At 33.9% G+C, this 144,179-nt stretch overlaps 1 pseudogene; it reads right to left on the bottom strand.

Annotated features, from left to right (window-relative positions):
- Positions 1–130,542: 130,542 nt before the first annotated feature.
- LOC137943640 (uncharacterized) lies at positions 130,543–132,827 on the bottom strand (annotated as a pseudogene).
- Between the last annotated feature and the right edge of the window lie 11,352 nt (positions 132,828–144,179).

Below are 144,179 nucleotides of genomic sequence, written 5' to 3'. Positions count from 1 at the left end.
CATTGCTGATTTTTAGGCCTTTAAAAATATATGAATTTGAAGGTTTTTACTTGTTGCTCTAGTTTGCCATCGAGGTGGCTTGAGCAAGTTGTGGAAGCAATTGAAGTTTGTAAAGTGCTTGTAATAAAATACTAAGTGACTCCACTGATCAAGTTTCCATCGTGTCAATTTTGTTTTACAGGTTTGAGGTTATTCAACATCATCATGCTTCCCTGAACATGATGTTAAGTTAATTTGATACCAATTGGAGCTTAATAGAGATTAAAAGATTTTGTAAATCATTTTCATGTTAACTTGCAAGGAGAAATTGAACCCACATAAAAAATTAGAAAAATTTGTACTAGAAAAGAAAATTAAATCCAATTCCAATCAATTCAAGATTTGTTCTTGTCAAATTATGGATCTTAATCCGATTTAGCATATAGAAGCTCAAAACTCCCTCTAAACAATACTTGAGCATCAATAAATTTCTTTAATTTCTTGTCTATTTTGCCGAATCACATTAATTTTTCGTGATTTTTATCTTCCTTGATTTTTTTTTTAATTTGAAGTACCAAAGCATTAGATTTCGGGTTTGATTTATTTCTATTTTTTTATTTTTTGCATTTTTTTTAATATCTCATTTCAATTAGAGGGGTTTACTGTTTTTTGAATGTTTTGGTGACAAAAATAAAATAAAAATAAACACTCTATTGACGATTTTCATGCCTTTAAAAATATATGAACTTGAAGGTTTTTACTTGTTGCTCTAGTTTGCCATCGAGGTGGCTTGAGCAAGTTGTGGAAGCAAATGAAGTTTGTAAAGTGCTTGTAATAAAAGTCTAAGTGACTCAACCCTTATGGTCCTATTCCAAAATTACTACACAAATTCGAAAATCTTTCCATGTATTAACTGATCCTTGACTATTATTTAAAAATATATACGTAACTATTCTTTAATAAGATAATCACTTCAAAAATTTAAATTTAAAAAACAAACTTTATAAATTTATATAATAAACCCATCTTTCAAAACATCCACACCCCTTAGAAAATTTAGGATATCTATGAGAGAATTCCATTACGGTGTTTATTAGCTCCACTCAATATGTAAACAATGGTAGACGAGCTTAAAAATTATAATTTCTTAGAGAGAGATTTTAAACATTTAGTTTGGTACATCATATTAAATCACCCAAAATTCAAATTGTAAATGACTTTACACATTATGTATGTTTGTCTGTACGATTGCTATGCCCAAAGTTGTTTAATGTAATCGTACCCTTGAAATTTCAGACATGTTGGATGTTATACATCATGGAAGACTATTTAAAAAAAAATCCAAATTATGGATCCTTGATAAGCTCATCCTTAAGTACTCTTAGATATAATTTACTAACTTCATTGTTCATGTTGAGAATAGAACATCCCATTAAAACTACATAAAACAAGAACATATTACCTAAGGAGCTTTAACTTATTTTTTTTGTCTCTATGTGTCTTCTCATTCTTTTCAAGGATGAGTCATTGCAGACCCTCATCTTCATCATGAAGCCTCCTTTGATTTTAATGTCTAACATTCTTCCTCTTCTTTTATTTGAAGCTGAAGAGGAGTAGTTGTTTCCGTGGGAAAGAGAAGAGTTGGTTGCATAGTGCAAGACAAACTTCTTTCTCAATTTGGGCCTTAGGAAGGTCCCTTCAAATTCATCATAAGAGATGTATTATTTTCCCTGAAAGACTCATTTTCCATCAAAATACGCTAATATCAAGTTCAAGGGTGTAAGATGATGTTGAATCACCTTGACCCTTTAAAACAAAATTGTGATGACGAAAACTTTAACTCTGAGTAAGTTTGACTTTTATCACAAACACTTAACAAACTCGTATGTGTGTGTGTGTGTGTGTGTGTGTGAAGAGGATCCTATTAATAGGTACTAGAGATCAGTTGTTTACATGGGAAAGAGAAGAGTTGGTTACGTAGTACAGGATAATAATTTACTTTGCTTCCATGACCTCTCTTTTTTCTCAATTTGGACCTTAGGAAGGTTTCTTCAGATTCTACTTGAAAGATGTATTATTTTCCTTGATAGACTCGTTTTCCATCAAATTACGCTAATATCAAGTTCAAGGGTGCAAGATGATGTTGAATCACCTTGACCCTTTAAAAAAAAATCGTGTTGACGAAAACTTGATAACTTGAGTCAAAGAGACTTTTCTCACAAACACTTAACAAACTGGTGTGTGTGTGTGTGTATGAAGAGGATCCTATTAATAGGTACTAGAGATCAGTTGTTTCCATGGGAAAGAGAAGAGTTGGTTACGTAGTGCAAGACAATAGTTTACTTTGTTTCCATGACCTCTCTTCTTTCTCAATTTGGGCCTTAGGAAGGTTCCTTCAAATTTTACTTGAAAGATGTTTTATTTTTCCTTATAGACTCGTTTTCCATCAACTTACGCTAATATCAAGTTCAAGGGTACAAGATGATGTTGAATCACCTTGACCCTTTAAAAAAAAATGTGATGATGAAAACTTGATAACTTGAGTCAATTAGACTTTTATCACAAACACTTAACAAACTGGTGTGTGTGTGTGTGTGTGTGTGTAGTTTTTTTGGACAATAATTCACTTCCCTTTTATGATCTCTCTTCTTTCTCAGTTTGGTCTTTAGGAGTGTTCCTTTCAAGTTCCAACCTAAAAGACATCAATTTCCCAGAAAGACTTATTTTTTATCAAATTATCTTAACATCGTGTTCTGGGAAGCATGATGATGTTGAATAACCTCAACCCTGAAAAACAAAATTGACACGATGGAAACTTTTGTTTTAAGGACCATTTTGAGGTGGTACTTTTTCAGGAAATGCAGCTTATCTGAAATTGCAGGCGGCGGTATATTGGAGGCTTCAACTGGCTTCCTCCATAGCAATGTTATCAGATAGAAAAAAGACTCCCAACTTTTTGATGAATCAAAGTCAACCGAACCAACCCTCGTTTTGATCCATTTCCGTAGTGGAAACTACACCCCCATTGTTGAAAAATTGAAAGCATCAGAAGGAGCCGCATGAGTTGCATCTTCACAGTCACTCAACGTGTTTATGCGTTCTCAGTTGTCATCCTCTTAGGGTTATATCATCGTGGTGTGTGTTTCCGACATGGAACAATTCAAAGGAATTCAATCTCTCCACTTTTCCCTTCACCTGTTTCGGATGCTGAATGGTAGGCAAATAGCACAAGAGGTTGAAGAGATCTCTAGTGGGAATTCAACCACTGTTGAGAGATGCTGAAATGGTAATACAGATGAGTATGAAGACTTGGAAAGTTTATGTCGGGATGTTTTCAGAGGAATTCATTCTCCCCACTTTCCCCTTCGCCTGTTTCAGAGGCTGAATGACAGGCAAATTAGCATCTGATGCAGCAGTTAGGATAATTGACACTGCTCTAAATGGTGTTTTCCAAGGCTGGCGTCAGTCCCCCACCCCTCTCATCCAGAAAAAGCCTTGATTGCAGCCATGAGCCACATCAAAATGCCCCATTTCCACTTCAAAGACGGAGTCTCCCCTCATCTTCAACATGTGCTGCTTCAGGTCTGCATAGGCATAGAAAGAAGATCAACATTAAAATTGACATAAATATTTAATAAATTTATGGATTACTTCTCAAAATCATAATAGATAATATTTTTTGCTTGTTTTAAGAAGTTTATGCATAAAGCGAGATACCGCATGTGACTTTTAAAATCCGATATTTACGACCAAATATGTAGCATGTAACAGATTATATCCATCAGTTTCAAGCTAAAAATTTATTGAAGCACAAAATCAAGACATTAAATATGATATATTGTATCGACTCCACTAAAATCCAACCATTGCCTAAAAAGACCGATACTATCTACATATAGTTCATTAGACACATTTGCTGAAGGAGGGCTCTTACTTTAGATAGGAAATTCCAGGTCTAAAGAGAGGAAGAGGAGTGGCATTGGAGCCACTTCCAACAACAACAAGCCTCATCGCATCTTCTCAATTGCTGAAATGATATTTGGAGATATCTCATGGTGGAGACATGGAGAAAGCTTTAGCTTTGACCTGGACCTTCAAAGATGTTGAAGAGATGCCAAACCTCCTCATATATAAGACAAAGAGGGGAGCAGAGGGGAGGGGGGGGGGGGGGGGGGGGGGGGGGGGGGGGGGGGGGGGGGTATCCTTTTAGACTTTGTGGGTACTAACTGGAGTCACTACCTGGCGTAGAAACGTTCTGCCAACTTGTTAGCTAGGTGCCTTTCCTCATTTGACTTCCTATCTTCCCAAAGAAGAGTCATTCCTTGGTTGTACCACTTATTGGCAATTAATACTAACCAGAAAAGCATAAATGAGGGCTCTTAGCTATTTCTCTTTCAACTACGGAAAAACCTTTTCAAAATGGGATATTTGCCAACCTGCTTATTGGCATCTTTTATTCCTCCCCTACTCCCCTGAATGCCTTCAATGGGTTGAGAATGGATCGATATTCTAACCCATCAACAATTATTCGAACATTCAAAATCCAAATAAAAGATAATGGGTCATCCTTGAACTCTCTTAATGGACATCTTTGTCTTATTAGGTCGGAATTGGATTACGAGAGTATTGATTATTACTAAAAGTTAAGTGGAATCATAAATAGGAAAATTATTAGGAGAGGAAGTTGATTGGTCTCAGGTCATGTCGCCACATTTCTCGTAGAGAGACGGGGGGAGGTGGTTGTCTTTCTTTTTAATACAAAGCTTCAGAATCACATTAGTTTTTTCGTGTGATTTTTATCTCCCTTGTTTTTTTTAATTTGAAGTACCAAGGCATTAGATTTCAGGTTTGATTTATTTCTATTTTTTTATTTTTTGCATTTTATTTTAATATCTCATTTAAATTAGGGGGGATTACTATTTTTTGAATTTTTTGGCAACATAAAAAAAACACTCCATTGCCGATTTTTAGGCCTTTAAAAATATATGAATTTGAAGGTTTTTACTTGTTGCTCTAGTTTGCCATCGAGGTGGCTTGAGCAAGTCGTGGAAGCAATTGAAGTTTGTAAAGTGCTTGTAATAAAATACTAAGTGACTCAACTAATCAAGTTTCCATCATGTCAATTTTGTTTTACAGGGTTGAGGTTATTCAACATCATCGTGCTACCCTGAACACGAGGTTAATTTAATTTGATAAAAAATGAATCTTTCTGGGAAATTGATATGTCTTTTAGGTTGGAACATGGAAGGAACCCTCCTAAAGACCAAACTGAGAAAGAAGAGAGATCATACAAGCGAAGTGAAATATTGTCCAAAAAAACTACACACACAAACACAAACCAGTTTGTTAAGTGTTTGTGATAAAAGTCTAATTGTCTCAAGTTATCAAGTTTTCATCATCACAGTTTTGTTTTAAAGGGTCAAGGTGATTCAACATCATCTTGCATCCTTGAACTTGATATTAGTGTATGTTGATGGAAAACGAGTCTATAAAGGAAAATAAAACATCTTTCAAGTAAAATTTGAAGGAACCTTCCTATGGCCCAAATTGAGAAAGAAGAGAGGTCATGGAAGCAAAGTAAACTATTGTCTTGCACTAAGTAATCAACTCTTCTCTTTCTCATGGAAACAACTGATCTCTAGTACCTATTAATAGGATCCTCTTCACACACACACACACACACACACATACGAGTTTGTTAAGTGTTTGTGATAAAAGTCAAACTTACTCAAGTTAAAGTTTTCGTCATCACAGTTTTGTTTTAAAGAGTCAAGGTGATTCAACATCATCTTACACCCTTGAACTTGATATTAGCATATTTTGATGGAAAACGAGTCTTTCAGGGAAAATAATACATCTTTTGCAATGAATTTGAAGGGACCTTCCTAAGGCTCAAATTGAGAAAGAAGTTTGTCTTGCACTACGCAACCAACTCTTCCCTTGCCCATGGAAACAACTGCTTTCTAGTACCTATTAATAGGATCCTCTTCAGCTTCAAATAAAAGAAGAGGAAGAATGTTAGACAATAAAATCAAAGGAGGTTGCATGATGAAGATGAGGGTCTGCACCCATTGTCGAAAAATTGAAAGCATCGGAAGGAGCCGCGTGAGTTGCTGCTTCACAGTCACTCGATGCATTTATGCGTTCTCAGTTGTCATCATCTTAGGGTTATATCATCGTGGTGTGTTTTTCTGACAGGGAACAATTCAAAGGAATTCAATCTCTCCACTTTTCCCTTCACCGGTTTCGGATGCTGAATGGCAGGCAAATAGCACAAGAAGTCGAAGAGATCTCTAGTGGGAATTCAACCGCTGTTGAGCGATGCTGAAATGAGGCAGTTTACAGATGAATCTGTGCGTTCCTAGGTGAGCGACCTCAGAGGTTTGGCTTACGATATGGAGGACGTTGTCGATGAGATGAATACTGAACTTCTTCGATTGTAGCTGGAGGAGAAGAACAAAACCCACGAAGACCAGCTACACCCCTTACTCTCTTCTCTCATACTACATAAAAGTCTTTTCAGTAGTAGAAAAATCATTCTCTCCTCTTCCTCGCATTGGCGTCCTCCCCTCAGGCGACGCCACCCGTGCACCCACCATTTATCGTATTTCTTTGTGATTGATTCATCACACAGTGGCACCATCCAACCAAAAGGATAGTCCCCTGGCCCAGGAGCTCAAATCTTTCAAGCTCTTTTACGACTTCATCCTTTCACTTTCCACATAATACAAACGAAGTGCCCATTTCAGTTGGTTTTGTTTCTAGAGGAAATGCTCTTTTGCTCTCTCTAGAAATAGGTTAAACATGAAGAAATATTGGGATCAACACTGAAGGAAAAGAAGAACACACAAAGAACAGAGTCCGGCAGCAGAAATCGGAGCTACCAAAAGCCCTAGGAAACCTCATCAATCGGGGAAATCACTTCTTGTGAAATAGAGTTTCGCTACCTCACTCTATGTTTAAAACTAGAAAAGGTTCAGGAGATCAAATATTAGAATTTTTTTTGTGCTAATTAATATAACATTAGATTAAATAGGAAAAACTATTAAAAAGTGATGTGATTCTAACTGGCTTAGATAAGCAAAAATATTTGGTCATTACTAAAAAGGAACACATCAAGGAAAATTATTGCTTTTATAATTAATTATTTGATAAATTGTACACTCTTATGTCTGAAAAAGAATTTTTCAAATGATGAACAAATTTAACCTCTTCACTTGATTTTCCAGCAACTTTTTGCATTCAGCAACATCCAAATGCCTCATCTCCCCTTCAATGACCGAGTCCCCCCTCATCTTCAACATGTGCCGCCTGAGGTCTGCATCGGCATAGAAATGAGATCAACATTAAAATCTAATTTTTTAAAATAAATTATGGATTATTTCTCCAAATCATAACAGATAAAAGTTTTGCTTAGATTCAGCAGTTTATGAATAAACTGAGATAACAGGTGTGACTTTTAAAATCTGATATTTATGACCAAATATGTAGCATGTAATAGAATACATCCATCAGTTTCAGGCTAAAAATTTATTAAAGTAGAAAAGCAACACTTTAAATATGATATATTGTATCAACTCCCCTAAAATCCAACCATTACATAAAAATACCGATACTAACTACACATAGTTCATTAGACACATTTTCTGAAGGAGAGTCTAAATCTCTTTCCTTAGATAGAACTTCCAGGTATTAAGAGAGGAAGATGAGTGGCATTAGAGACACTTCCAACAACAACAATAAGCCTCAATGCATCCTCTCAATTGCTAAACTGATATTTGGAGACATCTCATGGTGGAGACATGGAGAAAGTTTCAGCTTTGGCCAGAACCTCGAGAGACGTTGAAGAGATGCTGAATGTCCTCATATTTGAGGCAAAGACGGGGGAATCCATTTATGCTATGTGGGTACCAATTGGAGTCATTACCAGCCATCGAAACGTTGTACCAGCTTGTTAGCTAGGTGGCTTTCTGCATTTGACTTCCTATATTCTCAAATAAGAGTCATTATTTGGTTGTACCACTTACTGCCAATTCATACTTGCCTAGGAAGCATAAAATGAGAGTTCTTAGATGTTTCTCTTTCAACTATGGAAAGACCATTTCAAAACGGGATCTTTTCCCACTTCTTATAGGCATATTTTATTCCTCTCCTACTCTCCCGAGGATGGTTGGAAATGGATCGATATGCTAACCAATCAAGAATTATTCAAACAATCAAAATCAAAATAAAAGATAATGTGTCAACCCTGAACTCTCTTAATGGATATCTACGTCTTATTAGGTTTGGATTGGATTGAGAGAGCATTCATCATTACTAATAGTTAAGCAAAATCATAAATTTTAAAAATATTAGGAGAAGAACTTGATCGGTCTCTGGTCGTTTACTCGACATTTCTAGTAAATATGGAAAGAAAAATATTACAAAAGGCTCAAAATGTATTCTCTCATGGTTGAAATGTGTAGTTTAACAATCAAGAAAGATAATTGCAAAAATTTAAGAAAAAAAACTAAAAGAATGAAGAAGTTAACATACCTTAACCGTGTCCATAAATAGCTCGGAAGAAATTATTTTCCTTTGGTGCACCCATGTGAAACTATTTGATGCTATGATCCTTGCCCGAACATGGCCCTTGTGCCCTTTTGATGATACGAGGGCCTTCCCAAATCAAAGGACTTGTAAAGGTGCATCTGCTTCACTACGTCCGATTGGCTCACATAACAAGTATACTTCCCAATGTGTATGTAAATATTGAACCTTCATGTATAACATCCTCATAAAATTAGATAAACCAAGCATTTGATGAACAAGAGTAGTAGGCTTAATCCACTACTCGACTAACCTATGCCTTGAACTAATATCTGATCAATGTAGTTTTCACTTGTTCCCAAACATATTTTTAACAAAATAAATCTATTTGTCATGTTTAAATGCATTGTTCCTATTAATTATATATTAAAAATTCTCATGTAAATTCTCACATTTTTTATATTGACGAAAAAGTTTCAACACTAGAAAAGACTTTATGATCCCATAAATGATACATATCAATTAATTACACACATACACACACACACACACACACACACACATATATGGTTTTGATATCGGCATTGTTGTACTTTAAATAGTTATAAATACACCTTGAAATAGATAAATAAATAAAGGAGATTAGTAGAAGTGATAAAGGCGGTGAATTTATAGAAGTATTTGAGAAATTCTGTGATGAGAAGGGATACAAACATGCATTTCAGCAGATTGGACACCCAAAAAAATGGAGTAGTAAGAAAGAATAAATCCCTTTAAAAATGGGTAAAACCATGTTAAATGAGTATAATCTCCCAAAATATTCTTAAGGTAAGACACTGAAAACTAGTTGTTGCATTGTTATTAGAATATATTTGAAACCCATTCTAAGGAAAACCACTTAATGAAATCTGGAAAGGAAGAGCACCCAACATTAAGTTCTTTAGTGTTTAGATCTAGGTCATATATCTTAAAACAAAAATCCTTGGACAAACTTGATTCCAAATCAAATGAAAGAATCTTCATGGGTAACTCAACAAAGAATAAGGCATATAGATTATTCAATAGAAGAACTCAAGACTAAAGAAGAATCCATAAATGTGAAATTTGATAAAGTGAACCTAGAAAGGCTTGCTTCTCTTAATACAACAATTATGATGATGAAGAGGTGCATGAAGAATCCTCATTTTATAGACTTCGAAAAGGAAGAAGAAGCTGATGGAGATCCACATGATAAAATCATATTGAGTCCAAGTATAGAAGTTACCCATGACCTCCCTAGAACTTGTAAATACAAATCTACACATCCCCAAGAAAAAGTAATATCAGACACTAGTAGAAACGCGCTAACTAGGGTTCAATTGAAAAAAAAATGAATTAGAACCAAAAGACGTTAAAGAGGCCCTTAAGGATGTTTATTAGTTTGAAGCAATGTAAGAGAAACTAAACTAGTTCACTAGGAGTAAGGTTCGGAACTTATTCCCTCATTGTTCCTAGATTCGTAGATAAAATTGGCTGTTAAAAACAAACTAGATAAAACTTGTAAGGTAGTTAGGAATTATAAGGTTAAATTAGTAGATCAAGGATCTTCTTGACAAGAAGGTATTAATTATGATAAAACATTTGACCATGTGGATAAATTGGAAGCCATTAAAAATTTGCTAGCTTTTGGATGCTTCAAATATTTCACACTATATCAATTGGTTGTAAAATCAACATTTCTAAATAGTCTAATAGAAGAAGAAATGTATGTTGCACAACCCCCAGACTTAGAAGATGCCACAAAACCAAAAAATGTCTTTAAACTTTAGTAGGCTTTGTATGGCTTGAAGCAAACACCAGGAGCATGAAAGGCTTAGTCAGTTTCTAATTGATGATGAACTTTCTAGATGAAAGTTTGACACCACATAGTTTATTAAGAATAGAGGATCTCACATCCTAATTGTCCAAATTTATGTTGATAATATTGTGTTTGGTTCTACAAATGAATAATTTAGTAAATTATTCTCTAAATGCAAAGTGAATTTGAAATGAGCATGACGAGAGAGTTGAATTCCTTTCTAAAACTGCAAATAAAACAAGAAAAGAATTTACATTCATTTGTTGTTTATGCATTTGGATGTGCCTCTTGAGGTATTTGTAGGTATAGAAAGGAAGTCAACAATAAAATCGAAACAAAAATTTAATAAAAATATGGATTATTTCTAAAAATCATAACAAATAATCTTTTTACTTAGATTAAGTTGTTTGTGCATAAAGAAAGATACTATATACGAATGTTAAAATCCAATATTTATGAAAAAATATGTAGCATATAAAAAAATATATCCATCAGTTTCAGGCTAAAAAATTATTAATGTAGAAAAGAAAGACATTAAATATGATATATTTTATCAACTCCCCTAAAATCCAACTTTTACCTAAAAATACCGATATAGATTACACATTCTTGATTAGACACATTTTTTGAAGAGGGATCCGAAACTCTTACCTTAGATATGAACTTCCAGGTCTAAAGAGAGGAAGATGAGTGACATTGGATCCACTTCCAACAACAACAATAAGCCTCAACGCATCTTCTCAACCACTGAACTGATATTTGGAGACATCTCATGGTGGAGACAAGGAGAAAGCTTCAGCTTTGGCCTGGACTTCGAGAGATGATGAAGAGATGCCAAACGTCCTCATATTTAAGGCAAAGAGGGGTGATCCATTTATGCTTTGTGGGTACCAATTGGAGACATTAATTGCCATAGAAACGTTGTGCCATCTTGTTAGCTGGGTGGCTTTCCACATTTGACTTCCTATCTTCCCAAAGAAGAGTGATTCCTTGGTTGTATTACTTATTTCAAATTAATACTTGCTAGAAAAGCATAAAATGAGGGTTCTTAGCTGTTTGTCTTTCAACCATTGAAAGTCCTTTTCAAAACGGAATATTTGCCCACCTCCTTATAGGCCTCTTTTATTCCTCCCCCACTCTCCCGAATGCGTTGGAGGGATGGAAATGGATTGATATTCTAACGCATAAAAAATTATTCGAATAATCAAAATCCGAATAAAAGATAATGGGTCATTCCTGAAATTGAATCAATGTTATTTCTGCACATGTAGAAATGAGTTCCCATGTGTTATTTTGTTGCATAACATTGTATTCTACTTTCATGGTATATGCCATTGGGAAAGTATTAGGGCAAGTTATATGATATAGGCTTAGACAAATGTGTGACTACATGAGCTTGAAGAGATGACGTAGCTGCCTTACCCTTTGCTTTAGTCATCATAGGATGATGATTACGTTTTTTAGGTAGAGGATGAGATGAATAAGGTGGGTAAATAGGAAGAACATTTTCAATATTACCAGAAGGTGGAGAGGAAGTTGGATGGGTGTTGGACTTGTATTTTTTAAGAGAGTATTTTGCGATAAGGGAGAAGGGTTAGGAAGATAGATTTCATGAGTATTTGACAGTAAAGGAGTAGTTGAAGTTGTGGATGTTTGTCTAATGATTTGATAAAATCATTAGCACTAAGAGTTAAAGGGTTAGTAATTCTTAATTTATCAAATAATGTATATGGAAAACATGATTCTTAAAAAAACAACATTTTGAGTGATAAAAAATGTTGAGGGATGGGCAAAGGCATTGATACCCTTTATAAGAATCATGAAACCCAAAAAAACCTAAGGTAGAGAGTGGGATTCAAAATTGTTTTGATTATAGGGTCGTAAACAAGGAAAGTATACAAAAGTATGAATAGGTGAGTAGTTTGGAGAAGTATCAAATAATAAAGAGTAAGGTGTTTCACCTTGTAAGGGAGCAGTAGGAAATCAATTAATCAAGTATAGTGTAGTTTGAAAAGATCCAATCCAAAAACTAGTAGGAGCGTTGCTTCCATATAACAATGCTAGTCCCATTTCAACTATATGTCTATGAATTCTTTCGGTCATTCCATTTTCCTCAGGAGCATATGGAAAAGAAATATGATGAAAAATACCATATTGAACTAAATAATCTTTAAAAAGAGAGTTAATGTGCTCACCTCCGCCATGCGAATGAAGAACTTTTACCCTCTAAGAAAATTGATTTTCATCATATTTCAAAATTTAGCAAACATACTAAATACTTCATTCTCAGCCTTGAGAGGATTCATCCAAACATATCTCCTATAATCATCTAAAAAGATAATATAATATTTATAACCCGATTTAGTAATCAAATGTGATGGTCCCCATTAATCAAAATGTACTAATTCAAGTGGCTTAGAGGCCCTATATTAAACATGATCAAAAGACAATTTAGTTTGTTTTGCCATTTGGCAACCAACACAAGTTTCTAAAGATGAATTTAAATCAGGAAGAATTTTTTGACAGGCTAAAGATGAAGTTAAAGTGGAAGCTGGATGTCCAAGCCTACGATGCCACACCAAAGACTGTGATGCCTTTCTAACCCCAAAACTTTTTCTTCTTGAGGGAAAAGGTATAGACCATAAGACATTGTCCTCCTGGTATGAATTATTCCACATTGAATTTCCTCCACATGAAAACAATTTGGGCGAAACTCCATATAATAGTTATTATCTTTTGTAAATTTAGGGAAAAAAAGAACCAATACAAGATGACAATTGCACTTGTCATTTACCTTTTATAGGGAGAACATTACCATCTCCTACTTGTAGCTTTTTTGTACCAATATAAGGTGAGTGGTTTAAGAACACACCTGGATTGTTCGTCATATGTGTTGTAGCACCAGTATCACTAAACCATTGTGAGTCTTCCTTCAGTTTGGAGATGGAGAGTGTTGCAAGAGCATTTGGAATATTTTTTAGTTGATAATTTTGATTGAACCGATGACAGCATGTTTCAACAGTATGGTTGGGTTTGTGACAAATTTGACATTGTGTACCATTAGACTGAGAGGTGAATGATCGTTGCTTCTTGTTGTTGAAATGACTGGTTGTTGTTGTTGCCTTGTTGAGTGAAATTGATATGTTTAGATGACTTACCCGATGTTGGATGGAATCGTTAATTACTCTTATTCCTTGGTCTTACTTGAAACATTTGTTGGGAATGAATAACCAAGTGTGTGGCTGATTAGAATGCAATAAGATTGCATTTAAGTTCATGTTTACTAAAAATTGAAAAATGATGGATTGACAAAAAAGAAGAGAAGCTCAAATGAAGAAGAGAGATTCGAAGAATAATAAAGTGGGAGGAGAAATGAACTCAAATGAAATATGTGGGAAGTTAAATACATTTATTCTAAAAAGAAGAGTAATGTTCCTAGGATCAAACCGTCTGCTCTAATACCACTAGAGATTTGAAGCAACCATGGAGGAATTGAGATGGAGCTTCAATGCATAGGAATAAGCCTTCAACCATGAAAAAGGAACAAAAATGCATGGAAAAATTTGAGGTGCAGAAGTAAGAGTACAAGGGTTTATATAGTTTTTCAAAACCACAGAAAATGAAATAAAAAGCTCTAGAATTCCTCACATTGAGGTATCTTAGTGTCATGGGGGTTAGAAAGTAGATCACCTAGTAAAAGAGAAGGTGAAACTGGACTTTCCCTAGAGAATGTAAAATTTTATGTTAGTGTGGCAAATAGAAAGTACACTAGAATGTAAATTTCTGTGTTAGTTAACATTATGACAAGTGTTGATGGAATTTAGTAGTAAAATAGATTAATGATAAAATAACTAAAGAAAGAGGGCATTCATGCTATCATAAGTCATTATATAATATAGATATTTTTTTATTATTTGACATAAATTTAAATTATAAAGGAAATTTATAATTTGATAACATAAATTTAAATAAAAAAGGGAATTTATAATTCAATTCACATTTATTTTATATAATTAAATTATTCAATTAATATAAATTTAAATAAGTAAATTTTTAATCAATTTGATTTCTAATAATGAAATTTATAAAAATAAAAATAAAATTAAAATAAAAAAGAAGAAGGAAGAAGAAAGAACGAAGGAGGATGAAGGAGCAATGTGATAACCAAGGAAGTCAACTAACAGTGAAAAGTGAAATTCTAACATGAGAGGTGGAGTTTACATTCCATTATATTGTTAAGAAACAGGGTGATTCACTCTTTGGGTGAAGTGAATTCCCCCACAACTTTCTAGGGTGACTAACATTGTAAATCCACTTTATCTAGAGAAATCAAATCTTCCATTGTTTTCCCTACATACTAACTTACAAATTTGTAAAAATCAATATGTTGTTTCTTCCATTCTCCTTCCATGATTCTTGGATCTATATCCTCTTCTCCTCAATGATTGATTTGTCTTTGATTCTCTCCTTTTGATAGAGTGATATGTGAGGATAATTTCCCTTGAACGATTTGGATAGATTGAGTAGGATTTGTAGGAGAATCTTGAATAGCTAATGAAGTTTGTGGTGGTTCCCTCTAGTGAGTGATTGTAGGAGAAATTGTTCTAGAGGATCCTTGAGGTGGCAGAGATTCATACATGCATGGGGACATCCCCCTTTGCATAACTTGCATGAGCGAGGGAGGTGGATGTCTCCTTTGCATTGCTTTGCATGGGTGTGGACGTCTCTTCTTGTTGATTTTCCTTGGGCATATCATCTATGCTAAAGCTTCTTTGTGTAGCTTGAGGTTGTGTAACAAATTAACCTAGGCCATGCTTTTGCTTTCTATTTCCATATGCATAATGAACAATGTAAATGAGGTAATATGGTTTTGTTTTACGTAGTTTTAATAGGAAGGTCTATTTTCAACATGAACAACGAAGTTACTAAACTATCCATAAGAGAACTCAAGGATTAGCTTATCAATGTTCCATAAGTTGGATATAAAAAAAAAAATATTCCGTCTTGTATAACATCCAACATGTATCAATTTCAAGGGTATGATTACATTATACATCTTTGGGGATAAAATCTCTCTGTAAGATACGATAATTTTTAAACTCAACTGCCATTGTTTACATATTGAGCGGAGCTAATAAATACCATAACGGAATTCTCCCGTAGATAACCAAAATTTGTTTAGGAATGAATGTCTTGATAGATGCGTTCATTATATAAATTTATAATATTTATTTAAATTTAAATTGTTTAAGTGATTATCTTTTTAAAGAATAGTCGTGTACGCATTTTTAAACAATAATTCTACATGGATTCGTAAGTACATGGAAAGGATTTTCGAATTTCTGTAGCAATTTTGGAATAGGACCATTAGGGTTAAGGGTTTTTTGGTTTTAAGGACCATTAGAGGTGCTACCTTTTGGGGAAATGCAGCTTATCAGCAATTGCAGGCGACGGTATTTCGGGGGACAAAAGAGTCCCAGCTGTTTGATGAATCACAGTCGGCAGGCTGCTTCGAGGTGCCGACCGACCCAACTCTCTTGGTTTTGATTCATTTCCGTAATGGAAACCAGCTCCCTCATTGTTGAAAAATTGGACGCATCCGAAGGAGGAAACCTCTGAGTGTTGACTACCGTCCGTAGCCGCGTGAGTTGCGTCTTCATAGTCACTCGACGCGTTTATGCGTTCTCAGAGGGAACAATTAAGAGGAATTCAATCTCCCCACTTTCCCCTTCGCTTTTTTCGGAGGCTGAATGGCAGGCATATTAGCATCTGATGCAGAAGTTACGATAACTGACGCTGTTTTAAATGGTGTTTTCAACTGCTGTTGAGCGATTCTGAAATGAGGCAGTTTACAGAAGAGTACGTGCGTTCCTGGGTGAGCGACCTCAGAGGTTTGGTTTATGAGATGAACACTGAGCTTCTTCGATTGCTGCTGGAGGAGAAGAACAAAACCCACGAAGACCAGCTACACATTTTATTCCCTTCTCTCGGACTAGATAAGAGTCTTTGCAGCAGTAGAAAAATTATTCTCTCAATTATCAGATGGCTTCTAAGACAAATGAAATCTTGGAGATTTGGAAGAAATAGTTAAAAAAACAAAGGGCATTTGGCGACGGTAATACAGATGAGTATGAAGACTTGGAAAATTTATGTGGGGATGTTGTCAGAGGAATTCATTCTCCCCACTTTCCCTTTCGCCTGTTTCAGAAGCTGAATGACAGGCAAATTAGCATTTGATGCAGCAGTTACGATAATTGACACCGCTCTAAATGGTGTTTTCCAAAGCTGGCGTCAGTCCCTCACCCCTCTCATCCAGAAAAAGCTTCCTTGATTGCTGCCATGAGCTACATCCAAAGGCCCCATTTCCACTTCAATGACGGAGTCCCCCCTCATCTTCAACATGTGCTGCTTCAGGTCTGCATAGGCATAGAAAGAAGATCAACATTAAAATCAAAATAATTATTTAATAAATTTATGGATTTCTTTTCAAAATCATAACAGATAATCTTTTTTGCTTATATTAAGAAGTTTATGCATAAAGCGAGATACCGCATGAGACATTTAGAATCCGATATTTATGAACAAATATGTAGCATGTAACAGAATATATCCATCAGTTTCAAGCTAAAAATTTATTAAAGCACAAAAGCAAGACATTAAATATGATATATCGTATCGACTCCACTACAACCAACCATTGCCTAAAAAGACCGATACTATCTACATATAGGTCATTAGACACATTTGCTGAAGGAGGGCTCTTACTTAGATAGGAACTTCCAGGCCTAAAGAGAGGAAGATGAGTGGCATTGGAGCCACTTCCAACAACAACAAGCCTCAATGCATCTTTTCAACTGCTGAAATGATATTTGGAGATATCTCATGGTGGAGACATGGAGAAAGCTTTAGCTTTGGCCTGAACTCTTTGTGGGTAACAATTGTAGTCACTACCTGCCATAGAAATGTTGTGCCAACTTGTTAGCTAGGTGGCTTTCCTCATTTGATTTCCTATCTTCCCAAAGAAGAGTCATTCCTTGGTTGTACCACTTATTGCCAATTAATACTAACCAGAAAAGCATAAATGAGGGCTCTTAGCTATTTCTCTTTCAACTATGGAAAAACCTTTTCAAAACGAGATATTTTCCAACCTGCTTATTGGCATCTTTTATTCCTCCCCTACTCCCTCGAATGCCTTCAATGGGTTGGGAATGGATCTATATTCTAACCCATCAACAATTATTTGAACAATCAAAATCCAAATAAAAGATAATGGGTCATCCTTGAACTCTCTTAATGGACATCTTTGTCTTATTAGGTCGGGATTGGATTACGAGAGCATTGATCATTACTAAAAGTGAAGTGGAATCAAAAATAGGAAAAGTATCAGGAGAGGAAGTTGATCGGTCTCAGGTCGTGTCGCCACATTTCTCGTAGAGAGGGAGGGGGGGGGGGGGGGGGGGGGGGGGGTGGTGTTGTCTTTCTTTTTTATACAAAACTTTATTTTTAAATTATTTTTAAAATTTATATATTAGGTTGCTCCTCGAGATTTCTATTTGAAAATCTATCGAATCAGATTCATTCTACATAAATGTAATGATCTTATCAAAATAATTTAAAAAATATCTTCATAGAAAATATGCATGAATGTTTCAATTGTCAAAGAGAATATCAAATGTCATTATGAAATATCCAATTAATAAATAATGCACGTAGGGTTTGTCCAAAGAGCACTTTAGGAAGAGAGGGATGAAATACTTCAACCTTAGTGACTCTTACAGATTCTAGACATCATAAATTCTCCAACCTTACTAAGATTAGTAGACACTAGTCTTAGCCATAGTTTTGATTTTCTTTAATTCCATATCTCACTTTCTAATAGATCTTAAAGATCATGGTTTGGCAAAAAGTTTTCACAGATCAACATGAATACAAAACATAAAGATTGAAAAATCTATCGCTGATTTTTAGAGCACACTTAGGGATTCAACATCCATGTCTTATTTGGTTGGGATTGGATTATAACAACTTCTATCATTATTGAAAGCTACGGGGAACCGTAACTTGGAAAAACTTCAGGTGAGGAATTTGGTCCCTAATCGTGTACACAATGCTTCTTGCACTGAGGAGGAGGGGGGTGTATATTTATTTTTATTATATTTTAAAATTATATATTTTTTTGCTTTGTGATGTTTCTATTGGAAAATATCTATCAAATTGGATCTATAGTACATAAGCCTAAGTACCTTATAAAAAATATAAAAAATATAAAAAAGGGTCTTCATAAAGTATACCTAATGTCATTATTAAATATTCAGTTAATACATACAAGGCACGTGGATTTAGTCGAAACAACCTTTGAAAGATTAGGAAGAGCGAGATTAAATATCTCCTCCTTAATGACTTTCAGGGATTGGATTATGAGAGCATTGATCTGTATTTATGAGGAACCATAAATAGGGAAAACATCAGGAGAGGAGTTTGATCCCTAATTGTGTACATCAAGCCGCTTGTACATAAAGAGGGGAGGGGGGATTGTTGCTTCGGTTTAATGTATAATTTAATTTTAAATTATTTTAGATATATAACGTTGACAACTTCACAAGTTTTCTCTTATAAATTCTATTGAACTGGGTTATGTAAACCACATTATCTGATCAAAACAATTTAATTGACATACTTGAGAAAATTTAAGCAGCAATGGAAGAATTCTGAATATTGGAAGATATGAGGTAATTTGTTTGTCATTAATGTAATTCGTTTATGTTGCTTGTCTTTTCTTCTCTCATAGGGTGAAGGATATAATTATAATATTGGTACTTTTTAGGATCAATAAATATAGCTCAAGGGGGAAGGTTTAGACTAATTTCACAACCCTAAATCTTTAGCCTCTTTCACATTCTCTAAATTCATCACTCTTCTTCTTCTCCTCCTAAACCTTGTCTCCACTCTTCTTCTTATTCTTCTTCTCACCTCTTAATCCTCTTCTACTTTGATTATACATCATGAAATCCTAAGTATTATCATGGTATAAGAGCGGGCAAAAATCTGAGATGGAAAAGGGGAAGAAGATTGAAAAGAAAAAGAGGAGTAAGAAGGAGAAAAAAAAGAAAAAAAACAGTGGATTTTCTCGTTTTTTATTAAGTTTATCTTTTTCAATTCCCGTGTTTCATTAGATTTTTAGCTATCTTACCATATGTTCAATATATCATATTATATACCTTTAGAAATGTATTTGAGTCTAGTTTCCAACTAAAAAAAAATCGTTGAAATCAAAAATTTTTAGAAAGAGAAATCAACATCTGAAGTAGCAAAGTTCAAGTAGCAGAAAACTTCAAGTTTCGAGCAACTTTATGCCATCAATAACGAGAGTTTATTTGGAGAATAATATATCAAAGAAAGATATGGAAGTTTATTTTTTTACCTATTCAATCAATTATAAATATGAGTTTTTTAGATGGAGATATCAATTTCGGAAAAGTCAATAGTCATGCTGGCCAAAGAAGAAAAATAACTCAGTTCGTCTAAATTACAGAGTCCGACATCGATCAGATTATTTATCTCAAATGATGTATATTTTATGTAGAGAAGTTATACTTAGATGAAAATTATTTAAGTCTAGTTTCAAAACGATAAAATTTCATGTCAATCTATTATATATTTTAGGAGATTTTTGCATTGGAATAATCGAAGGTCATGCGGTTATCTTGTTGCTTGCGAAGATCCGAATTTAAACCAATTTTTTTGTTTCACTTTTTTAGTTGCTATTATTGATCAACAATATCAGGAAAGTATCTCATGATCTACCATTGGAAAGTTTATGTTTGTTAACTAACAATATGATGAAATAATCTTTAGAATATCATCTTATTTTAGAAACCTTCCTTGATTTATTTGCTAAAGAAAATAAGCGATTCTATTCTGAATTTTGACACCTTCCCAACATAAAAATAGTTACTTTATTTAATGCTGAAAATTATAAAAGTATCTATACAAGGAGAATCTGATATAGGATCAGATTCAAAATGTGTGTTTCTTCTCTGGTTATGAGAAATACTTGCAGCATATTAGCAACATGTTAGAGTAGCACTCGGTCTACGTATTTCCTTGTGAAGTGAGCAGACTCGCTCAACTTTTCACTTGATGAAATCTTTTCAACTAGAATTGGACACTTATGTCATTGGTTGCTAATAATTTGGTTTAATATGGCTAGCTCTCAGTTTGGTGTCTAAATTAGTCACTGATGTAGTATGTGTGGAAGCAACATCCATTATTGTTTTATTCACTCTTCTCTATTTTTTAGAAGACATGGCAGATGCTCTCGCAACCAATAACACTCAATTCAATTATTCTTTGTTAGAAGATTAAAACAAATCGATTCAACTTATAGGTAGCATATTATTCAGTTACAACTTATTATTTGGTGTACATCTTCCTTATTTACGTGGACTTGCTGCAAATTATCTCATGTGTTCTTATTACTCTAAAGGACTTTTACTATTTACTAGTTATCCATTGATATATAAAAATATGTTTGGTATGTGTCATTTGGGCATTGGCTCATTACCACAACTGGTACTGTGTCTCTTTGATTGAGACATTATTATTGAAGATGAACACCTCAGTTGATTGCCTTGGGTTCATTATTCGCTGACTGTTGTCGGCATTGGTTCATATGATGAAGAATTTGGATTACTTCATAAAAAAAAGCACATGATGGCCCCAAAATTTTCATCTTGTCTTCCTATTGATTCCCCATTGCCCTTTTATTATTTGGCACCCTTTCTCCAACCGTCCTTTAGTTGACTCTCACTTACCCTTTTGGCCATCCCTTTTGGCCATCCCTTTTGGAGTGTTGTTTTGGTTGGTCCATTTTATATATATAGGTGATTTTAAAGCCCATCGAGACTTTTTATTGGTACCCTTAGGTTTTTTATATGTCTTGTGATTGACATGCATTACCCACATTAGTGATTATTATTACTATATTTGTTCGAAATCATTTAAAGTTGGTCTCGATTTGTGTTTTGTCACCCATTTCTACCTCTTGAGAGTATGTGCTCGGTGTTGCACTTGTCTTTGGGACACCGCGATGGAGGAAATTTTTATTACATCTATGCTATTTTTTTCAAGTTGGGATCACTGCCATTACCTCCCAACTTGAGGGGGAGATTTGGAAGATATGAGGTAATTTACGTGACATTGATATAATTAGTTCATATTTCTTGTATCTTCTTCACTCTTACTAGGGTGAAGGGTATAATTATAATATTGGTACATTTAACATCTATAAATATAGCTTAAGGGGTAGGGTTTAGACTAATTCCATAACCCTAATTCTCTAGCCTAGAGCTTCAATGCATAGGAATAAGCCTTCAACCACCAAGAGAGGAACAAAAAGAATTGTTTGAATGAATTCGATGTGTAGAAGTAAGAGTCCAAGGGTTTATATCTTTTTTCGAAAGCTGTGGAGGAAGGAAATAAAAAGCTCTAGAATTCTACATGTTGAGGTATCTTACAATGATCTGGTAGGTTAGTACACTTTCAAAGTAGATCATCATGGGAAAGAGAAAGTGAAAGTGAATTCTAAGGTGATCGACTTTCCCTAGGGAATGTACTATTTTATGTTAGTATGGCTTATAGAAAGTACCATAGAGTGTAGACTTTTTTGTTTGTTAACATTATGACAAGTGCCAAAGGAATTTACTAATAAAATAGATTAATGATAAAATAACTAGGAAAGAGGGCATTCATGCTATTATAAGTCATTATATATTATAAATATTTTTTATTAGTTGACAAAAATCATGTATTGACTACTATAGTTATAAAACATTTTTCTAATTAGATGACGTAAATTTAAATCATAAAGGTTATTTAAAATTAAATTAGCATTTATTGTATATAATTAAATTATTCAATTAAAAAATAATATAAGAAATTGTTTTAATTTGTTTAAAGAGATAAAATGATTTTTAAATAAATAAAAAATTATATTTTTATTATGAATTAAATTCGTAATTAATTTATTCACCAACAATGATAAATAATCAAAAAAACTTCAAGGATACTATATGAAAATTATAAACATTAAAAATATTTATCAAATAATCATAATTTTAAAACAAGAAATACTACTTAATTATGCATGGAAGTACCAGGCTTTTCATTAAAAAAACAAGAAATACGATTTTTAATTCTATTTATATTAATATATTTTGATTAAAATAAATTTTGAATTAAATAGCATGAACTTGAATTTTTCTAAAAAGTAAATTTATAATTAATTATAATGATTAAGAAATAATAATAGTTCATAAAATTTAATCAATCTGATTACTAATTATGAAATTTATAAAAGAAAAAAAAGAAGAAGAAGGAAAATGGAAGAACAAAGGAGGACGAAGGAGCGATGTGAAAACCTACGAAGGCAACCAAGGATGGAAAGAAAAATTCTAAATAGAGAGGTGGATTTTATGTTCCATCGTTTTCTTAAGAATTGGGTGTTTCACTTTCTTTGGGCAAAGTGAATTCCACCATGACTTTTTAGGTTGACAAATACTGGAAAACCACTTTCTCTAGAGAAATCGAATCTTCCAGTATTCCCTACATACTAACAAGCAACTAGGTGTCTTTACAAATTTGTACATACCAATGGGTTGTTCTTTCTATTCTTCTTCCATGATTCTTGGATCTTGATCTTCTTCTCCTGAGTGATTGATTTGTTTTTTATTCTCTCCCTTTGATAGTGATCTATGAGGATAATTGTCCTTGAATTATTTGGATTGATTGAGTAGGATTTGTAGCAGAATCTCAAATACCAAATAAAGTTTGTGGTGATTACAAGAGAAATTATTCTAGAAGATCCTTGAGGCGACAGAGATTCATCCATGCATGGGGACGTCACCTTTGGGGTACCTTGCATGAGCAAGGTGGATGTCTCCTTTGCATGGGGGTGGATGTCGCTTCTTGTTGATTTTCATTGGCATGACTTCTATGCTAAAGCTTCTTTGTGTAGCTTGAGGTTGTGTAACAAATTAACCTATACCGAGCTTTTGCTTTCTATTTCCATAAGTATAATGAACAATATAAATGAGGTAATACGTTTTTGTTTTATGTAGTTTTAATGAGAAGGACTTTTCTCAACATGAACAATGAAGTTAGTAAATTATCCATAAGAGGATGAGCTTATCCATGATGTATAACATCCAATGTGTCTCAATTTCATGGGTAGGATTACATTATACATCTTTGGGCATAAAATCTCTCTATAAGGTACAATAATTTTTACGCTTAGTTGCCATTATTGACATATTGAGTGGAGCTAATAAACGCCTTAACGGAATTCTTCCATAGATAACGGAATGTCTTGAAGGATGGGTTCATTATGTAAATTGTTTATTTTTAAATTTTAATTGTTTAAGTAATTATCTTATTAAAGAATGGTCTTGTATGCAATTTTGCAATAGGACCATTAGGGTTAAGGGTTTTTTTTTTTTAAGGACCTTTTGAGGTGGTATCTTTTTAGGAAATGCAGCTTATCTGAAATAGCAGGCGGCGGTATTTTTGAAGCTTGAACTGGCTTCCTCCGTAGCAAAGTTATCAGATAGAAAAAAGAGTCCCAGCCGTTTGATGAATCAAAGTCGGCAGGCTGCTTCAAGTTTCCATCCTAGAAACTCACTCCCTCATTGTTGAAAAATTGAAAGCATCGGAAGGAGGAAACCCTCTTGACTTCTGAGTGTCATGCTCTTACGGTTACATCATCGTGGTGTTTTTTCCTGACAGGGAACAAATCATTGAAGGCTGAATGGCAGGCAAATTAGCATCTTATGCAGCAGTTAGGATAACTGACGCTGCTCTAAATGGTGTTTTAAATCGCAGTTGAGCGATGCTGAAATGAGGCAGTTTACAGAGGTTTAGCTTACGATATGAAGGACGTTGTTGATGAAATGAATACTGAGCTTCTTCGATCGCAGCTGGATGAGAAGAGCAAAACCCAAGAAGACCAGATTAGATAAGAGTCTTTGCAACAGAAGAAAAATCATTCTCTCAATTGTCAGATAGTTTCTGAGACAAATGAGACTTGGATAAATAACGGAGGGATGTTTTCAGCATTCTCCCTGCTCGAGACCTGAGCTACTTGTGCTTGGCTAAGGTTTTCTGAGAGGTTTTCCATTTTATAATTGGTACAATTATGGACAGCGGAAGGCTAAGATCAAGGAGCTTCCAAAATCTATCGTTAATTTGAAGCATTCATGGCATCTTAATATAACATCCATAATTTGGAAACTCTACATTTAGATTATCGTTCCCATTTGCAAACCTCATGAATCTGCGACCTCTTTTCTTGTGAAATACTGTTGAAATGTATAGCTGTATAGCGTGATTGTTTCCTCCGATCCCGTGATTATATTCTTGATTCTATTCCTTGATTTTAGGATCTAAATTGATCCTAAAATCAACTTGTAATGTATTATAAATAGCCTCCTAACGGAGAAGAATAAACTCATCGAAAACCATTCGTTCAATCTCTGTTATTATTTTCGGTTCTCGGTTTTACATGGTATCAGAGCAGGAGAATTATCCTCTCTTTTCCGTCGCAGAAAGTCGGAGCTAAGTGCTCCTATAATCGCCGAAGGAGGAAGCCGGAGGAAGAAAAAATCCGTCGGAGTTGCAGAACTCTGTTTTTTCTGCAACTCCATATTCCGGCTGTCCCGACGCCGACGACGGCACCACCAACCTGTTCCGACTGAAGCCGACGCTCCGCTGCCGTTGCTGAAGATGAAGGCTGCCATTGCCGATGACGAAGACTGCCATTGCCGAAGACGAAGGGTCGTTGCCGAAGATGAAGGGTTGTTGCCGAAAATGAAGCGTTTTATGTAGTCGGAATCACGTCGCCGACGAGTTCCGACGAGCGCCGTCGACGGCACCACCACCCTATTCCGATTGAAGCCGACGCTCCGCTGTCGTTGCCGAAGACGAAGGCTGCCATTGCCGAAGACGACGGTATTGATTTTTTTTAACTTAGGAACTGTTCATTTATTTTTTCCTGTTGACCCACATCGGCGGATCGACCGAATCGGACCGAACCAGTCTAAACTCGAACCGGATTGGACCAGCACTGGAGCGGACCAGAATTGAATCTGCCCAGATCGTACCGAACCGGACCAGATCGAATCGGACCGGACCGAACCGAACCGGATTGGATTAGAAAAAAAATAAAAAAAAATAAAAAAAAATTCAGATTGATGGCCACCACTACAGGCGCATCCACCAACCTTATCCCATCACACAGATTATAGTCCACCAAGATAATTCTGCGTTTCCAATTGGAATTATCCTCGATGAGACCAATTATTCATTATGGTCCCAACTCATGGAGATGCGAATTGGCGCACGCAACAAAGCTGGATACCTCACCGGCGAAACAAAAAAACCAGCATCTGGTGATGCTAATCTTGGAGCATGGATTACTGAAAATCAAAGAATCAAAAGTTGGCTTATTGACTCCATGAGTCCATTGCTCATGTAGCGATTTATTCGCCTCTCCACTACCAAGGAGATATGGGAAGCAGTATCAAAAACATTCTATGATGGATCCGATGAAACTTGTATATTTGAGCTGAACCAGAGATCTTTTTCTACCAAACAAAATGGTAGACCGTTATCCACATACTACAATGAACTGGTTGCTATTTTCCAAGAGATTGATCATAGAACTATATCTCAGGAAGGAACAGTCGAAGGGCTAATCCAGTTGCACTCTGCAATGGCTAGGCTTCGGGTTCATATTTTTCTCACTGGGCTTGACTCCGAATTCGATCAAGTTCGTGGAGAAATTTTGCGAAAAGATCCCAAACTTGATTTAGAAAGTACATATGCCTATGTCAGACGCGAATATCAACAGAGACAGACAATGGGGAGCTATTGCCCAGTCTCCGAGAACTCGGCGATGTTGGTCAACCAAAACCGACAAGGATCATCAAGCAGTCGGAACCCTCAATCCTCTGGCAAAGGTAACAATCATGTATGTATTCATTGCGGAAAAAAAGGACATTCACAACACCGGTGTTATGAGATTATTGGCTATCCGGAGTGGTGGGATTTCTTGAAAAATCCCTGTAACAAGACTGCTGGGAAAGCTATGGTGACATCCATGGAAGAGAATCAGGAGCCACCTACTGCAAATGTTGCCCATCCAGGTATTCTTGATAATGCATTAGTATTTTCTGTACATTCTAAGAATAGACCTTGGATTATTGATACAGGTGCATCCGATCACATGACAAGGGATCCCAGTTAGTTACAATCCATCCTACCTTCTCCACAATCTGTTATTTCAATAGCCAATGGTAGTACCTCTCCTATTACTGGGGAAGGATCTGTTATCTTATCCAATAATCTGACATTAGATACTGTCCTTGTGGTTCCCTCTCTTGAATATAACCTTTTGTCTGTTAGCCAAATTACTTCCACTTTTGCTTGTACTGTAACTTTTTGGCCCTCATTTTGTGTCTTTCAGGACATTCTAACCCGGAAGATTCTTGGTTATGGTGTTAGACGGGGCAAACTCTACTATTTGGAGTTGACAGAGAACGGGGGATCAAAAATCAGTCAGACAAATCAAGCTAGCAGTGAAGATAATGCTCAAACAACTGTATGGTTATGGCACCGGCGATTAGGCCACCTTTCCTTTTGTTATCTTAAGAAATTGCGACCTCAACTTTTTTCAGGTTTGACTGATGTGCATTTTCATTGTGACACATGTGAATTGGCTAAAAGCCACCGTATTGCTTATTTCCCGAGTTTGAATAAAAGTTTTGAACCTTTTGCGGTTATTCATTCTGATGTTTGGGGTCCAGCCAAGATTCCCTCTATTTCTAGAGCTCGTTACTTTGTGACATTTATTGATGAATGCACTAGAATGACTTGGGTATCTCTGCTTATCCATAAAAGTGATGTGTGTCTAGCATTTCAGAAATTCCATACAATGATACATACTCAATACCAAAAGCAGATTCGCGTTTTGCAATCTGACAATGGTACTGAGTTTGTTAATGCTTCTCTCGAAACTTTTTTGACCACTCATGGAATACGTCACCAGACTTCTTGAACCTATACTCCCCAACAGAATGGATTGGCAGAAAGAAAGAATAGACAACTTTTGGAAGTAGTACGTGCCTCTCTCTCTTTGGCATGAACATGCCTCGATTTTATTGGGGTGAAGCTATCACATCTGCTGCCTACCTCATCAATCGAACACCTTCTAGAGTACTGAATTTTCAAACTCCTCTACATAAGCTGCAATCCCTGATTTTGATTCCCCATCTTTTGAATCGTGAACCCCGAATTTTTGGGTGTACCGCTTATGTTCATATCCCAAAGATCTTGCGAAATAAACTTGATCCATGTGCCAAGCAATGTGTATTTGTTGGCTACTCTGATCTTCAAAAAGGATATCGGTGTTATGATTCACACACCAACAAGCTCCATGTGACTTTAGATGTCTCCTTCCATGAATCAGTCCCTTATTATTCAGGGGGAGTTTCTTGGACATCTCTTCAGGGGGCGAGTTCAAATGAAGAGAATGTTCCACATGAAACTAACGGAGATGTTGAAAGAGGTGCCAAATTTATTGAGTTAGAAGCAGTGAATAAATTTTTTAAGTGTCATGATGTGCAACAAGACTGTGATTCAGTAATTTCACCTGAAGAACCCCCAGAGTTGCCCCCGTCTACACCAACAATTGAAGAATCAACCCAGAATGTTCCTCCTCAGGTAAATACGAATCCTGTGTTTGATGAGTCTAATGAAACATGTCTTCCTACAGAAAACATAGCCTCTAGATATCCACAAAGATTGAATAGGGGAGTTCCAAAAAAATAGTATGAACCTGATCTTGAAGCCAAGACCAAATACTCAATCAATAACTATGTGTCCTCCCATAGGTTGACTAAATCATATGCATTTACTGTTGATCAATTATCCAGGGTTTCTATTCCTAGTAATGTGCAAGAGGCATTAGCTGATCCAAAATGGAAAAAAGCGATGAACGAAGAGATGGAGGCTCTACAAAAAAATGCCACTTGGGAACTTGTTCCCCAACCTAAAGGAGTAAAAACAATTGGATGTCGATGGGTGTTCACATTGAAACTCAAACCGGATGGAAGCATTGACAGATATAAAGCTCGGCTAGTTGCAAAAGGATATACGCAAAGGTATGGGATAGACTATCAGGATACTTTTGCACCAGTAGCTAAGATCAATACAATTCGTATTCTTATATCTATAGCAGCAAATCGAGACTGACCTCTGCAACAATTTGACGTTAAAAATGTCTTCCTCAATGGAGACTTAGAAGAAGAAGTCTACATGGAACTACCACCAGGTGTAAAAAGTGGTTCTTTGTCTCAAGGTAAAGTTTGTAAATTGAAGAAGTCATTGTATGGGCTGAAACAGTCACCTAGAGCATGGTTTGGGAGATTCTCGGCTACAATGAAGGAGTTTGGTTATAAACAAAGTAACTCAGATCATACTTTGTTTATAAAACACAAAGAAAGAAAGGTAACAACATTAATTGTATATGTTGATGATATGGTCATGACAGGAGATGACCCAGGTGAAATGCAAGCTTTACAGGAGTATTTAGCTACTAAATTCGAAATGAAGGATCTCGGACAACTTAAATATTTTTTGGGGATTGAAGTTGCAAGATCAAAACATGGAGTCTTCCTTTCACAATGAAAATATGTGTTGGATCTTCTAGCCGAAACCGGAATGCTTGACCGTAAACCAATAGAGACGCCGATGGAAATGCATCATAAACTCGAAATTCTTCCAGATCAAATTCCAGTAGACAAAGGGCGTTATCAGCAATTAGTTGGAAGATTAATCTACCTATCCCACACAAGGCCCGATGTAGCATATGCAGTAAGCGTTGTGAGCCAGTTCATGCATGCACCAAGTGAAGAACATATGGAAGCAGTCTATCGGATCTTGAGATACTTAAAGAGTGCTCCAGGAAAAGGTTTGTTATTCTCAAAAAATGGTATCTCTAGTATTGAAGGGTATACAGACTCTGATTGGGCAGATGATCAGACAACCAGAAGATCCACGTCGGGTTACTTTACTTTTGTGGAAGGGAATCTTGTCACTTGGAAAAGCAAAAAACAGAAGGTAGTATCAAGATCAAGTGCTGAAGCTGAATTTCGAGGTATGGCTCATGGTGTATGCAAGTTGTTATGGATACGGAATATACCGAGAGACTTAGGGATTGAATACGACAAACCTATGAATCTTCACTGTGATAACAAGGCAGCTATCACAATTGCACAAAATCCAGTTCAACATGATCGCACTAAACATGTTGAAGTTGATCGTCATTTCATCAAAGAGAACCTCGATGCAAAGATTATACAATTCCCCTTTATTCAATCTGCGAGTCAGATGGCTGATATGCTCACGAAGGTAGTATCAGGGAAAGCATTTCATGGTATAATTGACAAGTTGGGTTTGATTGATATCTATGCACCAACTTGAGGGGGAGTGTTGAAATGTATAGCTGTATAGCGTGATTGTTTCCTCCGCTCCCGTGATTATATTCTTGATTCTATTCCTTGATTTTAGGATCTAAATTGATCCTAAAATCAACTTGTAATGTATTATAAATAGCCTCCTAACGGAGAAGAATAAACTCATCGGAAAACCATTCATTCAATCTCTGTTATTATTTTCGGTTCTCGGTTTTACAAATAAATTTTCGTTATCTCACTCTATGTTTAAACATCCTCACCCCTGTCATCCAGAAAAAGTTGGGCTAGTTCTAGGGGATTAGACAAATAGCACAAGAGGTTTGATCATTGATTTTCCAGCAAGTCGTTGTATGTAGCAACATCTTCCCTTCAATGACGCAGTCCTACATGTGCTTCTAGAGGTCTGCATAGGCATAGAAAGGAGATCAACATTAAAATCGAAATAAAAATTTAATAAAATTAGGGATTATTTCTTCAGAGGTTTGGCTTACCATATGGAGGACGTTGACGAAGAGATGAGCTTCTCGGATCGCAGCAGGAGGAGAAGTGCAAAACCCATGAAGACCAGCTTCACACCTTCTTCCCTCCTCTCAGACTAGATAAGAGTCTTTGTAACGGAAAAGAGGCAGTTGAGACGAGGTCAACACTGAGTTTCTTCGTTCTTGGGTGAGCCACCTCAGAGGTTTGGCTTACGATATGGAGGACATTGAAGATGAGGTCAACACTGAGTTTCTTGGATTGCAGCAGGAGGAGAAGAACAAAACCCATGAAGATCAATGATGTTGTTGCATCCAAAAACTCCATTTCTCTCTCAATAATGGAGTCCCACCTTCGTGTCCAACATTTTCCATTAGAGCTCTGAATAGGAATAGCAAGGAGATCAATATTAAAATACTGAAACAATCTACATAGTGTTCTAGACACATATGCAAAAGGAGGGCCCAGAGCTCTTACCTCACAAAGGAACCTCCACCAACAGCAATAAGCCTCAACGCATATTAGCACTGCTGAAATGCTATTTGGAGACATCTCAAGGTGGAGACATGGAGCAAGCTTCAGTTTTGACCCGAGACCTCGAGAGATGTTGAAGAGAGGCCAAACCTCCTCGATATTTAAGGCAAAGAGGAGGGAATCCATTTATGCTTCGTGGGTACCCATTGGTGTCATTACCTGCCATGGAAACATTGTGCCAGCTTGTTAGCTAGGTGGATTTCCACATTTGACTTCCTAACTTTCCAAAGAAGAGTCATTCCTTGGTTGTACCACTTATTGCCAATTAATACTTGCCAGAAAAGTGTAAAATGAAGGCTGATAGTTGTTTCTCTTTCAACTATGGAAAAACCTTTTCAAAACAGGATATTTACCAACCTGCTTATAGGCATCTTTCATTCCTCCCCTACTCTCCCGAATGCCTTCAGGGGGTTGGAAATGGATCAACATTCTAACCCATCAACAATTATTCGAACAATCCAAATTCAAATGAAGGATAGTAGATCATCCTTGAACTCTCTTAATGGACATCTATGTCTTATTAGGTCAGGATCTGAATATGAGAGCATTCATTATTACTAGAAGTTAAGTTGAATCATAAATAGGAAAAATATTAGGAGAGGAAGTTGATCGGTCTCAAGTCATGTAAGCCACATTTCTCATAGAGAGGGAGGAGTTGTTCTTTCTTGTTAACATTAAATTTTATTTTAAAATTATTTTTAAAATTTATATATTAAGCTGTTCCACGAGGTTTCTATTGGAAAATCTATCGAATCAGATTCGTCCTACATAAACCTGATTATTTATCAAAAAAAATTAAAAAAATATAGATTTTGTAACCTTACTAAGATTAGTAGATACTAGTCTTAGTCGTAGTTTCGATTTTATTTAATTACATATCTCACTTTCTATTATATCTTAAAAGTCTCGGATTGGCCAAAAGATTTGCAAATCAACCTGAATACAAAACATAAAGATTAAAAAATCTATTGTTGTTTTTTAGAGTACACTTAGGGATTCAACATCCTGGTCTTATTAGGTTGGGAATGGATTACATCCATCATTATTAAAAGAAACCAAAAATAGGAAAAACATCATGTGAGGAATTCGGTCCCTAATCATGTGCACCGTGCATCTTGCATAGAAGAGCGGGGGGAGGGGGGAGGGGGGAGTGTTATGTATAATTATTTTATTTAAAAATTATATATTTTATTGCTTTGTGATGTTTATATTGGAAAATATCTATCGAATTGGATCCATAGTACATAAACCTAACTATCTTATCAAAACAAATGTAAAAAAACTGTCTTCATAGAGTTCATCTAATGTTCATTCTTAAATATTCATTTAATATATACAAGGCACATGGATTTAGCCCAAAGAACCTTTGAGAGATTAGGAAGAGGAAGATTAAATTCCTCCTCCTTAATGGCTTTTAGGGATTGGATTGTGAGAGCATTGATCTCTATTAACTGTTATGAGGAAACATAAATAGGAAAAACATCAAAGAGGAGTTTGATACCTAATTGTATACATCGTGCTTCGTGTACAAACAGGGGGGATTATGGTTGTGTTGTAATGTATAATTATTTTTTTATTATTTTAAATATATAATTTCAACAGGTTCACAAGTTTTCTCTTATAAACTCTATTGAGTTGGATCCGTAGTAAGTAAAACCCCATTATCTGATCGATTATTTTTAACTATTAAGGGGAACCATAAATAGAAAGAATAGCAGGAGAGGAATTAAATCATTAATCATGTACATTGTGCTTCTTGTACAGAGAAGGGGGAATTGTGCTTGCAAATTTTAATATATAATTGATTTTTTAATTATCTTAAATATATATTTGGAAATTTCTCAAAGTTTTTTATTCGAAATATCTATTGAATTGTCTCCTTAGTACATAAACTTGATTATCCTATCAAAACAATTTCAAAAATCATCTTCATTGAAAATATACATGATTGTTTCAATAGTTGAAGAGAATACCTAATGTCATTATGAAATATCCAATTAATAAATACATGCATCTAGGGAGTAAGGGTGGGTTTAAATACGTCTGCCTCGTTGACACTTAAGGATTTTAGACAGTATTAATTCTTTGTCTACTTACCAAGATTAGTAGAAGCTCGTCTAGGTGAAAGTCCAATTTTCTTTAACTGCATTCTTAACTCTCTAATAGGTCTTAAGGATTGCGGCTTGTCCAAGGTTTTCACACTAAATGTCTAGTGGAATGGGTTATATACCACAATTAAGGGTGGGTTAGGAATACGAGGGCAAGGCATGGATAGGGTTAAGTTTTCAATTTATTGCTAGTTTGGGGTTGTGTTTAAAGTTGGGCAAGACCTGATTATGTGTTTTGTTTGCCCCCCTAAGTTAGGAAAAATTTCATTGTGCACCGAGTTAACCCAGCGCTGGTTCTGCCACAACCCGGACCGAGTCGACTCTGCAGCTTTCGCGTGACTTCTGTGCCTGACCGAGTCAACTCGGGTCCGGGTCATCCTGACACAGGCCACTTAATTTTTGCCACAATATACGTGCCCAAGAATTTGGCGCGACTCTGTAAATTTTTTTCTTTGATTGGATTATTATTTTTTAAAAAATGACAGATTATTCCTTGGTCAGCACATTATTTAGAACAGATATGTGCATTGGATTATTTCATGGGTCAATTTTACATGGATTATTTCATTAGTCAATTTTACAAGGATTATTTTGGGTTGAGTTAAATGGGCCCAAGCCAAGCCTATTTCAATTGTTGCTATTGTGTCTCTTTTCATTAGACATTATTATTGAAGAGGTAGCTTCATACTATTATTTATTTATGTCCCTGTCAAAAAAATCAAATTTATTTGTCGTTGGGAGTCTATGATAGATGAACTTCATCCCTGTAAAAAATATCAAATTTTTGTGGTTGGGAGTCCATGACGGAGGAACTTCATCTCCACCAAAAATATCAAATTTATTTGTAGTTGGGAGTCCATGACAGAGGAACTTCATCCCCATAAAAAATATCAAATTTTTTTGGTTGGGAGTCCATGACGGAGGAACTTCATTACCATAAAAAATATCAAATTTGTTTGTGGTCGGGAGTCCATGACGGAGGAACTTCATCCATGTCAAAAATATCAATTTTTTTGTGGTTGGAAGTCCATGACGGAGGACCTTCTTCCCCGTAAAAAAATATTAATTTTTTGTGGTTGGAAGTCCATGATGGAGGAACTTATGATTATATTTATGTTACTCCTGGAGGAACTTGGTATTATATTTATGTTACTCCCCCACCCCCATTAATATCATATATTACTCTACCACTTGAGAGTCGTTGTCCTGTGGCGGGACATGGTGGTGGAGGTGGACACTTTAGAGCAATGTCTTAACGGCTAGGAGTGATTTACTCTCATTGATATTATACCAGTTGGGCCTCATGAACGAGAGCACCAGTGTGAGGAGGAGTGTTGAAAGATGAAGGCATATTATACAAAAAAGATTTTATACATCATTTGCAGCAAGCTGGGAGTTCATGTTATTCTCTCACCCCCAGCTTGAGGGGGAATCTTGGAAGACAGGGCCCAAGCCCACATGACCAAGGAAGACTCACATATCCAAGTGTATTAGAAGATGGACCCATGCCCATAAGATCAAGGAAGGCCCATGCATCGAAGAGATATAGAAGACGGGCTCAAGGTCCACAGATCAAGGAGAAGGCCCATAGGTCCACATACATTGATGGCAGGATGGTAAATAAAGGGTTATCTCATAGAGATGACATTGATGTAATTAAGTTAAAGTTCCAGGGTTAAAACCCTAAACCCTAAACCCTAAGTTCAGGGGTATTATTTTAATATAGTAGTTTCATTAATCTATAAATAGAGCTCCAGGGGGGAGGGTTAGGAATCAATTCCATAACCCTTCTTCCTCCAGTTTTCTCCCAATGGGTTTCTTTCCCTTTTTCTCCATGAGCTAAATTCATGGAGTCCTAAAAATCAACAATTTCAATATTAACAACAATCGATTCAACTTATTGGTAGCATAATACTCGTTTACAACTTATTAATTGGTGTACATCTTCCTTATTTACATGGACTTGCTGAAAATTATCTCATGTCTTTATTACTCTTAAGGACTTTTACTATTTACTAGTTATCCATTGCTATATAAGAATATATTTGGTATGTGTTATTTGGGCATTGGCTCATTACCACAACTGGTATTGTGTCTCTTTGATTGAGACATTATTATTGAAGATGAACTCCTCAGTTGCTTGCCTTGGGTTCATTATTTGCTGACTGTTGTTCATAGATGATTGTAAAGTGATTTATCACACATAACGGGCTATATTTTTGTAAGAAATGACTTATGGCTTGGGAGTCAACACTCAGGTAAAAATCCTCTGCTTCCCCCTTTTCACCGACGATTGTAAAACATAATAAATAAAAATTAAAAAGAGTTTATAATCCCTTAAAATTTCAGACACTCTTTGGAATTATCTCTCTCTACATTTGTGAATTGTGCATTTCCATTTTACATGTATACTTTTTTCTTAAATTAAAACTTTGAGTTTTCGCTCTCCCTTCATCCCGTAAACAAGAAAGGCAAATAGAACACAATAAAATGAAAATTTTAGAGTTTAAGAATGGAAAAACTTTATAAAAAAAATAAATGTAAGTAAAGAAAATTTATTCACACACCACAAATGAACACAAAACTTTTGTTATCCAAGTTTAGGAAATTCCACTTGTTCAACCCCAATAGCTTGGAATTTGATAAGAAAGAGATTTCTACTACAAATGTTTTAAAAATGGATATGAATAATTGAAACATGTTAAAGATCCAAATGAGCTATGGATCCAAACCTTTTAAAGAGAACAACAAATGCTCATTAAATTCTCAAATGAACATGCGGTGGGATATTTACCCGAGTCAAACAAGCCATTATTATGCCCATTTACAAAAAGCGGACCTAACAATCATAGATGATTGTAAAGTGATTTCTCACGCGTAACGGCTATATTTTTTTAATAAATTACTTATGGAGTGGGAGTCAAAACTTAGTTAAAAATCCCCCACCTCCCCCTCTTCCCGACGATTGCAAAACCTAATACGTAAAAACAAAAAAGAGTTTACAATCCCTTAAAATTACAGACACTCTTTGGAATTATCTTTCTCTACTTTTGTCCATTGTGCATTTCCATTTTAGATTTATAATTTTTTTTTAATCAAAACTTTGAGTTTTCGCTCTCCCTTCTTCCCGTAAACAAAAAAGGCAAATTGATCCAAACAAAATGAAAATTTTAGTCTTTATGTATGGAAAAAATTTAAAACAAAAACAAATATAAGTAAAAAAAATTTATTCACACACCACAAATGAACACAAAAGTTTTGTTATCCAAGTTTTGGAAATTCCACTAGTTCAACCCGATTAGCTTGGAATTTTATAAGAAAGAGATTTCTTCTACACATGTTTTAAAAATGGATATGCATGCTTGAAACATGTTAAAGATGCAAATGACCCACGGATTGAACCCTTTTATAGAGAATAACAAAAGCTCATTAAATTCTCAAGTAAACGTGCGGTGGGATATTTGCTCGAGTCAAACAACCCATTAATTTGTCCTTTTACAAAAGGTTGTCCTAACAATCATAGATGAATGTAAAGTGATTTATCATGCATAACGGGCTATATTTTTGTAAGAAATGACTTATGGATTGGGTGTCAACACTCAGGTAAGAATCCCCACCTACCCCTCTTCCCCGACGTTTGGAAAACATAATATAATAAAAATTAAAAAGAGTTTACAATCCCAGAAAGTTATAGAAACACTTTGGAATTATCTCTCTCTGCATTTGTGCGTTGTGCATTTCCATTTTAGATGTATATAATCAAAACTTTGAGTTTTCGCTCTCCCTAAATCTTGTAAACAAAAAAGGCTAATAAATCACAACAAAATGAAAATTTTAGAGTTTATGTATGGAAAAAATTTAAAACAGTAACAAATGTAAGTAAAGAAAATTTATTCACACACCACAAATGAACACAAAAGTTTTGTTATCCAAGTTTGGGATTTTCATTAGTTCAACCTTAATAGCTAGGAATTTTATAAGAAGGAGATTTCTTCTACACATGTTTTAAAAATGGATGTGCATGCTTGAAACATGCTAAAGATGCAAATGACGTATGGATCCAAACCTTTTTAAGAGAATAAGAAACGCTCATTAAATTCTCAAGTGAACATGCGCTGGTATATTTAACCTAGTCAAACAAGCCATTATTTTTTCCATTTACAAAATGATGACCTAACAATCATAGATGATTGTAAAGTGATTTATCACGCATAACGGGCTATATTTTTGTAAGAAAAAACTTTTGGATTGGGAGTCAATACTCAGGTAAAAATCCCCCACTTCCCCTTTTGGATTGCAAAATATAATAAATAAAAACTAAAAAGAGTTTACAATCCCTTAAAATTACAGACACTCTTTGGAATTATCTCTCTCTACTTTTGTCCATTGTGCATTTCCATTTTAGATTTATAATTTTTTTTAATCAAAACTTTGAGTTTTCGCTCTCCCTTCTTCCCGTAAACAAAAAAGGCAAATTGATCCAAACAAAATGAAAATTTTAGTCTTTATGTATGGAAAAAATTTAAAACAAAAACAAATATAAGTAAAAAAAATTTATTCACACACCACAAATGAACACAAAAGTTTTGTTATCCAAGTTTTGGAAATTCCACTAGTTCAACCCGATTAGCTTGGAATTTTATAAGAAAGAGATTTCTTCTACACATGTTTTAAAAATGGATATGCATGCTTGAAACATGTTAAAGATGCAAATGACCCATGGATTGAACCCTTTTATAGAGAATAACAAAAGCTCATTAAATTCTCAAGTAAACGTGCGGTGGGATATTTACTCGAGTCAAACAACCCATTAATTTGCCCTTTTACAAAAGGTTGTCCTAACAATCATAGATGAATGTAAAGTGATTTATCATGCATAACGGGCTATATTTTTGTAAGAAATGACTTATGGATTGGGTGTCAACACTCAGGTAAGAATCCCCACCTACCCCTCTTCCCCGACGTTTGGAAAACATAATATAATAAAAACTAAAAAGAGTTTACAATCCCAGAAAGTTATAGAAACACTTTGGAATTATCTCTCTCTGCATTTGTGCGTTGTGCATTTCCATTTTAGATGTATATAATCAAAACTTTGAGTTTTCGCTCTCCCTAAATCTTGTAAACAAAAAAGGCTAATAAATCACAACAAAATGAAAATTTTAGAGTTTATGTATGGAAAAAATTTAAAACAGTAACAAATGTAAGTAAAGAAAATTTATTCACACACCACAAATGAACACAAAAGTTTTGTTATCCAAGTTTGGGATTTTCATTAGTTCAACCTTAATAGCTAGGAATTTTATAAGAAGGAGATTTCTTCTACACATGTTTTAAAAATGGATGTGCATGCTTGAAACATGCTAAAGATGCAAATGACGTATGGATCCAAACCTTTTTAAGAGAATAAGAAACGCTCATTAAATTCTCAAGTGAACATGCGCTGGTATATTTAACCTAGTCAAACAAGCCATTATTTTGTCCATTTACAAAATGATGACTTAACACTCATAGATGATTATAAAGTGATTTATCACGCATAACGGGCTATATTTTTGTAAGAAAAAACTTTTGGATTGGGAGTCAATACTCAGGTAAACATCCCCCACTTCCCCTTTTGGATTGCAAAACATAATAAATAAAAACTAAAAAGAGTTTATAATCCTTAAAAATTTCAGACACTCTTTGGAATTATCTCTCTCTACATTTGTGAATTGTGCATTTCCATTTTACATGTATACTTTTTTCTTAAATTAAAACTTCGAGTTTTCGCTCTCCCTTCATCCCGTAAACAAGAAAGACAAATAGAACACAATAAAATGGAAATTTTAGAGTTTAAGAATGGAAAAAATTTATAACAAAAACCAATGTAAGTAAAGAAAATTTATTCACACACCACAAATGAACACAAAACTTTTGTTATCCAAGTTTGGGAAATTCCACTTGTTCAACCCCAATAGCTTGGAATTTGATAAGAAAGAGATTTCTACTACAAATGTTTTAAAAATGGATATGAATAATTGAAACATGTTAAAGATCCAAATGAGCAATGGATCCAAACCTTTTAAAGAGAACAACAAATGCTCATTAAATTCTCAAGTGAACATGCGGTGGGATATTTACCCGGGTCAAACAAGCGATTATTTTGCCCATTTAAAAAAAGTGGACCTAACAATCATAGATGATTATAAAGTGATTTATCACGCGTAACGGCTATATTTTTGTAAGAAATGACATATGGAGTGGGAGTCAACACTTAGTTAAAAATGTCTCGCCTCCCCCTCTTCCCAAAAATTGCAAAACCTAATACATAAAAACGAAAAAGAGTTTACTATCCCTAAAAATTACAGAAACTCTTTGGAATTATCTCTCTCTACTTTTGTCCATTGTGCATTTCCATTTTAGATTTATACTTTTTTTTTAATCAAAACTTTGAGTTTTCGCTCTCCCTTCTTCCATTAAACAAAAAAAGCAAATAGATCAAAACAAAATGAAAATTTTAGTCTTTATGTAAGGAGAAAATTTAAAATGAAAACAAATATAAGTAAAAAAAATTATTCACACACCATAAATGAACACAAAAGTTTTGTTAGCAAAGTTTTAGAAATTCCACTAGTTCAACCCGATTAGTTGAGAATTTTATAAGAAAGAGATTTCTTCTATACATGTTTTAAAAATGGATATGCATGTTTGAAACATGTTAAAGATGCAAATGACCTACGGATCCAAGCCTTTTAAAGAGAATAAAAAATGCTTATTAAATTCTAAAGTGAACGTGCGGTGGGATATTTACTCGAGACAAACAAGCCATTATTTTTCCCATTTAAAAAAAGTTGTCCGAACAATCATAGAGGCTTTTAAAGTGATTTATCACGCATAACGGAATATATTTTAGTAAGAAATGTCTGAAGGACTGGGAGTCAACACTTAGGTAAAAATGCCCCGCCTCCCCCTCTTACCCGACGAATGGAAAACATAATATAATAAAAACTAAAAAGAGTTTACAATCCCTAAAAGTTATAGACACTCTTTGGAGATTTCTCTCTCTACATTTGTGCATTGTGAATTTCCATTTAAGATGTATACTTTTTTCTTAAATCAAAATTTTGAGATTTCGCACTCCCTAAATCCAGTAAAATAAAAAGGCAGATAGATCACAACAAAATGAAAATTTTAGAGTTTATGTATAGAAAAAATTTTAAACAATAAGAAATGTAAGTAAAGAAAACTTATTCACACACCACAAATGAACACAAAAGTTTTGTTATCCAAGTTTGGGAAATTTCACTAGTTCAACCCTAATAGCTAGGAATTTTATAAGAAAGAGATTTCTTCTACACATGTTTTAAAAATGGATATGCATGCTTGAAACATGTTAAAGATCCAAATGACCTATGGATCCAAACCTTTTAAAGAGAATAAGAAACGCTCATTAAATTCTCAAGTGAACGTGTAGTGGGATATTTACCAATCAAACAAGTCATTATTTTGACCATTTACAAAAAGCGGACCTAACAATAATAAATGATTGTAAAGTTATCTATCACGTGTAACGGTCTATATTATTGTAAGAATTGTCTTATGGATTGGGAGTCGACACTCAGTTAAAAATCCCCCGCCTCCCCCTTCTCCCCGACGATTGCAAAACCTAATTTATAAAAACTAAAAAGAGCTTACAATCCCTTAAAATTACAGACACTCTTTGGAATTATCTCTCTCTACTTTCGTGCATTGTGCATTTCCATTTTAGATGTATTCTTTTTTTTTAAATCAAAACTTTGAGTTTTCGCTCTCCCTTCTTCCCGTAAACAAAAAAGGCAAATAGATCAAAACAAAATGAAAATTTTAAACTTTATGTATGGAAAAAATATAAAAAAACAACAAATATAAGTAAAAAAAAAAATTCACACACCAAAAATGAACACAAAAGTTTTGTTATCCAAGTTTGGGAGACTCCCCTAGTTCAATCCGATTAGCTTGGAATTTTATAAGAAAGAGATTTCTTCTACACATGTTTTAAAAATAAATATGCAAGCTTGAAACATGTTAAGGATGCAAATGACCTACGGATCCAAACCTTTTAAAGAGAATAACAAACACTCATTAAATTCTAAAGTGAACGTGCGGTGGGATATTTACTCGAGACAAACAAGCCATTATTTTGCCCATTTACAAAAAGTTGTCCTAACAATCATAGATGATTGTAAAGTGATTTATCATGCATAACGGGCTTAATATTTGTAAGAAATGACTTATGGATTGGGAGTCATCACTCAGTTAAAAACCCTCGTCTCCCCATTTTCCCCGACGATTGCTAAACCTTATATATAAAAACTAAAAAAAGCTTACAATCCCTTAAAATTACAGACACTATTTGGAATTATCTCTCTCTACATTTGTGCATTGTGCATTTCCATTTTAGATGTATACTTTTTTCTTTAATCAAAACTTTCTGTTTTCGCTCTCCCTTCATCTCTTAAACAAAAATAGGCAAATAGATCACAACAAAATGAAAATTTTAGAGTTTAAGTATGGAAAAAATTTTAAAAAATAAACAATGTAAGTAAAGAAATTTTTTTCACACACCAAAAATGATCACAAAAGTTTTTTATCCAACTTTGGGAAGTTCCACTAGCTTAACCCCAATAGCTTGGATCTTTATAAGAAAGAGATTTCTTCTACACAAGTTTTAAGAATTGATATGCATGCTTACAACATGTTAAAGATGCAAATGATCTATGGATCCAAACTTTTAAAGAGAATAACAAACTCTCATTAAATTCTAGAATGAAAATGTTGTGGGATATTTAACCAAGTCAAACAAGCCATTATTTTGCCCATTTACAAAAAACTGACCTAACAATCACAAATGATAGTAAAGTGATTTATCACCTGTGACGGGCTATATTTTTGTAAGAAATGACTTATGGATTGGGAGTCAACACTCAGTTAAAAATCCCCCGCCTCCGCTTCTTCCTCGACGATTGCAAAACCTAATATATAAAAACTAAAATGAGTTTACATTCCTAAAAATTAAACACTCTCTTTGGAATTATCTCTCTCTACATTTGTGCATTGTGCATTTACATTTAAGATGTATACTTTTTTCTAAAATTAAAACATTGAGTTTTTCCTCCCCCTTCATCCTGTAAACAAAAAATACAAATAGATCACAACAAAATGAAAATTTTAGAGTTTATGAATGGAAAAAGTTTAAAATAATAACTAATGTAAGCAAAGAAAATTTATTCGCACACCACAAATGAACATAAAAGTTTTGTTATCCAAGTCTTGGAAATTCCACTAGTTCAACCCCAATTGCTTTGAATTTTATAAGAAAGAGATTTCTTCTACACATGTTTTAAAAATGGATATGCATGTTTGAAACATGTGAAACAGGCAAATGACATATGGATCCAAACCATTTAAAGAGAATAACAAACGCACATTATATTCTAAAGTGAACGTGCGGTGGGATATTTATCCGAGTCAAACAAGCCATTATCTTCCCATTTACAAAAAGTAGACCTAACAATCATAGATGATTGTAAAGTTATTTATCACGCACATTGGGCTATATTTTTGTAAGAAATGCTTTCTAAATTGGGAGTCAACACTCAGTTAAAGATCCCCCGCCTCCCCCTTTTCCCCCACGATTGCATAACCTAATAAATAAAAACTAAAAAATGTTTATAATCCCTACAAATCTCGAACACTCTTTGGAATTATTTCTCTCTACGTTTGTGCGTTGTGCTTTTCCATTTTAGATGTATACTTTTTTATTAATTCAAAACTCTGTGTTTTCGCCCTCCCTTCATCCAGGATAATAATAAGGCAAATAGATCCCAAAAAAATGAAAATTTTAGAGTTTATGTGTGGAAAAAATTTAAAACAATAAAAAATGTGAGTAAAGAAAATTTATTCTCACACCACAAATGAACACAAAAGTTTTGTTATCTAAGTTTGGGAAATTCCACTAGTTCAACCCCAATAGCTTTGAATTTTATAAGAAAAAGATTTCTTCTTCACATGTTTGAAAAAGGGATATGCATATTTGAAACATGTTCAAGATGCAATTGAACTATGGATCCAAACCATTTAAAGAGAATAACAAACGCTCATTAAATTCTGAGGTGAACGTGCCGTAAGATATTTACCTAAGTCAAACAAGCCATTATTTTGCCCATTTACAAAAAATCTGACCTAACAATCATAGATGATTGTAAAGTGATTTATCACACGTAATGGGGGCTATATTTTTGTAAGAAATGACTTATGGATTGGGAGTCAACACTCAGTTAAAAATTCCTTGCCTGTCCCTCTTCCTGACGATTGCAAAACCTAATATATAAAAACAAAAAAAAGTATACAATCCCCAAAAACTACAGAATCTCTTTGGAATTATCTCTCTCTACTTTGTGCATTCTGGATTTCCATTTTAGATGTATACTTTTTTTTGAATCAAAACTTTGAGTTTTCTGTTATGGACTCCATAGCATCAAGAGTGGCTAAACGGAGAAGAGAAGAGATGGAGTAAACTTGTATTTCAGTACCTTAGGGGTTTAATTGTAATTTGAAGTTTCATAAGGGTCTAATTGTAATTATAGATCCTTTGTTGTTTTCCTTGACCTATTTAGGGCATCAAGTGATGGAATGAAGACAAGTATTGATCATTAGTCTAAATGAGATCAGGTTCTCTCTCTAAAGAGGCCTAAGGTTGGAGCTCCTTGCAAGGCTCACATCATTCACCATTGGGCGTTCCAGGTACCCCAAACCTCTCCCTTCTTCGTCATTCAATCTGGAAGCTAGAGGAGATCGCCAGGTGACTCGATCCATGGCTAGAGAGCCTAACATCGTGGTATCAGACAGGACCACCCTTGGTGATTCCTCTTCACCTGCTGAAATTCAAAATTTTGTGGAAGAAAACCATGTTGGTCTACAATCTCAAATCAATGGCCTAGAGGGAAAATTCCAGATGTTGCTGTTACGCATGGAGGAAGGCTTCACCCAGCTTTCAGTCCAGATGGCATCCTCCTCACGTCCAGCAGATCCTCTCAACCCTCTTCCAACGCCTCCACCTCCTCCCCTGCGCCAAACACCTCCACCTCGTGGGGGCCTCAATCCAGCACCTCCTACCGTGCCAAGGTACACAAAGCTTGATTTTCCAACCTATGATGGGTCCTCCGACCCTTTAATGTGGTTGCACAGGTGTGATCATTTCTTTTCCAATCAAGGAACTCTGCCCGAAGGCAAGGTTCAATTAGCCGCCTTCCACATGCTCGATGAAGCGCTTATGTGGCTTCATCAATTCAAAAACGAGTTTGTGGTCTATGATTGAGAATTTTTCAAAGAAAATTGTATGCTACGGTTTGGTCCTCCGCTTCGCAGCAACCCAGTTGGGGATTTGGTCATTCTAAAACAACTTGGCACTATAGAACAATATCAGAAATTGTTCCAAGAAAAACTTGCTCGTGCAAGTCATTTGGTCCGACCTGAACTTTATGTCAATTTGTTCACAGCTGGCCTGGTAGAACCCCTTTGCCTAGAAGTGGAATTGGAAGCCCCCACCTCCCTCGCCCACGCCATGAATTTGGCAAGAGCATTGGACACCAAACAGCGCCTCTTTCGTGAGTCCTTAAACAAGCGTCCCCCTTGGCAACCTCGCCCACAACCCCATGGCCCTTATTCCACTCACCCCAGGCCTCCTCCCAACCAACCATCACCACCACCACCAGCCTTTACACCCCCACCAGGATTTATCAAACGTCTGACAAAAGTAGAAATTGATCAGAGAAGGGCTCAGGGCCTATGTTTCAATTGTGATGAGAAATTCGTCAAGGGCCATCAATGCAAAAGACTATCTTGGGTAGAAATAGAAGACCCCTCAGAGGATGACTTTCAGGAGGATATGGACCAAACCGAGGAGGAAACACCAGAAATCTCCCTCCATGCCATGACAGGACTGCATAGCACAAATACCATGCAGGTCCATGCCACCATGAACCATCATATTCTGCTAGCACTCGTGGACTCAGGCAGCACACATAATTTTATAAGCAGCCAGGCAGCACAACAGTTGGGGTTATCACTACAGCAGAAATCAGGAATATCAGTCTCAGTGGCTAACGGTGACAAGGTCACAACTGTGGGTTTCGGTTCAGCAGTGCCCTTTACTATTGAAGGTCACTCCTTTGTAGCAGATTTTTTGATCATACCGCTGGCTGGGTTTGACCTCATCTTGGGCATTAAATGGCTACAGCGATTGGGTCCGATCTTATGGGATTTCCAATCCCTGACCATGAGTTTTAACTAGGACACCCATCCAATCACCCTCCATGGCAATAGCGCCCAGAGGCCATGCAGCCTCCAAACACTTCTGGTGGATCCTTCAAAAGGGGATAACTTAGCTTCATTGTTGGCCGAATATGCTGATTTATTTCAGGAACCTGCCGACCTTCCTCCTATAAGAGAGTGTGATCACAGAATTCGTTTGAAGATGGGCACCGAACCAGTGGTAGTGCGTCCCTACCGCTATCCCCATGTGCAAAAAGATGAGATAGAACGACAATGTCAACAAATGCTACAACAAGGTATTATTCAGCCTAGTCATTCTCCTTTTTCATCCCTGGTATTGCTGGTAAAGAAATCGGATAAATCTTGGCGCTTTTGTGTGGATTACCGTGACCTCAATGCTCGCACCATCAAAGATAAATTTCCAATTTTAGTGGTCGCTGAATTATTGGATGAGCTACACGGCTCTCAATTATTTACAAAGTTGGACTTAAAATCTGGCTACCATCAGATTCGGGTTTATTCAGAGGATATCGAAAAAACTGCCTTCCGCACCCACCATGGTCACTACGAGTTCTTGGTGATGCCATTTGGGCTATCCAATGCCCCGTCCACCTTTCAAGCGCTTATGAACCAGGTATTTCGCCCTTTCTTACGGAAGCATGTCTTAGTTTTTTTTTACGATATACTGGTCTATAGCAAAACTTGGGCAGCACACTTGCATCAATTGAGACAGGTTTTCACCATTCTCCGAGCACACCATTTATTTCTCAATCGTGCCAAATGTGACTTTGCCACATCCGAAGTAGCTTATTTGGGGCATGTGATCTCGGCATCCGGGGTGAAACCAGACTTCAGCAAGATACAATCGGTGATGGATTGGCCCACACTTCACTCCGTTACAGCTTTGAAAGGGTTCCTTGGTCTCGCAGGGTATTATAGAAAATTTATCAAAGAATACGGTCACCTGGCAGCACCATTGCATAATTTACTGAAGAAGCATGCCTTTCAGTGGTCTCAATTGGCAGACCTCATTTAACAACTTAAAACAAGCATTAGCGTCAGCACCAGTTCTCCAATTGCCCAACTTTGCCGAAAATTTCATCATTGAATGCGATGCATCCGGGGGAGGGATAGGTGCCGTCTTGCAGCAACAGGGTCACCCCATTGCCTATTTCAGCCGCCATCTCGCTCCTCACCATCACAAGTTAGCCACTTATGAAAGGGAACTTATCGGTTTGGCCAAAGCTGTGCAGCATTGGAGGCCGTATCTGTGGGGCAGACCTTTTGTGATCCGGACAGACCACTGTAGCTTCAAATACTTATTGGAGCAGCGCCTTACTACATCCCCACAGCAACATTGGCTCAGCAAATTAATGGGATTCGATTTTCAGGTGGAATACAAACCGGGTTATCTCAACAGGGCAGCAGACGCTTTATAAGAAAGAGATTTCTTCTACACATGTTTTAAAAATGGAAATGCATGCTTGAAACATGTTAAAGATGCAAATGACGTATGGATCCAAACCTTTTTAAGAGAATAAGAAACGCTCATTAAATTCTCAAGTGAATGTGCGCTGGTTTATTTATCCTAGTCAAACAAGCCATTATTTTTCCCATTTACAAAATGATGACCTAAATATCATAGATGATTGTAAAGTGATTTATCACGCATAACAGGCTATATTTTTGTAAGAAATGACTTATGGATTGGGAGTCAACACTCAGGTAGAAATCCCCCGCTTCCCCCTTTTCACCGACAATTGCAAAACATAATAAATAAAAATTAAAAAGAGTTTATAATCCCTAAAAATTTCAGACACTCTTTGGAATTATCTCTCTCTACATTTGTGAATTGTGCATTTCCATTTTACATGTATACTTTTTTCTTAATATAAAACTTTGAGTTTTCGCTCTCCCTTCATCCCGTAAACAAGAAAGGCAAATAGAACACAATAAAATGAAAATTTTAGAGTTCAAGAATGGAAAAAATTTATAACAAAAATAAATGTAAGTAAAGAAATTTATTCACACACCACAAATGAACACAAAACTTTTGTTATCGAAGTTTAGGAAATTCCACTTGTTCAACCCCAATAGCTTGGAATTTGATAAGAAAGAGATTTCTACTACAAATGTTTTAAAAATGGATATGACTAATTGAAACATGTTAAAGATCCAAATGAGCTATGGATCCAAAACTTTTAAAGAGAACAACAAATGCTCATTAAATTCTCAAATGAACATGCGGTGGGATATTTACCCGAGTCAAACAAGCCATTATTTTGCCCATTTAAAAAAAGCGGACCTAACAATCATAGATGATTGTAAAGTGATTTATCACGCGTAATGGCTATATTTTTTTAAGAAATGACTTATGGAGTGGGAGTCAACACTTAGTTAAAAATCCCCCGCCTCCCCCTCTTCCCGACGATTGCAAAACCAAATAAATAAAAACAAAAAAGAGTTTAAAATCCCTAAAAATTGCAGACACTCTTTGGAATTATCTCTCTCTACTTTTGTCCGTTGTGCATTTCCATTTTAGATTTATACTTTTTTTTGAATCAAAACTTTGAGTTTTCGCTCTCCCTTCTTCCCGTAAACAAAAAAGGCAAAAAGATCAAAACAAAATGAAAATTTTAGTCTTTATGTATGGAAAAAATTTAAAACAAAAACAAATATAAGTAAAAAATATTTATTCACACACCACAAATGAACGCAAAAGTTTTGTTATCCAAGTTTGGGAAATTCCACTAGTTCAACCCGATTAGCTTGGAATTTTATAAGAAAGAGATTTCTTCTACGCATGTTTTAAAAATGGATATGCATGCTTGAAACATGTTAAAGATGCAAATGACCCACGGATCGAAGCCTTTTAAAGAGAATAACAAACGCACATTAAATTCTCAAGTGAACGTGCGGTGGGATATTTATCCGAGTCAAACAAGCCATTATTTTCCTATTTACAAAAAGTGGACCTAACAATCATAGATGATTGTAAAGTGTTTTATCACGCACATTGGGCAATATTTTTGTTAGAAATGCTTTCTAGATTGGGAGTCAACACTCAGTTAAAGATCCCCCTGCCTCCCCCTTTTCCCCCACGATTGGAAAACCTAATAAATAAAAACTAAAAAAAGTTTAAAATCCCTAAAAAATTCGGACACTCTTTGGAATTATTTGTCTCTACGTTTGTGCATTGTGCTTTTCCATTTTAGATGAATAATGTTATCTTAATTCAAAACTCCCTTCATCCAGGAATATAAAAAGGCAAATAGATCACAAAAAAATGAAAATTTGAGAGTTTATGTATGAAAAAAATTTAAAAAAATAAAAAATGTGAGTAAAGAAAATTTATTCACACACTACAAAGGAACACAAAAGTTTTTTTATCTAAGTTTGGGAAATTCCACTAGTTCAACCCCTAAAGCTAGAAATTTTATAAGAAAAAAATTTCTTCTTCACATGTTTTAAAAATGGATATGCATGTTTGAAACATGTTCAAGATGCAAATGAACTATGGATCCAAACCTTTTAAAGAGAATAACAAACGCTCATTAAATTTTCAAGTGATCGTGCGGTAAGATATTTACCCGAGTCAAACAAGCCATTATTTTGCCCATTTACAAAAATTCTGACCTAACAATCATAGATGATTGTAAAGTGATTAATCACGCATAACGAGGGCTATATTTTAGTAAGAAATGACTTATGCATTGGGATTCAACACTCGGTTAAAAATCCCCTGCCTCTCCCTCTTCCTGACGATTGCAAAACCTAATATATAAAAACAAAAAAGAGTATACAATCCCCAAAAATTACAGCCACTCATTGGAATTATCTCTCTCTACTTTGTGCATTGTTGATTTCCATTTTAGATGTATACTTTTTTTTGAATCGAAACTTTGAGTTTTTTGCTCTCCCTTCCCGTAAACATAAAAGGCAAATAGATCAAAACGAAATGAAAATTTTATTCACACACCACAAATGAACACAAAAGTTTTTATTCACACACCACAAATGAACACGAAAGTTTTTATTCACACACCACAAATGAACACAAAAGTTTTGTTATCCAAGTTTGGGAAATTTCACTAGTTCAACCCGATTTGCTTGGAATTTTATAAGAAAGAGATTTCTTCTACACATGTTTTAAAAATGGATATCCATGCTTGAAACATGTTATAGATGCAAATGACCTACGTATCCAAGCCTTTTAAATATAATAACAAACGCTCATTAAATTCTCAAGTAAACGTGCGGTGGGATATTTACCCTAGTCAAACAAGCCATTATTTTTCCCTTTTACAAAAGGTTGTCCTGACAATCATAGATGATTGTAAAGTGATTTATCACGCATAACGGGCTATATTTTTGTAAGAAATGACTTATGGATTGGGTGTCTACACTCACGTAAAAATCCCCACCTCCTCCTCTTCCCCGACGTTTGGAAAACCTAATATAATAAAAACTAAAAAGAGTTTACAATCCCAAAAAGTTACAGAAACTCTTTGGAATTATCTCTCTCTACATTTGTGCATTGTGCATTTCCATTTTAGATGTATACTTTTTTATGAAACCAAAACATTGAGTTTTTGCTCTCCCTAAATCCTGTAAACTAAAAAGGCTAATAGATCACAACAAAATGAAAATTTTAGAGTTTATGTATGGAAAAAATTTAAAACAATAACAAATGTAAGTAAAGAAAATTTATTCACACACCACAAATGAACACAAAAGTTTTGTTATCCAAGTTTGGGAAATTTCATTAGTTCAACCCTAATAGCTATTAATTTTATAAGAAAAAGATTTCTTCTACACATGTTTTAAAAATGGATATGCATGCTTGAAACATGTTAAAGATGCAAATGACGTATGGATCCAAACCTTTTTAAGAGAATAAGAAACGCTCATTAAATTCTCAAGTGAACGTGCGCTGGTATATTTATCCTACTCAAACAAGCCATTATTTTACCCATTTACAAAATGATGACCTAACAATCATAGGGGATTGTAAAGGGATTTATCACGTATAACGGGCTATATTTTTGTAAGAAATGACTTATGGATTGGGAGTCAACACTTAGGTAAAAATCCCCCGCTTCCCCCTTTTCACCGACGATTGCAAAACATAATAAATAAAAACTAAAAAGAGTTTATAATCCCTAAAAATTTCAGACACTCTTTGGAATTATCTCTCTCAAAATTTGTGAATTGTGCATTTCCATTTTACATGTATACTTTTTTCTTAAATTAAATCTTTGAATTTTCGCTCTCCCTTCACCCCGTAAACAAGAAAGGCAAATAAAACACAATAAAATGAAGATTTTAGAGATTAAGTATGGAAAAAATTTATAACAAAAACAAATTTAAGTAAAGAAAATTTATTCACACACCAAAAATGAACACAACTTTTGTTATCCAAGTTTGGGAAATTCCTCTTGTTGAACCCCAATAGCTTTGAATTTGATAAGAAAGAGATTTATTCAACAAGTGTTTTAAAAATGGATATGAATAATTGAAACATGTTAAAGATCCAAACGAGGTATGGATTCAAACCTTTTAATGAGAACAACAAATGATCACTAAATTCTCAAGTGAACATGCGGTGGGATATTTACCCGAGTCAAACAAGCCATTATTTTGCCCATTTACAAAAAGCGGACCTTACAATCAAAGATGATTGTAAAGTGATTTATCACGCGTAACGGCTATATTTTTGTAAGAAATGACTTATGGAGTGGGAGTCAACACTTAGTTAAAAATTCTTTGCCTCCCCCTCTTTCCGACGATTGCAAAACCTAATATAGAAAAACAAAAAAGAGTTTACAATCCCTAAAAATTACAAACACTCTTTGGAATTATCTCTCTCAACTTTTTTCCATTGTGCATTTCCATTTTAGATTTATACTTTTTTTTAATAAAAATTTTGAGTTTTCGCTCTCCCTTCTTCCTGTAATGAAAAAAAGGCAAATAGATCAACACAAAATGAAAAATTTAGTCTTTATGTATGGAAAAATTTAAAACAAAAACAAATATAAGTGAAAAAAAATTATTCACACAACACAAATGAACACAAAATTTTTGTTATCCATGTTTGGGAAATTCCACTAGTTCAACCCGTTTAGCTTGGAATTTTATAAGAAAAAGATTTCTTCTACACATGTTTTAAAAATGGTATGCATGCTTGAAACATGTTAAAGATGCAAATGACCTACAGATCCAAGCCTTTTAAAGAGAATAACAAACGCTCATTAAATTCTAAACTGAACGTGCGGTGGGATATTTTAGTAAACTCAAGACAAACAAGCCATTTTTTTTCCCATTTTCAAAAAGTTGTCCTAACAATCATAGATGATTTTAAAGTGATTTATCACACATAACGGGCTATATTTTAGTAAGAAATGACTAATGGATTGGGAGTCAACACTCAGGTAAAAATCCCCCGTCTCCCCCTCTTCCTTGACGATTGCAAAACCTAATATATAAAAACTAAAATGATTTTACAATCCCTAAAATTTAAAGGCACTCTTTAGAATTATATTTCTCTACATTTATGCATTGTGCATTTCCATTTAAGATTTATACTTTTTTCTTAAATCAAAACTATGAGTTTTTATTCTACCTTCATCCCGTAACAAAAAAAGGCAAATAGATCACAACAAAACGAAAATTTTAGAGTTTATTTATGGAAAAAATTTAAAATAAAAAAAAATATAAGTAAAGAAAATTTATTCACACACCACAAATTAACACAAAAGTCTTTTATCCAAGTTTAGGAAATTCCACTAGTTCAACCACAATAGCTTGGAATTTAATAAGAAAGAGAATTTCTTCTACACATGTTTTAAAAATGGATATGCATTCTTGAAACATGTTAAAGATGCAAATGACCTATAGATCCAAGCCTTTTAAAGAGAATAACAAACACTCATTAAATTCTAAACTGAATGTGTGGTTGGATATTTACTCGAGACAAACAAGCCATTATTTTTCCCATTTACAAAAAGCTATCCTAACAATCATAGATAATTGTAAAGTGATTTATCATGCATAACGGGCTATATTTTAGTAAGAAATGACGGGTGGATTGGGAGTCAACACTCAGGTATAAATCCCCCGCCTCCCGCTCTTCCCCGACAATTGGAAAACCTAATATAATAAAAACTAAAAAGAGTTTACAATCCCTAAAAGTTATAGACACTCTTTGGAATTTTCTCTCTCTACATTTGAGCATTGTGCATTTCCATTTAAGATGTATACTTTTTTCTTAAATCAAAACTTTGAGTTTTCGATCTCCCTAAATCCAGTTAAATAAAAAGGCAAATAGATCATAACAAAATGAAAATTTTAGAGTTTATGTATGGAAAAAATTTAAAACAATAACAAATGTAAGTAAAGAAAATTTATTCACACACCACAAATGAACACAAAAGTTTTGTTATCAGTGTTTGGAAAATTTCATTAGTTCAACCCTTATAGCTAGGATTTTTATAAGAAAGAGATTTCTTCTACACATGTTTTAAAAATGGATCTGCATGCTTGAAACATGTTAAAGATCCAAATGACCTATGGATCCAAACCTTTTAAAGAGAATAGCAAACGCTCATTAAATTCTCAAGTGAACGTGCAGTGGGATATTTACTTGTCAAACAAGTCATTATTTTGCCCATTTACAAAAAGCTGACCTAACAATCATAGATGATTTCACGCATAACCGGCTATATTTTTGCAAGAAATGACTTATGGATTTGGAGTCAACACTCAATTAAAAATCCCTCGCCTCCCCATTTTCCCTGACGATTGCTAAACCTAATATATTAAAACTAAAAAGAGATTAAAATCCCTTAAAATTACAGACACTCTTTGGAATTATCTCTCTCTACATTTGTGCATTGTGCATTTCCATTTTAGATGTAACTTTTTTCTTTAATCAAAACTTTGTGTTGTCACTTTCCCTTCATCCCGTAAACAAAAAAGGCAAATAGATCACAACAAAATGAAAATTTTAGAGTTTATGTATGAAAAAAATTTTAAACAATAAAAAATGTAAGTAAAGAAAATTTATTCACACACCACATATGAACACAAAAGTTTTGTTATCCAATTTTTGGAAATTCCACTTGTGCAACCCCAATAGCTTGGAATTTTATTAGAAAGCGATATCTTCTACACATGTTTAAAAAATGGATAAGCATGCTTGAAACATGTTAATAATGCAAATAACCTATGGTTCCAAATCTTTTAAAGAGAATAACAAACGCTCATTAAATTCTCAAGTGAGTTTGTAGTGGGATATGTACCCGAGTCTAACAAGCCATTATTTTGCCCATTTACAAAAACTTGTCCTAACGATCATAGAAGATTGTAAAGTGATTTATCATGTGTAATGGGCTATAATTTTTTGTAAGGAATGACTTATAGATTGGGAGTCAACAGTCAGTTAAAAATCCCCTGCCTCCCTCTTTTCCCGATGATTGCAAAACCTAATATATAAAAACTAAAAAGAGTTTTCAATCCCTAAAATTTACAGACACTTTTTGGAATTATCTCTCTCTAAATTTGTGCACTTTGCATTTCCATTTTAGAATATTACTTTTTTTCCAAGATAAAAACTTCAGTTTTCACTGTCCCTTCATCTCGAAAACAAAATAGAGAAAAATGGCAAATAAATCACAAAAAAAATATTTTTTAATAGTTAAAGTATGGAAAAAATTTTAAAAAATAAAAATGTAAGCAAATAAAATTTATTCACACACCACAGATGAACACAAAAGTTTTGTTATCCAAGTTTTGGAAATTCCACTAGTTCAACCCTAATAGCTTGGAATTTTATTAGAAAGAGATTTTTCTACACATGTTTTAAAAATGGATATGAATGCTTGAAACATGTTAAATATGCAAATGACCTATGGATCCAAACCTTTTAAGTAGAATAACAAACGCTCATTAAATTCTCAAGTGAACGTGCGGTGGAATTTTTACCCGACTAAAACAAGCCATTATTTTGCCCAAATACAAAAAGCTGACGTAACGATCATAGATGATTGTAAAGTGATTTATCATGTGTAACAGTCTATAATTTTTGTAAGGAATGATTTACGGGTTGGGAGTCAACACTCAGTTAAAAATCCCCCGCCTCCCCCTTTTCCCGATGATTGCAAAACCTAAGATATAAAAACAAAAAAGAGTATATAATCCCTAAAAATTAATTATACTTTTTGAAATTTTCTCTCTGGACGTTTGTACACTGTGGAATTACTTTTTAGATGATTACTTTTCTTCTTAAAACAAAACTTGGGTTTTCAATTTCCCTCCATCTCGTAAACATAATAGGGTTAAAAGGCAATTAGATCACTACAAAATGATGATTTTACAGTTTATATATGGAAAAAATTTAAAACAATAACAAATGTATGCAAAGAAAATTTATTCACACACCACAGATGAACAGAAAAGTTTTGTTATCCAAGTTTGGGAAATTCCACTAGTTTAAACCTAATTGCTTGGAATTTTAAAAGAAAGAGATTTCTACACATGTTTTAAAAATTGATATGCATACATCAAACATGTTAAAGATACAAATGACCTATGGATCCAAACCTATTAAAGCGAATAACAAACACTCTTTAAATTGTCAAGTGAGTGTGCGGTGGGATATTTACCCCTGTCAAACATGCCATTATTATGGCCATTTACAAAAAGATGACCTAATGATCATTTGTAAAGTGATTTATCATGCGTAACAGGCTATATTTTTTTTAAGGAATGTCTTACGGATTGGAAGTCAAGACACAGTTAAAAATCCCCCGCCTCCCCCTTTTCCCGACAATTACAAAACCAAATATATAAAAACTAAAAAGTGTTTACAATCCATAAAAATTACAGACACTTTTTGGAATTATCTCTCTCTACATTTGTGCACTGTGCATTTCCATTTTAGAAGCATACTTTCTTTCTTGAATCAAAACTTGAGTTTTCACTTTCCCTTCATCTCATAATAAAAAAAGAGATAAAAGGAAAATAGATCACAACAAAATGAAAATTTTAGAGTTTATGTATGGAAAAAATTTTAAAAAATAACAAATGTAAGAAAAGAAAATTTATTCACACACCACAGATGAAAACAAAAGTTTTGTTATCCAAGTTTGGGAAATTCCACTAGTTCAACCATTATAGCTTGGAATTTTATAAGAAAGAAATTTTTGCACATGTTTTAAAAATGGATATGCATGCTTGAAAGATGTTAAAGATGTAAATGACCTATGGATCCAAACCTTTTAAAGAGAATAACAAACACTAATTAAATTCTCAAGTGAGCGTGCGGTGGGATATTTAACCGAGTCAAACAAGCTATTATTTTTCCCATTTACAAAAATCTGACCTAACGATCATAGATGATTGAAAAGTGATTTGTCTAGCGTAATAGGCTATATATTTTTTTAGGAATGACTTATGGTGTGGGAGTCAACACTCAGTTCAAAATCCCCCGCGTCCCCCTTTTCCTGATGATTGCAAAACCTAATATATAAAAACTAAAATGAGTTTAAATTCCCCAAAAATTACAGACACTTTTTGGAATTATCACTCTCTACATTTGTGGACTATGCATTTGCATTTTAGATGTATACATTTTTTCTTAAATCAAAACTTGAGTTTTCACTTTCCCTTCATCTCGTAAACAAAAAAGATATAAAAGGAAAATAGATCACAACAAAAAGAAATTTTTAGAGTTTAAGTATGGCAAAAATTTAAAACTATAAACAAATACAAGCAAAAAAAAATTATTCACACACCACAGATGAACATAAAAGTTTTGTTATCCAAGTTAGCGAAACTCCACTAGTTCAACCCTAATAGTTTGGAATTTTAAGAAAGAGATTTCTACACATGTTTTAAAAATGGATATGCATGCTTGAAACATGTTAAAGATGCAAATGACCTATGGATCTAAACCTTTTACACAGAATAACAAGCACTCATTTAATTCTCAAGTGAGCGTGCGGAGGGATATTTACCACAGTCAAACAAGCCATTATTTTGCTTATTTACAAAAAGTTGACCTAATGATCATAGAAGATTGAAAAGTGATTTATCTTTTGTAATGGGCTATATTTTTTGTAAGGAATGGCTTATGGATTGGGAATCAACACTCAATTAAAAATCCCCCGCCTCCCCCTTTTCCCGACGATTGCAAAACTAAATATATAAAAACTAAAAAGAGTTTACAATCCCTAAAAATTACTGACACTTTTTGGAATTATCTCTCTCTACATTTGTGCACTATGCATTTCCATTTTAGATGTTTACTTTTTTTTCTTAAATCAAAACTTGAGTTTTCAATTTCCCTTTATTTCGTAAACAAAAAAGTGATAAAAGGCAAATAGATCACAAGAAAATGAAAATTTTAGATTTTATGTATGGAAAAAATTTAAAACAATAACAAATGTAAGCAAAGAAAATTTATTCACACACCACAGATGAAAACCAAAGTTTTGTTATCCAAGTTTGGGAAATTCTAGTACATCAACACTTATAGCTTGGAATTTTATAAGAAAGAGATTTCTGCACATGTTTTAAAAATGTATATGCATGCTTGAAACATGTTAAAGATGCAAATGACCTATGGATCCAAAAGTTTTAATCAGAATAACAAACACTAATTAAATTCTCAAGTGAGCGTGCGGTGGGATATTTAATCGAGTCAAACAAGCTATTATTTTGCCCATTTACAAAAAGCTGACCTAACGATCATAGATGATTGAAAAGTGATTTGTCTTGCGTAATAGGCTATATTTTTTTTAAGGAATGACTTACGGTTTGGGAGTCAACACTCAGTTCAAAATCCCCCGCGTCCTCCTTTTCCTGACGATTGCAAAACCTAACATATAAAAAATAAAATGAATTAACATTCCCCAAAGATTACACTTTTTAGAATTATTACTCTCTACATTTGCGGACTGTGCATTTTCATTTTAGATGTATACTTTTTTTTCTTAAATCAAAACTTGAGCTTTCACTTTGCCTTCATCTCGTAAAAAAAAAAAAAAGTTATAAAAGGCAAATAGTTTTAGAGTTTAAGTATGGAAAAAATTTTAAACTATAAACAAATGTAAGCAAAGAAAATTTATTCACACACCACAAATGAACACAAAAGTTTTGTTATCCAAGTTAGGGAAATTTCACTAGTTCAACCCTAATAGCTTGGAATTTTAAGGAAGAGATTTCTACACATGTTTTAAAAATGGATATGCATGCTTGAAACATGTTAAAGATGCAAATGACCTATGGATCCAAACCTTTTACACAGAATAACAAACACTCATTTAATTCTCAAGTGAGTGTACGGTGGGATAATTACCCGAGTCAAACAAGCCGTTATTTTGCCCATATACAAAAAGCTGACCTAATGATCATAGAAGATTGAAAAGTGATTTATCATTCGGAATGGGCTATATTTTTTTGTAAGGAATGACTTATGGATTGGGAGTCAACACTCAATTAAAAATCCCCCGCCTCCCCGTTCTCCCGACGATTGCAAATCCTAATATATAAAAACTAAAAAGAGTTTACAATCCCTAAAAATTACTGACACTTTTTGGAATTATCTCTCTCTACAATTGTGCACTGTACATTTCCATTTTAGATGTTTACTTTTTTTCTTAAATCAAAACTTGAGTTTTCACTTTCTCTTCATTACGTAAACAAAAAAGAGATAAAAGCCAAGAAGATCACAACAAAATGAAAAATTTATAGTTTATGTATGGAAAAAATTTAAAATAATAACAAATTTAAACAAAGAACATTTATTCACACACCACATATGAACTCAAAAGTTTTGTTAACCAAGTTTGGGAAATTCCACTAGTTAAACCCTAACAGCTTGGAATTTTATAAGAAAGAAATTTCTTCACATGTTTTAAAAATGGATACGCATGCTTGCAACATGTTAAATATTCAAATGACCTATGGATTCAAAACTTTTAAAGAGAATAACAAACACTCATTAAATTCTCAAGTGAGCGTGCGGTGGGATATTTACCCGAGTCAAACAAGCCATTATTTTGCCCATTTAAAAAAAGCTTACCTAATGATCATAGATGAGTGTAAAGTGATTTATCATGCGTAATGGCTTATATGTTTTGGAAGGAATGAAATATGCATTGGTAGTCAACACTCAGTTAAAAAACTCTTGCCTCCCCCTTTTCCTGATGATTGAAAAACCTAATATATAAAAATTTAAAAGGGTTGACAATCCCTAAAAATTATAGAAAATTTTTGGAATTATCTCTCTCTACATTTGTGCACTATGCATTTCCATTTTACATTGATTACTTTTTTTCTTAAATCAAAACTTGTGCTTTCACTTTCCCTTCATCTCGTAAACAAAATAGAGATAAAGGAAAAAAGATCACAACAAAATGAAATTTTTAGAGTTTATGTATGGAAAAAATTTAAAACAATAACAAATATAAGCAAAGAAATTTTTTTCACACACCACAGATGAACATAAAGTTTTGGTATCCAAGTTTGGGAAATTTCACTAGTTCAACCCTAATAGCTTGGAATTTTATAAGAAAGAGATTTCTACACATGTTTAAAAAATGGATATGCATACTTGATACATGTTAAAGATGCAAATGACCTATGGATCAAAACCTCTTAAAGAGAATAACATATGCTCATTAATTTCTGAAGTGAGCGTGCGGTGGGATATTTACAAGAGTCAAACAAGCCATTATTTTGTCCATTTACAAAAAGCTAACCTAACTACCATAGATGATATTAAAGTGATTTATCATGTGTAATGGGCTATATTTTTTGTAAGGAATGACTTATGGATTGGGAGTAAACACTCAGTTAAAATCGCCCATTTCCCCCTTTTCTCGACGATTGCAAAACCTAATATAAAAAGAACTAAAAAGAGTTTACAATCCCAAAAAATTAAAGACATTTTTTGGAATTATCCCTCTCTACATTTGTGCAATATACATTTCCATTTTAGATGTTTACTTTCCTTCTTATATCAAAAATTGAGTTTTCACTTTCCCTTCATCTCGTAAACAAAAAAGAGTTAAAAGGCAAATAGATCACAACAAATTGAAAATTTTAGAGTTTATGTATGGAAAAAATTCAAAAAAATAACAAATGAAGCAAAGAAAATTTATTCACTCACCACAGATGAACACAAAAGTTTTGTTATCCAAGTTTGGGAAATTCCACTAGTTCAACCCTAATAGCTTGGAAATTTATAAGAAAGAGATTTCTACACATGTTTTAAAAATGGATATGCAAGCTTGAAACATGTTAAAGATGCAAATGACCTGTGGATGTAAACCTTTTAAAGAGAATAACAAACGCTCATTACATTCACGAGTCAACGTGCGGTGGGATATTTACTTGAGTGAAACAGGCTATTCTTTTTCCCATTTACAAAAAATAACCTAACGATCATAGAAGATTGTAAAGGGATTTATCATGCATAACGGGCGATATTTTTTTGTAAGCAATGCCTTATGGATTAGGAGTCAACACTCAGTTAAAAATCCCCCGCCTCCCCCTTTTCCAGACGAATGCAAAACCTTATATATTAAAACAAAAATGAGTTCAACCCTAATAGCTTGGAATTTTATATGAAAGATTTCAAGATATGTTTTAAAAATGGATATGGATGCTAGAAACATATTCAAGATGCAAATGACCTATGGATCCAAACCTTTTAAAGAGAATAACAAACGCTCATTAAATTCTCAAGTGAGCGTGTGGTGGGATATTCACCCGAGTCAAACAAGCCATTATTTTGCCCACTAACAAAAGGCTGACCTAACGACCATAGACGATTGTAAAGTGATTTATCACGCGTAACGAGCTATATCTTTAATATGGAATGACTTAAGGATTGGGAGTCAACACTCAGGTAAAAATCCCCCGACTCCCCCTTTTCCCGATGATTGCAAAACCTAATAAATAAAAAATACAAATAGTTTACAACTCCTAAATATTACAGACACTTTTTGGAATTATCTCTCTCAACATTTGTCCACTGTGCATTTCCATTTTAGATGGATTCTTTTTTTCTTAAATCAAAACTTGAGTTTTCACGTTCCCTTCATCTAGTAAACAAATAAGAGATACAAGGCAAATATATCACAACAAAATAAAAAATTTAGAGTTTCAGAATCGAAAAAAATTTAAAATAATAAGAAATGTAAGCAAATAAATTTTATTCACACACCACAGATGAACACTAAAGTTTTGTTATCCAAGTTTGGGAAATTCCACTAGTTCAACCCTAATAGCTTGGAATTTTATAAGAAAGAGATTTCTACATATGTTTTGAAAAATTCATAAGCATGCTTGAAACATGTTAAAGATGAAAATGACCTATAAATCCAAACCTTTTAAAGAGAATAACAAACGCTCATTAATTTCTCAAGTGAGCGTGCAGTAGGATATTTACCCGAGTCAAACAAGCCATTATTTTGCCCATTTACAAAATGCTGACCTAACGATCATAGATGATTGTAAAGTAATTTATCATGCATAACGGGCTATATTTTTTGTAAGGAATGACTTACGGATTGGTAGTCAACGCTTAGTAAAAAATCCCCCACCTCTCGCATTTCCCGAGGATTGTAAAACCTTATAAATAAAATCTAAAAGGAGTTTACAATCCCTAAAAACTACAGACACTTTTAGGAATTATCTCTATCCACATTTGTGCACTGTGCATTTCCATTTTAGATGTATATTTTTTTTCTTAAATCAAAACTTGAGTTTTCACTTTTCCTTCATTTTGTAAAAAAAAAAGAGATTAAAGGCAAATAGATCATAAATGAAAATTTAAAATTTTATGTATGGAAAAAATTTAATACAATAAAAAATGTAAGCAAAGAAAATTTATGCGCACACCACATATGAACTCAAAAGTTTTGTTATCCAAGTTTGGGAAATTCCTCAAGTTCAACCCTAATAACTTGGAATTTTATAAGAAAGATATATCTATTCATGTTTTTAAAATGGATATGCATGCTTGAAACATGTTTAAGATGCAAATGACCTCTCGATCCAAATCTTTTAAAGAGAATAATAAACCCTCATTAAATTCTCAAGTCAACGTGCCAAAAATTTTCCCATTTACAAAAAAGCTGACCTAACGATCATAGATGATTGTAATGAGATTTATTATGCGTAATAGGCTATATTTTTTTAAGCAATGACTTCTGAATTTGAAGTCAACACTCAGTTAAAAATCCCCCGCTTCCCCCTTTTCCCGACGATTGCAAAACAAAATATGTTAAAACTAAAATTATTTTAGAATCCCTAAAAATTACAGACACTTTTTGGAATTATCTCTCTCTACATTTGTACACTATGAATTTCCATTTAGATGTATACTTTTCTTCTTCTATCAAAACATGAGTTTTTACTTTCCCTTCATCTCTTAAACAAAATAGAGATAAAAACCAAATAGATCACAAAAAAATGAAAATTTAAGAGATGATGTATGGAAAAAATTTAAAAGAATAACAAATTTAAGCAAAAAAAATTTATTCACTCACCATAGATGAACACAAATGTTTTGTTATCCAAGTTTGGGAAATTCCACTAGTTCCACCCTAACAGCTTGGAATTTTATAAGAAAAAGATTTCTACACATGTTTTAAAAATGGATATGAATGCTTGAAACATGTTAAAGATTCAAATGACCTATGGCTCCAAACCTCTTAAATAGAATAACAAATGCTCATTGAATTCTCAAAAGAGCGCGCAGTAGGATATTTACCCGAGTCAAACAAGCCATTATTTTTCCCAATTACAAAATGTTGACCTAACGATCATAGATGATTTTAAAGTGATTTATCATGTGTTACAGGCTATAATTTTTGTAAGGAATGACTAACGGATTGGGAGTCAACACTCGGTTAAAAATCCCCCGGCTCCCCCTTTTCCCGACGATTGCAAAACCTAATATATAAAAAAAAAAGTGTTTACAATCCCTAAAAATTACAAAAACTTTTTTGAATTATCTCTCTCTACATTTGTGCACTTGAGTTTTCACTTTCCCTTCATCTCGTAAACCAAAAAGAGATTAAAGGCAAATAGGTCACAAAAAAATGAAAATTTTAGAGTTTACGTATGGAAAAAATTTTAAAGTATAACAAATGTAAGCAAAGAAAATTTATTCACACACCACCGATGAACACAAAAGTTTTGTTATCCAGGTTTGGGAAATTCCACTAGTTCAACCCTAATAGTTATGAATTTTATAAGAAAGAGATTTCTACACGTGTTTTAAAAATGGATATGCAAGCTTGAAACATGTTAAAGATGAAAATGACCTATTGATCCAAACCTTTTAAAGAGAATAACAAAAAATTATTAAATTCTAAAGTGAGCGTGCGGTGGGATATTTACACGAGTCAAAAAAACCATTATATTGCCCATTTACAAAAAGCTGACCTAACGATCATAGATGATTACAAAGTGATTTATCATGTGTAACGGTCTATTTTTTTTTTTTGTAAAGAATGAATTATGGATTGGGAGTCAACACTCAGTTAAAAATCCACCGCCTGCCCCTTTTCTCGACGATTGCAAAACCTAATATATATAAAAAAAAGAAGCTGCCAATCCCTAAAGATTACATACACTTTTTGGAATTATCTCTCTCTACATTTGGGCATTGTACATTTCTATTTTAGATGTAAACTTTTTTTCTTAAATCAAAACTTAAGTTTTCACTTTCCCATCATCTCGTAAACCAAAAAGAGATTAAAGGCAAATAGGTCACAAAAAAATGAAAAATTTAGAGTTTATGCATGGAAATTTTTTTAAAGAATAACAAATGTAAGCAAAGAAAATTTATTCACACACCCCCGATGATCACAAAAGTTTTGTTATCTAGGTTTGAGAAATTCCACTAGTTCAACCCTAATAGCTTTGAATTTTATAAGAAAGAGATTTCTACACATGTTTTAAAAATGGATATGCAACCTTGAAACATGTTAAAGATGAAAAAGACCTATTGATCCTCACCTTTTAAAGAGAATAACCAAAAATCATTAAATTCTAAAGTGAGCATGCGGTGGGATATTTACACGAGTCAAAAAAGCCATTATTTTGCCCATTTACAAATAGCTGACCTAACGATCATAGATGATTGCAAAGTGATTTATCATGTGTAACGGTCTATATTTTTTCTAAAAAATGACTTTTGGATTGAGAGTCAACACTCAGTTAAAAATCCACCACCTCCCCCTTTTCCCGATGATTGCAAAACCTAATATATAAATAAAAAAAAGCTGCCAATCCCTAAAGATTACAGACACTTTTTGGAATTATCTCTCTCAACATTTGTGCACTGTTCATTTCAATTTTAGATGTAAACTTTTTTTCTTAAATCAAAACTTCAGTTTTCACTTTCCCTTCATCTCATAAACAAAATAGAGATAAAAGGCAAATAAATCACAAAAAAATGAAAATTTAAGAGTTCATATATGGAAAAAATTTAAAACAAAACAAATGTAAGCAAAGAAAATTTATTCACATGCCATAGATGAACACAAAAGTTTTGTTACCCAAGTTCTAGAAATTCCACTAATTCAACCCTATTAGCTTGGAATTTTATAAGAAAGAGATTTCTACTTAGGTTTTAAGAATGGATATGCATGCTTGAAACATGTTAAAGATGCAAATGACCTATGGATCCAAACCATTTAAAGAGAACAACAAATGCTCATTAAATTCTCAAGTGAGCGTGCGGTGGGATATTTACCCGAGTTAAACAAGCCATTATTTTGCCCATTTACAAATATTTGACCTAACGATCATAGATGATTGTAAAGTGATTTATCATGTGTAACGGGCTATATGTTTTGTAAGGAATGACTTATGGATTGGGAGTCAACACTCAGTTCAAAATCCCCCGCCTCCCCCTTCTCCTGACGATTGCAAAATCTAATACATAAAAAATAAAAAGAGTTTAAAATACCAAAAAATTACAGATACTTTTTGGAATTATCTCTCTCTACCTATGTGCACTGAGCATTTCCATTTTAGATGATAAGTTTTTTTATTAAATCAAAAGTTGCATTTTCACTTTCTCTTCATCTCATAAACAAAATAGAGATAAAAGGCAAACAAATCACAAAAAAATGAAAATCTTAGAGTTTATGTATGGAAAATTTTTAAAACAATAACAAATGTAACCAAAGAAAATTTATTCACACACCACAGATTAACACAAAAGTTTTGTTATCCGAGTCTAGGAAACTCTACTAGTTCAACACTAATAGCTTGGAATTTTATAAGAAAGAGATTTCTACACATGTTTTAAAAATGGATATGCATGCTTGAAACACGTTAAAGATGCAAATGACCTATGGATCCAAACATTTTAAAGAGAATAACAAAGACTCATTAAATTCTCAAGTGAGCGTGCATTGGGATATTTAACCGAGTCAAACAAGCCATTATTTTGCCCATTTACAAAAAGCTCACCTTACAATCATAAAGTATTGTAAAGTGATTTATCATGCGTACGGGCTACATTTTTTGCAAGGAATGACTTACGCATTGGGAGTCAACACTCAGTTAAAAATCCATCACGTCCCCCTTTTCCTGACGATTGCCAAAACTAATATATAAAAACTTAAATGAGTTTACATGCCCCAAAAATTACAGACACTTTTTGGAATTATCTCTCTCTATATTTGTGCAATGTGCATTTGCATTTTAGATGTATACTTTTTTTTTAAATCAAAACTTGAGTTTTTACTTTCCCTTCATCTCGAAAGCAAAAATGATATAAAAGACAAATAGATCACAACAAAAAGAAAGTTTTAGAGTTTATGTATGGAAAAAATTTAAAACAATAACAAATTTAATTAAAGAAAATTTATTCACACACCACAGATGAACACAAAAGTTTTGTTTTCCAAGTTTGGGAAATTCCACTAGTTCAACCCAAGTAGCTTAGAATTTTATAAGAAAGAGATTTCTACACATTTTTTAAAAATGGATATGCATGCTTGAAACATGTTAAAGATGCAAATGCCCTTTGGATCCAAACCTTTTAAAGAGAATAACAAACACTAGTTAAATTCTCAAGTGAGCGTGCGGTGGGATATTTACCCGAGTCGAACAATCCATTAATTTGCCCATTTACAAAAAGCTGACCTAATGATCATAGATGATTGAAAAGTGATTAATCGTGCGTAACGGGCTATATATTTTGTAACAAATGACCTATAGATTGGGAGACAACACTCAATTAGAAATCACCCTCTCCCCCTTTTTCTCGGCGATTACAAAACCTGATGTATAAAAACTAAAAAGAGTTTACAATCCCTAAAACTTACAGACACTTTTTAGAATTACCACTCTCTACATTTGTGCACTGTGCATTTCCATTTTAGATGTTTACCTTTTTTCTTAAATCAAAACTTGAGTTTGGAGTTTTCCTTCATCTCGTAAACAAAAGAGAGATAAAAAGCAAATAGATCACAACAAAATGAAAATATAAGAGTTTATGTATGGAAAAAGTTTAAAACAAAAACAAATGTAAGCAAAGAAAATTTATTCACTCACCACAGATGAACACAAAAGTTTTGTTTTCCAAGTTTGGGAAATTCCACTAGTTCAACCCGAAGAGCTTGGAATTTTATAAGAAAGATATTTCTACACATGTTTTAAAAAAGGATATGCATGCTTGAAACATGCTAAAGATGAAAATGACCTATGGATCCAAACCTTTTAAAGAGAATAACCAACGCTCATAAAGTTCTAAAGTGAGCGTGCGGAGGGATATTTGCTCGAGTCAAACAAGCAATTATTTTTCCCATTTACAAAAAGTTCACCTAACGATCATAGATGATAGTAAAGTTATTTATCATGTGTAACAGGCTATATTTTTTTGTAAGGAATGACTTATGGATTGGGAGACAACACTCAGTTAAAAATCGCCCACCTCTCCCTTTTCCCGACGATTGAAAAACCTAATATATAAAAACTAAAAAGAGATTACAATCCCTAAAAATTATTGACACTTTTTGGAATTATCTCTATCTATATTTGTGCACTTTGCATTTCCATTTTAGTTGCATACTTTTTTTCTTAAATAAAAACTTGAGTTTTCACTTTCCCTTCATCTTGTAAAATAAAAAGAAATTAAAGGCAAATAGATGACAACCAAATGAAAAATTTAGAGTTTATGTACGGAAATATTAAAATAATAACAAATGAAAGTAAAGAAAATTTATGCGCACATCACTGAAGAACACAAAAGTTTTCTTATCCAAGTTTTGGAAATTCCACAAGTTCAACCCTAATAACTTGGAATTTTATAAGATAGAGATTTCTACAAATGTTTTAAAAAGGGATATATGCATGCTTGAAACATGTTAAAGATGCAAATGACCTATGTATCCAAACCTTTTAAAGTAACAAAGGCTCATTAAATTCACAAGAAGGCGTACAATGGGATATTTTCCCGAGTGAAACAAGATATTAGTTTACCCATTTACAAAAAGTTGACCTAGTTTTTATAGATGATTGTAAAGTGATTTAACATGCGTAATGGGATATATTTTTTTATAAGTAAATACTTATGAATTGGGAGTCAACACTCAATTAAAAATCCCCTGCCTCTAAATTGAGCGTGCGGTGGGATATTTACTGGAGTCAAACAAGCCATTATCTTGCCCATTTACAAAAAGCTGACCTAACGATCAAAGATGACACTAAAGTGATTTATCGTGTGTAACGGGCTACATTTTTTTTTAAGGAATGACTTATGGTTTCGGAGACAACTCTTAGTTAAAAATCGCATGCCTCCCCCTTTTCCCCACAATTGCAAAACCTAATATATAAATTTTAAAATGAGTTTACAATCGTTAAAAATTACAAACACTTTTTGGAATTATCTCTTTCTACATTTATCCACTTTTTATTTCAATTTTAGATGTAAACGTTTTTTCTTAAAACAAAACTTGAGTTTTCACTTTCCCTTCATCTCGTAAACAAAATAGAGATAAAAGGCAAATAGATCACAACAAAATGAAAATTTAAGAGTTTATGTATGGAAAAAATTTAAAACAATAAAAAAATATAAGCAAAGAAAATTTATTCGCACGCCATAGAAGGACACAAAAGTTTTCTAATCCAAGTTTTGGAAATTCCACTAGTTTAACCCTATTTGCTTGGAATTTTATAAGAAAGAGATTTCTACATAGGTTTTAAAAATGGATATGCATGCTTGAAACTAGTTAAAGATGAAAATGACCTATGGATCCAAACCATTTAAAGCAAACGCTCGTTAAATTCTCAAGTAAGCATGCGGTGGGATATTTACACGAGTCAAACAAAACATTATTTTGCACATTTACAAAAAGCTAACCTAACGATCATAGATGATTGTAAAGTGATTTATCATGCGTAATACGCTATATTTTTTGTAAGGAATGACTTATGGATTGGGAGTCAATACTCAGTTAAAAATCCCTTGCCTCCCCCTTTTCCGGAATGATTGCAAAACCTAATATATAAAAAGTAAAAAGAGTTTACAATGCCTAAAAATTACAGCCCATTTTTGGAATTATCTCTCTCTGTGTTTTTGCACTGTGCATTTCAATTTTAGATGTATACTTTTTTTCTTAAATCAAAACTTAAGTTTTCACTTTCCTTTCATTTCGTAAAAAATAAAGAGATAAAAGAAAAATAGTTCACAGAAAAATGAAAATTTTAGAGGTTCTGTATGGAAAAAATTTAAAACAATAACAAATGTAAGCAAAGAAAATTTTTTCACACACCACAGATGGACACAAAAGTTTTGTTATCCAAATTTTGGAAATTCCACTAGTTCAACACTAATAGCTTGGAAATTTATAAGATAGAGATTTCTACACTTGCTTTAAAAAGGGTATGTATACTTGAAACATGTGAAAGATGAAAATGACCTATGCATCCAAACCTTTTAAAGAGAATAACAAAGGCTCGTTAAATTCACAAGTGAGCGTGCATTGATATTTCCGCGAGTGAAACAAGACAATATTTTACCCATTTAAAAAAAGTTGAACTAACAATCATAGATGATTGTAAAATGATTTATCATGCGTAATGGGCTAATTGTTTTTGTAAGGAAAGACTTATGAATTGGGAGTCAACACTCAATTAAAAATCCCTCGCCTCTCCATTTTCCCGACGATTGTAAAACCTAATATATAAAAACTAAAGTGAGTTTACAATCCCTAAAAATTATAGACACTCTTTGAAGTTATCTTTCTCTACATTTGTTCACTTTGCATTTCAATTTTAGATGTATACTTTTTTTCTTAAATCAAAACTTGAGTTTTCACTTTCCCTTCATCTCGTAAACAAAAAAGAGATAAAAGGAAAATTGATCAGAACATAATGAAAATTTTAGCATTTATGTATGGAAGAATTTAAAACAATAAAAAAATTTGGCAAAAAAAATTTATGCACACACCCCAGATGGACACAAAAGTTTTGTTATCCAAGTTTGGGAAATTCCATAAGTTCAACCTAATAACATGGAATTTTATAAGAAAGAGATTTCTACACATGTTTTAAAAATCCATATGCATGCTTGAACTTGTTAAAGATTAAAATGACGTATGGATCCAAACCTTTGAAAGAGAATAACAAACGCTCATATATTGAGGGTGCGGTGGGATATTTACCCGAGTCAAACAAGGCATTATTTTGCCCATTTACAAAAAGAAAACCTAATAATCAAAGCTGATACTAAAGTCATTCATCATGTGTAACGGGATACATTTTTTGTAAGGAATGACTTATGGATTGGAAGACAACACTCAATTAAAAATCGCCCGCCTCCCCCTTTTCCTGACAATTGCAAAGCCTAATATATAAAAAGTAAAATGAGTTTACAATCCCTAAAAATTATAGACACATATTGGAATTATCTCTCTCTACATTTGTCCACTTGTCATTTCCATTTTAGATGTAAACTTTTTTTCTTAAATCTAAACTTGAGTTTTCACTTTCCCTACATCTCATAAACAAAATAGAGATAAAAGGCAAATAGATCAAAACAAAATGAAAATTTAAGAGTTTATGTATGGAAAAAATTTAAAACAATAACAGACGTACACACAAGTTTTGCTATTCAGGTTTTGGAAATTCCACTAGTTCAACCCTTTTAGCTTGGAATTTTATGAGAAAGAGATTTTTACATAGGTTTTAAAAATGGATATTCATGCTTGAAACACTTTAAAGATGCAAATGACCGATGGATCCAAACCATTTAAAGAGAATAACAAACGTTCATTAAATTCTGAAGTGAGTGTGGGTGGGATATTTAGCCCAATCAAAGAAGCCATCATTTTGCCCATTTACGAAAAGTTGACCTAACGATAATAGATGATGGTAAAGTGATCTATCATGTGTAATGGGCTATATGTTTTGTAAGCAATGACTTATGGATTGGGAGTCAACACTCAGTTCAAAATCCCCCGTCTCCCCCTTCTACCGATGATTGCAAAACCTAATATATAAAAACTAAAAAGAGTTTAAAATCCCTAAAAATTACAGACACTTTTTTGAATTATATATCTCTACATTTATGCACTGTGCATTTCCATTTTAGATGATTACTTTTTTTCTTAAATCAAAACTTGAATTTTCACTTTCTCTTCATCTCGTAAATAAAATAAAGATAAAATGCAACAAATCACAAAAAATTAAAATTTTAGAGTTTATGCATGGAAAAATTGTAAAACAATAATAAATGTAAGCAAAGAAACTTTATTCACACAACACAGATGAACAAAAAAGTTTTGGTATCCAAGTTTGGGAAATTCTACTAGTTCAACGCTAATAGCTCGGAATTTTATAAGAAAGAGATTTCTACACATGTTTAAAAAATGGATATGCATACTTGAAAGATGTTAAAGATGCAAATGACCTATTGATCCAAACCTCTTAATGAGAATAACAAACGTTCATTAAAGTCTCAAATGAGCTTTTTGTGGGATATTTACCCCTGTCAAACAAGCCATTATTTTGCCCTTTAACAAAAACTTGACCTCACAATCATAGATGATTGTAAAGTGATTTATCATGAGTAACATGCTATATTTTTGTAAGGAATGTATTACGGATAGGGAGTCAACACTCAATTAAAAATCCCCCACCTCCCCCTTTTCCCGACGATTGTAAAACCTAATATATAAAAATTAAAAAGATTTTACAATCCCTAAAACTTACAGACACTTTTTGGAATTATCTCTCTCAACATTTTTGCAATATGCATTTTCATTTTAGAACTTTTCTTTTTTCATAAATCAAAACTTGAGTTTTCACTTTGCATTCATCTCGTAAACAAAAAAGAGATAAAAGGCAAATAAATCACAACAAAATGAAAATTTTAGAATTTATGCATGAAAAAAGTTAAAAAAAAAACAAATTCAAGCAAAGAAAATTTGTTCACACATCACAGATGAACACAAAATTTTTTTTATCGAAGTTTGGGAAATTCCATTAGTTCAACCCTAATAGCTTGAAATTTTAGAAGAAAGAGATTTCTACACATGTTTTAAAAATGAATATGCATGCTTGAAACATGTTAAAAATTAAAATGACCAATGGATCCAAACCCTTTAAAGAGAATAACAAACACTCATTAAATTCTCAAGTGAGCGTGTGTTGGGATATTTAACCGAATCAAACAAGCCATTATTTTACCCATTTACAAAAAGCTCTCCAAACGATAATAAATCATTGTAAAGTGATTTTTTATACGTAATAGGTTATATTTTTTGTAAGAAATAACTTACAGATTAGGAGTCAACACGGTTAAAAATCCCTCATGTCCCCCTTTTCCCGACGATTGCAAAACCAAATATCTAAAAACTAAAATGCGTTTACATTCCCCAAAAATTACAAACACTTTTTGGAATTATCACTCTCTACATTTGTGCACTGTGCATTTGCATTTTAGATGCATACTTTTTTTCTTAAATAAAAACTTGAGTTTTTACTTTCCCTTCATCTTGTAAACAAAAAAGATATAAAAGGCAAATAGATCACAACAAAAAGAAAGTTTTAGAGTTTAAGTATGGAAAAAATTTAAAACAATAACAAATGTAAGAAAAGAAAATTTATTCACACACCACAGATGAACACAAAAGTTTTGTTATCCAAGTTTGGGAAATACCACTAGTTCAACCCTAATAGCTTGGAATTTTATAAGAAAGAGATTTCTACACATGTTTTAAAAATGGATATGCATGCTTGAAACATGTTAAAGATGAAAATGACCCTTGGATCCAAACCTTTTAAATAGAATAACAAACACTCATTAAATTCTCAAGGGAGTGTGAGGTGGGATATTTACCAGAGTCAAACAATCCATTATTTTGCCCAATTACAAAAAGTTGACCTAACGATCATAGATGATTGAAAAGTGATTCATCATGCGTAACGGGCTATATTTTTTTAACGAATGACTTATGGATTGGGAGTCAACACTCAGTTAAAAATCCCCCCTCCCCCCCCCCCCCCCCCCCCCCCCCCCCACACACACACACACACACACACACACACACCTTTTCTTGACAATTTCAAAACCTAATATATAAAAAGTAAAAAGAGTTTACAATCCCTAAATATTACAGACACTTTTTGGAATTTTCTCTCTCTACATTTGTGCACAGTGCATTTCCATTTTAGATGTTTACTTTTTTTCTTAAATCAAAACAAGAGTTTTGAGTTTCCCTTCATCCCGTAAATAAAATAGAGATAAAAGGCAAATAGATCACAACAAAATGAAAATATAAGAGTTTATGTATGGAAAATATTTAAGACAATAACAAATGTAAGCAAAGAAAATTTATTCACGCACCACAAATGAACACCAAAGTTTTGTTATCCAAGTTTGGGAAATCCCACTAGTTTAACCCTAATAGCTTGGAATTTTATAAGAAAGATATTTCTACACATGTTTTAAAAATGGATATGCATGCTTAAAACATGTTAAAGATAAAAATGACCTATGGATCCAAACCTTTTAAAGAGAATAACCAACGCTCATAAAGTTCTAAAGTGAGCGTGCGGAGGGATATTTGCTCGAGTCAAACAAGCAATTATTTTTCCCATTTACAAAAAGTTCACCTAACGATCATAGATGATAGTAAAGTTATTTATCATGTGTAACGGGCTATATTTATTTTGTAAGGAATGACTTATGGATTGGGAGACAACACTTTGTTAAAAATCGCCCACCTCCCCCTTTTCCCGACGATTGAAAAACCTAATATATAAAAACTAAAAAGAGATTACAATCCCTAAAAATTATTGACACTTTTTGGAATTATCTCTATCTATATTTGTGCACTTTGCATTTCCATTTTAGTTGCATACTTTTTTTCTTAAATAAAAACTTGAGTTTTCACTTTCCCTTCATCTTGTAAACTAAAAAGAAATTAAAGGCAAATAGATGACAACCAAAAGAAAAATTTAGAGTTTATGTACGGAAATATTAAAACAATAACAAATGAAAGTAAAGAAATTTTATGCGTACACCACTGAAGACTACAAAAGTTTTCTTATCCAAGTTTTGGAAATTCCACAAGTTCAACCCTAATAACTTGGAATTTTATAAGATAGAGATTTCTACAAATGTTTTAAAAAGGGATATATGCATGCTTGAAACATGTTAAAGATGCAAATAACCTATGTATCCTAACCTTTTGAAGAGAATAACAAAGGTTCATTAAATTCACAAGAAGGCGTACAATGGGATATTTTCCCGAGTGAAACAAGGTATTAGTTTACCCATTTACAAAAAGTTGACCTAGCGATCATAGATGATTGTAAAGTGATTTAACATGCGTAATGGGCTATATATTTTTTATAAGGAAATACTTATGAATTGGGAGTCAACACTCAATTAAAAATTCCCCGCCTCTAAAGTGAGCATGCGGTAGGATATTTACCCGAGTCAAACAAGCCATTATCTTGCCCATTTACAGAAAGCTGACCTAACGATCAAAGATGACACTAAAGTGATTTATCGTGTGTAACGGGCTACATTTTTTTATAAGGAATGACTTATGGTTTCGGAGACAACAGTTAATTAAAAATCGCCTGCCTCCCCCTTTTCCCGACAATTGCAAAACCTAATATATAAATTGTAAAATGAGTTTACAATCGCTAAAAATTACAAACACTTTTTTGGAATTATCTCTTTCTACATTTTTCCACTTTTTATTTGATTTTTAGATGTAAACGTTTTTTCTTAAAACAAAACTTGAGTTTTCACTTTCCCTTCATCTCGTAAACAAAATAGAGATAAAAGGCAAATAGATCACAGCAAAATGAAAATGTAAGAGTTTAAGTATGAAAAAAATTTAAAACAATAACAAAATGTAAGCAAAGAAAATTTATTCACACGCCATAGAAGGACACAAAAGTTTTGTAATCCAAGTTTTGGAAATTCCACTAGTTCAACCCAATTAGCTTGGAATATATAAGAAAGAGATTTCTACATAGGTTTTAAAAATGGATACGCATGCTTGAAACATGTTAAAGATGAAAATGACCTATGGATCCAAACCATTTAAAGCAAATAAAAAACGCTCATTAAATTCTCAAGTAAGCATGCGGTGGGATATTTACCCGTGTCAAACAAAACATTATTTTGCCCATTTACAAAAAGCTGACCTAACGATCATAGATGACTATAAAGTGATTTATCATGTTTAACGGGCTATATGTTTTGTAAGGAATGACTATGGATAGGGAGTCAACACTCAGTTCAAAATCTCCCGCCTCCCCCTTCTCTCGACGATTGCAAAATCTAATATATAAAAACTAAAAAGAGTTTAAAATCCCTAAAAATTACAGACACATTTTGGAATTATCTCTCTCTACATTTGTGCATTGTGAATTTCCATTTTAGATGATTACTTTTTTTCTTAAATCAAAACTTGAGCTTTCACTTTCTCTTATCTCATAAAAAAAATAGAGATAAATGGCAAATTGATCACAACAAAATGAAAATTTTAGAGTTTATGTGTGGAAAAATTTTAAAACAAAAAAAAATGTAAGCAAAGAAAATTTAATAAGACACCACAGATGAACACAAAAGTTTCGTTATCCAAGTTTGGGAAATTCTACTAGTTCAACCCTAATAGCTTGGAATTTTATAAGATAGCGATTTCACCACATGTTTAAAAAATGGATATGCATACTTGAAACATGTTAAAGATGCAAATGACCTATGGATCCAAACCTCTTAATGAGAATAACAAACACTCATTAAATTCTGAAGTGAGCGTGCGGTGGGATACTTAAACGAGTCAAGCAAGCCATTATTTTGCCCATTTAAAAAAAGTTGATTTATAATGCGTAGCAGGCTATATTTTTTGTAAGGAATTACTTACGGATTGGGAGTGAACACTCAGTTAAAAATTCCCCACATCCCCCTTTTCCCGACGATTGAAAAACCTAATATATAAAAACTAAAATGAGTTTACATTCCCCAAAAATAACAGACATTTTTTGGAATTATCTCTCTCTACATTTGTGCACTGTGCATTTGCATTTTAGATGTATACTTTTTTTCTTAAATCAAAACTTGAGTTTTTAATTTCCCTTCATCTCGTAAACAAAAAAGATATAAAAGGCAAGTAGATCACAACAAAAAGAAAGTTTTAGAGTTTATGTATGGAAAAAATTTAAAACAATAACAAATGTATGCAAAGAAAATTTATTCGCACACCATAGATGAACACCAAAGTTTTGTTATCAAAGTTTGGAAAGTTCCACTAGTTCAACCCTAATAGCTTGGAATTTTATAAGAAACAGATTTCTACACATGTTTTAAAAATGGATATGCATGCTTGAAACATGTTAAAGATGCAAATGACCTATGGATCCAAACCTTTTAAAGAGAATTACAAACACTCATTAAATTCTCAAGTGAGCGTGCGGTGGGATGTTTACCCAAGTCAAACAATCCATTATTTTGCCCAATTACAAAAAGCTGACCTAACGATCATAGATGATTGAAAAGTTATTTATCATGCGTAACAGGCAATATTTTTTGTAAGGACTGACTTGCAGATTGGGAGTCAACACTCAGTTAAAAATCCTCAGCTTCCCCCTTTACCCGACGATTGCAAAACCTAATATATAAAAACTAAAAAGAATTTACAATCCCTAAAAATTACAGACACTTTTTTGAATTATCTCTCTCCAGATTTGTGCACTATGCATTTCCATTTTAGATGTATACTTTTTTTCTTAAATCAAAAAACTTGAGTTTTCACTTTCCCTTCATCTCGTAGACAAAATAGAGAAAAAAAGCAAATAGATCACAACATAATGAAAATTTAAGAGTTTATGCGTGGAAAAAATTTCAAACAATAACAAATGTAAGCAAAGAAAATTTATTCACACGCTATAGATGAACACAAAAGTTTTGTTATCCAAGCATTGGAAATTCCACTAGTTCAACCCTTTTATCTTGGAATTTTATAAGAAAGAGATTTCTACATAGGTTTTAAAAATGGATATGCGTTCTTGAAACGTGTTAAAGATGCAAATGACCTATGGATCCAAACCATTTAAAGAGAATAATAAATGCTCATTAAATTCTCAAGTGAGCGTGTTGTGGGATAATTACCAGAGTCAAACAAGCCATTATTTTGCCCATTTACATAAAGGTGACCTAACGATCATAGATGATTGGAAAGTGATTTATTATGTGAAACGGGCTATATTTTTCGGTAAGGAATAACTTATGGATAGGGAGTCAACACTCAGTTCGAAATCCCCCGCCTCCCCCTTCTCCGGATGATTGCAAAATCTAATATATAAAAACTAAAAAGAATCCAAAAAAAAGAGATACACTTTTTGGAATTATCTCTCTCTACATTTGTGGTCTGTGCATTTCCATTTTTTATGATTACTTTTTTTCTTAAATCAAAACTTGAGTTTTCACTTTTTCTTCATGTCGTAAAGAAAAAAGAGATAAAAGGTAAATATATCACAACAAAATGAAAATTTAGAGTTTATGTGTGGAAAAATTTTAAAACAATAAAAAATGTAATCAAAGAAAATTTATTCACACACCATAGATGAACACAAAAGTTTTGTTATCCAAGTTTGGGAAATTGTACTAATTCAACCCTAATGGCTTGGAATTTTATAAGAAAGAGATTTCTACATAGGTTTTAAAAATGGATATGCATGCTTGAAACATGTTAAAGATGCAAATGACCTATGGATCCAAACCATTTAAAGAGAATAACCAACGCTCATTAAATTCTCAAGTGAGCGTGCGATGGGATATTCACCCGAATCAAACAAGCCATTATTTTGCCCATTTACAAAAAGCTGACCTAACGATCATAGATGATTGAAAAGTGATTTATCATGTGTAACGGGCTATATTTTTTTTAAGGAATGACTTATGGATTGGGAGTCAACATTCAGTTCAAAATCCCCCGCCTCCCCCTTCTCCCGACGATTGCAAAATCTAATATATAAAAACTAAAAAGAGTTTAAAATCCCTAAAAATTTCAGACAATTTTTGGAATTATCTCTCTCTACATTTGTGCACTGTGCAATTCCATTTTAGATGATTACCTTTTTTTTACATCAAAACTTGATTTTTCTCTTTTTCTTCATGTCGTAAACAAAATAGAGATAAAAGGCAAATAGATCACAAAAAAATGAAAATTTTAGATTTTATGTGTGGAAAAATTTTAAAACAATAACAAATGTAATCAAAGACAATTTATTCACACACCATAGATTAACTCAAAAGTTTTGTTATCCAAGTTTGGGAAATTCTACTAGTTCAACCCTAATAGCTTGGAATTTTATAAGAAAGAGATTTCTACACAGGTTTAAAAAATGGATATGCATACTTGAAACATGTTAAAGATGCAAATAACCAATGGATCAAAACCTCTTAATGAGAATAACAAAAGCTCATTAAATTCTCAAGTGAGCATGATGTGGGATATTTACAAACCTTGTCAAAGAAGCCATTATTTTGCCCATTTACTAAAGTTGACCTCACGATCATAGTTGATTGTAAAGTGGTTTATCATGAGTAACATGCTATATTTTTTTGAAGGAATATCTTACGGATTGGGAGTCAACACTCAATTAAAAATCCCCCACCTCCCCCTTTTCCCTACGATAGCAAAACCAAATATATAAAAAATAAAAAAATTTTACAATCCGTGCACTGTGCATTTTTATTTTAGATGTCCACATTTGTCCACTGTGCATTTGCATTTTAGATGTATAATTTTTTTCTTAAATCAAAACTTGAGTTTTTACTTTCCCTTCATCTCGTAAACAAAAAAGGTATAAAAGGCAAATAGATCACAACAAAAAGAAAGTTTAAGAGTTTATGTATGGAAAAAATTTAAAACAATAACAAATGTGAGCAATGTAAGTTTATTCATACACCACAGATGAACACAAAAGTTTTGTTATCCAAGTTTGGGAAATACCACTAGTTCAACCCTAATAGCTTGGAATTTTATAAGAAACAGATTTCTACACATGTTTTAAAAATGGATATGCATGCTTGAAACATGTTAAACATTCAAATGACCTATGGATCCAAACCTTTTAAAGAGAATAACAAACACTCATTAAATTCTCAAGTGAGCGTGCAGTGGGATATTTACCCGAGTCAAATAATCCATTATTTGGCCCAATTACAAAAAGTTGACCTAACGATCTTAGATGATTGAAAAGTTACTTATCATGCGTATCGAGCTATATTTTTTTTGTAATGAATGACTTATGGATTGGGAGTCAACACTCTATTAAAAGTCCCCCACCTCCCCGTTTTCTCGACAATTGCAAAACCTAATATATAAAAACTACAAAGAGTTTACAACCCTTAAAAATTGCAGACACTTTTTTTAATTATCTCTGTCTAATTTTGTGCACTGTTCATTTCCATTTTAGATGTTTACTTTTTTTCTTAAATCAAAACTTGAGTTTTGAGTTTCCCTTCATCTCGTAAACAAAATAGAGATAAAAGGCAAATAGATCACAAAAAAATTAAAATTTAAGAGTTTATGTATGGAAAAAATTTAAAACAATAACAAATGTAAGGAAAGAAAATTTATTCACACACCATAGATGAACACAAAAGTTTTGTTATCCAAGTTTGGGAAATACCACTAGTTCAACCCTTATAACATGGAATTTTATAAGAAAGAGATTTCTACACTTGTTTTAAAAATGGATATGCATGCTTGAAATGTTAAAGATGCAAATGACCTATGGATCCAAACCTTTTGAAGAGAATAACAAACGCTCATAAAATTCTCAAGTCAACATGGGGTGGGATATTTACCCGAGTCAAAGAAGCCAATCTTTTTCCCATTTAAAAAAAGCTGACCTAACGATCATTGATGATTGTAAAGGGATTTATAATGAGTAACGAGCTATATTGTTTTGTTAGCAATTAATTATGGATTGGGAGTCAACACTCAATTAAAAATTCCCCGCCTCCCCCTTTTCCCGACAATAGCGAAACCTAATGTATTAAAACTAAAATTAGTTTACAATCCCTAAAAATTTTAAACACTTTTTAGAATTATCTCTCTCTACTTTTGTGCACTGTGCATTTCCATTTTAGATGTATAATTTTCTTCTTACATAAAAACTTGAGTTTTCACTTTCCCTTCATCTTGTAACCAAAAAAGAGATAATAGGCAAATAGATCACAACAAAAAGAAAATTTTAGAGTTTATGTACTAAAAAAATTTAAAACATTAACAAATGTTAGAAAAGAAAATTTATTCACACACCACAGATGAACACAAAAGTTTTGTTATCCAAGTTTGGGAAATTCCAATAGTTCAACCCAAATAGCATGGAATTTTATAAGAAAGAGATTTCTACACATGTTTTAAAAATGGATATGCATGCTTGAAACTTGTTAAAGATGCAAATGACCTATGGATCCAAACATTTTAAATAGAATAACAAACACTCATTAAATTCTTAAGTGAGCGTGCGGTGGGATATTTAACCAAGTCAAACAAGCCATTATTTTGCCCATTTACAAAAAGCTGACCTAACGATCATAAATGATTGTAAAGTGATTTATCATGCGTAATAGGCAATATTTTTTATAAGGAATGACATATGGATTGGGAGTCAACATTCAATTCAAAATCCTCGACGTCCCCCTTTTCCCAACGATTGCAAAACCTAATATATAAAAACTAAAATGAGGTTACATTCCCCAAAAATTACAGAAACTTTTTGGAATTATCTCTCTGTATATTTGTGCATTGTGCATTTGCATTTTAGATATATACTTTTTTTCTTAAATCAAAACTTGAGTTTTTACTTTCCCTTCATCTCGTAAATAATAGAGATATAAAAAGCAAATAGATCACAACAAAAAGAAAGTTTTAGAGTTGATGTATGGAAAAAAATTAAAAAAATAACAAATGTAAGCAAAGAAAATTTATTCACACACCACAGATGAACACAAAAGTTTTGTTATCCATATTTGGGAAATACCACTTTTTCAACCCTAATAGCTTGGAATTTTATAAGAAACAGATTTCTACAATTGTTTTAAAAATGGATATGCAAGCTTGAAACATATTAAAGATGCAAATGACCTATGGATCCAAAGCTTTTAAAGAGAATAACAAACACTCATTAAATTCTCAAGTGAGGGTGCGGTGGGATATTTACCCGAGTCAAATAATCCATTATTTTGCCCATTTACAAAAAGCTGACCTAACGATCTTAGATGATTGAAAAGTTATTTATCATTCGTATCGAGCTATATTTTTTTGTAACGAATGACTTATGGATTGGGAGTCAACACTCTATTACAAGTCCCCCGCCTCTACAAAGATTTTACAATCCCTAAAAATTACAGACACTTTTTTGAATTATCTCTCTCTAATTTTGTGCACTGTTCATTTCCATTTTAGATGTTTACTTTTTTTCTTAAATCAAAACTTGAGTTTTGAGTTTCCCTTCATATCGTAAACAAAATAGAGATAAAAGGCAAATAGATCACAAAAAAATGAAAATTTAAGAGTTTATGTAGAGAAAAAATTTAAAACAATAGCAAATGTAAGCAAAAAAAATTATTCACACACCACATATGAACACAAAAGTTTTGTTATCCAAGTTTGGGAAATTCCACTAGTTCAACCCTTATTACATGGAATTTTATAAGAAAGAGATTTCTACACTTGTTTTAAAAATGGATATGCATGCTTGAAACATGTTAAAGATGCAAATGACCTATGGATCCAAACCTTTTAAAGAGAATAATAAATTCTCATAAAATTCTCAAGTCAACATGGGGTAGGATATTTACCCGAGTCAAACAAGCCGATCTTTTGCGCATTTACAAAAAGCTGACCTAACGATCATAGATGATTGTAAAGGGATTTATAATGCGTAACGAGCTATATTTTTTTTGTAAGCAATGACTTATTGATTGGGAGTCAACACTCAATTAAATATCCCCCTCATCTCCCTTTTCCCGACGATAGCAAAACCTAAAGTATTACAACTAAAATTAGTTTACAATCCTTACAAATTTTAAACACTTTTTAGAATTATCACCCTCTACTTTTGTGCACTATGCATTTCCATTTTAGATATATACTTTTCTTCTTACATAAAAACTTGACTTTTCACTTTCCCTTCATCTTGTAACCAAAGAAGAGATAAAAGGCAAATAGATCACAACAAAAAGAAAATTTTAGAGTTTATGTACTAAAAAAATTTAAAACAATAACAAATGTTTGAAAAGAAAATTTATTCACACTCCACAGATGAACACTAAAGTTTTGTTATCCAAGTTTGGGAAATTCCACTAGTTCAACCCAAATAGCTTGGAATTTTATAAGAAAGAGATTTCTACACATGTTTTAAAAATGGATATGCATGCTTGAAAGTTGTTAAAGATGAAAATAACATATGGATCCAAACATATTAAATAGAATAACAAACACTCATTAAATTCTATAGTGAGCGTGCGGTGGGATATTTAACCAAGTCAAACAAGCCATTAATTTGCCCATTTACAAAAAGCTGACTTAACGATCATAAATGATTGTAAAGTGATTTATCATGCGTAACAGGCTATTATTTTACATGGAATGACTTATGGATTGGGAGTCAACATTCAATTCCAAATCCCCCACGTCCCCCTTTTCCCGACGATTGCAAAACCTATCACATAAAAACTAAAATGATTTTACATTTCCCAAAAATTACAGACACTTTTTTGAATTATCTCTCTCTATATTTGTGCACTATGCATTTGCATTTTAGATGTATAATTTTTTTCCTAAATCAAAACATGAGTTTTTACTTTCCCTTCATCTCGTAAACAATAAAGATATAAAAGGCAATTAGATCACAAAAAAAAAGTTTTGGAGTTTATGTATGGAAAAAATTTGAAACAATAACAAATTTAAGCAAAGAAAATTTATTTACACACCACAGATGAACACAAAAGTTTTGTTATCCAAGTCTTGGAAATACCACTTGTTCAACCGTGATAGCTTGGAATTTTATAAGAATGAGATTTCTACACATGTTTTAAAAATGGATATGCAAGCTCTAAACATGTTAAAGATGCAAATGACCTATGGATCCAAACCTTTTAAACAGAATAACAAACACTCATTAAATTCTCAAGTGAGCATGCAGTGGGATATTTACCCGAGTCAAATAATCCATTATTTTTCCCAATTACAAAAACCTGACCGAACGATCTTAGATGATTGAAAAGTGATTTATCATACGTGACATGCTATACTTTTTGTAACAAATGACTTATGGATTGGGAGTCTGCACACTATTAAAAATCCTCTGCCTCCCCCTTTTCTCGACGATTGCAAAACCTATTATATAAAAACTAAAAAGAGTTTACAATAAAAAAAATAACAGACACTTTTTGGAATTATCTCTCTCTACATTTGTGCACTATTCATTTCGTTTTTAGATGTTTACTTTTTTTTTTAAATCAAAACTTGAGTTTTGAGTTTCTCTTCATCTCGTAAACAAAATAGAGATAAAAGGCAAATAGATCACAACAAAATGAAAATTTAAGACTTTATGTATGAAAAAAATTTAAAACAATAACAAATGTAAGCAAAGAAAATTTATTCACACACCAGAGATGAACAAAAAAGTTTTGTTATCCAAGTTTGGGAAATTCCACTAGTTTAACCCTAACCGCTTGGAACTTTAAAGAAAAAGATTTCTACACTTGTTTTAAAAAACTGGATATGCATACTTGAAACACGCAAAAGATGCAAATGACCTATGGATCCAAACCTCTTAAAGAGAGTAACAGACACTCAATAAATTCTCAAGTGAGCGTGCAATGGGATATTTACCCGAGTCAAACAAGCCATTATTTTGCCCAATTACAAAAAGCTGACCTAACGATCATAGATGATTGTAAAGTGATTTATCTTGCGTAACAAGCCATATTTTTTATATGGAATGACTTACGGATTGGGAGTCAACACTCAGTTAAAAATCCCCCGCCTCCCCCTTTTCCCGATGATTGCAAAACCTAATATATAAAAACTAAAAAGAATTTACAATCCCTAAAAATTATAGACACTTTTTCGAATTATCTCTCTCTACATTAATGCACTGTGGATTTCCATTTTAGATGTATACTTTTTTTCTTAAATCAAAACTTGAGTTTTCACTTTCCCTTCATCTTGTAAACAAAAAAGAGATAAGGCAAATAGACCACAACAAAATGAAAATATCGGAGTTTATGTATGGAAAAATTTAAACAATAACAAATCTAAGCAAATAAAATTTATTCACACACCACAGATGAACACAAAAGTTCTGTTATCCAAGTTTGGGAAATTCCACTAGTTAAACCCTAATAGCTTGGAATTATATAAGAAAGGGAATTCTACACATGTTTTAAAATTGGATATGCATAATTAAAACATGTTAAAGATGCAAATGACCTATGGATCCAAACCTTTTAAATAGAATAACAAAAGCTCATTGAATTTTGAAGTGAACATGCGGTGGGATATTTCCCTAGTCAAACATGCCACTATTTTGCCCATTTACAAAAAACCTGACCTAATATATAAAAACCAAAAAGAGTTTAAAATACCTAAAAATTACAGACACTTTTTGGAATTATCTCCCTCTACATTTGTGCACTATGCATTTCCATTTTAGATGATTACTTTTTTTCTTACATCAAAACTTGAGTTTTCACTTTCTCTTCATGTCATAAACAAAATAGAGATAAAAGGCAAATAGATGTCTACAAAATGAATATTTTAGAGTTTATGTATGGAAAAATTTTAAAACAATAACAAATGTAATCAAAGAAAATTTATTCACACACCATAGATTAACACAAAAGTTTTGTTATCCAAGTTTGGGAAATTTTACTAGTTCAACCTTAATAGCTTGGAATTTTATAAGAAAGAGATTTCTACACATGTTTTAAAAATGGATATGCATGTTTGAAACATGTTAAAGATGCAAATGACCTATGGATCCAAACCTTCTAAAGAGAATAACAAACACTCATTAAATTCTCAAGTGAGCGTGCAGTGGGATATTTAATCGAGTTAAACAAGCCATTATTTTCCCATTTACAAAAAGCTGACAAAACGATCATAAATAATTGTAAAGGGATTTATCATGTGTAAATGGCTATATTTTTTTGTAACGAATGACTTACGGATTGGGAGTCAACACTTAGTTCAAAATCCCCCACGTCCCCCTTTTCCCGACGATTGCAAAACCTAATATATAAAAGCTAAAATGAATTTACATTCCCCAAAAATTACAGACACTTTTTGGAATTATCTGTCTCTACATTTATGCACTGTGCATTTTCATTTTTTATGTATACTTTTTTTCTCAAATCAAAACTTGAGTTCTTACTTGCACTTCATCTCGTAAACAAAAAAGATATAAAAGGCAAATAGATCACAACAAAAAGAAAGTTTTAGAGTTTATTTATGGAAAAAAATTAAAACAATAAGAAATGTATGGAAAGAAATTTTTTTGACACACCACAGATGAACACAAAAGTTTTGTTATCCAAGTTTGGGAAATACCACTAGTTCAACTCTAATTGCTTGGAATTTTATAAGAAACAAATTTCTACACATGTTTTAAAAATGGATATGGATTCTTGAAACATGTTAAAGATTCAAATGATCTATAGATCCAAAAGTTTTAAAGAGAATAACAAACACTCATTAAATTCTCAAGTGAGCGTGTGGTGCGATGTTTACCGTAGTCAAATAATCCATTATTTTGCCAACTTACAAAAAGCTGACCTAACGATCATACATGATGGAAAATTGATTTATCACGCGTAATGGGAAATATTTTTTGTAACGAATGACTTATGGATTGGGAGTCAACACTCAATTAAAAATCTCCCGCCTCGCCATTTTCTCGACGATTGTAAAACCTAATATATAAAAATGAAAAAGAGTTTACAATCACAAAAACTTACAGAGACTTTTTAGAATTATCGCTCTCTACATTTGTGCAATGTGCATTTCCATTTTAAATGTTTAATTTTTTTCTTAAATCAAAACTTGAGTTTTGAGTTTCCCTTCGTCTCGTAAACAAAATAGAGATAAAAAGCAAGTAGATCACAACAAAATAAAAATTTTAGAGTTTATGTATGGAAAATATTTAAAACAATAACAAATGTAAGCAAAGATAATTTATGCACACACCACATATGAACACACAAGTTTTGTTATCCAAGTTTGGGAAATTCCACAAGTTGAACCCTAATAGCTTGGAATTTTATAAGAAAGAGATTTCTACAGATGTTTAAAAAACGAAAATGCATACTTGAAACAAGTTAAAGATGCAAATGACCTATGGATCCAAACAACTTAAAGAGAATAACAAATTCTCATTAAATTCTCAAGTGAGCATGCGGTGGGATATTTACCCTAGTCAAACAAGCCATTATTTTGCCCAATTACAAAAAGCTGACCAAACGATCATAAATGATTGTAAAGTGATTTATCATGTGTAACACGCTCTATTTTTTTGTAAGGAATGACTTATGGATTGGGAGTCAACACTCAGTTAAAAATCCCTCGCCTCCCCCTTTCCAGACTATTAGAAAACCTAATATTTAAAAAGTAAAATGAGTTTACAATCCCTAAAAATACAGACCCTTTTTGGAATTATCTCTTTCTAAATATGTGCACAGTGCATTTCCATTTAAATGTATACTTTTTTTCTTAAATCAAAACTTGAGTTTTCACTTTCCCTTCTTCTCATAAACAAAAAAGAGATAAAAGGCAAATAGTTCACAACAAAATGAAAATTTTAGAGTTTTATGTATGCAAAAAATTTAAAACAATAACAAATGTAAGCAAATAAAATTAATTCACACACCACAGATGAACACAAAAGTTTTGTTATCCAAGTTTGGGAAATTTCACTAGTTCAAGCCTAATAGCTTGGAAATTTATAAGATAGAGATTTCTACACATGTTTTAAAAAGGGATATGCATGCTTGAAACATGTTAAAGAAGAAAATGACATATGGATCCAAACCTTTTAAAGAGAATAGCAAACGCTCATTAAATTCACAAGTGAGCGTGCAGTGGGATATTTACCCGAGACAAAGAAGATATTATTTTACCCATTTACAAAAATATGACCTAACGATCATAGATTATTGTATAGTGATTTACCATACATATTGGGCAATATTTTCTTGTGTAAGGAATGACTTATGGAGTGGGAGTAAACACTCAATTAAAAATCCCCCGCCTCTCCCTTTTTCCGACGATTGCAAAACCTAAAATATAAAAACTAAAATTAGTTTACAATCCCTAAAATTACAAACACTTTTTGAATGCACTTTGCATTTCAATTTTAGATGTATACTTTTTTTCTTAAATCAAAACTTGAGTTTTCACTTTCCCTTCATCTTGTAAACAAAAAAGAGATAAAAGGCAAATAGATCACAACAAAATAACACTTTTAGAGTTTATGTATAGAAAAAATTTAAAACAATAATAAATGTAAGCAAAGAAAATTTATGCATACACCACAGATGAACACAAAAGTTTTGTAATCCCAGTTTGGGAAATTCCATAAGTTCAACCCAAATAACTTGGAATTTTATAAGAAAGAGATTTCTACACATGTTTTAAAATGGATATGCATGCTTGAAACTTGTTAAAGATTAAAATGACCTATGGATCCAAACCTTTTAAAGAGAATAACTAACGCTAATTAAATTCTAAAGTGAGTGTGTGGTGGGATTTTTTTCCAAGTGAAACAAGACATTATTTTGCCCACGTACAAAAAGCTGACCTAACAATCATAGATGATACTAAAGTGATTTATCATCTGTAACATGCTCAATGTTTTGTAAGGAATGACTTATGGATTGGGAGACAACACTCAGTTGAAAATCGCCCGCCTCCCCGTTTTCCCGACAATTGCAAAACCTAATATACAAAAAGTAAAATGAGTTTAAAATCCCAAGCAATTACATACAATTTTTGGAGTTATCTCTCTCTACATTTGTGCACTTTACATTTCAATTTTTGATGTATACTTTTTTCTTAAATCAAAACTTGATTTTTCACTTTCCCTTCATCTCGTAAAGAAAAAAGAGATAAAAGGCAAATAGATCACAAAAAAATGAAAATTTTGTAGTTTATGTATGGAAAAAATTTAAAACAATAACAATGTTAGCACAGAAAATTTATCCACACACTACATATGAACACACAAGTTTTTTTATGGAAGATTGGGAAATTAAACAAGTTCAACTCTTATAACATGGAATTTTATAAGAAAGAGATTTCTACACATGTTTTAAAAATGGATATGCATGCTTGAAACATGTTAAAGATGCAAATGACCTATGGATCCAAATATTTTAAAGAGAATAAGAAACGCTCATTAAATTCTTAAGTGAGAGTGCGGTGGGATATTTACCCGAGTGAAACATGTCATTATTTTGCCCATTTACAAAAAGCTGACCTAACGACCATAGATGATTGTAAAGTGATTTATCAAGCATAACGGCCTATATTTTTTATAAGGAATGATATATGGATTGGGAGTCAACACTCCGTTAAAAATCCTCCGCCTCCCCCTTTTCCCAACGATTGCAAAACCTAATATATAAAAAGTAAAATGAGTTTACAATCCCTAATAATTTCAAACACTTTTTTGAATTATCTCTCTTACTTTTGTGCACTGTGCATTTTCATTTTAGATGTATACTTTTCTTCTTATATCAAAACTTTCTTTTTCACTTTCCCTTCATCTCGTAACAAGAAAAAGAGATAAAAGGCAAATAGATCACAACAAAATGAAAATTTTAGAGTTTATGTACTGAAAGAATTTAAAACAATATAAAAATGATAGTAAAACAATTTATTCACACACCATAGATGGACACAAATTTTGTTATCCAAGTTTGGGAAATTCCACTAGTTCGACCGTAATAGCTTGGAATTTTATAAGAAAGAGATTTCTATATATGTTTTAAAAATGGATGTGCATGCTTGAAACATGTTAAAGATGCGAATGAACTATGGATCCAAACCTTTTAAAGATAATAACAAATGCTCATTAAATTCTCAAGTGAGCGTGCGGTGGGATATACCCGAGTCAAAGAATCCATTATTTTGCCCATTTTCAAAAAGTTGACTTAACGACCGTAGATGATTTTAAAGTGATTTATCATGCGTAATGGCCTATATTTTTTTATAAGGAATGACTTATGGATTGGGAGTCAACACTCAGTTAAAAATCCCCCGCCTCCCCCTTTTCCTAACGATAGCCAAACCTAATATATAAGAACTAAAATGTGTTTACTATCCCTAAATATAACAGACAGTTTTTGGAATTATCTCTCTCTACATTTGTGCACTGTACATTTCCATTTTAGATGTATACCTTTTTTCTTAAATCAAAACTTGAGTTTTCACTTTCCCTTCATCTCGTAAACAAAAAAGAGATAAAAGGCAAATAGAGCACAACAAAATGAAAATTTTAGGGTTTCTGAATGGAAAAAATTTAAAACAATATCCAAGGTAAGCAAAGAAAATTTATTCACAAACCACAGATGAACACTAAAGTTTTGTTATCCAAGTTTGCGAAATTCTACAAGGACAACCCTAATGGCATGAAATTTTATAAGAAAGAGATTTCTACACATGTTTTAAAAATGGATATTCATGCTTGAAACCTGTTAAAAATGCAAATGACCAATGGATCCAAACCATTTAAAGAGAATAACAAATGCTCATTAAATTCTCAAGTGAGCATGCGGTGGGATATTTACCCATGTCAAACAAGCCATTATTTTTCCCATGGAAGAAAAGCTGACCTAACGATCATAGATGATTGTAAAGTGATTTATCATGTGTAATGGGCTATATTTTTTATAAGGAATGACTTATGGATTGGGAGTCAACACTCACTTAAAAATCCCCCGCCTCCCCCTTTTCTCGATGATTGCAATACCTAATATATAAAAAAAATGATTTTACAATCCCTAAATATTACAGAAACTTTTTTAAATTATCACTCTCTACATTTGTGCACTGTGCCTTTCCATTTTAGATGTACACTTTGTTTCTTAAATCAAAACTTGAGTTTTCACTTTCCCTTCATCTCATAAACAAAAAAGAGATAAAAGGCAATTAGATCACAACAAAATGAAAATTTTAGTGTTTATGTATGGAAAAAATTTAAAACAATAACAAATGTAATCAAAGAAAATTTATTCACACACCATAGATGAACACAAAAGTTTTGTTATCCAAGTTTGGGAAATTCCACAAGTTCAACCCTAATAACTTGGAATTTTATAAGAAAGAGATTTCTACACTTGTTTTAAAAATGGATATGCATGCTTGAAACATGTTAAGGATGCAAATGACCTATGGATCAAAAAGTTTTAAAGAGAATAAAAAACACTCATTAAATTCTCAAGTGAGTGTGCGGTGGGATATTAACCAGATTCAAACAACCCATTATTTTGCGCATTTACAAAATATGACCTACCGATCATAGATAATTGTAAATTGATTTATCATGTGTAACGGGCTATATTTTTTGATAAGGAATGACTTATGGATTAGGAGTCAACACTCAGTTAAAAATCCCCCCCTCACCCTTTTCCAGACGATTGCAAAACTTAATATATAAAAACTAAAAAGTGTTGACAATCGCTAAAAATTACAGACACTTTTTGGAATTATCTCTTACTTCATTTGTGGACTACACTTTTCCATTTTAGATGATTTTTTTTTCTTAAATTAAAACTTGAGTTTTCACTTTCCCTTCATCTCGTAAAGAAACAAGAGATAAAAGGCAAATAGATCACAACAAAATGAAAATTTTAGAGTTTATGTAAGGTAAAAATTTAAAACAATATAAAATGTAAGCAAAGAAAATTTATGCACACTCCACAGATAAACACAAAACTTTTGTTATAAGAGTTTGGGAAATTCCACAAGTTCAACCCTAATAGCTTGAAATTTTATAAGAAAGTGATTTCTACACATGTTTTAAAAATGGATATGCATACTTGAAACATGTTAAAGATGCAAATGACCTATGGATCCAAACCTTTTAAAGAGATTAACAAACGCTCATTAAATTATCAAGTGAGTTTGCAGTGAGATATTTACCCAAGTCAAACAAGCAATATTTTGCCCATTTACAAAAAAATGACATAACGATCATAGATGATTGTAAATTGATTTATCATGCGTAACAAGCTATATTTTTTATAAGGAATGACTTATAGATTGGGAGTCAACACTTAGTTAAAAATTCCCAGCCTGCCCCTTTTGCCGACTATTGCAAAACCAAATATATAAAAACTAAAACGAGTTTACAATCCCTAAATATTACCTATAGTTTTTTGAATTATCTCTCTCTACATTTGTGCACTGTGCATTTCCTTTTTAGATGTATACTTTTTTCTTAAATAAAAACTTGAGTTTTCACTTTCCCTTCATCTCGTAAACAAAAAAGAGATAAAAGGTAAATAGTTCACAAAAAAAAGAAAATTTTAGGGATTATGTATGGAAAAAATTTAAAACAATAACAAATGTAAGCAAAGAAAATTTATGCACACACCATAGATGAACACACAAGTTATCTTATCCAAGTTTTGGAAATTCCACAAGTTCATGCCTAATAACTTTGAATTTTATAAGAAAGAGATTTCTACACATTTTTTTAAAAATGGATACGCATGCGTGAAACATGTTAAAGATGCAAATGACCTATGGATCAAAACCTTTTAAAGATAATAACAAACGCTCATTAAATTCTCACGTCAACGTGGGGTGGGATATTTACCCAAGTCAAACAAGCCATTCTCTTTCCCATTTACAAAAAGCTGACCTAACGATCATAGATGATTGTAAAGGGATTTATAATGCGTAACGAGCTATATTTTTGTGTAAGCAATGACTTGTGGATAGGGAGTCAATACTCAGTTAAAAATCCCCCGTTTCCCCCTTTTCTCGACGATTGCAAAACCTAATATATTAAAACTAAAATTAGTTTACAATCCCTAAAAATTTCAAACACTTTTTGGAATTATGTCTCTCTACTTTTGTGAATTGTGCATTTCCATTTTAGATGTATACTTTCCTTCATATATCAAAACTTGAGTTCTCACTTTCCCTTCATCTCGTAATAAAAAAAAGAGATAAAAGGCAAATAGATCACAACAAAATAAAAATTTTAGAGTTTAAGTACTGAAAAAATTTTAAAAAATAACAAGTGTTAGCAAATAAAATTTATTCACACACCACAGATGAACACAAAAGTTTTGTTATCCAAGTTTGGGAAATTCCACTAGTTCAACCCTACTGGCTTAGAATTTTATAAGAAAGAGATTTCTACACATGTTTTAAAAATGGATATGCATGCTTGAAAAATGTTAAAGTTGAAAATGACCTATGGATCCAAACATTTAAAAGAGAATAACAAACACTCATTAAATTCTAAAGTGAACGTGCGGTGGGATATTTACCCGAGTCAAACAAGCCATTATTTTGCCCATTTACAAAAAGCTGACCTAACGATCATAGATTATACTAAAGTAATTTTGTTAGTGTATCAATGCCCACCTCTCTCAAGTTACCGTTAATATAATGTATTCACTGGCCTCCAAGTATGAGGAGCGCCAATGTCGATAGTGAGTAATTAGTTAACGATTCCAGCATAGATGCTGATGAGGTCAAATTGTGATCGCAATGGTTACTTGTGAAGAAACTGTAAAACGGATAGTGGGGTTCGGGGCATCAGCCCGGATGGGGGGTCCAAGGGGGCTGGCCCCACGGTATGCACGTGTCACGATTGCATCACCAAGTGCCAACGTGGAGGATAACAAGATGGCTTGCTGTACAAGCTTCCTAGATGACTTACTCTACAAGATTCCTTGATGGCTTCCTCTACAAGCATCCTAGATGGTTGCTCTACAAGCTTCCTAGATGAAAAACACTTATAAATAGAGGTGTTCTTCAGCAGCATTGGGATCCAGGAAAATCAGAGTTATTCCTTCTTCATTACTCTGTTTTATTGTTTAGTTTCTTCTTGTAATTTCTGTTCAGTCCAGAAACCATTGAAGCTCTTCTAAAGCGTTTGGTGGGACGAAGTTTCTTATCATATTTGTAATAGATCAGTGTTGGCTTTTTTCTTGATTGTTGTTTAGATGTTCCTGGGCTGAGCTTACTCTGTTCTACAGATTTATCATGTGTAACGGGTTACATTTTTTGTAAGGAATGACTAATGGATTGGGAGACAACACTATGTTAAAAATCGCCTGCGTCCCCCTTTTCCCGACAAATGCAAACCCTAATATATAAAAACTAAAAATAGTTTACAATCCCGAACAATAACAAACACTTTTAGAATTATCTCTCTCTACATTTGTGCACTTTGCATTTCCATTTTAGATGTATACATTTTTTCTTAAATCAAAAGTTTTGACTTTCCTTTCATCTCGTAAAGAAAAAAAGATAAAAGGCAAATAGAAGACAAAAAAATGAAAATTTTAGAGTTTATGTCTGGCAAAAATTTAAAACAATAACAAATGTAAGCAAACAAAATTTATGCACACACCAGAGATGAACACGTAAGTTTTTTTATCCAAGTTTGGGAAATTCCACAAGTTCAACCCTAATAAATTGGAATTTTATTAGAAAGAGATTTCTACACGTTTTTTAAAAATGGATATGCATGATTGAAACATGTTCAAGTTGCAAATGACCGATGGATCCAAACCTTTTAAAGTGAATAACCAATGCTCATTAAATTCTCAAGGCAACGTGGGGTGGGATACATACCCGAGTCAAACAAGCCATTCTTTTTCCCATTGACAAAAAGTTGTCCTAACAATCATAGATGATTGTAAAGGGATTTATCATGCGTAACGAGCTATATTTTTTTGTAAGCAATGACTTATGGATTGGGAGTCAACACTCAGTTAAAAATCCCTTGCCTCCCCCTTTTCCCGACGATTGCAAAACCTAATATATTAAAACTAATATTAGTTTAAAATCCCTAAAAATTTCAAAGAGTCTTCGGAATTATCTCTCTCTAATTTTGTGCACCGTGCATTTCCATTTTAGATGCATATTTTTCCTCTTATATATAAACTTGAGTTTTCACTTTCCCTTCCTCTCGTAAACAAAAACGAGATAAGAGGCAAATAGATCCCAACAAAATGAAAATTTTAGAGTTTATGTACTGAAAAAATTAAAAAAAATAATAAATGTTAGCAAAGAAAGTTTATTCACACACCACAGATGAACACAAAATTTTTGTTATCCAAGTTTTGGAAATTCCACTAGTTCAACCCTAATAGCTTGGAATTTTACAAGAAAGAGATTTCTACATATGTTTTAAAAATGGATATGCATGCTTGAAACATGTTAAAGATGCAAATGAACTATGGATCCAAACCTTTTAAAGAGAATAAAAAATGCTCATTAAATTCTCAAGTGAGCGTGCGGTGGGATATTTACCCACCCCAGTCAAACAAGCCATTATTTTGCCTATTTACAAAAAGCTGACCTACCGACCATAGATGATTGTAAAGTGATTTATCATGTGTAATGGATAATAATTTTTATAAGGAATGACTAATGGATTGGGAGTCAACACTCACTTAAAAATCCCCTGCCTCCCCCATTTCCCGACCATTGCAAAACCTATCATATAAAAACTAAAATGAGTTTAAAATCCCTAAATATTACAGACACTTTTTGGAATTATATCTCTCTACATTTTTGCACTGTGTATTTCCCTTTTAGATGTATACTTTTTTTCTTAAATTAAAGCTTGAGCTTTCACTTTCCCTTCATCTGATAAACAAAAAAGAGATAAAAGGCAAATAGATCACAACAAAATGAAAATTTTAGAGTTTATGTATGGAAAAAATTGAAAACAATAACAAATGTAAGCAAAGAAAATTTATTCACACACCACAGATGAACACAAATGTTTTGTTATCCAATTTTGTGAAACTCCACTAGTTCAACCCTAATAGCTTGGAATTTTATAAGAAAGAGATTTCTACACATGTTTCAAAAATGGATATGCATGCTTGAAGCATGTTAAAGCTTCAAATGACATATGGATCCAAACCTTTTAAAGAGAATAAAAAATTCTCATTAAATTCTCAAGAGAGCGTGTTGTGGGAATTTTACCCGAGTAAAACAAGCCATTATTTTGCCCATTGACAAAAAGCTGACCTAACGACCATTGTTGATTGTAAAGTGATTTATCATGTGTAACGGGATATATTTTTAATAAGGAATGACTTATGGATTGGGAGTCAACATTTAGTTAAAAATCCCCCGCCTCCCCCTTTTCCCAACGATAGCAAAACCTATTATTTAAAAACTAAAAAGAGTTTACAATCCGTAAATATTACAGACACTTTTTGGAATTATCTCTCTCTGCATTTGTGCACTGTGCATTTTCTTTTTAGATGAATACTTTTTTTCTTAAATAAAAACTTGAGTTTTCACTTTCCTTTCATCTCATAGACAAAAAAGAGATAAAAGGCAAATAGATCACAACAAAATGAAAATTTTAGAGTTTCTAAATGGAAAAAAATTAAAACAGTATGAAATCTAAGCACAGAAAATGTATTTACACACCACAGATGTACACAAAAGTTTTGTTATAAAAGTTTGGGAAATTCCACTAATTCAACCCTTATAGCTTGAAATTTTATAAGAAAGAGATTTCTACACATGTTTTAAAAATGGAAATGCATGCCTGAAACGTGTTAAAGATGCAGATGACCTATGGATCCAAACCTTTTAAAGCAAATAACAAATGCTCATTAAATTCTCAAGTGAGCGTGCGGTGGGATGTTGACCCGAGTCAAACTAGCCATTATTTTGCCCATTTAAAAAAAGCTGACATAATGATCATAGATGATTGTAAAATGATTTATCATGCATAATGGGCAATATTTTTCATAAGGAATGACATATGGATTGGGAGTCAACACTCACTTAAAAATCTCCCGCCTACCCCTTTTCAACGACGATTGCAAAACCTAATATAAAAAAAGTAAAATTAGTTTACAATCCCTAAATACAAAATACAATTTTTTGAATTATCTCTCTCTAAATTTGTGCACTATGCATTTTCATTTTAGATGTATACTTTTTTTCTTAAATCAAAACTTGAGTTTTCACTTTCCCTTCATTTCATAGACAAAAAAGAGAAAAAAGGAAAATAGATCACAACAAAATGAAAATATTAGATTTTATGTATGGAAAAAATTTAAAAGAATAACAAATGTAAGCAAAGAACACAAAAGTTTTGTTATCCAAGTTTTGGAAATTCCACTAGTTCAACCCTAATAGATTGGAATTTTATAAGATAGAGGTTTCTACACATGTTTTAAAAATGGATATGCATGCTTGAAACATGTTAAAGATGCAAATGACATATGGATCCAAACCTTTTAAAGAGAATAAAAAAATCTCATTAAATTCTCAAGAGAGCGTGTGGTGGGATTTTTACCCGAGTAAAACAAGCCATTATTTTGCCCATTGACAAAAAGAGGACCTAACGACCATTGTTGATTGTAAAGTGATTTATCATGCGTAACGAGATATATTTTTAATTAGGAATGACATATGGATTGGGAGTCAACATTTAGTTAAAAATCCCCCGCCTCCCCCTTTTCCCGACGATTGCAAAACCTATTATTTAAAAACTAAAATGAGTTTACGTTCCATAGATATTACAGACACTTTTTGGAATCAACTCTCTTTGCATTTGTGCACTGTGCATTTTCTTTTTAGATGTATACTTTTTTTCTTAAAAAAAAACTTGAGTTTTCACTTTCCCTTCATCTCGTAGACAAAAAAGAGATAAAAGGCACATAGATCACAACAAAATAAAAATTTTAGAGTTTCAAAATGGAAAAAATTTAAAATAGTATCAAATCTAAGCAAAGAAATTTATTCACACACCAAAGATGAACACAAAAGTTTTCTTATCAAAGTTTGGGAAATTCCACTAATTCAACCCTTATTGCTTGAAATTTTATAAGAAAGAGATTACTACACATGTTTTAAAAATGGAAATGCATGCCTGAAATGTGTTAAAGATGCAGATGACCTATGGATCCAAACCTTTTAAAGAGAATAACAAATGCTCATTAAATTCTGAAGTGAGCGTGCGGTGGGATGTTTACCCGAGTCAAACTAGCCATTATTTTACCCATTTACAAAAAGCTGACCTAACGATCATAGATGATTGTAAAGTGATTTATCATGCGTAATGGGCAATATTTTTTATAAGGAATGACATATGGATTGGGAGTCAACACTCACTTAAAAATCCCCCGCCTACCCCTTTTCACGACGATTGCAAAACCTAATACAAAAAAACTAAAATTAGTTTACAATCCCTAAATACAAAATATAATTTTTTGAATTATCTCCCTCTAAATTTGTGCACTATGCATTTTCATTTTAGATGTAGACTTTTTTTCTTAAATCAAAACTTGAGCTTTCACTTTCCCATCATTTCATAGACAAAAAAGAGAAAAAGGCAAATAGATCACAACAAAATGAAAATATTAGAGTTTATGTATGGAAAAAATTTTAAAGAATAAAAAATGTAAGAAAAGAATATTTATTCACACACCACAGATGATCACAAAAGTTTTGTTATCCAAGTTTTGGAAATTCCACTAGTTCAACCCTACTAGCTTGGAATTTTATAAGATAGAGATTTCTACACATGTTTTAAAAATGGATATGCATGCTTGAAACATGTTAAAGATGCAAATGACATATGGATCCAAACATTTTAAAGAGAATTAAAAACGCTCATTAAATTCTCAAGAGAGCGTGTGGTGGGATATTTACCCTAGTAAAACAAGTCATTATTTTGCCCATTTACAAAAAGCTGACCTAACGACCATAGATGATTTCAAAGTGATTTATCTTGTGTAATGGGATATATTTTTAATAATGAATGACTTATGGATTGGGAGTCAACACTCAGTTAAAAATCCCATGGCTTCCCCTTTTCTTGACGATTGCAAAACCTAATATATAAAAAATAAAAAGAGTTTACAATCCGTAAATATTATAGACACTTTTTGGAATTATCTCTCTCAACATTTGCGCACTGTGCATTTCCATTTTAGATGTTTACTTTTTTTCTTAAATAAAAACTTGAGTTTTCACTTTCCCTGCATCTCGTAGACAAAAAAGAGATAAAAGACAAATAGATCACAACAGAATTAAAATTTTAGAGTTTCTTAATGGAAAAAATTTAAAACAATATGAAATCTAAGCAAAAAAAATTTATTCACACACCACAGATGAACACAAAAGTTTTGTTATCAAAGTTTCGAAAATTCCACTAGTTCAACCCTAATAGCATGGAATTTTATAAGAAAGAGATTTCTACACATGTTTTAAAAATGGATATGCATGCTTGAAACGTGTTAAACATGCAAATGACCTAAGGATCCAAACCTTTTAAAGAGATCCCCCGCCTCCCCCTTTTTTCGACGATTGAAAAACCTAAAATAAAAAAACTAAAATGAATTTACAATCCCTAAATACTACAAACAATTTTTGGAATTATCTCTCTCTTTGTGCACTGTGCATTTCCATTTTAGATGTATGCTTTTTTTCTTAATCAAAACTTGAGTTTTCACTTTCCCTTTGTCTCATAAACAAAAAAGAGATAAAAGGCAAATAGATCACAACAAAATGAAAATTTTAGAGTTTATGTATGGAAAAAATTTAAAACAATAACAAATGTAAGCAAAGAAAATTTATTCACACACCATAGCTGAACACAAAAGTTTTGTTATCCAAGTTTGGGAAATTCCACTAGTTCAACCCTAATATCTTCGAATTTTATAAGTAAAAGATTTTTACACATGTTTTAAAAATGGATATGCATGCTTGAAACATGTTAAAGATTAAAATTACCTATGGATCCAAACCTTTGAAAGAGAATAACAAACGCTCATTAATTTCTCAAAAGATAATAACAAACGCTCATTAAATTTTCAAGTAAGCGTGCGGTGGGATATTTACCCGAGTCAAACAAGCCATTATTTTGCCCATATACAAAACGCTTACCTAACGACTATTGATGATTGTAAAGTGATTTATCATGTGTAATGGGCTATATTTTTTTATAAGGAATGACTTATGGATTGAGAGTCAGCACTCAAATAAAAATCCCCCGCCTCGCCCTTTTCCCTATGATTGCAAAACCTAATAAATAAAAACTAAAAAGATTTTACAATCCCTAAATATTACGAACACTTTTTGGAATTATCTCTCTCTATATTTGTGCCCTGCGCATTTCCTTTTTAGATGTATACTTTTTTTCCTAAATCAAAACTTGAGTTTTCACTCTCCCTTCATCTCGTAAATAAGAAACAGATAAAAAGCAAATAGATCACAAAAAAAAGAAAATTTTTGACTGACGGAATGGAAAAAATTTAAAAAAATATGAAATGTAAGCGAAGAAAATTTATTCACACACCACAGAGGAACACTAAAGTTTTGTTGTCCAAGTTTCGGAAATTGCACTAGTTCAACCCTAATATCTTGGAATTTTAAAAGAAAGAGATTTTTAGACATGTTTTAAAAATGGATAGGCATGTTTGAAACCTGTTAAAGTTGCAAATGCCCTATGGATCCAAACCTTTTAATGAGAATAACAAACACTCATTAAATTCTTAAATGAGCGTGCAGTGGGATATTTACCCGAGTCAAACGAGCCATTATTTTGCCCATTTACAAAAAACTGACCTAACGATCATTGATAATTGTAAAATGATTTATCATGTGTAGTAGGCTATATTTTTTTGTAAGGAATGACTTAAGGATTAGGAGTCAACACTCAGTTAAAAATCCCATGCCTCCCCCTTTTCCTGACGGTTGTAAAACCTAATATATAAAAACAAAAAAGAGTTTACAATCCCTAAAAATTACTGACACTTTTGGGAATTATCTCTCTCCACATTTCTGCATTGTGCATTTCCATTTTAGATGTATACTTTTTTTCTTAAGTCAAAACTTGAGTTTTCACTTTCCCTTGATCTCGTAAACAAAAAAGAGAAAAAAGGTAAAAAGATCACAACAAAATGAAAATTTTTAGAGTTTTTGTATGGAAAAAATTTAAAACAATGACAAATGTATGGAAAGAAAATTTTTGCACACACCATAGACGATCACAAAAATTTTGTGATCAGAGTTTGGGAAATTCCACAAGTTTAACCCTCATAACTTGGATTTTTAAAAATGGATATGCTTGCTGGAAACAGGTTAAAGATGCAACTGACCATTTAATCCAAACCATTTAAAGAGAATAACAAATGCTCATTAAATTCTCAGGTGAGCGTTTGGTGGGATATTTACCTAAGTCAAACAAGCCATTATTTTTCCCATTGACAAAAAGCTAACCTAAGGATCATAGATGATTGTAAAGTGATTTATCATGCATAGTCGGCTATATTTTTTTTTGTAAGAAATGACTTATGGATTGGGAGTCAACACTCAGTTAAAAATCCCCCGCCTCCCCCTTTTCCAGATGATTGTAAAACCTAATATATAAATACTAAAAATATTTTACTATCCCTAAATATTATAGACACTTTTTCGAATTATCTCCCTCTATATTTGTGCCTTGTGCATTTCCTTTTTAGATGTATAGTTTTGTTCTTAAATCAAAACTTGAGTTTTCACTTTCCCTTCATCACGTAAACTAAAAACAGATAAATGGCAAATAGATCACAACAAAATGAAAATTTTTGAGTTTCTGAAAGGAAAAAATATAAAAAATATGAAACGTAAGAAAAGAAAATTTATTCACACACCACAGAGGAACACTAAAGTTTTGTTATCTAAGTTTGGGAAATTCCACTAGTTCAACACTAATAGTTTGGAATTTTAAAAGAAAGAGATTTCTACATTTGTTTTAAAAATGGATATGCATGATTGAAACATGTTCAATATGCAAAAGACCTATGGATCCAAACATTTTAAAGAAAATAACAGACGCTCATTAAATTCTAAAGTGAGTGTGCGGTGGGATATTTACACGAGTTAAACAAGCCATTATTTTGCCCATTTACAAAAAATTGTCCTAATGACCATAGATGATTGTAAAGTGATTTACCATGCGTAACGGGCTATATTTTTTAAAAGGAATGACTTATGCATTGGGAGTCAGCACTTGGTTAAAAATCCTCCTCCTCTCCCTTTTCCCGACGATTGCAAAACCTTATATATAAAAACTAAAAAGAGTTTAAAATCCCTAAATATTACAAACATCTTTTGGAATTATCTCTCTCAATATATGTGCCATGAGCATTTCCTTTTTAGATGTATACTTTTGTTCTTAAATCAAAACTTGATTTTTCTCTTTACCTTCATCTCATAAAAAAGAAACAGATAAAAGGTAAATAGATCACAAAAAAATGAAAATTTTGAGTTTATGAATGGAAAAAATATAAAAAATATGAAATGTAAGAAAAGAAAATTTATTCACACACCACAAAGGAACACCAAAGTTTTGTTATCCAAGTTTGGGAAATTCCACTTGTTGAACACTAATAGCTTGGAATTTTATAAAAAAGAGATTTCTACATATGTTTTAAAAATAGATATGCATGCTTGAAACATGTTTAATATGCAAAAGACCTATGGATCCAAACCTTTTAAAGAGAATAACAAACACTCATTAAATTCTAAAGTGAGCATGCTGTGGGATATTTACACGAGTCAAACAACCCATTATTTTGCCCATTTACAAAAAACTGACCTAATGACCATAGATGATTGTAAAGTGATTTATCTTGCGTAACGGGCTATATTTTTTTAAAGGAATTACATATGGATTGGCAGTCAGCACTCAGTTAAAAATCTCTTGCCTCTCCCTTTTCCTGACGATTAAAAAACCTAATATATAAAAACTAAAAAGAGTTCACAATTCCTAAATATTACAAACACTTTTTGGAATTATCTCTCTCTATATATGTGCCATATGCATTTCATTTTTAGATGTATACTTTTGTTCTTAAATCAAAACTTGAGTTTTCACTTTCCCTTCATCTCGTAAATAAGAAACAGATAAAAACCAAATAGATCACAACAAAATGAAAATTTTGAGTTTCTGAATGGAAAAAATATAAAACAATTTGAAATGTAAGCAAAGAAAATTTATTCAAACACCACAGAAGAACACAAAAGTTTTGTTATCCAAGTTTGGGAAATTGCACTAGTTCAACCCTAATAGCTTGGAATTTTATAAGAAAGAGATTTTTACACATGTTTTAAAAATGGATATGCAAGTTTAAAACCTGTTTAAGATGCAAATGCCCTATGGATCCAAACCTTTTAAAGAGAATAACAAACGCTCATTAAATTCTCAAGTTAGCGTGCGGTGGGATATTTACCTGAGTCAAACAAGCCATTATTTTGCCCATTTACAAAAAGCAGACCTAATGATCTTTGATGATTGTAAAGTGATTTATCATGGGTAACGGGCTATATTTATTTGTAAGGAATGACTTAAGGATTGGGAGTCAAGACTTAGTTAGAAATCCCCTGCCTCCCCCTTTTCCCAACAATTGCAAAACCTAATATATAAAAACTAAAAAGAGTTTACAATCCCTTAAAATTACAGACACTTTTTGGAATTATCTCTCTCCACATTTCTGCACTGTGCGTTTCCATTTTAGATGTCTACTTTTTTTCTTAAATAAAAACTTGAGTTTTCACTTTCCCTTCATGTCGTAAACAAAAAAAGAAAAAAGGAAAATAGATCACAACAAATAGAAAATTTTAGAGTTTATGTATGGAAAAACTTTAAAACAATAACAAATGTATGGAAAGAAAAATTTTGCACACACCACAGACGATCACAAAAGTTTTGTTATCAAAGTTTGGGAAATTCCACAAGTTCAACCCTAATCACTTGGAATTTTATAAGAAATAAATTTCTACACAGGTTTTAAAAATGGATATACTTACTGGAAACATCTTAAAGATGCAAGTGACCTTTGAATCCAAACCTTTTAAAGAGAATTACAAACGGTCATTAAATTCTCAAGTGAACGTGCGGTGGGATATTTACCCGAGTCAAACAAGCCATTATTTTTCCCATTTATAAAAAGCTGACCTAAGGATCATAGATAATTGTAAAGTGATTTATCATGCGTAGCGGGCTATATTTTTTGTAAGGATGGACTTACAGATTGGGAGTCAACACTCAGTTAAAAATCCCTGACCTCCCCCTTTTCCCGATGATTGCAAAACCTAATATATAAAAACTAAAAAGAGTTTACAATCCCTAAATATTACAGACACATTTTGGAATTATCGCTCTCAATATTTGTGCCCAGTGCATTTCCTTTCTAGATGTATAGTTTTCTTATTAAATCAAAACTTGATATTTCGCTTTCCCTTCATCTCGTAAATAAAAAAGAGAAAAAAGGCAAATAGATCACAACAAAATGAAAATTTCAGAGTTTATGTACGGAAAAAATTTAAAACAATAACAAATGTAAGCAAAGAAAATTTTTGCACACACCACAAACGATCTCAAAAGTTTTGTTATCAGAGTTTGGGAAATTGCATAAGTTCAACCCTAAGAACTTGGAATTTTAGAAGAAAGAAATTTGTACACACATTTTTAATAAGGATAAGCTTGCTTGAAACATGTTAAAGATGCAACTGACCTTTGAATCCAAACCTTTTAAAAATAATAACAAACCCTCATTAAATTCTCAAGGGAACGTGCAGTGGGATATTTACCCGAGTCAAACAAGCCATTATTTTTCCTATTTAAAAAAAGCTGACCTAAGGATCATAGATGATTGTAAAGTGATTTATCATGCGTAACGGGCTATATTTTTTTTTAAAGAATGACTTATGGATTGGTAGTCAACACTTAGTTAAAAATCCTCTACCTCCCCTTTTCCCGACGATAGCAAAACCTAATATATAAAAAATAAAAAGAGTTTACAATCAGTAAATATTATAGACACTTTTTAGAATTATCTCTCCCTACATTTGTGCATTGCGCATTTCCATTTTAGATGTATACTTTTTTTGTTAAATCAAAACTTGAGTTTTCACTTTCCCTTAATCTCGTAAACAAAAAAGAGGTAAAAGTAAAAATATTACAAGAAAATGAAAATTTTAGAGTTTATGAATGGAAAAATTTTAAAACTATATGAAATGTGAGCAAAGAAAATTTATTCACACACCACATATGAACACAAAAGTTTTGTTATCGAAGTTTGGGAAATTCCGCTAGTTTAACCCTAATAGCTTGGAATTTTATAAGAAAGAGATTTCTACACGTGTTTTAAAACTGGTTATGCATGCTAGAAACTTGTTAAAGATGCAAATGACCTATGGATCCAAAACTTTTAAAGAGAATAACAAACACTAATTAAATTCTCAAGTGAGCGTACAGTTTACCCGAGTCAAACAAACACTATTTTGCCCATTTACAAAAACATGACCTAACAATCAGAGGTGATTGTAAAGTGATTTATCATGTGTAACGGGCTATATTTTTTATAAGGAATGATTTATGGGTTGGGAGTCAACAATCACATAAAAATCCCCCACCTCTCCCTTTTCTCGACGATTGCAAAACCTAATATATAAAAAGTAAAAAGAGTTTACAATGCCTAAAAATTACAGACACTTTTTGGAATTATCTCTCTCACCATTTGTGCACTGTGCATTTTAATTTTAGATGATTACTTTTTTTTCAAAAATCAAAACTTGAGTTTTCACTTTCCCTTCATCTCGTAAACAAAATAGAGATAAAAGGCAAGTAGATCACAAAAAAATGAAAATTTAAAAGTTTATGTATGGAAAAAATTTAAAACAATAAAAATTGTCGGCTAAGAAAATTGATTCATACACCACAAATGAACACAAAAGTTTTATTATCCAAGTTTGGGAAATTCCACTAGTTAACCCTAATAGCTTGGATTTTTATAAGAAAGGGATTTTTACTCATATTTTAAAACTGGATATGCATGCTTTAAATATGTTAAAGATGCAAATGACCTATGGATCCAAACCATTTAAAGAGAATAACAAACACACATTAAATTCTCAAGTGAACGTGAGGTGGGAATTTACCCGAGTCAAACAAGCGATTATTTTGCCCATTTACAAAAAGCTGACCAAACGATCATAGATGATTGTAAAGTGATTTATCATGCGTAATGGGCTATATTTTTTGTAGGTAATTACTTACGGACTTGGAGTCAACACTAGTTAAAAATCCCCCGCCTCCCCCTTTTCCCGACGATTGCAAAACCTAATATATAAAAACTAAAAAAATTTTACAATCTGTAAAATTTACAGACACTTTTTGGAATTATCTCTCTCAACATTTCTACACTGTGCATTTCCATTTTAGATGTATTCTTTTTTTTCTTAGATCAAAACTTGAGTTTTCACTTTCCCTTAATCTCGTAAATAAAAAAGAGAAAAAAGGAAAATACATCACAACAAAATTAAAATTTTAGAGTTTATATGTGGAAAAAATTTAAAACAATAACAAATGTAAGCAAAGAAAACTTTTGCACACACCACAGACAATCACAAATTTTGTTATCAGAGTTTGGGAAATTCCACAAGTTCAACCCTAATAGCTTGGAATTTTATAAGAAAGAGATTTCTACACCTGTTTTAAAAAATGGATACGCGTACTTGAAACATGTTAAAGATGCAACTGACCGATGGATCCAAACCTTTTAAGGAGAATAACTAACGCTCATTAAATTCTCAAGCGAGCGTGTGGTGGGATATTTAGCCGAGTCAAACAATCCCTTATTTTGCCCAATTACAAAAAGTAGACCTAACGATCATAAATGATTGTAAAGTGATTTATCATGCGTAACAGGCTATTATTTTTGTAAGGATTGACTTACGGATTAGGAGTCAACACTCAGTTAAAAATCCGCCGCGTCCCCCTTTTCCCAACGATTGCAAAACCTAATATATAAAAACTAAAAAGAGTTTACAATCCCTAAAAATTGCAGACACTTTTTGGAATTATCTCTCTGCACTGTGCGTTTCCATTTTAGATGTATACTTTTTTTCTTAAATAAAAACTTGAGTTTTCACTTTCCCTTCATCACGTAAACAAAAAAAGTGATAAAAGGCAAATAGATCACAATAATATGAAAATTTTAGAGTTTATGTAAGGGAAAATTTTTCAATAATAACAAATGTTAGCAAAGAAAATTTATTCACACACCACAGATGAACACAAAAGTTTTGTTGTCCAAGTTTTGGAAATTCCACTATTTCAACCCTAATAGCTTGGATTTTTATAAGAAGAGGATTTCGACACATGTTTTAAAAATGGATATGCATGCTTGAAATATGTTAAACATGCAAATGACATATGGATCCAAAATTTTTAACGAGAATAACAAACACACATTAAATTCTCAAGTGAACTTGCGGTGGGATATTTACCCGAGTCAACCAAGCCATTATTTTGCCCATTTACTCAATGCTAACCTAACGATTATAGATGACTGTAAAGTGATTTATCATGTGTATCGGGATACATTTTTTGTAAGGAATGACTTAAGGATTGGGAGTCAACACTCAGATAAAAATCCTCCACCTCCCCCTTTTCCCGATGATTTTAAAACCTAATATATAAAAACTAAAAAGAGTAGACAATCCCTAAAAATTACAGACAATTTTTGGAATTATCTCTCTCTACATTTTTGCACTATGCATTTCCATTTTAGATGATTACTTTTTTTCTTAAATCAAAACTTGAGTTTTCAACTTTCCTTCATCTCGTAAAAAAAATAGAGATAAAAGGGAAATAGATCACAACAAAACAAAATTTTAAGAGTTTATGTAGAACTCTTAGTTCTACTCCAATTAGTCTTCTAGGAGTTCTAGTTTGAATAAACTTACTTATATAGAGTTAGAATGTAATTAGGATTGAATGACAACTTGTACGAGGACTCTACCTCCTCCTCTCCTATAAATAGAGAGGTTGTAATTCTGAATTAATCAAGCAACAAATTCAATCCCGAGTTTGTTCTCTCTCTCCCTCTCCTTGCTTGGCGCAGCTCATCCTTTCCCTTTTAATTTTTTCTGCTCTACCCGAGTGCTTTTCTCCCCCTTTCTCTCTTTTTCTTTCTTCTTTATTTTGCTTGTGATTATGAAAAATGGGTCCTAAATTCAACATGGTATCAGAGCAACATATTTAGGATCCCTCGACAAAAGACTGCTCTCGAAAAGTGATGATCAACAGGATGTCAAAAACGCCTTTCTCAATGGCGATATAAAAGAAGAAATTTATATGCAACAACCACCTGGATATGTGGTTGAGGGGGAGTCCGTATGTCACATTAAAAATATCTATATGGGCTAAATCAATCCCCACGGGCATGGTCTGAAAAATTAAGTCAAGCCATCATACGGGCAGGTTTTTACAGATACTCTGCATATCGTATTTATTGAGAACACAGCAAGAGGTAAGGTGATTCTAGCTATTTATGTTGATGGTATCATTTTAACTGGAAGTGACTCTGAGGGCATTCAAAAAATATAAGAAAAAATATGTGCTGAATTCAAGACAAAGGATCTTGGAATACTGAAATACTTTTTGGGTATTGAGATCTTACAATCCTGAAATGGGATTATTCTATCCCAAAGAAAATATGCCCTTGATCTACTAGAAGAAACAGGTATGTTGGGATGCAAACCGGTAGACACTCATATGGATGCAATTACAAAGTTATGTGGAGGCACTGGAGAAGACGTGGATATTGGCAAATATCAAAGGTTAGTAGGGCATCTTATTTACCTATGTGTAACGAGGCCAGATATTTCATATGCAGTAAGTGTGGTAAGTCAGTACATGCACAAACCACAACTTAGTCATTGGAAAAAGGGCTCCTGGAAGGGGGCTACTCTATAAAAAAAACATGGACACTTCAACATTGAGGGATTCGCGGATGCAAACTGGGTTGGATCCCCAGATGATAGAAAATCTACTTCTGGGTTTTGCATGATGGTTGGAGGAAATCTGGTTACATGAAAAAGCAAAAAACAGAATGTGGTAGCACGGTCCAGTGCATAAGCTGAATACAGAGTCATGGCACACACTATAAGTGAACTTTTATGCATAAGGTCCCTTCTCACTGAATTGAGATTTTATAAAGAAGCTCCAATGGATCTACATTGTGACAACCAAGCAACAATACATATTGCATCGAATTCAGTCTTCCATGAGAGGTCAAAGCACATTGAAGTTTATTTCCACTTTATACGAGAAAAATTTCAAGCTGGTCTCTTATCCCTGAAGCACATCTCCTCACAAAATCAAGTGGCAGATATCCTCACCAAACCAGTCACTCACAAGATCATGCCAACGCGAGTCAAATAAGCCATTATTTTACCCATTTATAAAAAGTTGACCTAACAATCCCAAATGATTAGTAAAGTGATTTTTTGTTCAATCATGCATAATGGGCTATGTTTTTGTAAGAAATGACTTATGGATTCGGAGTCCACACTCAGTTAAAAATCCCCCGCCTCCCCCCTTTTCCCGATCATTGCAAAACCTAATATATAAAAATTAAAAGAGTTTGTAGTCCCTAAAAGTTACATAGACTTTTTGGAATTATCTCTCTCTACATTTGTGCATTTCCATTCCATTTTAGATGTACACTTGTTTCTTAAATCAAAACTTTGAGTTTTCACTTTCCGATTCTCTCGTAAACAAGAAGATAAAGGCAAAATAGATCACAACAAAATGAAAATTTAAGATTTTATGTATGGAAAAAATTTAAAATAATAATAAATGTAAGTAAAGAAAATTTATTCACACACCACAAAAGAACACAAAATTTTTGTTGTCCAAGTTTGGGAAAGAAAGAGATTTCTAACTAATCCTCACATGTTTTAAATATGGATATGCATGCTAGAAACATGTTAAATATGTAAATGCCCTGTGGATCCAAACCTTTCAAAGTGAACAACAAATTCTCATTAAATTTTCAAGTGAATGTGCAGTGGGATATTTACCCAAGTCTAGCAACCCATTATTTTGCCCATTTACAAAAAGCTGGCCTAATAATCACAAATGATTTGTAAAGTGATTTATCACTCAATCTTGCGTAACGGCCTTTGTTTTTGCATGAAATGACATATGGATTGAGAATCAACAATCAGTTAAAAATCCCCCGCCTCCCACTTTTACCGATCATTGAAAAACCTAATGTATAAAAACTAAAAAAGTTTGCAGTCCCTAAAAGTTACAGAGAGTTTTTTGGAATTATCTTTCTCTATATTTGAGTATTTCCATTCCTTTTAGATGTACAATGTTTTATTAAATCAAAACTTTGACTTTTTACTTTCCGATTCTCACGTAAACAAGAAGATAAAGGCAAAATACAACAAAAAGAAAATTTTCGAGGAAAAAATTTAAAACAAAAACAAACGTAAAGAAAATTAATTCTCGCACCACAAACGAACAAAAAAATTTTGTTGTCCAAGTTTTGGAAATTCCTCTAGTTCAACCCTAATGGCTTGGAATTTGATAAGAAAGAGATTTCTTACTGATCCTAACATGTTTTAAATATGGATATGCATGCTTGAAACATGTTAAAGATGCAAATGCCCTATGGATCCAAACCTCTTAAAGCGAACAACAAATGCTCATCAAATTCTCAAGTGAACGTGTGGTGGGATATTTACATGAGTATGACAAGACAGTATTTTCCCCAATTACAAAAAGCTGACCTAACAATCACATATGATTTGTAAAGGGATTTAATGGTCAATCATGCGTATCAGGCTATGTTTTTGTAAGAAATGACTAATGGATTGGGAGTCAACACTTAGTTAAAAATCCCCCGCCTCCCCACTTTTCAAGATCATTGGAAACCTAATATATAAAAACTAAAAGAGTTTGCAGTCCCTAAAAGTTACAGAGACTTTTTGGAGTTATATCTCTCTACATTTGTGCATTTCCATTCCATTTTATATGTACAGTTTTTTCTTAAACCAAAACTTCGAGTTTTCACTTTCTGATTCTCTCATAAACAAGAAGATAAAGGCAAAATAGACAACAACAAAATGAAACTTTTAGATTTTATGTATCGAAAAAATTAAAAACAATAGCAAATGTAAGTAAAGAAACTTTATTCACACACCACAAATGAACACAAAAGTTTTGTTGTCCAAGTTTTGGAAATTCCACATGTTCAACCCTAATGGCTTGGAATTTGATAAGAAAGATTTTTAACTGATCCTAACATGTTTTAAATATGGATTTGCATGCTTGAAACATGTTCAAGATTCAAATGCCCTATGGATCCAAACATTTTAAAGCGAACAACAAATGCTCGTTAAATTCTCAAGAGAACGTGTGGTGGGATATTTACCTGAGTCAAACAAGCCATTATTTTGCCAAGTTACAAAAAGTTGACCTAACAATCACAATATATTTTTAAAGTGATTTATCGGTCAATCATGCGGAATGGGCTATGTTTTTTTAAGAAATGACCTATGGATTGGGAGTCAACACTCAGTTGAAAATCCCCAGCCTCCCCCTTATCCCGATCATTGCAAAGCGTAATATAAAAAAAGTAAAAGAGTTTGCAGTACCTAAAAGTTACAGAGAGTTTTTGGAATTGTCTCTCCCTACATTTGTCCATTTCCATTCATTTTTAGATGTACACTTTTTTCTTAAATCTAAACTTTGAGTTTTCACTTTCCGATTCTCTCGTAAACAAGAAAAGAGAAGCAAAATAGATCACAACAAAATGAAAATTTTAGAGGAAAAAATTAAAAAAAAATAACAAATGTAAGTAAAGAAATTTTTTTCACACACCACAAATAAACACAAAAGTTTTGTTGTCCAAGTTTGGGAAATTCCACTAGTTGAACCGTAATGGCTTGGAATTTGATAAGAAAGAGATTTCTAACTCATCCTAACATGTTTTAAATATGGATATGCATGAATGAAACATGTTAAAGATCCAAAACTTTACAAGCAAACAAAAAATGCTCATTAAATACTCAAGTGAACGTACGGTGGGATATTTACCCGAGTCAAACAAGCCATTATTATGCCCATTTACAAAAAGTTGACCTAACAATCACAGATGATTTGTAAAGTGATTTATCGCTCAATCATGTGTAACGGGCTGTGTTTTTGTAAGAAATGACTTCTGGATTGGGAGTTAACACTTAGTAAACCCCCCCTCCCTCTTTTCCCGATCATTGCAAAATCTAATATATAAAAACTAAAAGAGTTTGCAGTCCATAAAGTTTACAAAGAGTTTTTGGAATTATCACTTTCAACATTTGTGCATTTCCATTCCATTTTAGAAGTACACTTTTTTTCTTAAATCAAAACTTTGATTTATCCCTGTTCGATTCTCTCGTGAAAAAAGAAGATAACGGCAAAATAGATCACAACAAAATGAAAATTTTAGAGGAAAAAATTAAAAAAAATAACTAATGTAAGTAAAGAAAATTTATTCACACGCCAAAAATGAACACAAAAGTTTTGTTGTCCAAGTTTGGGAATTTCCACTAGTGAGCCACTAATGGCTTGGAATTTGATAAGAAAGAGATTTGTAACTGATCCTAACATGTTTTAAATATGGATATGCATGCTTGAAACATGTTAAATATTCAAATGCCCTATGGATCCAGACCTTTTAAAGTGACAAACCAATGCTCATTACATTATAAAGTGAACGTGTGGTGGGATATTTGCTCGACTTGAACTAGCCATTATTTTGCCCATTTAAAAAAAGTTGACCTAACAATCACATATGATTTGTAAAGTGATTTAATGGATAATCATGTGAAATGGGCTATGTTTTTTTAAGAAATGACTTATGGATTAGGAGTCAACACTCAGTTAAAAATCCCCCGCCTCCTCCTTTTCCCAATCATTGAAAACCTAATATATAAAAACTAAAAGAGTTTGCAGTCCCTAAAAGTTACAAAGAGTTTTTGGAATTATCTCTCTGTACATTTGTGCATTTCCATTCCATTTTAGATGTACACTTTTTCTTAAAACAAAACTTTGAGTTTTCACTTTTCAATTCTCTCGTAAACAAGAACATAAAGGCGAAATAGATCACAAAAAAAGAAAATTTTAAAGTTTATGTATGGAAAAAATTAAAAACAATAACAAATGTAAGTAAAGTAAATTTATTCACACACCACAAACGAACACAAAAGTTTTGTTGTCTAAGTTTTGGAAAGTCCACTAGTTCAACCGTAATGGCTTGAAATTTTATAAGAAAGAGATTTCTAACTGATCCTCACATTTTTTAAATATCGATATGCATGTTTGAAAAATGTTAAAGATGAAAATGCCCTTTGGATCATAACCTTTTAAAGTGAACAACAAATGCTCATTAAATTTTCAAGTGAACGTGTAGTTGGATATTTACCCAAGTCAAACAAACAATTCTTTTGCCCATTTACAAAAAGTTAACCTAACAATCACAGATAATTTGTAAAATAATTTATTGCTAAATCATGCGTCAGGGGCTATGTTTTTGTAAGAAATGACATATGGATTGGGAATCAACACTCAGTTAAAAATCCCTCGCCTCACCCTTTTCCCGATCATTGCAAAACCTAATATATAAAAACTAAAAGAGTTTGCAGTCCCTAAAAGTTACAGAGAGTTTTTGGAATTATCTTTCTCTACATCTTTGGATTTCCATTCGTTTTAGATGCACACATTCTTCTTAAATCAATACTTTGAGTTTTTACTTTCCGATTCTCTCGTAAACAAGAGGATAAAGGCAAAATAGATCAAAACAACATGAAAATTTTGGAGCAAAAAATTAAAAAGAATAACAAATGTAAGTAAAGAAAATATATTCTCACACCACAAACGAACAAAAAAGTTTTGTTGTATAAGTTTGGGAAATTCCATTAGTTCAACCCTAATGGCTTGAAATTTGATAAGAAAGAGATTTCTAACTGATCCTAACATGTTTTAAATATGGATAAGCATGCTTGAAACATGTTAAAGATGCAAATGCCCTATGGATCCAAACCTTTTAAAGTGAATGTCCATTATTTTACCCTTTTAAAAAAAATTGACCTAACAATCACAGATGATTTGTAAAATGACTTATCGGTCAATCATACGTAACGGGCTATGTTTTCGTAAGAAATGACTTATGGATTGGGATTCAACACTCAGTAAAAAATCCCCCGCCTCACCCTTTTCCCAATCATTGCAAAACCTACTATATAAAAACTAAAAGAGTTTACAGTCCTTAAAATTTAAAGAGATTTTTTGGAATTATCACTTTCTAAATTTGTACATTTCAATTCCATTTTAGATGTACACTTTTTTCTGAAATCAAAACTTTGATTTTTCCCTTTCCGATTCTCTCATAAACAAGAAGATAAAGCCGAAATAGATCACCACAAAATGAAAATTTTAGAGGAAAAAATTAAAAACTATAACTAATGTTAGTAATAAAATTTTATTCACACACTACAAATGAACTCAAAATTTTTGTTGTCCAAGTTTGAAAAATTCCACTAGTTCAACCCTTATGGCTTTGAATTTGATAAGAAAGGGAATTATAATTGATCCTAACATGTTTTAAATAAGGATATACAGGATTGAAACAGGTTAAAGATGCAAATGCCCTATGGATTTAAACTTTTAAAGTGACCAACCAATGCTCATTAAATTCTCAAGTGAACGTGCAGTGGGATATTTACCCGAGTCAAACAAGCCATTATTTTGCCCATTTACAAAAAGCTGACCTAACAATCACATATGAATTGTAATGTGATTTATCGGTCAATCATGCGAAATGGGCTATGTTTTTGTAAGAAATGACTTATTGATTGGGAGTCAACACTCAGTTAAAAATCCCCTGCCTCCCCCTTCTCCCAATCATTGCAAAACCTAATATATAAAAATTAAAAGATTTGTGGAATTATCTCTCTCTACATTTTTGCATTTCCATTCCATTTTAGATGTACTCTTTTTTCTTAAATAAAAACTTTGAGTTTTCACTTTCCGATTCTCTCATAAACAAGAAGATAAAGGCAAAATAGATCACAACAAAATTTAAATTTTAGAGTTTATTTATGGAAAAAATTAAAAAAAATAACAAATGTAAGTAAAGAAAAATTATTCAGACACCACAAATGAACACAAAAATTTTGTTGTCCATGTTTGGGAATTTCCACTAGTTCAACCCTAATGGCTTGGAATTTGATAAAAAAAAAGATTTCGAACTGATCCTAACATGTTTTAAATATGGATAAGCATGTTTGAAACATGTTAAATATGCAAATGCCTTATGGATTCAAACCTTTTAAAGTGAACAACAAATGCTCATTAAATTCTCAAGTGAAGGTTCAGTGGGATATTTACCCGAGTCAAACAAGCCATTGCCCATTTACAAAAAGCTGACCTAACAATCACAAATGATTTGTAAAGTGACTTATCAGTCAATCATGCATAACGGGCTATATTTTTTTAAGAAATGACTTATGAATTGGGAGTCAACACTTAGTTAAAAATCCCCCGCCTCCCTGTTTTCCCGTTCATTGCATAACGTGATATATAAAAACTAGAAGAGTTTGTTGTCCCAAAAAGTTACAGAGACTTTTTAGAATTATTTCTCTCTACATTTGTGCATTTCCATTCCATTTAAGATGTACACTTTTTTCTTTAATCAAAACTTTGAGTTTTCACTTTTCGATTCTCTCATAAACAAGAAGATAAAGGCCAAATAGATTACAACAAAATGAAAATTTTAGAGTTTATGTATGGAAAAAATAAAAAAAAATAACAAATGTAAGTTAAGAAAATTTATTCACACACCACATATGAACACAAAAGTTTTGTTGTCCAAGTTTGGGAAAAGCCACGAGTTCAACCCTAATGGCTTGGAATTTGATCAGAAAGAGATTTCTAACTGATCCTAACATGTTTTAAATATGGATATGCATGCTTGAAACATGTTAAAGATGCAAATGCCCTTTGGATCCAAACCTTTTAAAGCAAACAACAAATGCTCATTAAATTACCCGAGTCAAACAAGCCATTATTTTTTCCATTTAAAAAAAGTTGACCTAACAATCATAGATGATTTGTAAAGTGATTTTTGTTTTGGAGTCCATAGCATCTAGAGTAATTTGTAGACGCAGGGGGTAGACTATGTAATTTCTAGCTTTATGCAATTAGCAGGTCTTGATGTAATTTCCATCAAATTCGTGGCCCTTTTGTTTGGCCTTTGTGGTGTGCATTCCCTAATAATTTTATAAGGACGCCGGGTTATGAATGAATTAAGCATTGATCAATATTTTTAGCCAGATATCTTATTCTCTCTCTCCCAACGAGGTCCAAGGTGCAAGTTTCCTTCGAAAGCTTGGTTATCTTCATCTTCGTCTACATGTCTCCCTACGGGTTCAGGTGGCCTGCCTACGAGTACCTATATCAGATTCGGGATTCAAATAACTCCAACCTTTCTTCTCAAACGTATTCCAATTAGGAACCGAGGGAAGATCGTCATGTGAATTGATCCATACCAAGGGGGGCTAACAACTTGGTATCAGAGCAGACCACCATCGGCGATTCTTCTTCTCTAGACGATTGCCACAATCCGTTGGAGGAATTTTGGATTGGAACATAGACCCGTTGCACCGCAATCCACACTAATCTTAAGGAGATCAGGGAGGTGATTCATCAACTCAATCTTCGATTTGATGCACATATTGATCGGATTTGTGCAATTAAGGGTTGTGCTGTAGAAACGAAATCAGAAAAATCGGTGACACAAGAAATCAGAGAGCCGTATCTCTCTCCAGCAGTGGCGACATCCAAAATTGGGGACTCAACATATCCGAAATCGGAAGAATCCTCCACACAACCTTCGTCGAAAAAAATGGAAGGGGGTTCGCCACCCAAACATTTCTCACTGGACACCATAGGTCTTCCCGTACAATAGACACATCTAATCTAAAAGCTCACTGCCTCGGAAAAACTCCCCGAACGTCCAGAATCAAACGGCGAGGCGACCTCCAAACCGAAGACCTACTCTACCATAGAGGAACCAAGACACATGTTCGTCAAGGAGCAGGAATGTTCTCAATTTCAGCCACTCCTTCATGCTGTTGGCCCTCCACCACATCTCTAGCTAGACGGGCTAGAAGTTGGCAAGGGGCATGAAATTTCCAGACAAGCACCATTGATGGCCTCTAAGAACCGACAACCACCAAAACCCAGAGATTTCAATTTCGAAGTTGAAATCGTGGCCCTGGAGGAAGTAGAGCGGACTGGCACAGAAGATTTCGAATTGAAATGGCTTCAACAAGATGAGGCCCCTATTCGTGGTGTTGTAAACGGCCTTCCATTCATGGTTGCTTGGCACCACCTCAGGTATGCCATTGCCATTCCACACTTTCTTACTGTGGAGCTTGCATCCCTCTTTCTCTATGAACTTATTTCTCCATACTTAAATGGGGCTTCTAATGCTAACGAGCTGTTCGAAATAATGACTCAACGTGATGTTGTTGGCTGGTCGGCAAAGCCAACGCGGTTAATTAATTCTTCGGAAATCATGGCCATCTTCCATTTCAAGCAGCAGAGGCCCTTAGCTATGTCTTCCGTCACCATATTTTTTTCACCAGAGCAGGGGACATATTCTATTCTAGGGAATGACTACAGCAACAGGGTGGCCGTTTTCTGTCATTTTGCCAGCAGTAACAGTCCATTTCAACAAGTTGTGTTAATTTTTTTGACCGATTTGCATGCTGCTTGTATAGATTCTGAGGTGAATTTACTTGCACTTGGTCATGATACACACCATACCCAGAAGACAGCACATTTCCTCAAAAGAAAGTCCACCATAGACTCTGAACTACCTGCTTCACCCAACCCCTCACCTCAAGATGCTGATGAGCATTTCAGGACTATGACAGCAATGGGGGTCATTTCCAATGCCGTTGCAGTGCTAGAGGGTCGATACAACGACAGTCTGAATCATGTGGACGTCTGTTGCGTGGCACTAAAATTTGAAGATGACAAAGGGGCTTTCAGGAAACTGAAGAAATTTGCAGTCTCTTCCAATGCTTTCAGCAATACTGCTTTTGTTCAAGGAGGGTGTAAAGGGCAGCAGCAACAAGGGGTGATTGGGTTTTGCCTTGAGATGTTGGAGGCTGGGCATTCATCACTTGTTGCTACTTATATTGGGTTGGTTGAAAAGCAATCAGAGGAAGCTCCATGTGTCATCCAGCGAATGTGCTAGTAATGGCAGAGGGTAGGGGCTCAAGTTCATAGCTTGGTCGGATTATCAGTTTGGACTTTCATTGCTGCTGTTGTCACATTGCAGCAAGGGCTACACCAGTTTCAAATTTCTGCTGCTGTAGTATTCTTGGGATCAAAATTAATGCTCATGGCTTCTCATGGTTTACACCAAGGGGAAGGTCCTATCACTCGAGAAGTATCTGCTTCTTCCAACATGAGGAGGCCAACTGACAGCAGGACTGTGCAGCCTAAGACTGAGATGCCAATTCAGAAAACCCGTTTAGAACGTTGGAAGGTGACTGGTGTTGTAGCCTTGTCGGAATGCTCCTTGAAGGTTATACCTGAGGAAGTCTGGCTGTATGGACCATCTGTCAGAGTATTAGACATCAGTAACAACTCTATCCAAGAATTACCGGCTAAAATTGGATTATTTGTCTGTCCAGAAATTGCTCTTGAATGCTAATGAAATCTATGAAGTTTCTAACTGTTCTGTCTCTGCCTCAAAACCATTTAACTACTTTGCCTGCTGCATTGGGAGGTTTGAGTTCTTTGCCACAACTTCATATTTCCCACAACAACCTCACTGGTTTGCCAGATGAAATGGGACTTCTCTCTCAACTTCAAATCTTGAAAGCAAACAACAACAGGATAAGCTCATTACCTTCGAGTATGCGAAATTATGGTGCTCTCGTTGAGGTTGACTTTTCATCCAATCTTCTTGTGGAGCTCCCACAAACATTTGGAGGTTTGTCTAACTTGAAGACTTTGTTCTTGCGTAACAATGCGCTCAAATCTCTGCCACCCACACTATTCAAAATGTGCTCACTGCTATCAACACTTGATCTACATCGTACAGCCATCAAATGATCTGCTTCGCCAGTTTGAAGGATGGGGAGCTTTTGATGAGAGCCGTCGGTTAAAGCATCAAAAGCAGCTAGATTTCAGGGTTGGATTTGGGTCGGGCATGTTGAGAAGGCACAGCTTGTTGGATTCCTGGACAGCTGGGTTTTCGGCGGATGATGATGTCTCCGAACAAGTATGCCGTAGGCTTCCTCGTGTAGTTCAGTTACCTCACTGTTCGTCTGAATTACCGGACACGTGGCCTGGATAGTTCCACGGGGGAAGCAATCTTGCCAATTGAGGTTGTGCTGCCTTGCTGGCAGAGTATGGGCCATGCAACCTTGCCAATGGGGGGGCCGCCTGACGGGTTGTGTCACCAGTCCATGCTGGAGGAAGGGCATACATGCTGTGTGGGGCGACATACATCTCTCTAAAAAAAATCAACGAAATTGGGCTCTTTCCTTCGCATGCTGCCATCTTCATCTTTGGTGTTACAGGATCATCATGTACCCGGTGCGTGGGTGATTTTCGCCCCGGTGCGTGGGTGATTTTCGCCCCGTGGACGGAGCCTGACATTGCTGAACCCTCATGGGAACTGTTACAACCTTCCGTGCTGTCTATGACAACTTTGAGCTTGCGGACAAGCTTTTTCTCCTGGAGGGGGGTGATGATATGGACTCCATATCATCTAGAGTAATTAGTAGATGCAGGGGGTAGACTATGTAATTTCCTGCTTAATGCAATTAGCAGGTCTTGATGTAATTTCCTTCAAACTCGTGACCCTTTTGTTCGGCCTTTGTGGTGTGCGTTCCCTAATCCTTTTATAGGGACGCCGGGTTATGAATGAATTAAGCATTGATCAATAGTTTTAGCTAGACATCTGATACTCTCTCTCCGAACGAGGTCCAAGGTGCAAGCTTTCTTCGAAAGCTTGCTTATCTTCATCTTCCTCTCCATGTCTCCCTACGGGTTTAGGTGGATTGCCTACGAGTCCTTGTATCAGATCTGGGATTCAAAGACCTCCAACCTTTCTTCTCAAACGTATTCCAAACAAGAACCGAGACAAGATCGTCGGGTGAATCGATCCATACCAAGGGGGCCAAATAGATTTATCGGTCAATCATGCCTAATGGGCTATGTTTTTGTAAGAAATGACTTATGGATTAGGAGTAAACACTAAATTAAAAATCCCCCGCCTACTCCTTTTCCCGATCATTGCAAAACCTAATATATTAAAACTAAAAGAGTTTGCAGTGCCTAAAAGTTACAGAGACTTTTTGGAATTATCTCTCTCAACATTTGTGCATTTCCATTCCATTTTAGATATACATTTTTTTTTTAAATAAAAAATTTGAGTTTTCACTTTCCGATTCTCTCGTAAACAAGAAGATAAAGGCAAAATATATCACAACAAAATGAAAATTATAGAGTTTATGTATGTAAAAAATAAAAAAATAAAAATAAATGTAAGTATAGAAAATTTATTTACACACCACAAACGAACGCAAAAGTTTTGTTGTCCAAGTTTGGGAAATTCCACTAGTTCAACCCTAATGGCTTGGAATTTGATAAGAAAGAGATTTCTAACTGGTCCTAACATGTTTTAAATATGGATATGCATGCTTGAAACTTGTTACAGATGCAAATGCCCTATGGATCCAAAACTTTTAAAACAAAAAACAAATGCTCATTAAATTCTCAAGTGAACGTGTTGTGGGATATTTACCTGAGTCAAACATACCATTATTTTTCACATTTACAAAACTCTGACCTAACAATCACAGATGATTTTTAAAGTGATTTATGGGTCAATCATGCATAACGGGCTATGTTTTTGTAAGAAATAACTTATGGATTAGGATTCAACACTATGTTAAAAATCCTCCGCCTCCCCCTTTTCTCGATCAATGCAAAACCTAATATATATAAACAAAAAAGAGTTTGCAGTCCCTAAAATTTACAGAGACTTTTTGAAATTATCTCTCTACTTTTTTGCATTTCCATTCCATTTTAGATGTACACTTTTTTCTTATATATAAACTTTGAGTTTTGACTTTCCGATTATCTCGTAAACAAGAAGATAAAGTTAAAATAGATCACAACAAAATGAAAATTTTAGAATTTATGTAGGAAAAAAATTAAAAACAATAAAAAATATAAGTAAATAAAATTTATTCACACACTACAAACGAAAACAAAAGTTTTGTTGTCCAAGTTTGGGAAATTCCACTAGTTCAACCCTAATGACTTGGAATTTGATGAGAAAGAGATTTCTAACTGATCCTCACATGTTTTAAATATGGATATGCATGCTTGAAACATATTAAAGATTCAAATCTATTATGGATCCAACCTTTTAAAGCGAAAACAAATGCTCATTAAATTCTCAAGTGAACGTGCGGTGGGATATTTACCTGAGTCAAACAAGCCATTATTTTGCCCATTTACAAAAAGCTGACCTAAATATCACAGATAATTTGTAAAGTGATTTATCGGTCAATAATACGTAACGGGCTATGTTTTTTTAAGAAATGACTTATGGATTGAGAGTCAACACTCAGTAAAAAATCCCCCTCCTCCCTCTTTTCCGATCATTGCAAAACCTAATATATAAAAACTAATATAGTTTGTAGTCCCTAAAAGCTATAGAGAGTTTTTGGAATTATCTCTTTCTACATTAGTGCATTTCCATTCCATTTTAGATGTACACTTTTTTCTTAAATCAAAACTTTGATTTTTCTCTTTCCAATTCTCTTGTAAACAAGTAGATAAAGGTAAAACATATCGCAATAAAATGAAAGTTTTAGAGGAAAAAAATTAAAAAAAAAAACTAATGTAAGTAAAGAAAATTTATTCACGTACCACAAATGAACACAAAAGTTTTTTTGTCCATGTTTGGGAAATTTCACTAGTTCAACCCTAATGGCTTGGAATTTGATAAGAAAGAGATTTCTAACTTATCCTAAGATGTTTTATATATGGATTTGCATGCTTGAAACATGTTAAAGATGCAAATGCCCTATGGATCCAAACCTTTTAATGCGATGTTGTGGACTCAATAGCACTCTGAGTCACACAACGAAGGAGGCAACAACAACTCACTCAATAGGATATATTTCTTATATTACTTTGAGTAGGATTTATTTCTTATATTTTTTTAAGTAGGAGTTAATTCTAATTACTTTTATATGTAGGGGCATTATGGAGAATTATTGTAACCCTAACCCTAAAATTCCATGACGTGATCTATTTAAAGGAAAGAATGAATGAAATAGGTAAGCTTTGAGATTTTAGAATAACCTAGTGTAAACAGGTTGAGATCACCTCTTGATCTCGAGTTTAGGGTTTAGTCCAAAAATCCCACCTATCCTTCACCCTCCATCCTCATCCAAATTCGTCCATCTTCATCCTTCATCATCCATACTAAGAAGAAAAGCTTCCTACCCCTTTTTCGAGGCCAAACAGAGGGTCTTCCCTCCTTCTTAGCGTCAACAATCAGCAAGGGATCTAACCCTCTTGACGAGCAGAAAAAGGAAGGATTTTCTAGTTCTCCACGTGAAGAGCTGGTGCATCCCTTCCTAGCTTGGAAGCATCACTGAAACCTAACCTCAACGTCTACCAAGGTGAGCCAAGGGCTACACATAAGCTAGGGCTTCGATCCTACCACGAGAAGTAACCAAATCAGGGTTGAAACCCTAATTTACGTGAGCAAGAAAAGGTACTTCTTCCATTATCTCTCCACCAGAATTATTTCCATTCTAGCTATAACTTTAGCACTAGAGTGGGTTCATAAAAAAGGGAGACTGATCACTGGTGGAAGATTAGCCAAAGAAGGGATCTTTAACCCTCCTTACCGAGTCCAATAAATCAGTACTAGTGCTGGATTCACAAATCCCACGTCGTGTTACTCGATCCATGATCTGGGACCATAACAACGTGGTATCAGAGCAGGGTAACATGGGGGATAATCTCAGTAATGAAGAAATCCAAATCAGGATACAAAAGATAGAAGATAGCCCTGAAACAGTACAACCAGTGTTGGGGAAGGTTTGTTGTTTGGAAGAAGAGATGAGCTGAGTCATCAGCATGCTAACGGAGTTGAGGACAGAGAGACATCAGAGTCCAGAGGTGAGAGAGGTTGCTCAACCATATCACAGAAGAGGGGAGCAGTGGCCTAGGCGCACTGCTGTCCAAGGACCCCAGCATGGAGGCACAGTTCCAAGGTACACCAAGTTAGAGTTTCCCTCTTTCAATGGTTCAGTTGATCCCTTAATTTGGTTGCATAGATGTGAATTTTTTTTTTGATTCAAGGGACTACTGAATGGGATAAGGTGCAACTAACCTCTTTCCATATGATAGATGAAACCATGTTATGGGTTACTCAAGTAGAGAAAGAGAGACCAGAGATGACTTGGGGAGAATTTAAAAATCTATGCACAGTTAGATTTGGTCCTCCTGCCAACAGCAACCCCCTGGGGGAGTTAGTCCTATTGCGACAAACTGGTTCTGTGGAACAATATCAAAAACTATTTCAAGAAAAGTTGGCTCGTGCTGGTGAGAGGGTATTGGTTAACCAATAGGTCTCCCTATTCACAACTGATCTCAATGAGTATTTACGGTTAGAGGTAGAACTCCTTATGCCTAGGGATTTAGCTCATGCAATGAATATGGCCGAGCAATGGAATAATGACAACAGTTGCAGCAACGTAAGCCGGGTTGGTCAGGTGAGAGGAACACTTCCTCCACGTGCCAAGGGCGCTGTTATACTTCATCTTAGGGAGCATCTCCAGCAGCCCCATCCAGACACACTCCGACTACAACTCGGGTAGCCAATCCCCGCCCTTGTAATCCCCTACCAAACTTTATAAAAAAAATAACGAGTGTGAATATGGCAGAAAGGCGGTCCAAAAATTTATCTTATAACAGTAATGAGCAGTAACGGGTTGGACACCAATGTAAATGATTGTTTTGGCTCGAGGTGCAGGATTTAGAGGATCCAGAGGATATTATCGAGGAGGAACCACCGGAGATATCCTTGCATGCTATTACTGGGCAGAAATCACCTAATACAATGCAAGTCCGAGCTCATGCCATCGACCGAGAACTGGTGGGACTAGTCGACTCGGGGAGTACACACAATTTTTTGAGTTTGACAGCCACACAACATCTCCAGCTCCAGATACACACTCATCCGACAGCCACCGTCTCAGTGGCCAATGGCGAGAAGGTCCCTAGCTATAGGATTAGTAAGGCGGTAACTTTTTCCATTGGCTCTACTTCATTTAATGCTGAATTTTTTGTTATTCCCCTGGCGGGATTTGATATGGTATTAGGCATTAAATGGTTACAAATGTTGGGGCCCATTCTGTGGGACTTTTCGGCTTTAACCATGAGCTTTGATTTGGCCGGGAGTCGGGTGCTCTTACAGGGCTGTCAGGTGGACAGGGCCCACTGCATGCACACTTTACAGACACAGGAATAGCCTGATAGTACTAGTGATGGTCTGGTTGAGAAGTTCTCTGACCTCTTCCATGACCCTTCGGGTTTGCCTCCCCTGACGCACTGTGACCACAGGATCTGTCTGAAACTAGGATCTGAGGTAGTGGTCATGTGACCGTACTATTACCCACACCTTTAGAAGGACAAGATAGAGCGTCAGTGCCAGGAGATGTTTAAACAGGGTCTTATTTGTCCCAGTTGCTCCCCGTTCTCTTCACCCTTCTTACTTGTGAAGAAACATGATGGGACATGGAGGTTCTGCGTGGATTATCGGGAGTTGAACGTGCTGACAGTAAAAGACAAGTTTCCGATTCCGGTAGTGGATGAGCTCCTGGATGAGTTACATGGGTCGTGGTTTACTCACTAAACTCGACCTCCGTTTTGGATACCATCAAGTCCGGATGCACCCCTCTGATATCGAGAAGACGGCGTTCCGCATGCACCATAGCCACTTTTAGTTCGTCATCATACCGTTTGGGTTATCCAATGCACCCTCCACTTTTCAAGCTTTGATGAACGAGGTATTTAGCCCCTATCTTCGAAAATTTGTTCTTGTATTTTTCGATGATATTTTGATATATAGCAAGTGGGTTGAGGAGCACATGGCACACTTGAAGATTGTTTTCGACTTGTTACGAGCACATCAACTGTATTTTAAACATTCCAAGTGTTCTTTTGCGGCTTCACATGTGGGGTATCTGGGACACATTATCTCACATGAGGGGGTTACGGTGGATCCCAAGAAGATCCGAGTTATTCACGAGTGGCTACAGCCACAGTCTTGTTTTGCATTATGGGGTTTTTTGGGTCTTGCGGGCTACTACCACAAATTTATTCAGAACTATGGGCCAGTGGCAGCACCATTGACCAGTCTACTCAAGAAAAATTCCTTTATTTGGAATGAGGAGGCCACCAAGTCATTTATGGCACTCAAAGCTGCCCTCACATCCGCACCAGTATCACAACTTCCCAACTTTGACAAATTGTTCGTGGTAGAGTGCGACGCTTCGGGTGTGGGCATTGGGGCCGTTTTACAACAGCTGGGTTATCCTATTGCGTATTTTAGCAGACAGTTGGCAGTCCGCTATCACAAGCTGGCAGCCTATGAGCGCGAATTGATTGGGTTGGCCAAGGCGGTCAACATTGGAGGCCTTATCTCTGGGGCCGGGCTTTTCTCACATGCACAGATCACTACAGCGTTAAATTCCTACTAGAATAGCGTTTGACGACGTCGCCACAGCAGCACTGGATCAGTAAGTTGTTGGGGTTTGACTTCTTTGTGGAATATCATGCAGGAAGATTAAATAAGGTGGCAGATGCCTTGTCACGGTGTTTTGAGGATCAACAGTCGGTCTATTCAATCAGCCAGCCAAAATTTCTCATCCTGGACTTGGTGAGAGATGCACATGCCACTGACCCTGCATTGTAGGAACTGCATCAGAAGATTTCGGAAGGGACAATGAATGCGAAGTGGTCCATCCAGGATTCACTTATTTATTACAAGCAGCGGCTTTTCCTTCCACCTGAGTCCGAGTTGATTCCAGCTATTCTCTTGGCCTACCATGACAGTACACACGAGGGGATACAGAAGACCTTGCACCAAGTTCGAGCTGATTTTTACTGGCAAGCCAAGAAACCCTCCATTGCGACTTATGTGGGCGACTGTTAGGTCTGCCAGCGCAACAAAGCCGAGCACTTGAGTCCAGCCGGTCTTCTCAAGCCTCTGGCCCTTCCTACGCAGGTTTGGGCCGACATTTCGATGGATTTTGTGGAAGGTCTACCCCTGTCCTCCAGCAAATCCATACTTTTCGTGGTGGTTGATAGATTCTCCAAGTACGGACATTTTATACCACTAGCTCATCCTTATACAACAACATGGGTTACTCAGACTTTCCTGGAGCAGATAGTTCGCTTACATGGCATTCCAGAATCTTTTGGCGAAAACTTTTTCGCTTGAGCGGGACTAAATTGAAGTTTTCCTCCACCTATCATCCATAGACAGACAGGCAGACAGAGGTGATGAACCACACCATCGAGATGTATCTACCGTGCTTGGTGGGTGATTGTCCATGGCAATGGGTTCAATGGCTTTCGTGGGCCGAATACTATTACAACACTTCGTTCCACTCCTTTCTGGGTTATATATGGCCGGGATCCACCTCGCCTTCTCTCGTAAAACCCAGGGTCCACCCGCATGGACGCAGTTGATCAAGCACTTATGGACCGGGATCTGCTGCTATAGAATATCACAGAACGGCTACGACGCACCCAAGCTCGGACGAAGGATGTCTATGAGTGAGGTCTCTTTTGAGGTTGGGGAGTATATGTGGCTACGGCTCCAGCCCTACCATCAGTAGTCTCTTGCGGGATCTCCATGTCATAAGCTCTCTCCCAGATTTTTTGGGCCGTTTACCATTCTTCGATGTGTGGGACCAGTCGCCTATCAGCTCAAATTACCGGACACGGCCAAAATTCATGATGTGTTTCATGTTTCTCTTTTGAAGCCACATTTCGGGGGGGGGGGGGGGGGGGGGGGGGGGGGGGGGTCTGCCTACATCCACTCCATTCCTACCACCGGTTGATAATGGCGAGGTTATTCGTAACCCAGCTGCGGTGTTACGTGCGCGACTGACCAATGACCATTGGGAGATTCTCTTTCAGTGGACAAACACTGACCCCGACGCTACAACATGGGAACATGTGGACATCTTCAAACAAGTCTACCCAGCTTTTGATCTTGAGGACAAGCTCTTTCTCCATGGGGAGGCAGATGTTGAGGACTCAATAGTACACCGAGTCACACAACGAAGGAGGCAACAACAACATATTCAATAGGATTTATTTCTTATATTACTTTGAGTAGGATTTATTTCTTATATTTTTTTAAGTAGGATTTAATTCTAATTACTTTTATATGTAGGGGCATTATGGCGAATTATTGTAACCCTAACCCTAAAACTCCATGACGTGATCTATTTAAAGGAAAGAATGAATGAAATAGGTAAGCTTTGAGATTTCTGAATAACCTAGTGTAAACAGGTTGAGATCACCTCTTGATCTCGAGTTCAGGGTTTAGCCCAAAAATCCAACCTATCCTTCACCCTCCATCCTCATCCAAATTTGTCTATCTTCATCCTTCATCATCCATACTAAGAAGAGGAGCTTCCTACCCCTTTTTCGAGCCCAAAGAGAGGGTCTTCCCTCCTTCTCAACGTCAACAATCAGCAAGGGTTCTAACCCTCTTGACGAGCAGAAAAAGGAAGGATTTTCTGGTTCTCCACATGAAGAGCTGGTGCATCCCTTCCTAGCTTGGAAGCATCACTGAAACCTAACCTCAATTTCTACCAAGTTGAGCCAAGGGCTACACATAAGCTAGGGCTTCAATCCTAGCACGAGCAGCAACCAAATCAAGGTTGAAACCCTGATTTATGTGAGCAAGAAAAGGTATTTCTTCCATTATCTCTCCACCTGAATTATTTTCATTCTAGCTATAACTTTAGCACTAGAGTGGGTTCATAAAAAAGGAGACTGATCACTGGTGGAAGATTAGCCAAAGAAGGGATCTTTAACCCTCCTACCGAGTTCAACAACTTAGTACTAGTGCTGGATTCACAAATCCCACACCGTGTTACTCGATCCATGACCCGAGACCGTAACATGCGAACAACAAATGCTCATTAAATTCTCAAGTGAACGTGCGGTGGGATATTTACCCAACTCAAACAAACCTTTGTTATGCCCATTTACAAAAAGCTGACCCAACAATCACATACGATTTATAAAGAGATTTATGGTCAATCATGCGTAACGGGCTATGTTTTGTAAAAATGACTTATGGATATGGAGTCGACACTCAGTAAAAAATCCCCCACCTCCCCCTGTTTCAGATCATTGCAAAACCTAATGTATAAAAACTAAAAAAGTTTGCAGTCACTAAAAATTAGAGAGAGTTTTTTGGAATTTTAGATTTACACTTTTTTCTTAAATCAAAACTTTGAGCTTTCACTTTCTAATTCTCTCATAAACAAGAAGTTAAAGGCAAAATAGATCACACCAAAATATAAATTTTAGAGTTTATGTATGGAAAAAATTAAAAAAATACCAAATTTAAGTAAAGAAAATTTATTCACACACCACAAACGAACAGAAAAGTTTTGTTCTCCATGTTTGGGAAATTCCACTAGTTCAACCCTAATGATTGGAATTTGTTAAGAAAGAGATTTGTAACTGATCCTAACATGTTTTAAATATGGATATGCATGGTTGAAACCTATTAAAGATGCCAATGCCCTATGGATCCAAACCTTTTAAAGTGAACAACAAATGCTCATTAAATTCTTAAGTGAACGTGCGGTGGGATATTTACCCGAGTCAAACAAGCCATTATTTTGCCCATTTACAAAAAGTTGACCTAACATTCACAGATGATTTGTAAAGTGATTTATCGGTCAATCATGTGTAACGGGCTATGTTTTTTTAAGAAATGACTTATGGATTGGGAGTCAACACTTAGTTAAAAATCCCTAGCCTCCCCCTTTTCCCGATCAATTCAAAACATAATATATACAAACTAAAAGAGTTTGTAGTCACTAAAAGTTACTGATAGTTTTTGGAATTATCTTTCTCTACAACTGTGCATTTCCATTCCATTTTAGATGTACGCTTTTCTCTTAAATCAAAACTTTGAGTTTTCACTTTTCGATTATCTTGTAAACAAGAAGATAAAGGCAACATAGATAACAACAAATTAAAAATTTTAGAGTTTTTGTATGGAAAAAATTAAAAACAATAAAAATTGTAAGAAAAGAAAATTTGTTCACTTACCACAAACGAACACTAGTTTTCTTGTCCAAGTTATGGAAATTCCCATAGTTCAACCCTAATGGATTGGAATTTGATAAGAAAGAGATTTCTAACTGATGCTAATATGTTTTAAATATGGATATGCATGTTTGAAACATGTTAAAGATGCAAATGGCCTATGGATCCAAACCTTTTAAAGCGAACAACAAATGCTCATTAAATTCTCAAGTGAACTTGTGGTGGGATATTTACCCGAGTCAAACAAGCCATTATTTTGCCCATTTACAAAAAGTTGACCTAACAATCACAGATGATTAACTTTTCACTTTCCGATTCTCTCATAAACAAGAAGATAAAGGGAAAATAGATCACAACAAAATTAAAATTTTAGAGTTTATGAATGGAAAATATTAAAAACAATAAAAAATGTAAGTATATAAAATTTATTCACACACCACAAACGAACACTAAAGTTTTATTGTCAAAGTTTGGAAAATTCCACTAATTCAACCCTAATGGTTTGGAATTTGATCAAAAAAGAGATTACTAACTAATCCTAACATGTTTTAAATAAGGATAAGCAGCTTTAAACATGTTAAAGATGCAAATGCCCTATGGATCCAAACCTTTTAAAGCGAACTAAAAACGCTCGTTAAATTCTAGAGTGAACGTGCGGTGGGATATTTATCCGAGTCAAACATGCCATTATTTTGCCCACTTACAAAAAGCTGACCTAACAATCATAGATGATTTGTAAAGTGATTTATCAGTCAATCATGCATAACGTGCTATGTTTTTGAATAAAATGACTTATGGTTTGGGAGTCAACACTCAGTTAAATATCCCCCGCCTCCCTTTTTCCCGCTCATTGCAAAACCTAATATAATATCTAAAAGAGTTTGCAGTCCTTAAATGTTATAGAGAGTTTTTGGAATTATCTCTCTCTACGTTTGTGCATTTCCATTCCATTTTAGATGTACACTTTTTTCTTAAATAAAAACTTTCAGTTTTCACTCTCCGATTCTCTCGAAAACATGAAGACAAAGACAAAATAGATCACAACAAAATTAAAATTTTAGAGTAAGTACGGAAAAAATTTAAAATAATAAAAAAATAAAGTAAAGAAAATTTATTCACACACCACAAACGAACACAAAAGTTTTGTTGTCCAAGTTTAGAAAATTCCACTAGTTCAACCCTAATGACTTGGAATTTGATAAGAAAGAGATTTCTAATTGATCCTAACATGTTTTAAATAAGGATAAGCATGCGTGAAACATGTTCAAGATGAAAATGACCTATGGATCCAAATCTTTTAAAGCGAACTACAAATACTCATTAAATTCTCAAGTGAACGTGCGGTGGGATATTTACTCGAGTCAAACCAGCCATAAATATATAAATTTTTTTTTAAGAAATGACTTATGGATTGGGAGTTGATACTCAATAAAAAATCCCCCGCATCCCCTTTTCCCGATTATTGTAAATCCTAATATATAAATACTAAAGGAGATTGCTGTAGCTAAAAGTTACAGAGACTTTTTGAAATTATCTCTCTCTATATTTGTGCATTTCCATTCCATTTTAGATGTACACTTTTGTCTTAAATCAAAACTTTGAGTTTTCACTTTCTGATTCTCTCAAAAACTAGAAGATAAAGGCAAAATAGATCACAACAAAATAGATCATAACATGTTTTAAATATGGATATGCATGCCTGAAATATGTTAAAGATGAAAATGCCCTATGGATCCAAACCTTTTAACAACAAATGCTCATTAAATTCTCAAGTGAACGTGCAATGAGATATTTACCCAAGTCAAAAAAGCCATTACTTGGCCCATTTAGCTGACTTAACAATCACAAATGATTTATAAAGTGATTTATCGGTCAATCATGGGTAACGGGCTATGTTTTTGCAAGTAATGATTTATGGATTGGGAGTCAACACTCAGTTAAAATTCCCCCGCCTCCCTTTTTTCCCAATCGTTGCAAAACCTAATATATAAAAACTAAAAGAGTTTTCAGTCCTTAAAAGTTACAAAGACTTTTTGGAATTATCTCTCTCTACATTTGTGCATTTCCTTTCCATTTTAGATGTACATTTTTTTCTTAAATCAATACTTTGAGTTTTCACTTTCCGATTCTCTTGTAAACAAGATGATAAAGGCAAAATATATCATAACAAAATGAAAATTTTAGAATTTATGTATAGAAAAAATTAAAAACAATAACAAATGTAAGTAAATAAAATTTATTCACATACTACAAACGAACACAAAAGTTTTGTTGTCCAAGTTTTGGAAATTCCACTGGTTCAACACTAATGGCTATGAATTTGGTAGGAAATATATTTCTAACTGATCCTAATATGTTTTAAATGTGGATATGCATGCTTGAAACATGTTAAAGGTCGAAAAATCCCTATGGATCCATACCTTTTAAAGCAAACTACAAATGCTCATTAAATTTTCTAGTTAATGTGCAATGAGATATTGACCCGAGTCAAACAATCCATTATTTTGCCCATTTACTAAAAGCTGACCTAACCATCACAGATGATTTGTAAAGTGATTTATCAGTCAATCATGCATAACGGGATATATTTTCGTAAGAAATGACTTATGGATTGGGTGTCAAGACTCGGTTAAAAATACATCGCCTCCCCTTTTTACGATCATTGCAAAACCTAATATATAAAAACAAAAAGAGTTTGCAGTCCCTAAAAGTTACAAAGACTTTTTGGAATTATCTGTTACGGTCCCGGATCCGACACAAGGATTCGTTGGGAGGATCTTGAATCTGGCACAGGTTATGGGTCTGCCATGCATTACTGTAGGGATTGTAGGAAGACGTGGGGAAGATGAAGATCAATGGAGGATGAGAGAATACGTGGGTTTTTGAGGAAAACCCTAACCTTGAGATTAAGAAGGTGATCTCAAGCCTATTTACGCTAGATTTAACCTAATTCTCAATGCTTGACCTTCTCATTACTCTTACCCCTTAAATAGGGTTCACCCTGTTAGGGTTTAATAAAATATTACAAAAATATCCCTATGAATAAAATATTAAAAAAATATCCCTATGAATAAGTAATTTCAAAAATGCCCCTGTGACCTAAAACTGAAATAAAATAAAGTAAATTAAAGAAAACAACTAAAATAATAATGTTATTATGTGCATAACGTTACACCCCCCGGGAAGAACGATCTTGTCCTCAAGCTCGGAAGGTAGGTCTGCTTGCCAGTGTCGATATCGCCATCCATTCGCAAGTGTCAACCGCGGTATCAGTGTCCGCCCTCTGGGCTACAAAACTAGAGCATCCACCAAGAGAAATAATTTTTTTTTTTATCCTCCATAACCAGTCAGGTCAAGCTAAAACAAAAACATTAGCTCGTCTGACAGTGAAGGAGCAATTGGTTCTCCCCATTCCATAGCCTTTTGCTCGAGATTCTCAAATTCTGCTTTTCCACCCTCAATCATGGCTCCACTTTCTGAGTCAAAGCTTGCATATCGCTTTTGACCCAGCTCATCCAATTCACCCTCGCCAATAAGTTTTGCAATACTGCGAAGCCCTCGAGCCAGGGTATCCATCCCAGATATATGAGCAATGAATAAATCTTCTGGATTTGTACTCTCTCTCCGAAGTTTTGCATCAAAGTTGAATCCCCCAAGTGCCAACCCTCCATTTCTAATCTCACACAGCATAATCAGAGTGGCCTCTCCAATGTCCACGAGGACTTGAACAGTGTCCCAACAATTCTGGGTGTTGCCGGTGTTTGCATCAATGTTGCCAAGCAACCCACTGATGCTTGCAGTTTCAAGCTCATGGAAACAACTATGTTTGGATAGGGTAGCATGGTTACACTCACTGTTGGATTTGAATTCCCCTGAAAGACCATATTGTAGGAGAAAGCTTGCTGGAGTAGCAGCATCCCACTCATACTGGTGCGTAGTGGGTTCTAGTGGTTTAGTTTCAATCAATAGAGTACCAGTAAATCCAATTTTCTGCTTCCAATCAGCCGCAACTTTAAGAAAAGTTGCCATATGATCCAACTCCCTTTTCATATCTGTGTAGAAGAAAGATTGATATCCTTCCCTTCCACCCCAAAAAACATAATTTTGTCCTCCAAGATAACGAGTAACCTCCATAGTTGTCTTGACTTGCGCTGTGGCATATGCATATACACCTACTTCCGGCCTCGTAGCAGCTTCGTGCAGAAAATATGAATGTGCAAAGGCAGCATGAATAGCTGCCCCAACCGGCAGAGCATCTTCATCAATAGCATAGTAAAGGGCTATGTGGAGGATGAGGAGATCCAATCATCTCCTCCCTTGTACCAAAAGAATAAAGGTTCCTGGTATGTGGGCCATATAGAAGGCAAAAACCTCACCACCCATAATAGGCTGAGCTATGGGAATATTCTTCACACCAACAATACTAATAGAGGCACAACGAACATGTTCATAAATCCTCTCATCATTCCCAGTTTGAGGAATCATGGGCTGCTCTTTGTCAAAGAAGTCTAACGCGGCCCTGCATCGGTGCACAGCTGCCTACCCAGTGATTACCTCTTGAATTCTTTGTTTTAATGCATAGAAGCTCTTTTTACAAAATGCCCTGAAAGTGCCGCCAACTGTTACTGACTCAGGAATGAAAGTGTAACCACTGCCTCCCTTGATGTGGGACATTGAAACCATCTGTGAATCTAGATGATCTGTCTCCCTTGAGGCAAAGTTTTGTAAGCTGATTCCAGAAGATGATGCTGCCAAAACAGGGTCAATTGAAGATGGTGGAATAGCTGCAGAGCCTCCTTTTCCACTAATCTTTATTTTGGAGTGTCCACAGCCCGCCAAGAAGTCTAGCCACTACCCCTGTGGGATAGTGAAACCCCTAAGTGAATTCCCAACGTAGCCTCTACATTGTCCAACACCGCTTCGTGGAGTGTTCCAAGCTCCTGTTCCTTGTGCCTCAGCAGGTTGAAATATAAGAACAATGGAATGTTGAAGTGCAGCACTGCTCTCTTTTCCCAAGAAGGACATCTCTGATTCACAGTGCACACTTGTGGTTGCTTGAAATCCACGGAAATTCCGAAAAGAGTTGGTTGAGCTGCACCTCATTTCTGCAGTCTCAACTGAGGCACTTCTAATAGTAGAAACATGCAACACTGATTCGTCTTTCTCCGCATACCCAACAGTAGGGTGAGCTCGAATAGCATAATCATTTAACAAGTATGCATTCTTATCATTGTAGACAGCACTACTGCATACTTCAGCATTCTCAAAATTAACACATCCAAAACATTGGAATTTCCCATCTCAGTCTCGCCTGGCGAGACCCAAAAAATGTAGCACTACAACAGTTAGAGCAGCTGCTGCGGCTTTGTCAATTGAGTAACGACCCCATGCACAGTGACTGTGCTCATCAACATCAAAATATAGCCCCTCACAAAAAAAATTCAGGAATGGAAAAGATTCTACACTCCCACTGAAATGAAACATATCCACTAACAATGCCTGAGCAGCAAATAAATCACCCCCAAAACAACCAAGCCACCGGAAAAAAAATTTCAGAGGCCCCCAAAAACATTTTCCAATGGGTCCTGGCATCCTCCAAAAAAATTCAGCTCGAACTGCATATCTCCAATCTGATATTCCAGAACTTGGGCATTGTTTCACTGCTTCACGAAACAGAGACCCTTCGTCTGCAATTTTCGATCAGCATTGCTGCTAGTCAACCCCTCTGAGCCACATCAACACCCTGAAAAACTTATTTTGATCTAAAATTCGAGTTTCCAACTAGTGAAACCTTCTTTGATCCTAAGATCAATCTCATTCAAATCTCTCCAACACATTCCAGCAGGCAAATTAACATACACACCGGTATTGTGCACATAAACAGAAAAACAGAGTTGCTTAAAACAAATTTGTCGAGACACTTACCCCCCCCCCCCAAATTGGAATTTGGGTTTGCGTTGGTTTTCCGAGAAGTAGATTGTGAGTGGGATGTGTTGGCCAGAAATCCAATCCCACCGGAGTTGTTCCCGACCGAGCCTCCTCTTCCTCCGGTGGCCCACAGGAGGACATCGAGGTGTCCCTGTTGGAGGATTTTCCGTTGCCTGGTTCAAGAGGGGTTCTGGCGCCTCTTTTTCCTGTCGCCCTTTCTCCTATATGCTCCCGCCATGCCGGCTGCTAGATCGACGAACCCCGGCGGAAAGGTGTTGCGGTTGGGTGCCCGCTGAACTTTCTTCGACGGCGAAAGCACCCCTTAGGGGTTTCTCCGCTGGGCAATTTGATTTGTGTCCCCTGTGGAAGACTTCTGGTTGCCCGTGATAAGGGGTTTGGGGAATACCCCTTCAATTTCCCCAAATCATCATCGCCGTTCGGGTTTGGATTTCCGTGCACAAAAATCTTGATTTTTTGTGACAAAAAAGACTGGCCTTTCTGTCCGTCCAGATTTGAGGTCACCCCCAAATCCTCTGGTAGCGACGATTTCAGAATTTCTCCCTTTTTCAGAATTTCTGAATTCCCAAGTGTGGATGTCACCGCCGCCGGAGATGCAGAGAGGTATCTGATTCCTTGCTTCTCTTGCTTGTCCGAGCCAGCATCTCGAGTGACTACGGTAGTGAGTTGATTTCTATCACAACGTGCAATGGAAGCTACCACCCATTCACGTATTCTTTCCCATTCATTGTGGTACTCAAAGGACTGAGGCCAGAAGACCTTCTCGGTGGCAGCCAGTTGCTTCGTTGCATAATCACGTATTCTTTCCACTTCGTCGCACCATGCACGTCTCATTGTGTTCCGGCTCTAATACCAATTGTTACGGTCCCAGATCTGACACAAGGATTCGTTGGAAGGATTTTGGATCTGCAATGGGTTACAAGTCTGCCATGCATTACTGTGGGGATAGTAGGAAGACATGGGGGAAGACGAATATCAATGGAGGATGAGAAAATACATGGGTTTTTGAGGAAAACCCTAACCTCGAGATCAAGAAGGTGAACTCAAGCCTGTTTACGCTAGATTTAACCTAATTCTCAATGCTTGTCCTTCTCATTACTCTTACCCCTTAAATAGTATTCACCCTGTTTGGGTTTAATAAAATATTACAAAAATATCCCTATAAATAAAATATTCAAAACTGAATATTAAAAAAAAGTAAATTAAAAAAAAATAAAATAATAATGTTATTGCGTGCATAACATTATCTCTCTCTACATTTGTGCTTTTCCATTCCATTTTAGATGTACGATTTTTTCTTAAATCAAAACTTTGAGTTTTCACTTTCCTATTCTCTCATAAAGAAGAAGATAAAGGCAAAATAGATCACAACAAAATAAAAATTTAGAGTTTATGAATGGAAAAAATTAAAAACAATAACAAATGTAAGTAAAGAAAATTTATTCTCAAAACACAAACGAACACAAGTTTTTTTGTAAAAGTTTGGGAAATTCCACTAGTTCAACCTTAATGGCTTGGAATTTGATAAGAAAGATATTTCTAACTGATCCTAACATGTTTGAAATATGGATATGCATACTTGAAACATGTTAAAGATGCAAAAAGACCTATGGATCCAAACCTTTTAAAGCGAACAAAAAATGCTCATTAAATTCTCAAGTGAACATGCTGTGGGATATTTACGATGATTTTTAAAGTGATTTAACGGTCAATCATGTGTAACGGGCGATATTTTTTTTAAGAAATGAATTATGGATTGAGAGTCAACACTCAGTTTAAAATCCTCCGCCTCTCCCCTTTCCCGATCATCCCAAAACCTAATATATAAAAACAAAAAGCATTTGCAGTCCCTAAAAGTTACAGAGAGTTTTTGGAATTATCTCTCTCTACATTTGTGCATTTCCATTCCATTTTAGATGTATACTTTTTTCTTAAATCAGAAATTCGAGTTTTCACTTTCTGATTCTCTCATAAACAAGAAGATAAAAGCAAAATAGATCACAACAATGTGAAAAATTTAGAGTTTATGTATGTAAAAAATTAAAAACAATAACAAATGTAAGTAAAAAAAATTTTCACACACCACAAACGAACACAAAAGTTTTTTTGTCCAAGTTTGGGAAATTCCTCTGGTTCAACCCTAATTTCTTGGAATTTGATAAGAAAGAGATTTATAACTGATCCTAACATGTTTTAAATATGGATATGCTTGCTTGAAACATGTTAAAGATGCAAATGACCCTATGGATCAAAACCTTTTAAAGTGAACAACAAATGCTCATTAAATTCTCAAGTGAATGTGCAATGGGATATTTACCCGAGTCAAACAATCCATTATTTTGCCCATTTAAAAAAATCTGATCTAACAATCACAGATGATTTGTAAAGTGATTTATCGGTCCATCTTGTGTAACGGGCTACGATTTTGTAAGAAATGACTTATGGATTGGGAGTCAACACTCAGTTAAAATTCCCCCACCTTCTCCCTTTTCCTGATCATTTCAATACCTAATATATAAAAACTAAAAGAGTTTGCTGTCCTTAAAAGTTACAGAGGCTTTTTGGAATTATCTCTCTCTACATTTGTGCATTTCCATTCCATTTTAGATGTACACTTTTTTCTTAAATCAAAACTTTGAGTTTTCACTTTCCGATTCACTCGTCAACAAGAAGATAACGGCAAAATAGATTACAACAAACTGAAAATTTAAGAGTTTATGTATGAAAAAAATTAAAAATAATAAAAAATTTAAGTAAAGAAAATTTATTCACTCACCACAAACGAACACAAAAGTTTTGATGTCCAAGTTTCGGAAATTCCACTAGTTTAACCCTAATGGCTTGGAATTTGATAAGAAAGAGATTTCTAAGTGATCCTAACATGTTTCAAATATGGATATGCATGGTTGAAACATATTAAAGATGCAAATGCCCTATGGATAAAAACCTTTTAAAGTGAACAACAAATGCTCATTAAATTCTCAAGTGAACGTGCAGTGGGGTATTTACCCGAGTCAAACAAGCCATTATTGTGTCTATTTACAAAAAACAGACCTAAAAATCACAGATCATTTGTAAAATGATGTATTTGTTAATCATATGTAACGGGCAATGTTTTTTATGAAATGACTGATGGATTGGGAGTGAATACTTACATAAAAATCCCCCCCTCCCCTTATTCCCGATCATTGCAAAACCTAATATATAAAAACAAAAAGAGTTTGCAGTCCCTAAAGTTTACAGAGACCTTTTGGAATTATCTCTCTCAACATTTGTGCACTTCCATTCCATTTTAAATGTACATTTTTTTCTTAAATAAAAACTTATAGTATTCACTTTCCGATTCTCTCTTAAACAAGAAGATATTGGCAAATTAGATCACAACAAAATGAAAATTTTAGAGTTTGTGTATGGAAAAAATTTTAAAAAAACAATACAAAATGTAAGTAAATAAAATTTATTCACTCATCACAAACGAACACAAAAGTTTTGTTGTCCAAGTTTGGGAAATTCCACTAGTTCAACCCTAATGGCTTGGAATTTGATAAGAAAGAGATTTCTAACTGATCCTAACATGTTTTAAATATAGATATGCATGCTTGAAACATGTTAAAGATGCAAATGCCCTATGGATCCAAACCTTTTAAAGCGAACAATAAATGCTCATTAAATTCTCAACTGAACGTGCGGTGGGATATTTACCCGAGTCCAACAAGTCATTACTTTGCTCAATTACAAAAAGTTGACCTAACAATCACAGATGAGTTGTAAAGTGATTTGTCCGTCAATCATGCCTAACGGGCTATGTTTTTGTAATAAATGACTTATGGAATGGAAGTGAACACTCGGTTAAAATCCCTCGCCTCTCCCTTTTTCCTGATCATTGCAAAACCTAATATATAAAAGTTAAAAGAGTATGCAGTCCCTAATAGTTACAGATACTTTTTGGAATTATCTCTCTCTACATTTGTGCATTTCCATTCCATTTTAGATGTACACTTTTTTCTTAAATCAAAATTTTGAGTTTTCACTTTCCTATTCTCTTGTAAACTAGAAGATCAAGGCAAAATAGATCACAACAAAATGATAATTTTAGATTTTATCTATGGAAAAAATTAAAAACAATAACAAATGTAAGAAAAGAAAATTTATTCACACACCACAAGCAAACACAAAAGTTTTGGTCTCCAAGTTTGGGAAATTGCACTAGTTCAGCCCAAATGGCTTTGAATTTGATAAGAAAGAGATTTCTAACTGATCGTAACATGTTTTAAATATGGATATGCATGGTTGAAACCTGTCAAAGAGGCAAATGCCCTATGGATCAAAACCTTTTAAAGCGAACAACAAATGCTCATGAAATTCTCAAGTGAAGGTGCAGTGGGATATTTACCCGAGTCAAACAAGCCATTATTTTTTCTATTTACAAAAAGCTCACCTAACAATCATAGATGATTTGTAAAAAGATTTTTCCGTCAATCATACGTAACGGGCTATGTTTTTGTTGGAAATGACTTATGGATTGGGAGTGAACACTCAGTTAAAAATCCCCCGTCTCCTCCTTTTCCCGATCATTGCAAAACCTTATAGATAAAAACTAAAAGAGTTTGCAGTCCCTAAAAGTTACAGAGACCTTTTGGAATTATCTCTCTTTACATTTGTGCATTTTCATTCCATTTTAGATATACACTTTTTTCTGAAATGAAAACTTTGAGTTTTCACTTTCCGATTCTCTCGTAAACTAGAAGATCAAGGCAAAATAGATCACAACAAAATGAAAATTTTAGAGTTGATCTATGGAAAAAAAAAATGTAAGTAAAGAAAATTTATTCACACACCTTAAACGAACGTAAAAGTTTTATTGTCCAAGTTTGGGAAATTTCACTAGTTCAACCCTAATGGCTTGGAATTTGATAAGAAAGAGATTTCTAACTGATCCTAAAATGTTTTAAATGTGGATATGCATGTTTGAAACATATTAAACATGCAAATGCCCTATGGATCCAAACCTTTTGAAGTGAACAACAAATGCTCATTAAATTCTCAAGTGAACGTGCGATGGGATATTTACTTGAGTCAAACAAACCATTATTTTGCCCATTTACATAAAGGTGACCTTACAAACATAGATGATTTGTAAAGTGATTTATTGGTCAATCATGCGTACATGGCTATGTTTTTTTAAGAAATGACTTATGGATTGGGAGTCGCCACTCAGTTAAAAATCCCAAGCCTCCCCCTTTTGCTAATCATTGCAAAACCTTATATATAAAAACTAAAAGAGTTCGCAAAGTCTAAAATTTATGGAGACTTTTTAGAATTATCTCGCTCTACATTTGTGCATTTCCATTCCATTTTAGATGTACACGTTTTTCTTCAATCAAAACTTTGAGTTTTCACTTTTCGATTCTCTCGTAAATAGGGAGATAAAGGCAAAATATATCACAACAAAATGAAAATTTTCGAGTTTATGTATGGAAAAAATAAAAAACAATAACAAATGTAAGTAAAGAAAATTTTTTCACACACCGCAAACGAACACAAAATTTTTGTTGTCCAAGTTTGGGAAATTCCACTAGTTCAACCCTAATGGCTTGGAAATTGATAAGAAAGAGATTTCTAACTGATCCTAACATGTTTTAAATATAGATATGCATACTTGAACATGTTAAAGATGCAAATGCCCTATGGATTCAAACCTTTTAAAGAGAACAAAAAATGCTAATGAAATTCTCAAGTGAACGTGCTGTGCGATATTTTCCCAAGTCAAACAAGCCATTATTTTGCCCATTTACATCAAGCTGACCTAACAATCAAAGATGAATTGTAAAGTTATTTACCGGTCAATCAAGTGTAACGGGCTATGTTTTTGTAAGAAATGACTTATGGATTGGGAGACAACACTCAGTTAAAAATCCCCTGCCTCCCCATTTTCCCGATCATTGGAAAACCTAATATATAAAAACTAAAAGAGTTTGCAGAGTCTAAAAGTTACAGAGACTTTTTAGAATTATCTCTCTCTACATTTGTGCATTTCCATTCCATTTTAGATGTACATTTTTTTCTTAAATCAAAACTTTGATTTTTCACTTTCTGATTCTCTTGTGAAGAAGGAGACAGAGGTAAACTTGATCACAACAAAATGAAATTTTTTTATTTTATATATGGAAAAAATTTAAAACAATAAAAAATTTAAGAAAATAAAATTTATTCACACACCACAAATGAACACAAAAGTTTTGTTGTCCAAGTTTGGGAAATTCCACTAGTTCAACCCTAATGGCTTGGAATTTTGTAAGAAAGATATTTCAAACTGATCCTAACATGTTTTAAACATGGATGTGCATCTTGAAACATTTTAAACATGCAAATGGCCTATGGATCCAAACATTTTAAAGGGAACAACAAATGCTTATTAAATTTTTAAGTGAACGTGCGGTGGGATCTTTACCCGAGTCAAACAAGCCATTATTTTGCCCATTTACAAAAAGCTGACCTAAATATCATAGATGATATTTAAAGTGATTTATCGGTCAATCATGCGTAACGGTCTATCTTTTTGTAAGAAATGACGTATGGATGAGGACTCAACACTCAGTTAAAAACCCCCGCCTTCCCCTTTTCCCGATCATTGCAAAACCTAATATTAAAAAACTAAAAGACTTTCCAATCCCTAAAAGTTATAGAGAGTTTTTGGAATTATCTCTGTCTACATTTGTGCATTTCCATTCCATTTTAGATGTACACTTTTTTCTTAAATCAAAACTTTGAGTTTTCACTTTCCGATTCTCTCATAAACAAGAAGATAACTGTAAAATAGATTACAAGAAAGTGAAAATTCTAGAGTTTATGTATGGAAAAAATAAAAAACAATAACTAATGTAAGTTAATAAAATTAATTCACACACCACAAACGAACACAAAAGTTTTGTTGTCCAAGTTTGGGAAATTCCACTAGTTCAACCCTAATTATTTGGAATTTTGTAAGAAAGAGATTTCTAACTGATCCTAACATGTATTAAATATGGATATACATACTTGAAACAGGTTGAAGATGCAAATGCCCTATGGATCAAAACCTTTTAAAGTGAACAACAAATTCTCACTAAATTCTCTAGTGAATGTGCGGTGGGATATTTACTCGAGTCAAACAAGCTATTATTTTGCCCAATTACAAAAACCTAACCTAACAATCACAGATGATTTTGAAAGTGAGGTATCCATCAATCAAGCATAACCGGTTATGTTTTTGTAAGAAATGACTTATGGATTGGGTGTGAACACTCAGTTAAAAATCCCCCGCCTCCCCCTTTTCCTGATTATTGCAAAACCTAATATATAAAAACTAAAAGAGTTTGAAGTCCCTAAAAGTTACAAAGACTTTTTGGAATTATCTCTCTATACATTTGTGCGTTTCCATTCCATTTTTAATGTACATTTTTTTCTCAAATTAAAAATTTGAGTTTTCACTCTCTCGTAAACAAGAAGATAAAGGCAAAATTGATCACAACAAAATGAAAATTTTAGAGTTGATGTATGGAAAAAATTAAAAACAATATCAAATATAAGTAAAGAAAATTTATTCACACACCACAAACGAACACAAAAGTGTTGTTGTCCAAGTTTGGGAAATTCCACTTGTTCAACTGTAATTGCTTGACATTTGAAAAGAAAGAGGTTTTTAACTGATCCTATCATGTTTTAATTATGGATATGCAGGCTTGAAACCTATTAAAGATGCAAATGACCTATGGATCAAAACCTTTTAAGCGAACAACAAATGCTCATTAAATTCTCAAGTGAACGTGTGGTGGGATATTCACCCGAGTGAATCAAGCCATAATTTTGCATATTTGCAAAAAGCTTACCTAACAATCACAGATGATTTATAAAGTGATTTATCGGTCAGTCATGCGTAATGGGCTATATTTTTGTAACAAATGACTTATGGATTGGGAGTCAACACTTGGTTAAAAATCCCCGGGTCCCCCTTTTCCCGATCATTGGAAAACCTAATATATAAAAACTAAAAGAGTTTGCAGTCCCTAAAAGTGACAGAGACCTTTTGGAATTATCTCTCTTTACATTTGTGCATTTCCATTCCATATTAGATGTACATTTTTTTCTTAAATCAAATCTCTGAGTATTCACTTTTCGATTCTCTCGTAAACAAAAAGATAAAGGCAAAATAAATCACAACAAAATGAAAATTTTAGAGTGGATCTATGGAAAAAATTAAAAACAATAAAAAATGTGAGTAAAGAAAATTTATTCACACACCTTAAACAAACACAAAAGTTTTGTTGTCCATGGTTTGGAAATTCCACTAGTTCAACCCTACTGGTTGGGAAATTTTTACTGATCCTAACATGTTTTAAATATGGATATTCATGCTTGAAACATGTTAAAGATGCAAATGCCCTATGGATCCAAACCTTTTGAAGAGAACAACAAATGCTCATTAAATTCTCAAGTGAACGTGTTGTGGGATATGTACCTGAGTCAATCAAACCATTATTTTGCCCATTTACATTAACCTGAGCTTACAATCACAAAAGATTTTTAAAGTGATTTATCGTTCAATCATCCGTAACGGGCTATGTTTTTTTAAGAAATGACTTATGGATTGGGAGTCACCACTCAATTAAAAATCCCCTACCTCACCCTTTTCCCGATCATTGCAAAATCTAATATATAAAAACTAAAAGAGTTTGCGGTCCCTAAAAGTTACACAACCTTTTTGGAATTATCTCTCTCTACATTTGTGCATTTCCATTCCATTTTAGATGTACACTTTTTTTCTTAAATCAAAACTTTGAGTTTTCACTTTCCGATTCTCTTGTAAACAAGAAGATAAAGGCTAAATAGATCACAAAAAAATGAAAAATTTAGAGTGTATGTATGGAAAAAATTTAAAACAATAACAAATGTAAGTAAAGAAAATTTATTCACACACCACAAACGAACACAAAAGTTTTGTTGACCAAGTTTGGGAGATTCCACTAGTTCAACCCTAATGGCTTGGAATTTGATAAGAAGGAGATTTCTAACTGATCCTAACATGTTTTAAATATGGATATGCATGGTTGAAACATATTAAAGAGGAATATGCCCTATGGTTCAAAACCTTTTAAAGTGAAGAACAAAACCTCAATAAATTCTCAAGTGAACGTGCGGTGGGATATTTACCCGAGTCAAACAAGCCATTATTTTGCCCATTTATAAAAAGCTGACCTAACCATCACAGATGGTTTGTAAAATGATTTATCTGTTAATCATGCGTAACGGGCTATGCTTTTTTAAGAAATGACTGATGGATAGGGAGTGAATACTAAGTTAAAAACCCCTGCCTCCTCCTTTTCCCTATCATTGCAAAACCAAATATATAAAAACTTAAAGAGTTTGCAGTCCCTAAAATTTACAGAGACCTTTTGGAATTATCTCTCTTTATATTTATGTATTTCCATTTATTTTGGATTTGCAGTTTTTTCTTAAATAATAACTTTGAGTTTTCACTTTCCGATTCTCTCATAAACAAGATGATCAAGACAAAATAGATCACAACAAAATGAAAATTTTAGAGTTGGTCTACGGAAAAAATGAAAAAAATAAAAAATGTAAGTAAACAAAATTTATTCACACACCACAAATGAACACAAAAGTTTTATTGTCCAATTTTGGGAAATTCCACTAGTTCAACCCTTATGGCTAGGAATTTGATAAGAAAAAGATTTCTAACTGATCCTAACATGTTTTAAATATGGATATGCATGCTTGAAATATGTTAAAGATACAAATGCCATATGGATCCAAAACTTTTGAAGTGAACAACAAATGCTCATTAAATTCTCAAGTGAACGTGCAGTGGAATATTTACTCGGGTAAAACAAACCATTATTTTTCCCATTGGCATAATGCTGACCTTACAAGCATAGATGATTTGTAAATCATGTCAATCATGTAACGGTCAATCATGTGTAACGGGCTATGTTTTTTTAATAAATGACTTATGGATTGGGAGTCAACACTGAGTTAAAAATCCCATGCCTCCCCCTTTTCCCGATCATTGCAAATTCTAATATATAAAAACTAAAAGAATTTCCAGAGTCTAAAAGTTATAGAGACTTTTTAGAATATCTCTCTCACAAATCTCTCTACATTTGTGCATTTCCATTCCATTCTAGATGTTCACTTTTTTCTTAAAACAAAACTTTGATTTTTCACTTTCCGGTTCTCTCGTCAACAAGGAGATAATGGTAAAATAGATCACCACAAAATAATTTTTTTTGAGTTTATATGTTGAAAAAAAATAATGTAAGTAAAGAAAATTTATTCACACACCACAAATGAACACAAAAGTTTTGTTGTCCAAGTTTGGGAAATTCAATTTGTTCAACCCTAATGGCAAGGAATTTAGTAAGAAAGATATTTCAAACTGATCCTAACATGTTTTAAATATGGATATGTATGCTTGAAACATATTAAACATGAAAATTCCCTATGGATCCAAACCTTTTAAAGCGAACAACAAATGCTCATTATATTCTCAAGTGAACGTGCGGTGGGATCTTTACCACAGTCAAACAAGCCATTATTTTGCCCATTTACAAAAAGTTGACCTAACAATCACAGATGATTTGTAAAGTCATTTATCGATCAGTCATGCGTAACGGACTATGTTTTTGTAAGAAATGACTTATGGATTGGGAGTCAACACTTAGTTTAAAATCCCCAGCCTTCCCCTTTTCCCCATCTTTGCAAAACCAAATATATAAAAACTAAAAGAGTTTGCAATCCCTAAGAGTTACATTAAGTTTTTGGAATTATCTCTGTCTACATTTGTGCATTTCCATTCCATTTTAGATGTACACTTTTTTCTTAATTCAAAGC

Source organism: Aristolochia californica, unplaced genomic scaffold (assembly GCF_029961685.1).
Source record: "Aristolochia californica isolate CCGP_79_NKW_82.1479 unplaced genomic scaffold, dmAriCali1.0.hap1 SCAF_11, whole genome shotgun sequence".
Classification (NCBI taxonomy): Eukaryota; Viridiplantae; Streptophyta; class Magnoliopsida; order Piperales; family Aristolochiaceae; genus Aristolochia; species Aristolochia californica.
Note: the sequence above shows the minus strand (reverse complement) of the source record. Positions and strands in the feature narration are given on the sequence as shown.